Genomic DNA, 121,896 nt, shown 5'->3' on the forward strand with positions numbered 1-121,896 from the left:
ATTATTCTGTAGATGAATCACAGCGATGCTGAACCCCAGTGTTATGATATCATGGGTGTGGCCCCATTACGGTCATTACAGGATAACAGAAGCTCTCTGGCTCTAATGGCCATATTGTATTCATTACAGTGATGTAATAGCGGGTCAACAAATGTATCCAGTTTAAAAGGCAGGGACCTCCGTCTACCCCTGTGCATGTCCTGTCCATACAACTGACTGGGGATCCTTTCCTCCTCTTTCTCACCACTAAAGAGACAACTTGCATTTTGAATCAATTACAGCAAAAACCCTCGGAAGAGCCCACTCAGCAATTTCCCATAGAGTTATAAATAGAGCAGAGAGAGAGAGAGAGGTGGGAGACACTCGGAGCAGAGGCAGCCCTATGCCGGCAGAGCTTTTACTGTATATCATTTCTTCCTCTCTCTGCCTCTTTTTTCCCCCTCTTCTCTCCACCCTTTCTTAATCTGCCCGTGCTCGCCATCCCTTCAGTTCTGTTCTTTCAGCCCTGAGAACGAGCACAGAGGTTGTTCCAACCATAAAAAATTAAAGAAAAGCCTGTCGTTTATTTTGTTATATTCAATATACATCAAATTTATAGTGGCAATCCTTAAGATTTTAGTCCTGGTTGATTTAGAATTTCTATTTGAGTGGAAACAATGGATTTGTGCTAAGAGTTTAGCAGTCTGGAGTCTTTTTGTTGATACATGTGTTTAGAAATAGAATAGAAAAATTATATTTCTATGTACATGAGCCAAAGAACATATATTGCTAAGTAGTGAAAGTCAAGTATACGTTCCATTGCAACACCAGCGCCCAGCAGCAGACCTACGCCTGCGCCATTTTGGACTGTAATCGAGTCGACTACCATAACGATGCCCTGGCCTACAAAGTGCTGTACAAAAGTAAAACAAAATCATTTCTATTCTATTGTCATAATTTTAATGACTCTACTGAAATGGCCTGTGTTGAACAATAAACATATTATAAATATTCATACTATCATAACTATTTACTTACTTATTTATTTATTAAACCTTTTTACCCAGCTGCTTCCCAGAGGAACATAACGTGAGCGATGGAGATATATGGAATTTAGAAAAATCCAGCACACAGATTTTGAGAGCAATCTCAAACTTTTTCATGTCAAGGATCCAAAATCGATGTTCAACAGACCACTGACCATGGATGTAGAAGAGGTTGTGTCCTGTGCTTTTGCCCTGCGTGTTAGTGAATAGCCTACAACTCCCTTAAATTCTGTTTATCTCATGCTACTATCGCTACTAGCTACTGGCCGATAGCCGGTTATTTGTGAACAGAGACGTTAATACATGCAGCCCATGGGTGTATTATAAGATAATTAAAGTGATGAATTACAGCTAATATATTCATTATTACAGCTGCATACAGCTAGCAGGAAGCTGGCAGAACCCGATATGTCATATGAACGTGCAGGGCGGTGCAGTCCCGTGGTTCTGATGCACTTTCATTATGCCGAATAAAATATCTCTGGATTCAGCTATTAGTGAATTTTACAACTTTTAGGACTTCATGATTTAAATGAGGGCTATTTAAGTGGTCGCACTGGGAAGTTGGTTTACCTCGAAAAAAAATTATCCTCTGATTTAGAGACGTCTCTTTATACATTCATGGCCACAGACTCATTGCGTTTATGGTCCAAAATGGCGGCAGCGCTACCGCAGCGCCATCTAGCGGCCATTGTCAAAAAAGTACCTGAGTTTTGTCTCTTTGCTTCTTTACTCTTTGCATGAGCTTCACGTTTTCAGAATTGTGTTCATAGCTCCATTTTTTTGTGTGTATAAAATAGCATTTTTTTTTCCACAAATGTCACCACAGACAGCGGTTCATAACACTGCAGATATATGAATATTGCAATACTTTCATCAGAGGAGCCACAGGCTCAATCACCATTGTGTTACCTCATTTGGCTACAGATAGTAACTTAGCAGACATTTATTTAAATGAAAATCTTCAAGATTATCACTTCAAGAGAAAAAAACACAGACAGCCGTGGGCATTATGTCCAGGCATCAATACTAGCCTGAACTCCTGGCATTTACAGATTAGATTAGGTTAAATTAACTCTATTGATTCAAATGGGGAATTTGGCATTTTCATCCTATAGCTGGGAACACACGGGCTAATGTTTACGGCTGGCTGGAGTTTAGCAACAAAGTTCAGATGAATCAGAATCAGAGCTATCTAAACAGAAAGCTCTAACATAGGCTGAAGGGAACATTGAGTAAGCAAGACACACCAAGCTTTCCCTTCCAACAGCTCGCCAGGGGGCATGTTTGTATGTACTGCTCTCCACTTTAACCTCCACACTCTGTTTTAGCCAGGGTGCCTTTCTGTATATGTGCCGTCCTCCACTTTAACCTACAGGCTCCATTTTGCAGTACAGCATTACTTTCCCCTTCGGGGAAGAGGAGATTATACGTCTCCATGGTCGGCACAAAAGAGCTTGCAAATACCACCTCAACTTTCAGGGATATTAACAATTTCTGCAGCCTGCCTGCCTGCCAGTACCACGCAGTGCACTGATTTGCAGCTGTTGTGCAGAATCGTGAGTGTGTGAGTGTGAGTCGGGGTCTACATATCTCTGAAGGGAACAAGCCGAGCAGACAGTCTACAGACAGCGGTCTTATTTACATCCTGTTATCCGCTGGCCCAAACAGACAGGCCGACAAAGGATGACAAAGCTGAGAAGCTACAGTAACTCTCTGGCTAGTCAGCTGCTACCTCGCTAGCCTGCTGTAGCCTCTTGAAATATGTTCGCATGTGGTACAATCGTGCAAAGAAGGCTGTACAATCCTGCCCATTTTGTACTCCTAAATTGCTATATCCGCAGCTCCTAATGTCTATATATGCACCCTCTCGAACAAAGTTTTCTGCTTGTCAGCACCATGAAAAAAAAATCCTGATTTATCCTTCAGCAATGACCGGAAGGTTTATCAGATGAGAGATAGAGAGAAAGGCAGGGGGAGAGAGAGTGAAGAGGGGAAGCAAGGGATAGAAATATATATGAGAGAAATGGAAATGAAGAAACAAAGAGTGTAGATCTGGAACAGGCACCAAAGGATCTAAGGACGGATTTCTAGCAAGAGACATCCAATTGTACAGGAAGCATCAAACAACAAAGCTCTTGATCGTGTGCGACTATACATGCCATCTGTTATCTATACTGTCAGGGGAAGTGTTTGTTACTGTATACATCTACAAAATGACCCCGAATGTATGGCAAGTTGGAACTGAAAGACTACAACCTCCAGTTTAGAAAATATGCATTTCACAAAGTGGAAGACAAAGACGTTGTCTCAGCTTTGGTTGCAAATACAGTTTGTACTTTAAAACACTGCACTGAGCTTACAGCTGTTGGTATACTGTGCCATTTAATGAGTATCAAAGTAGGGCAATGTTACCAGCAAAACTCATGATATGTATCCATTTTCCATCTCTACTACAGTAGCGTAAGATACTACAAGCCCCAAGTTGCCTCTATGTTGTAACCAGGGTTTAACCAACCCAATCTCATGGGAAGGCGTATAAATAGACCAACATTACAAGGACATACTGTGGGACATGAGAATGTATTTTAGCCTTTTAGTTAGGTTTAGGAAAAACTTCATGGTTGGGCTTAAAATAAGTATGTAAACTAAGTCAAATAAGTACGGAAACAACGTAACAGAAGAACTGAAAACACGTTACAAACGTCACCAACGCAACTTCAAAAGAACTCAACAACACTTTGGGACGCAAAGTCTTTTTGTTAGACCAATCCACCTTCCCTCCCATCTACCATAAGCAGTCTTTACTCACTTTTTATTCTACATCACTAGCTCTGAGTGTAGCGTATTTACACAGATGCATTTACATTGCAGTCAGTACAGACTACATGGCGTACAAATGACACGGCAAAAGCAAAAAGAGGCGCTCTTATTGCATGCGAAATGACTTACGAATTACTGTTTCATTCATACGCAATTTAGTGCCTCCGTGCTGGTTTAAAGCTGGGGAAGGCAGTTTATTTTTGGTGTTATTAGGCAAAAATTGCATAATAACCTTTCAGTATATTGTAATTCAAGTGGTATCCCAGGGTAGGCAGTTTTATGGAAAAAAGCAAAAAAATGCCAGAATTTGGAGATCCAGCCCTCATCCTGCAACTCTCCTCTCTCCTCTCTCTGTCCCAAGCCACTCCCACCAGATGAAGTGGGGCATGTGCACGTGCTTCATTCAGTAACCTGTACGAGTGCTAGTCATTCATTTTAAACATCGTCCCGATCATCATTGTGATCCTGATGCCGTTATATAGCGGCAATTCTATGAGAATTACCGTCCTGTTTTTCTTTGCAAACTTGTGGGCCTGTAAATCCCTTTGAGATGACATACTCTGATTCAAGGCTCTAGCGTCATGGCTGCACCGCAGTGAGGAGCTCAGGCAGGATAAACTATTAGAGAGATGGAGAGAAAATGATGCTTACCTCGAGCAACTGTCGTAGCTACTGTGGCCGTGAAGCTAGCTCACAGCGCTAGCCGCAGCCGAAAACAGAAGGCAAAACTAATAAACATTTTCTCTCCATCTCTGAAACGCTTTGCAGATATTGTCAGACTCTTTTTGATAAGTCCGTCTTGCTTTGGGTTGCTTTGCAGTGTAGGCAGCTGTTGTCAATGCTGGAAAAGCAACTTATCCTGCAGGCTTTCACTCTCTGAAAGGACGTGCACACACATCTGCATTTCTAGAGCAACCAATAGGAACGCTCTCTCTCTGAAATGACCTGTGATTGGCCAAAGTCTCCCGTCACGGGCTAGATTTTCTAAAGCCTGAAAACAGAGCCTTGAGGAGGTGCAGAAGTCTACTTTTCTCTCAGAACACTTGAATTACAATATGCTGAAAGGTTATTATGGAATTTTTTCCCAATGATGCCAAAAATATTCTGCCTAACCCCGCTTTAACTGTTATACCTCGTTGCCAACATGCACATTATTTTATTATATTTGCTGCAACTGTAACTTGTGACATGTTCATATAAACAAATTCTCAGTGATATGTTGCTATAACAGCAGTGATTCATCTGATATCCAGTTCATGGAAATGTTTTGCACTTGCTGTTCTAAACACCTACCAGTCTGGTAGCTCTTTCCTGGGAAAAATCCTCCCCCTCACAGGAAGTGATGCGTTTTATGTTAACCGTTTATTTCAAATACACAAAAGAAGGAGGACTAGATACTTAGCATGCAGTGAACCCTGTTAACCACTCCTAGGCTGCGTCAATGCAAAAATAGTTGTAGCATCACTGTTATTACATTTCAGATCCAGCTTGCTTTGAATGCAATCATTAGTTTGTCAAGCCGCTGGTCCTGTTTCCTCCCTACTGGGACAACACAAAACACGGTGACCGAAAGTCACAGAGAAAAAGAGGAAAAAAGGGAAGGAGATTTTTGGAAGACTAATGTTTATCACGCCTGAGCTGTACAGAAGCCAAGCACCAACAACACAGCAATTACAGAGTTTCTTGTCACAAAGTAAAAATTGAAAAACAAACGAAAAGAAAATGGACATTGTTAGGATGATGTGGATTCCGTAGCTTCTTCCATTAAAACGCGAATCAAACGACTCTCAAGTCTTGGAAGTCTGAGGTTGACACAGCATGTGAACGCACCACGGCACAATATCAAGTGTCAGCTACACAGACACAGAGAGACCTACCTAAGGTAGAGAGCAGGATAAGTATGATGCTTTGACATCAATATATTAGATAACATTGACGAAGAAGGAACTATACAATTACAGTACTGTAGTCAAGTTTACCAGAGGCAGACAACTTCAAAACAGATGAAGAATACATTAAATATGCAAGTATCAGTAGTAGTTCTGATCATGTCTTAGTAGTAAAAAATGCTGCGTGACATTGCAGTCATTTTTCAGTAAACACGATCAGATAGTTGAGGATTCAGCTTTACACAATCTCACCTCTGACAAGCACTTTTGCTATTTAGCTGGCTTCACTGTCAACTTTACAACTGTGTGCGAAGTAAAGATAAATCAATAGTTGATAATACAGGTTTTGGTGGTGAGAGGAAACCGGAGAACCCCAGAGAAAACCCATGCGTACACGTAAACTCCACAAAGGCCCTGACTAAACCGGGGATCAAACCTACGACCTTCTTGCCTCGGGTTGTCAGTGCTAACCGCTGCACCACTATAACTGCGCAGCCTCACTGATGGTTTAAAAATAAAAATCCAGGACAGTCCAAATCACTGTATATTATGTATTTCTCTTTTCCCCTGTCCTCTTTGCTTTCCGAGGTGCCCCTCAGCATGCAAAGCATTTCATGGTTACATGCCAACAGAGTGACCGACAACAGAGGCAGCAGCTAATAGCCTAAACTACGTCAGCGGGATGTCCTCTTTAACTTTTCACGCCTGTGAAGTTCCTCTGAGCAATACTGTGCTCTACAGAAACAATTTCTTTGCTACAGGGTCAGCAGAAGTAGAATCAACTGCCATGCTACACAAGTTACCTGCTAGCTTACCAAGCATAGACCAAAGACACAAAGGTCTGTCATACTTTAAAGGTGCTAAATGCAAGATCGTGAACATTTCTAATGAGTGCACGGCTCTCAACATGGTGACGGCTGAGCCGTCTAACGGTGCTAACAGTGAAGGCAATACTGCTGACAGAGCTACGAGGGTGGGTGCTACGCTACCGCAACGGTGCCGTTGGTTGGGGCGGCGTTATCAGCTGGAACCGCCGTACCCCAGTGGGGCACGCTCACATGCACGAACATGCACTAAAAGGCACGAGCAGTTGGCCCGGCTATGTCAACAAAGAGCATAACATCAATACATTTGCCCTACATACACTGTCACACACTATGCAGGTCGATGATAATAGTTTCCATTGGGTTCTACTAGCATATTGCTAACAGGTGGAATTAACGGCACCAGCTGTACTTTAATTTGAATCTCATCTAAAATAGTTTGGGCTTCATTGTTAATTAAATACATAACAATGGTAAAGAAATGTACAGGTGTTTATTTTGAATATTGAAAGAAAATCTGATTGTATAAATATCATTTGCAATCACACCCTAGTTTAACCGTTCATTCTTTTCTAATACCTTTGCATTTCCTCACATTTTTTTCATGACTTTCTGTTACCAGCTGTCACAAGCAAACACTCACTATAAACTAAAGTGATCCTCTTGGATTTGCAAAATACAACCAATTATAATGCATGCTGACATAATGTCCAAGTTAAGGTCTGTTTAAGCCGTCTGCTTTACACGAAAACCCTTCTCTTCTGAGACAATAGTTACAAACTGTAAATAACAAGCCTTAGACACAGTGCATAGTGCGTGGCTAGGTGGGCTGCAGGTGCATGTATGTGGGGAGGAGGGTACGACCAGGGAACAGAAGACAAGGTAGTGACCGGCGACACAGTATCTGACACCAGAGAGACAGAGACAGAGAGAGAGAGGGAGGGAGGAGAGACAGGGGAGCGACTACACAGTGATGACTGAGGGGACGGGGGCCGACTGAGACACCGACTTACTTGCAGGACAGCTGGTTAATACCATGTATGAAGTAACAGTCTCCTCCGTTGACGCAGTAGGCCTTCTCCGAGTCGTTGCAGCGCCTCACATGACTCACACCTGGAGACGGGGTGGTGGTGGTCACTAACAGTCAGACAGGGAACAGATGCAAAATGCCGTCACCTCTTTGTTAAAAATCACAAGGTGTTCAAATTGTATGGCAGCCACAGTACTAAATATCCTACCACACTGTGCCACATACCTTTCAGACCTCTTTAGTGAGTTTCAAAGAGCTTAGTGTGACAAATCTATCTACTTTTTGGGCAGGCATCAGTCACTTTGCTGTGCTTGCTGCAGCTCTACAGCTCACAGATGCTGGTTTTGTGAGTAGAAAGAGCCAGGTTCAGTCAGATACAACTGCTCCCCGATCCCCCAACCTTTCCTTTCGAACTTGAAACTTGTAAATGTTCGGGTATATTTACGAGTAATATAATCCATTATTCTGTTTTCCCTCATTTTTGTTTTGTAACTGTTTGGCTCTCACTATTTCCACAGCCTATAAAATAATCCGATACAAGAGCTGGATAATAATGATATACCGAGACTACACTGACTAGTCTAGACAGATGCTATATGATGGCACAGGCCACAGAACACAACACAGTTTCAGTTAACGAATTAAGTTTGTGATTACATGATCAGATTCCTGCATCTTTGATATTAAATAGATTTTATTCTAAATCTTTTATTCTTAAGAAAATCACTGTGGAAAGGTGACGTTGCTAAATGCTAACAGAATATTTGCTCCCGTATGTTTTGTAAAAACACAGGGTGATCAAAGTTTACTAGCCAGTACGACAGTGGACACACACTGATCTCAGGAAAAATACAGAAAACCCCATTATCACGTTTTAGGTTTTCAGAAAGAGATAAAAGAAACTCTCTATGAAAAAAATTTTTTAGGAAAGGAGGCTTGAAGAACAAAGAAGGAAATTTAGAGATAGATAGATAGATAGATAGATAGATAGATAGATAGATAGATAGATAGATAGATAGATAGATAGATAGATATTGCTCACAGATTTGCACGCTGATTATACTCGTGATGTTTTCTTGTCCTAGTGAGTTCTCAGCCACACAGGTGTAGTTGCCGGAGTCTTCCACACGGACACGACTGATCTGCACCTTTGAGTTTTTTCTTCAGTGAAGAGGAACGAGGGGCAGAGATAGAGGAGGGAAAGAGAGAGAGAGGGAGAGAGACAGAGAGAGAGAGAGAGACAGAGTGATACAGAGCAGACAGAGTTAAAAAGACAGTGTTAGTTACTGTTGTATCAAAAAAGCAGCAGACTCATCTTTGAGTGAATGAGGAATTAAATTCTAGTTTCCAGTCCAGACATGCAATAAACCACTGATCGTTAAATACAAATGTTCATAGTGATTGGCCAGCAAAGCAAATGGACAAACTGGAAACAGGTTTCACCTAATCTTTACAGGACTACAGGAAGTGATTACAAGAAATGGCTCTGTACTCCCTTAATGTCTGAACTGAAAACACAAACCACAGGACAGATTCTTTAAAGCAGGTGATAACTCAAATATCAGTTTAAACATTCAAGACATTCAATCAGAGCATAAAGTGAAACACAAACTTAATATTGCTATACAACAGTGAACAAGTGTTTGACTGCATTCTCTAAAGTAACACAGAGGAATATATCTCATTAGATGAGCATTTCAGTGGATCAAATGACTGATTGAAGCAGGTGAAAGAGTGATCTGTAATCATACCAGGTGAGTAATGTGTGTCTGTGTGACGTAACCAAAGCAACAAAAGCAGGACACTGCCTGATAATAGTGCTTTGGAAGATGTGTTGATCTGAACAGTGTCAAAGTCATCAACATATCACTGTGCACATAAAAGGATAAGTTTGGATTTTTCCAAGTCTATCTTACTCCAACTTATACTGTATGTATTAGTATTATTATAGTTGTGGGCCACTGTACTCATTCCTCCTCTCCATACTGGCAATCCCTTTCTCAAGACAATGTAACAAATGGGGGATAAAATCATAGGAGCAGGAATAGGGGGCACAATGAGACTTTTTGTCGCCCCATTTTTGGGTGTAGGTAATAAAGTGGTAATGTCTACGGTCAGAGAACGTTGGCGACAAAGTCTATATGGCGTCTAACATGGATCTTTATCTAATCATAATCAACTAACACCGATCTTTTCAACTGGTGGGCTGGCCTGCAGGGCGCATCGTCTGGTGTGCCGCGACCCACTCTAGGTTGGCTTGGAAAGGGTGAAAATGGCTCACGGATCCGACCGTGAGTTTCAAAGCACCCCTCATCAGGACCACGCTGCTTCCCAGGGCTGTGGAGCTCTGGAAGCACAGTGCACACAGTGCACACAGTGCACACAGTGCACACTCTCTCCTTACGGGGAGGAACCCTAACCCTAACCCTAACCCTAACCGTCAACTGGGACGGACTGTCCTCCTCATATCCATACAACCGTCATGATTAAACTTATTAGAGCACAAAGTTCTTCATAGATCTAGCCTCTTAATTTTGTTCTCAAAGTGCACCAGATTGATGCATTTAACTTTAAAATGTTCAAAATTTTCTTCTGGAGGAGCATGCCCTCCCAGAGGGTCCGAGGTCCACCCACCACAGTCTAAAAAATTCCAGTGGGAAACACTGTATTACGTCATCCAAAGCCTAACTTCAAAACTCATTCCGGACTGAATAGATAGTCCATGCACAGTACAAAAATGCATTAGCTAAAGCTACACAAGGCTTCAGTAGACTGAGTTAGCCAAACTCTAGTTTGACTCACCAGATGCAGACTTTGGGTATAAGCGTGCCAATCATTGGCCACCTATTACAGCCGGCAGTCTCCTCCCCTTCTGCTACTGTATGTCCGCTATCTATTTTGCAAGGGCACTGCCACTGCATCCTGTGCTTAGCACCACCCAAGACGATTGTGATTGGCTTAAAGAATTACAAACAAGCCAGAGCGTTTTTCCCCCCATACCAAAATGATAATGTGTGGAGCCAGACCTTTACTTAGTGGTGACAGAGCGCTGTGTCTATGCGAGACTTGTCAAACAGAGTCTGAAACAAAATCTTCGTCCTGAAGCTACAGTCACGTGTAGCTGTAGAGAATGAGACGGTGACTTGAGCTGCAGTGAGCAACACAAGGCATTATGGTATTTTAGGACTGGAAGCTACTTTAGAGACTACAAGAGCGATCCCACATCATGGTGACCACCACCCAGAATGCAATGTGCCATGACGTTGTTGCCCATTCTGTATGAATGTTTAGACCCGGCAACAAACCTACATGCGACTACCAGGACGTATCCCTCCGCCATGGCTTGGCTTTGGCCGAACATCACAATGCATTTCTACACAGAACGAGCACTTAGTGGATTTCACTCATCTCTTACAGTGTGGCCGTTCCAGGAAGGTATCGCTTTACAGCCAGTGCGGAGTAGAAGAATGATTACACCGACCAATGACTTTCTCAATGTAATTATGGGCATGTGGTGTTGTAGTAACATGGCCTTGAAAAAATAAGAACCTATACTTCCGTGCCCTTTTACTGTTTCTGTGTCGATGAATGAAATGAAACAGAAAAGGAAGTCAGTAAAACCAATTTTCTGGACACAGTTTGGGTGCAGTGTGAAGTTGCCCAGGGTCACCATGGCAGAGCTGCATGCCAGTATGTACAGCATGTGTTTGAGGAAGCAGTCATCTGTCTGGATTTTTGGTATGTCCAAACTTCTTGGTGTGAATATTGTCTGTGGAGGGTGAATAATATCTGACAGACTCACTTGTTGGTCTTTATTTTGAGGTCTCTGCCTTTCTGAAGCTCATGTCCATCTTTGTACCAGCGGAAGGAAGGGCTGGGATTCCCCGATGCCTCGCACTTCAAGTACAGCTTGTCCCCTTCCACCAGAGACTGGCCTCGCATCAGCCGGAGCTTAGGAGCAGAGGCTGGACAGACAGAGAGAGAGGGAGAGAGAGAGAGAGAGACAGTGAGGCAGACAGAGAGAGAGGAAGGGAGCGGAGAGAGAAAATCAAAGCTTGCATTATTGAAATTAACTACAGACATTCAATTAATCTATCCGTTTAATTGTGTGAGTGTGGGTGTATGTGTGTGTGTCTGTGACTCTGTGTGTGTGTCTTAGAGTGTGGCTGATGAAAATCTGTTAGTGAGGGTTCAGATGTCGGGGTCGAAACCTAAGGCGACAGGTTAGAGTTCACATGAGAGATGGCTAAAGAATGGAGGGAAATCAATGATACAACACACACACACACACACACACAGACACACACACACACACACACACACACAGACACAGGAAAAGCACTCGGGTACAGTCTGAATTCTGAAAAGCAAAGACAAAGTGAAAGCTTATAGAGAAACAAAATCGTCCTTCAGAAACTCTCTGCAGTAGATTTTCACTATTGAGCAATGTGGGTGTGTTTACGTACGTGTGTGTGTGTGCGTGCATGTGCTTCATCAGTCTCCGGAGAGTTTCTCTCTCTCTCTCTTCTCTCCTTAAAAACTACAACAGACTGCATCACTGACACCAGCGCAGGCAGCACAAGCACACAGAAGCTAAAGCAAAGAGACAACTCAGCACCATCTAGTACCATTTATACTCTCTCACACGCACACACACACGCACACAGCCAATGAAGTACCCAGTGTATTTTACACACATGTGTGCACAAACGTGGGCCTAACACACACCCGTGGGTCTGCACACACACAGACACACAAGCTTGATCAACTGTGAGGCAACTGTTGTATAGATTCAGAGCTCCTCACAGCACTGCTGCATCCTTCCATTTACTCCTCATGTACGTACGGTAGATACTGTATGTGGATGTTGAGCCTCAACAAGACACTGTAGGTCTACATGTCCGTCTATGTCTCGTATATCTTGTACATTTTACACTACATACAGAATATTGCCTGCCGCATATATCCAATTTTAGTGGGAGGACTTCACGGTGCTCCATGTCTTCTTCTCATGCAGAACACAAGACATAGTTTAGGATTTCAGAGCAAGAAGTGATTATGATGAATTGTCTGTGATGAGGTGGTAAATTCATCCCAGATTGTTGGGTTTTGGCAAAGTTCCTATATGTGGCTATATTATCGCATTTCAGCCTGTTCTTATACACCCGTTGTATCTATACCTACAAAAAGTAATGCACTGCAATTCACATATATCCCACAAAATGAATTTGTATGTAATCCACATAATCGTGAACCAGGAAGTATAAAGAGCAACAAATGCCACATAGGAAGAAGGTCGGGGTGGATGTGTGGGTCAAAAAAGGCTTTCGCCCGGTGTTTAAACCGTGTGAAACCATAATTCAACGTTGATTTACTTGTCACGTAAATTACGTACTTAAGTAATGCTTTTTTTCCTAAACCTAACCAAGTTGTTTCCTGTGAAGACGGAAGTTTATTTTGAAAAGATTGTTTGCATATAACGAGCGGAAATTGACACGTGTTGGTGGACATTCGTAGGAAAACACACAAAAATGAGGAATAACTTTTCACCATTGTGTGAGGATATGTTGGGCATTTTGCTTTTGTTGGATAGTCATAGAGAGCGGAGAGAGTGACAGGAAACATTTAGTTGAGAGACATGGGGATGACTTGATACAAAGGTTCCTGGACACACATGTCAGACACATCTTAGTCCGCAGGGTCACTAACCTTGGTCTAGACTGGTGATGTGCAAGTCATGAGTGAATCATTCGAAATGAACGACTCTTATTACTGACTCTGGAGTCACAAGTCCCCATCTCTACTAACTCGGTCACTGACTAGCCTCTCCTACCTGCTACTAGATAGTTCGAACTGCAAAGATGTGGCAAGACCTTGTGTCACTCACATTATTGTTCAACACTTATATTAACTGTATTTGTGGGAATGTATCACATGTAAGTTAATTACTGTATTAACCTAGCCCTATGAGAAAAGCACCACTTTGGCACTCTCCCAGTCCGGAACCTACCCCCTAGTGAAGTGAAAACTAAATAGCAATACAGTCCGTTTACCAGGTTACACAACGCCCCGGCTTCAGTTAGAGGCAAGGTTGCTGACATTCTATAATTTTCTTACTGTCAACAAATTCCATGGAAAGACCAACAAGTGTTGTACCCAAAGTCTGATATGTCCGATATTAACCCGCCACTAGAAATAGTCCCCAACAAATTAACTTTTTACTCCAGTCAGAAGGTATTGAGAGACGGACTGACGCATTGCTGGTTCTGTTCTTTCCATGGGATTTGAACACAGTAAGAAAAAATTACATTAATAGCAGCCTTATCCTTAAATTACACAAGTGGAAGTCAATGGGGGAAAAAAAAACACAAACTCAGAATGGAGGTGAAAAAGAGAACCTCTATGAAGTACCATCCAAATAGCTTGCAGTTATGTAAGTAGGATTTAAGTAGGATTTTTAGACTCACAACAGAACAAGCAGCACATCTTTAAATCCAGTTCTCACATTTTGTGAGATTTAGTCTTGTCACAGCCTCGACACACACTCTTGATGTATAATTCCACGTCACACCAAAGTAAATCATCTCAACATCACCAGATTCTCTCTCTGTCTCTGTCTCTGTCTCTCTCTCTCTCTCTCTCTCTCTCTGTCTCCGTGGCTCCTGGCTTGCAATGAGTTATGCTGAAGAATAGCACTGAGTGTCACTGTCATCATATATAGATTTTTTTAATAATTTGCCTGCTATTTTTGGTATTTTCAAGATACCGCTACTTTCTTTTCTTAGGACTAGATCCACTGTTGAATCTTGACTCGACTCAACAAGACTTGGTCTTGGCTTGTGCTGCTGACTGATGAAACCAAACAAAGAAAATCGTGAGAGCCGAGCTGCAGCAGGCTGCTGTTTACTGTGACAAAACTCTGATAAACCCTCTGAACTACCTGCCTAGCACCAAACAGCAGATATAAAGTCAGCGACTAGCTGGTGAACATAGTAGAACATTAAGCTAAAGAGCCAGGCATTTTTCTCAGGGGTTGATGGACTCACTTGATTTATCACACGGCTTTGTTGAATACTCGATTCTGATTGGTCAATCACGGCGTTCTACGGTCTGTTATTTCTTTATAGCAGACCGTTGCTATGTATAACAGACCGTTGCTATGGGTTCTGATGGCAGACAGTTTTGGTGTCAAATTAGTGATTTCTTAAGTCAGTAGCTGTGTAATAAGCAGGATAATGTACAGCTAGTGGGTCATTGGTGTAAAATAAACCCCTTCAGGGCGACGGGGTTTATTTCGCAACAATGACCGGCTCACTGTACATTATCCCTTACTAATTACCTCATTAAACATTATAAACATGAGTTTATGGTCTCAATCGTTTCAAGTCTTCTTCAATACAGCATAATGTTCATTTAGTAAATTATAATCCAATGTGGAGTCAAACAGACCATGAAGCAGGGGATGCTTTAAGGCGTATTCAAACAATATTATGTCTCCCACTCTCTATGACAATGTCATCACGTCACAAGAAGTACTTCTTTTTGAGTATAACCCAACCCTTATACTCCTGTTATCTGCCACCCCAGGTGAATGCTAGAGGAGACACACTTACGAATCCACATACTTTATGCTTCTTTAAATCAATATGATAGGTCAGGCTGAGCCTTTTCTAGGCCATACTTCAGGAGGACAGTGCTAGCTGGATATCATTACAGGAACCACTCTGTGTGTAACACATTTAAAACAAGGATGAGTTACCAGGAACCTTTATTACTTTGGCAAAAACGCATAATGTCAGAACTCGCCAGTTAACTCTCTTTACTCTTGTCATGACAAACAGTTTTTCATAAGAACATGAGCAGCCTCCTTGCTGTTTTCATCCAGCATTTTGCTGTGGATATTTTAACAGGGGACAATGAGGAAATCATGGGAACCGTAATCTAATAACAATGTACCATATGTGGAAAAGAGATGAGATTTCATTGTGGGAGGGGCGACTTTAGGCCAATTCCAGCAGTACAGATTTGACATTTAGACTCACGATGACAAAATACCTCTGAGTAATAATCTTTGTTTGTATTGCACTTTTCAAAAGCAAGTTACAAAGTGCTTCACAGTCAGTAAATACATTAGAAATAATCAACAGTAAATTAATTAGAAATGCCAGCAAAACAAAAGAAAGAAAAACTAGCAAGGGGACACAAATAACACAGTAGAGTCAAATACATGCAAGAAGCATCCTGTAATGATACTGACTTAGCTATCCTCTCAGAAAACAACTATCATTTAAATAGGACCTATTATGCTTTTGTGCTTTTCCCCTTTCCTTTAGTGTGTTACTAGTTTTTTGTGCATGTAAAAGGTCTGCAAAGTTACAAAGCCCAAAGTCCACGCCAAAGGGAGTTACTCTCCTCCACAGAAACACTGCTCCTGAAAGGCCTGAAACGCCTTTTTTTCCATGACATGGTGATGTCACCATGTAACATTTGCATAATAACTGCCTAGCGGCTAATTTGGCACGCCCTCAAACATGGCTAGTTAGAGCGGAGCTGGTGCCGAGCACAAAGAGTTTGGTTTGGTTGACCAATCACAACAGAGTGGGCCAGCTGACAAATCAGAGCAAACTGGGCTTTTCGGGGGGCAGGAGCTCAAACAGAGCGTTTCAGACAGAGGGTGAAAAGAGGTGCTGCAGAACAGCTGGTATGAGAAAAATAAAGCGTTTTTTTTAACATTAAAGCATGTAAAAATGGTCTAGTAGAGACTCCAAATAAAAGTATGAACCTGAAAATAAGCATAACAGGTCCTCTTTAAGTATGAATAAGTCCAGGTGTAGCACTACAAAGTTACTCTACACAAACTACAGTTAACATATTTGTATCATTTCACTGTGGCACGGCAGCACCAGAAACACGAAGCACAACCGATGATACAGTAAAAACCAGACAGAAATGATAGTTGTGACTTCTCCGAAAACCAGTGAGTTCATTTAAAATATGTGTGGGAGAAAGGAATGAGGTGTTAAAATGAAATTTAGGTCTCCACAGATTGGAATATTTTTTTCTGAGGCTTGGCAAAACACACACACGAGTAGGAGGTTAAGACACATTGCAGGAGGAGAAGGAGAAGGACAGCCAGTTTGTCCATACATTCAGCGTTAAATAACAGCCTATCCTTCTGTCAATCTATTAATCAATCCCTCCAAACTACCTCAAGTGGTCAATTCAATCACATTTGCAGGAGCCGCACACAGCTTCTCTTTCCCAGTGTGTGGCCGGAGCTCTGCTGGATGACCACTTTAAAGGAATAACATCCTCAGATTGTCTTTAAACATATATAACATTAGTCTGTGTTCATCAGCACAGTCTGCGATAAAGTGTTGAAATGTATTTTAACACTCTTATGGCAGAATTTCTACAGTTCCTTTTTTGACAATTCCCAAACAAATCCCCAAACTTTTTGGACTATGCTGCTGATTTTTACGTGGAAGTGAAGAGAGTGATAGTGATAACATAACAGCAGGAGACTCACACATTATCCATTTAGGAGAAACTAGTGCAGTGCCCGTTCGAACCGCGTGCCCGTGCGGAAAAGGCCTATTGCTTGGACCCCAGAAGTGCAGCTTGCACCCGCCAAGTGTGAAGTTGATAGGATGAATGGCCCTCAAGATATTCGAAGGGCAGTTATATATACATACGCAGACAGAGATTGCTTCCTTTATAGTTAGATGATGCTGCTACAGCGCCACCTATTGGCAAAATGGCACCAATATTGGCATGGTCATTCAGACATCATACCTACACACTCCACCAAATGTGGTCACAATAGCACAAAGCATTCAGGAGATATGACATTGTTTGCGATATAAGCCCTGCCCACAGCGTTTTAAGCTAAAACTGTATGGTACATCAAAAATTCTAAAAAAGTAACTATTTCCCGCTTGGTCCAAATGTTCTGTACCAAATTTGGTGACGATTGCTCAAAAAGTGTAGGAGGAGTAGCAAAACATCTGATTGGGACACAAATCATGTCGGAAAATCAATCTAGACGCAAACGGGCGTGGATAGATTCGTCTGGATACACAAAAACCAGGAAAATATTGGTTATGGTTATGATTAAAAAGTTGCCAAAATGTAAAGTTCACTGTCATACTGCTCTGGCCAAATTGCACCACATTCAAAACTGCACTCCATCGTGTCCTGAGCAATAGACCAGCCAAGTGTGAAGTCTATCGGATGAGCGGTTCTCGAGATATGCGAAGGACATACAGAAAGACAGACAGACAGAGATTCCTAGCTTTATAGTTAGATGGGTTAAGGTTGTGTCCTTATGATATATTTCAATACAGTCTCACGGCAGTTCGTGAAATAGTCACAAAATTGTATTCTATTTGATTCATGTACATGGACACAAATATCCCTTTTTTTCGTGACGCTCAGCACGACTTTCAACAACCTATTTTCCGTAGTTTTTCCTACAAATGTCTAGCAACACATCCAGCAACACATCCGGCAACTTTGACTTTTGTTTTCACAACGGCATTCGCCGCTCTCCATACTTTCTGGTTCACAATTACGTGGATTACATACGTATTGATTGCGTGCTGACCTTCAGAGAAACAAATTCGAAATTTGTGTCTATGTACACAAATCAATACATCAAATTTCGTGAATATTTCACGAACTGCTGTGCGAATGGGCATTATACTTCTTCTTGTATGATTGTCCAGTGTCGACATGACATGAGGCACAAGACATGACGTGCTTACTTTTTCTATATTTAACCAAAACCACAATCTTTCTCTCACCTTAAACAACCTTTTTTTAGAGGCCTAAACCTATAACTTCACGAGTCTCAGGATGACCCCGAATACCTCCTTATGACCTCTGTGTGGTACAAGATCATCGACACTTCCTTGATTGGAAAAAACGTTGCCAGTGAACATAATCCAGACAGCAATTAGGTTTCCTAATGAAAGGTAACTGGCAAGGTAAATGAGTATGAATGTTATTTCTAGGAGAAAGGGTCAGAACAGGAGAGCCACAGATTTTACAGTTGAGAGAAAGCAAGAGAAAACTATTAAGTTTGTCTTTCTTTATGATATATTTCATCCTTGTTTAATGGAAGTCCAACATGGTGAGTGTAGAGATAAAAACTGATATTTGCTTTTAGGTAGTAAAGAAAAAGGTAACGGCTGCTCACTACTCCATGCCACAGTATTTTTATTGACTACGTTTCGATCTTGCTTGGATCTTCGTCAGGTCAAAGTGTTTGAAAAGGTGGAAACCACACCCATATTTGTACATACAGTACACCAATAGGCAAACACACTCTATGATGGCAGGTGTGGTTCATCCAAAACACCAGTGTGATGAAAACATCCACAAATAATTCACAATTTGATAAAGCACATAAAAACAGTAATACAAAAAGCCATACTTCTAAATATCATACTTCTAAATATCATACTTCTAAATATCAAACATATGCTATTTTATTCCATATTCATCATCTCATATCAGAAAATCCATCACATATGTTAAAAAATATTACATTATATTGAGGTGGAGGTAAAAGATAGGTAAGAAGAAATATTTAATACTTGTACAATAAATTGGGTTTAATATGTTTTTAGGTAGCACATGTATTTCCTGCTATTAAACTCTATTGTACTACCAGGAGAACCTGCACACAGGCATCACAGCTCCCTTTAATTCTATTAGTGACATTATGACCAACAGGTCTTCCTCGGGCAAATACCAACAGGAAGGAAATGAGAGATATAGCAAAATGACCACTGACATCACAGTCATCTAATCAAATTAAACCCTGTTTACCTGCCGTAAATACCCTGACATGTTACATGTGTCTTATATTTAACCATGAAGCTTATTAGATCAACCAAAATGGGTTTTCGTGGGGATTTGTCCTTTAATAACTAATTAGGTCTTGACATAAGACTTGAAATACATGTTTTCTTAATAATAAAAAACACTTTGCCAGTTGGATGTGATAATCCCATTTGTTTCAGATGCAAAATGACTTTCTAGAAACAAACTTGCAGAATAAGGCAAATAATTCTACTAGTATTCAAAGAAATCCTTGAAACAAGATGATTAGCATTGGAATAAGAGGAATTATTTTACCCCACTGGCGCATTTTTCTTTTTACTTGTCTTAAGTAAAATAACACTGCTAGACTATATTTGCATGATAGAGACTACCGCAGCAGCTCTACTTAACAACCATCCAGATGAGACTCATCACCTGGTGAGTCAGTCCGAGGTGAGACTGTCAGGCTTTTATGCGGGTAAGTGTGGAAATGAGTGGTGAGAGTCAGCCTGAAGCAGCTGTGAGTGGTGAGCCTGGCTACCAACGAGCGCATCCCTCTCTGGGACGCTCTCCTCAGGCTGCATGGAAGTTTTGTCGGCCTGGGAATGCTAGCTGAAAACCAGAAGGAAATTACCCTTCATGGATGTGACGTCCGCATTTCGTGGGTGTGACGTTGTCGGATTGATTGAATTGCTACAAATTCCCACTCCAATTTGAACCCTTTTTTAACATTTGACATAAAACTGAAAGTCACTTTAGGTATTTGAACATCCTTATGAGTTTGTCCTTTCAAAGAAAGTGATCAATTGAAGTTGATCCCAATAAAAAATGAGCAATAATGCATGTTCCTGCATGTGTGTTTAATGTATAGCTATTTTTATCAGACATCAAAATGATTTTCCTATTCAAATCAACATAGCAGGATGGTCAGAACTGCGGCTATTTTTATGTGAACCGTAGCCATTAAAGGGAGATTTGTCAAGTATTTAATACTCTATTATCTCTCTTATCAACATGGGAGAGGGCAAATATGCTTGTTTTATGCAAATGTATGTATATATATTATTAGAGATCAATTATCAATTCAGTGTGTCAATGTGCTGACTTGACTATGACTTGCCCCACACTGCTTGTGATTATCATGAATCGGGCATGTCTGTAAAGGGGAGACTTGTGGGTACCCATAGAACCCATTTTCATTCAAATATCTTGAGGTCAGAGGTCAGGGGACCCCTTTGAAAATGGCCATGCCAGTTTTTCCTCGTCAAAATTTAGCATAAGTTTGGAGCGCTATTTAGCCACCTTCGCGACAAGTTATGACATGTTTGGTACCAATGTCTAAATGAAGGAATAACATTTTAGATCATTCAATGTTCAATATATTTTACACAAAAAAACATTATATGCATGGTAAATTACAATGTTCGAATTACACCGTGACTTCCGGGGGTGCCCTATTTTTTGGGTCAGGGAGGGCACTGTATACAGTACTGTATTATGTTATTGTCATCTATAGTGGTTATTTGCATAGAAACACACAATTAAAATGATTATGATTATTTAAATATTTGCTTCGATGAAAAAAATCTTGGCAAGCTGCTTAAAGCTAGTGTTAAGAAGTTAAACAGGTCATAGTTTTCTCTCTATTATCTATTCTATATTAAACATCTCCTACAAGTTTCTCACAAAAAACTTAATTTTACAAGATTACATTTGAACACATCATGATAACGTTGTCATTTACTTTCACCCAATAGTAATTTTTCCTGAGCAGACTTTGAACGCCTCATAATAATAACTTAATGGCACCTCCTTTAATGTTAGTAGCTTAGTTATTTAACCAAGCGGGACCGTGCTGCCCACCGGCTGCTAACAGGTAACGTTACTAACTCTCCTGCTGTTGATTTCAACACGGGTTTTATCAGGGAAAAAATAAGGTGTGTCCCTCAGGTTTAGTAGTAGTAGCGCCATGCTGTTGAGCGCTTTCTTTTCTCTCCACCGTGGCTCCGGTCCCAAACAAACTGAAACATGATACGGCGTCCGTATGCGTCATTGTGCATGAGTAACTGTCAGAAAGCACCAATACAGAGGAATCGATAGACACGGAGGCATGAGATGCCAAGAACTCAGACAACTAGTCCCATCACTAGCGTTTTCCCTGCCTGCCAAAATGGCAGGTGTCCTGATGATTTCACCCGCCACTGCCAACAATTTACCCGCACTTGGCGGGATCCTTAGGTTTTCTACTTTCTTCACTATCACTATTCACTCATTATCATCATTATTCGCTAACTACACTCTGACTTTAAAAGCCTGTGTCAACTTAAAAGTCGAAAGTTGCATTAATGCGTTAAAGAAGTTAGTGGTGTTAAAACAAATTTGCGTTAACACATTATTATCATGTTAAGTTTGACAGCCCTAGTACAAACCAACTTGTGGAAATTCGCAGACTCACTGGGGTGAGGTTTTGCAGTAATGACCAAACGAGCAGTGGAGTAGTACGAAACATGGAGAGGCGTCTTTTGTTCACTGTTGACTTGCTGCTAGAGAGGAATTGAGGATTGCTGGATTTAATTGCTTCATATTTCTATTGGTAAGTCATCAAATTCTATTAATTAAATTATAATGTAATGTAATAATTACAAACTAGCTAATTCTTATCATCTCCTCGGACTGTCTTTAATTGAAAAACAGAGTTCTCAGACTAGTGAGTGTGACAACTTTACGGCCCCACTGATGTGTGTTGTCACAAACAACAATCGCCATTTTCTTTTGAACTAGACCACGGCAAACAGTTCAATGTCCATTCTATTTCTATGCCTTCTACTCTAATGCCCAAGTGCATTCATTTCAAACTGAATTCAAAGATGATTGATCGATACAAACCTTCACTGATCATATTTTAGATGTGATGATTAATTCATAAATGAATTATATGGCTTTATTCTTAATGGTTGGATCTTACAGTTAGCTGTAAAACATATAAACAACCTCGCTGCACGCTCTGCTGTCGCTGCTTGATGTTCCAAATCACAAATGCTGAGGAGGAGGAATTTACTGTGAAGTGTTCTCCATTAAGTCTTAAAAACCACTCTCTCTATGCCAGAAACACATTAGCACCTATATGGTACATTAGGATGTTGGACAGATGATGTTTTAAATAAGTAATTCAATTGATATTTCCATCTTGCCTTATTGCCTAGACCTTAATTTTCTCTGCATTAATTACCAGTAACACACGGAAGACAGTACAAGGATCCCGCTACAGGTCAAAGAAGGTGACTCTGATGCTATGTTTACACTACGAGCGACAAAAGCAGCAAAACAGCCAAGCGTGACCAGCTACATTGTCGCAATGTCACCGCTGAAGTGTTGCTCAAGTGCTCGGTGACGCAGGTATGTCAGTAAATAGCACTGGGAACTCACTAACAGCATTTTTTTAGAAGGAACAGAACAGGGTGAAACAACAACGTGATTGGTTGATGCTTCACCACGTCATTGGAGTGCTGAAAAAAGTTAAGATCCGCTCAACTTTGATTTGTAGCGCGTCAGTTTGTAGCTCCATGTCAGCGGCTTCCATTGAAAATTACTTGTAGCCTGTTGCTGTGTCACTCGTAGTGTGAAAGCAACTTTAATGTGCATAATACCAGCCGATTAGACTGTTGTCAGGCTATTAAAAAGGCGGTATCAGTAACTATAAGTCCCATAGATGTGGGTCAATAGGGGCCTATCATACCCACCAGTAGCTTTTATCAACAATTCACATGATGGATCACCGAAAGAAGGTATAAAAGAAGACGACAGCTTCCTCTAGCGACCGTAGTAATTATGACAGGAGCAGAAGCGGAAGTCAGGGGCTGTAGTATAGACAGTGTGACCGGAGTTCGCAAACAAACAATGTTGTCTTTGTGTTCGTAGTTATTTTCACCCAACACACAATGTTTTTCCCTGAACTTAACTGAGTGGTTTTGTTGCCTTAACCTAAAGAAGTCTAAATTTTATTGCCTAAACCTAACTGTTTTTTTGCCTAAACCTAAAGAAGTTGTAATTTTGTTGCCTAAACCTAACTGTTTTTTTTTGCCTAAACCTAAATAAGCATTTTTGTTTGTGTTCAAAATGTAACGTTTCATTTAGTTTTTCATGTTAGAACGTGTTACTTTTAAGTTTCACCTTCACTTTTACAATGCAGTAGGCGTAGTAGGCCCCTAGTAACACACATCTATGGTGCTTATAGCGACTGATAACGCCTACTTAATGGCCTGATAACAGTCAAATCTGGTGCTAAAACATCTTAGAAACATCTGAGTCTTCGTACTTTAAGAAATACATAGAAAAGTCTCTTATTAAAAATGCAAAAGCAAACTGCTGACAGATCAAATTGGGGATGGGGATTGACTAATGTGACGTTATCGATTTATCAGTTTGACCAAAAGCAAGATTTTTTTAGGAATTTATAGGGTAGAACATTAATTACTTATCATTTGTGAAATGGAAATATAGACATCAGCAGCCAGCAACTTCATCACAAATATACTAAAATCAGCTCAAGCCTTTAATAGACTCCATATTGCACCATATTGCTACAATAATGGCACTTTATGTTACTATCTGATTTCGACCTTTGAGTGGTTGTAAAAATCCATCCTCTTTATTTCTTACCTGTAAAATTATTAGTAAATAGTCTGGAGAACATCCAAGTCTGCTTATAAATCCTGTGAGCCCCGTCAAAACCTCGCAAAAAATGCCTATTTTTGGCAGCGCTGCTCGCTAACAAGCACATAAAAAAATATTGTGGATGAAACGGAAAATTTAATTGACTTAATTTGGAAATGTTGTGTTTGAGGTTGAGGTTCAGTTTGATAAGGAAATATTCGTACTACTGCAGACTTTAAAAAAAAAAAAAAAAGCGAAGCCTGCACAACAATTTATGTTATGCATAAAAAGAGAGAGCGAGAGAGAGACAATGTGAAATACATGTGCACCAACACAATTAGAGTAGATTCACACATCCCACACACCACAGGCAGCGAGCAAGCCATAACAAGTCTAATTCTGCAGCTGCAATTTACACACAGACAGAGATTTTCCACAGCGTTGTGAATGTGTGTGTGAGAGAGAGGGTGCCTTCATGAGAACATGTGTGATGCACAGATGTGCACGTGAGCATTTTATTGTCTGCACTGATGGATACGTGTGATTGTCTGTGTGTGTAAATGTGTATTGAATGTGTGTGTGTGCAGTGTAAGTTGCTGATCCAAGCCTTCTGTATCACTGAGTGATGAGAGAATTCCTCAGTGAGAGCACAGAGGGGGGTGGGTGGGGGGGGGGCAGTAGGGGAGCCACAAATGGACAGCATTGTCTGGCCAATAGCCTGTGTCCAGCCTGCTCCCCTAGCCAATCGCAACTGACCAGCGCTCCCATCAGCCGTCCATCAAGAGGTCCTTCTTTCAAGGTCAGCTGATGCTCCCTCCCTCCTCTCCTCCCTCTCTCGCTCTTCGTCCAGCAAAGCGGGCATCAACAAAAAATTGATCTGATTTCTCGCTAAGCATGATCCAATAACACAGAGCGATATGGAAGCCAAACCAATTAGGCGTGTTCACAGACAGGTACGGCAACCCGAGAAGGCATGGTCAGCAACACGCCTGCACGCATGGGCTGAACGTGTTTGTGTGTGTGTGTGTCAGCCGACTAGTGAGCGAAGAAGCATAGTACATTCATAAAATGTACAAAGACATGTGGAGAGGAAACCGGTGTGTGTCCTAATGGAGGAATCTGCACACACACACACACACACACACACTGCATGTATTACGTTTGTTCTCTGTGTGTGCAGAGTGTGTGTATGTGCGTGAGAGCGTGCCCGCGTGTGTGTTCATGTATAAAAGAGAGAAGCTCCTTCTATCTCATTCTCCGATCAGTGTGATTTCTGCAGCGCACAGCTGTCACCATGGAAACCAGGGAGGGAGCAGGAGATAGAGAGAGAAAGAGAGAGAGAGAGAGAGAGAGAGAGAGAGAGAGAGAGAGAGAGAGAGAAAGGATGTAAGGCAGAAAGAAAAGGGAAAAAAAGATTGAGAAAGAGTAGGAGAGAGCGAGAGAGTGTGTGAGAGAAAGGGTGAAAGGGTGAAAGATGAGCGTTGGTTGTTGAATGATAGCAGTCACAACAGGCCCTCATGCAGTATCGCCCAGCTAACCTCTGCACAGCAGCAACACCAAGCCCTGGGCAACCCTCCCCTCCTATGTATGTAAGTGTGTGTTGCAAAATACTTGTGCGTGTGTTTGTATGTGCCTGTCACATCCACATTTGATAAAAGAAAATCATTCTGTGTGGACGTGTGTGTGTGGTTTGCGAGAGTGATTGTCAATAAATCATCCCCTTCCTCCCCTTTCTGTTTTTTTGTAGTCACACAAACACACACAAACACACACTGACTTGACCTTGTCTCTCATCGCTGGTGTTGTGCATTGTTCTATTGGCTGCAGGGAGATCTATTTAAGTATAAATACACCCCTCAGATTCAACAGAAATCAGGTTCTTTTCAAAGACACACACATAGAGAGAAATATGTGTGTGATAGTTGTATGTCTGGAAAAGAGGGTGAGATGGAGAAAGAGGGAGAAGCAGGATGTTGTAGATAGATAGATAGATTGATAGATTGATAGATAGATAGATAGATAGATAGATAGATAGATAGATAGATGGGGAGGATGTGCAGAGTTGGTAATGAATAGTTAATGAAGGGCTTGCGGGCAGAACGGTGGGGAAAAGCTATTCTCTCTGTCTCTCCTTTCTCCTCTTTTTCTTTCTCAGGGCTGAGAGTTGTGTGCAAGTCATTCTGCGCCCCACCTGTCCTCCATTTATCTTTTTTTCTTTCCCTCTCTCTTCCTGTTCTCCCCCCCTCAACACTTTCTATTCTTTCTCTCATCCTCTCATCCATCCATCTTCCCTCCTCTCCCTCACCTCTGCCTCCTTTCCTGTTTTCATCCATTCTGCTCTCTCGCCTCTCCCTCCTCCATCTCTTATCCTCCACCCCTCACCCCGCCATTTCTCACCTCTCATCTCTCCCATCAGCCTCCCCCAACCCCCCCTCGCCCCCTTCAACACGCAGACACGCCATTGACTGCAGGCTTGTAAAGCAGACTAACAGACACAATTCTCCTGATAAGAGGATTGAAGCATTGATCACATCCGTCCTCCATGAGGAGCTAAAGCGTCTACAGAAGAAAGACGTCCCGCTGCCCCGTTGAGAGACCAACAAAGACGCTGTTAGAAGAAGATGCCCTACTGCAGCAAAACAAAGATGGTGAGATTTCATTCTTGTGGTGTACCCCTGGGTTCTGTGCTTGGTCTCATTTATTTCTGTCCATATCTGCTGCCACTATCTTACATCATTTGTAAACACTAGTGACGCACCGATTTATCAGCTGAACATCGGTATCGGCCAATATTCGCCTTCTTGACTGCCATCGGCCTATCGGCAAATAAGATGACTTTGTTTATCTGTTGTGCTGCGTCAATTTTGCGTCGGCTTAATGTTGTGTTGGTTATTTGCTGTCGGTCTCTGACAACAGTAACCAGCTGCTGATTCAGAGAAGAAGCCAATGGCTGAACACAACTACGACATGATGGCAGGTGGCGTGCACACGTGTGGTTTGTTTACAAATAAAAGTGAAAGAAAAAGCCGGCCGTGTGGGAGTATTGCACTGTCTCGGAGAAACATCAGCGATAAGAACGTTGTTATGTTCAACGAAATATTTAGCAGTAAAACAACGGCTTACAAGATTTATTAAAAACAATCACTGCCCTCTGGATGGGAACGAACCTTGTGTGTGCATAGAAGACACTAGAAGACTGTCAGTCCAACGAGGAGTTACGCAGCGTCAGTACGTTACAGTGGGAACATCCTCCGTGCCGTGCAGCAGTCCATCCCCCATAACGGGATCCAGAACACTGCTTATGTTTTACGCATATATTTAATTTATGTTTCACAAAACTAATAATGTTGTAGGCCTGTGTAAGTACTGAAACATTCGTCACATTGAGTAGGTAGTTGTATAGCAGCTAAAAAGGCTTTTGAAGCAGTTATTTAAAAAAAAAAAAAAAAAAGTATTTTTCATGTGAAAGAAGGTTATAATAAAGGTTGTTTCACAAATCTGTATGATTGAATTTATAATGAAGAGTCTTTGGCACAAAAGGGGAATAAATAATAGCAAAACCAAAATAAACAAAAAAATCAGTATCGGTATTGGTATCATTATCGGTCCAGAATTTTCCAACCGGTGCATCCCTAGTAAATACAGTATTGATTTCTGCTGTTACGAAGATGACATGCTGCTCTACATTTCTACTATACCTGAATATCAGACAACTGTTGACAACTTTTGCATTTCTGATATCAGTGAATGGATCACGAAAAATGTTTAACAGTTAAAGAAGGACAAAATAGAGATTATTACTTGTGGGATAAAAGGCAAAAAAAATAACAAGACCATCACTAAGACCAACACCAGGGTCGATCAAACATCAATTGGTTAAAACACTGCAGCCAGGATCCTTACCAAAACCAAAGTGAGTCTACATAGGAGACCTCCACTAAACACCCATTGGCTGTGAGCTTAACAATTTATTTAAGGTGCTGAGATCTCAGAAAGCAGCAACATCACTAAAAATAAGTCAAACCTAGTAAGAAGCAGTCAGTCAATCATACAGGTTGAAAACAAACCCCCAGGTTAGTCCAATTTATTTGAAAGAGAAAAAAAGTAAAACTGAAACCCAATGTGTTCATTGGATTATTAGCAACTTTACAGGTGCACTCACTTTCAGTTTTACTTCCAAATGAAATTGTAGCAAATGTGGCTCAACCACCAGCTTGTTTGCAACCTGTGTGCTTGTCTGACCACTCATGTTTCTTATCTCCTTGGACATAATTTTATCTCCGCCAGGAGATCATGAATTCAGTCGTGTGCATCTCTGTGTGTCTGTCCATGGTTAATCTCACGTACTGCTGGACCCATCAGCCTAATATTTTCTGTGCTCATTTTTGACTGTATGCTGAAGGACCTCTTGTGGTTGCAGTGATTAACACTTTTTGAAAAACATATTTAACTGACTGTTTTATATCGTCATTGACCGCTGATTCCTCACTACTCTTAACCGGAAGGTAGCGGCCGCAAGTGATTAACGACTTCTTCAGTTTGGACTCATGTTTCTGATATGGATTCCGAATTGTTCCTTTCTTGATTTCCACACCTAGGTGAGACATGTATGTATGTATGTATTTATAACTATCGCTTAGCAAATGACAAACTGAAGCGAGCGCTGACTACACCGGAGCGCGTCTTCTTATGTCGGTAGGAGGAGAGCTAGCTAGCTGTTAGCAGTCGGTGGGAGTCCTATGGTGTGTTTAGCTAACAGAGCTAACAGCTAACGGGGCTAAACACAAAGCAGGACTGAAAGTTTCGCTTCAGAGGAAGCGTTTAATGGTCAACATGAAGCGTTACACAATGAACTGCCGTTTAGTTGCCCGGAAGTGGTGCAGACAGTTGCATAGATTAAAATGAGAGAGTATTGGGGACATGAGACGTGAAAGTCTAGACAGGGGGTAGACAATTGTCGTTTGTATTTATTCAATCAAACATTACAGAAGTGGTCGTTGCAGAAACCCGGCGGAGATCTGCACTCTACTGTATGTGCTTTTCTAGTTAGAGATGTACTCTGTATGCCTTCTGAGATCTCAGCATTACTTTGTAATAAACCATAGTTTTTCTGTCCCAGGACATATGCTGTTAGGCTTCACAGCTCAGGACTAAAGTTTAGTTCATACACCCCCTGAACCTGGAACAACCTCCGTGTAGAAATGAGGGTGTGCACTTTCCTTACAACTTTGATTGGAGGCAGTAGCTACAGCCCCTGGAATTATAACCCGAGTGACAGCCTAAGTGACAGCCTACTAAATAATTTCAGTCATGTTTGCCAAAATGGACACAAAGTCCAGAAAGTCAGATGTGAATCAACTTATTGGTTCTTGACTAGCAATAATGTGTAGGTGCTCATGTGTAGGTGCGTACACATGTGAGATGTTCTCTAATATTTAAGTTTATTCATATGGAACTAATTGTAAAAACTGATGGGTTGAAGTTGATGTGTACATTTTACATTAAAAAAGAAGAACAGAACAGAAAAAAGCATAAAAGCACGAAGAACATCCGTGAATTGCTGGAGAAGAAGCTCTGGCAGGAAGTATGCAGACTTACAGTATGTTAAGTACATGTGTGCCAGCTCCGCTCATCTATTAAGAGTTACGCCAAGAGACATTTGAACCTTCTTTGACTGTGTTCTTCGAATGTGTGGGTTGTTTTGCAGACTGTTAACTGCATTGACATACAAAATAGTGGAGAGCAAACTGTTGTTTAAGAGTCTCACCTGGAGGTAAATAAATTCTTTAAGTACTATAGGCGTATTTAAGTTTGACTTATATTTTTCTTTATATTTTGCTGAGGCAGAAATGTCTCTGATATGTATGCATGACACTAAACTACGAGGCTAGTCAGACTTAATAAGACTCACTAGCCTCTTGGCCTTTTGTTTGACTGGCACTGTGTTTCCATATCCACTAAAATGAAAGTGCTGCACTGAAAAAGGTTTATTGAGGATTAAATCTGCACTTGGCAACTTAGCATGTTGGCAGCACCAAATAGCAGTGAGAGGAATCACTTTTTTATAACTGAAGTTGATTTCCCAGAAACCCTGTAATTTAACCTCAGTAAAATGATCGACCTGTGATGCTTCATACCAAAGAGGCCACAGCAACAAAAGATTTACTACGAGTGAGTCCAACTTTCACTGGACGGGGTGCTCATTTACTGCTACTGGAGAGACACTATCTCACTTTTAAGTTGTGTTTTGTCATTTCCAGTTGGTTACATAATAAGAGACCATACTTTACACTTTTGTTTTTTTTAGCAAATACAGTATAATAAATCTATGAAATATAAGACAGGGGGAATAAAATTTGCAACATCATTTACAAATCTTGCCACGGTTTTGGTTTAAAATGTGCTTAATCGCAGAAAAATTTGTTATTTGACTGGTCAGAAGAAAGTGGGGGTGTTTCAACTGTTAGCTTCTGTAAAATTAATTAAAATGGAGATTTTTTTAGTAATATTTTATGAAAGAAATAGAGATATTTTATTTCCGCCTATCTTAGAGACCTCTGGCTTATTTTACAACATGATATAAATACTGATGATCCATGAAGTGAAACTGAATCAACACATGCCTAAATTTAAAGCTGAAATTCATACTGGTACCCAGGTGACACATGGTAAGTAAATGTATGACATATATGAAGACAGACGGTAGACCACCATAGTGAATGAGGATAATAAGACATCCAGGACCACCGAGAGGAAGGACCCCAACCCTGAAAACAGCAGAATAATGATCACATGCACCTTGTGATTATTTCTTTCTGCTGTCATCTTCTGTGATGAATTATCTAAAATTATATATTCAAACAGTTGTAGCCAAAAAAGATTTGGATTAAAGATTGTCAACAAATCCCATAAAAAGACTAAACCTAATGCCCAAAAATCCTTAAAAAAAGACAAAATCCAACAATTAATTGATGCTGCTAACAAGTGTTTTTTGTTGAGTCAATCCCACACCCATTAGTGCACCAAACGCATATTAATTTGTGTCTGAAAACAGTTCCCAATAAGTGATGTTTGCTGAAAACTACGAGGGCCAGCTGGAAATTCTGTAACATTTTGAAAATGAAACTAAATATTCGTAACAAGTTTTTAAAGATTTACAGCTTCAGTAGGAATGAGTGGGCTCTGGACAGAGAGCCACAGACCTTAGGTAAAGGAACTTAACTGGCTGTAGCAAATGAATGGCCCAGAAAAAATAACATAAAATAGAATATTATTTTGTATTTAATATTCCAAAACTAATTTAAAAATAGGCTATATGGAAAAACAGGTACACAGCATCCAGTGAGAGTGACTCTGCATGTTATCTGTCACCTGATTAGACTGTTGTCAGGCTATTAAATAGGCGTTATCAGTGGTTATAAGCCTCACAGATGTGGGTCAGTAGGGCCCTGCTACACCCAATATTAGGTTTTATCATCTATTCACATGGTAGACCACTGAAAGAAGGTATAAAAGAACAGTATAGACAGTGTGAAGCTCCATATGGGGTGGAGGTTGGGGACACAAAACACAGGGCTTTCACCCAGAAGACCGGCATTTCGCATCCTGTGTGAAACCAACAATGTGTAGTAGTCTTTGTGTTTACAAGCGTTCACTTTCACTTTTGAAAGTAGTTATTTTAAGCCAAACACAATGCTTTGTGAAGGGGTTTTGTTGCCTAAACCTAAAGAAGCTTTTTTGTTTGTGTTCAAAACGTAACTTTTCATTCAGTTTTATGTGTTAGAATGTGTTGGTTTTAAGTTTCGCTTTCACTTTTACAACGTAGTAGGCACAGTAGGCCCTTCTGACCCATAACAGCCGCCGCTTTGCATTGCTCTCATACGGCGGCTACAACTGATAACGCTGCCCGACCGACGGCACCGCTGTGGAAGCGTACCACCCATCCTCCGGTTCCCCCTCAGGTTAACACTGTTAGCTCTGTCAGCACTCTTGCCTTTGTTTTCACTGTTAGCACCGTTAGCTACGAGCCACCGGCTCAGCCATCGCCATGTTGAGAACCGTACAGAGGCAATAGAAATGCTCCAAATCTCGCATTTAGCACATTTAACGCATTGTTGGTTTTGGTTTTCATGACATTCGTTGAAAATAGGAAAAATATACACTAAAACCAGCCATATGTTTTAAGGAATATTTATAGGAATAGTCTTGCTGAAGGCTAATAAGGGGACTTATATACTTTTACTACAAAAACAAACATTAACGATAACATCTGATTAAAATACTGTATATAGAAACTGAATTTCTGTTCTGCTGCATATCATCATAACTTCCTCATAAGTTGCTATTTTGGTCAAATTATATTTGACTAACTGTGAAAGCTTCAGTGCGCATATTAGAGATGACAGTTATGCACCTGCTGTGCAGCTCCAAATCTACAGTATTTTACCTTGATGCAGAAAGAAATGAGGCTAAATCAATCCTGGGAGTTGTTGGAATTGCAGCATAACTGCCAAATCACAAGCAACAAACTTCAATATCTCAAAAAACAACCAACATGGGAAGCTGAAATATTGTTTCATAAGTTAAAATTAGGCAATGTATTGCCAACACCTTCTCAATTAATGAACAGAATGTTCACTCAAAAGAAAATACAGATCTACGACTCCTCAAAGGCTCACACGGAAGTGTACAAAGATGCAAAAACAAACACATAGTACACAGAGTATCTACTACAAGCCTATAATAGTTCAGAGATAACATCTAGAGGGGCAGAGGGGGACATCTGGAAGACAGATGAAGATACTCCACCTGTCACCATCAAAGATCGCCACAACAAAGAGAGATAAAGATAGCCCACGCCTTTCTGAGCCCAAGATAGCCTGATATAGAACCAAAGTGATTTTTTAACCCTTTTCTTGCCCATGAAATGTTTGCAGAGCGCTCGTTCTCTGTCTCAGTAACACTATTCCTTGTGTTTACATGGAAGTTGACCAGAACAGCCACATTAGTTACTCAAAAGCACCTTGGATGTGTGAAAGAGAGCAGTTGTTGCTCGTGAAGCGTTACCCGGAGTGACAGTTGAAAATGCCATTTTACAACTTCATGAATATCAGGCTGTGGCTGACTGCGTGCCAGCCCCGTACAGTCAGCCACAGCAGGGCTGCTTACGGAGAAGGATGCCAAAGATTAAAATGGCTTTCCAAGAAAACAGTAGGGACGCCTCAGATTTATCGAAACAGTAGCAAACTTGTCATTTTTAAATGTCTTATCCCGAATGCCGACTGACAAGTTCTTGGCATAAACGTTTCTAATTATTCAATTCTGAATTTGACGTCTAATTTAATTCTGCTGCGAAATAATCTGAACGGAGAAACGGAGAGGGAGCGTCAACCAAATCCATCCCGTCTGAAACAGGCACTTTTGCTGATGCAGTGAGGAGGGTGTGTGCAGCGGCAGCCGCATTAGTGTGTGGGTGGTGTGTGCAGTGCATCTGCATGTGTGTATGTGTGCATGTGTCTGTGTGTGTGTGTGTGTGGTGTGGGGGGGGGTTACACAAAGACCTCTCTCATTCACAAACTGAGCCATGTGGCGCTGAGCTGGTCCCTTTAAGAAGCATGTGTCTGAGTTTTTCTACTAAGGCTGACTGCTGGAAAAGGTGAGTGCTGATACATTATTCACAAGCAAGGACACACACTCTCTCTTACACACGCTACATACAGTATCTGAAGGACATGTACATGAGTTAGGCAGTCGTACGGAGAAAAGCTCGCTCATACGCACACGTGGACAAGCGAAGTTGATCAGTATAACATCAGTAGTACATAAATGTGCAAAAACATGGTCTATACATCTACTCTCTACACACACACACACACACACATATATATATATACACACACACAGGCAGCAGAGGGGAGAAATCCTCAGCCTTCTGTTATTCAGTGTGCATAATTTATAGCAGCCCCAGATCTCCCTGCTAATGACAGCACACTGGGGCATCTGCAGCACAGCAGCAACAGCAACAGCTAACTGGCATGGCTCTGTGTGTAAGTGTGTGTGTGTGTGTGTGTGTGTGTGTGTGTGTGTGTGTGTGTGTGTGTGTGTGTGTGTGTGTGTGTGTGTGTCTGTGTGTCTGTGTGTCTGTGTGTGTGTGTCTGTGTGTGTGTGTTTCTAGAGGTATAATGCTCTGTTGAGACAAGGACAGTGAGAGAGACAGAAGGAGAGAGAAACAGAAGAGAAAGAGACACACAGAGGGTGTCTGAAATAGACACAGATAACGCAACAAAGAGGGGAAAAGGATGAGACAGACAAGTGAGAGACCTCTCGCAACACACACACACACACACACACACACACACACACACACACACAGAGTCTTGTCAAGTCACTGATTCAACTAGTGAATCAGTGCAGGTGCATTCATATTAACATTCAGTATGTATGTTAGACTGAGCGCCACCTTTTCTCCGGTTTACGGTGGAAAAGCCTCTTAATTAAAGAATTCACAAAGTGTTGTTCCCGGTACAAACAGCAGTGTGAAGAGCCTGAAAATGTACAACTCCGATGTTATGGTTGTACAAACACTCCTCTGTCATCCCTCGCTAATAGAGACTAGAATTGTCCACTGCAGAGCTAAAGGTGTTAGCACCAAAGAAAGCCGTAATGAAAGCTTAAATTCGCCAGGGTTGGTTTTAACGACTTGTTCAAGGGTGTGGCCTCGGTTGTGTTTCCCCGTTGCAAGGATTGTTTTTGACATGCTGCGCCAGAGCAAAATTCTCCTAATTCTGGGATTTGGAGATCAATGCCACAGTGGTTCTGCCCTCCAGCTGCTGTACACGCTGATGGGAGTCGGAGCTGAGAGACAGCAGTGCATGTTAGCCCAGAAACATTATACTGCTGCTGGTGTTACACACATGCAAACATAGCTTGCTATGCATGGGTCAGGCAGGCAACATAGTCTCACATGCATGCACACTAATCTGCAATTACACTTTGTATACGCGTGCGATACCACTTATACATAATTATACACATTTTGCATGCACACACACACACACACGCACATCTATATGCACATACCTATATCCCAATTTAGCAAGAAATCCTAACCAGCAATTTAGTTGATCATTTGAGAGTTGTGAGTGTTGTGAGATCGATGTCATTTTGGTTACAATGATCATTTTAAAGGAACAGGTGAGTATATTAAAGCGAATGTGCTTATTTGCTTTCTTTCTGAGAGAAATCTGATACCACTCTCATATTTGTGTGTTACAGTAAGCACAGAGCTGAAGTCACAGCATGGTTAGCCTAGCTTAGAATAAAGACTGGAAATTTGGGAAAACACTTAAGCGTGATTTATGCTTGCCGTATCCACGAGGGTCGCAAGTGTTACCGCCAAATTGACGTCACACCATCAGACCCTTCGTTGCAGCAGGTTTTCGCCTGTCCACGCACATCCAAATTTTTCTAACTACACAGATGGGCGGAGAAAATGGAGAACCTTGAGGAGCTTTGAGAATGTCTGTTTGCCACAGAGAGTATAAAAGATCCAAACATTTCATGAGCAGAAATATAAAAATGACTATGGCTTTCAGTGGGAGTTACATGCTGTAACTATTTCTTGATCAACAACAGTTTATCCATTCGCCCAGTGCTGTACAACATCTGCAGCTAGGGCTGGGTATCGTTTAAAAAATTACAGTGGCAGTACCCTTAAAGCTAGGGTTGGTAATATTGAGAAACAAGTAAGAGGACACTAGATTAAAAAAATTATCCAACCGAAAAACCCAGCCCAGTGTTGCCAACTCTTTTCCAATAAAAGTAGCTAGCATCACTCGCTCCAAAAGTCCCTAAATCTCGCGAGAATGTTGCCAAGTCGGCAACACTGACAGTCCGTCTATCCAAAGCCACTTCCCCCAAATTATCATTATAAATGTAAACAACGAACATGGCTATTAGTACTAACAACTATCAAGCTAGCAGCTTGTGGAAGACTCCGTTGACGCACAATGAGTGTACAGGCAGAGTGCACGCATTTAGGTAGACAGGCAGGCAGGTAGCCCGTCCAATCAAATGAAAGGATGCTTATTACAGTTCTGCAACAGCCACAGATACTCGATTTTTTCTTTTTTTTTGTCAGAGCATTCGATTTATTGATTGCTGCCGGGATGTAAAGAGAGTGTCAACAAAACAAACAAAAAATTAATTGATTAAATTAAAGTGATACTGATACCAAAAGAGTAATTAATTTGATAGCTTTCTTCTTCATTCGATACCCATCATGTGAATGGAAGTATTTGGTTGCGTAAAATGCCACCACCATCACATTTATTTTGATCAGACGCCACAAGTGTGTAGTATAGCCATACTTTCCAGCGTTTTGGTGGCATCCCGGCACGCTGAACAGCCAACTCCGTCAAATACACCACGCTCGACACCACCACCCCACATACTATATGGGTTGTAGCTGCTGCAGTAGATCACATTAAATCAAAGAACGCTTGCAGTGATTTCTGCGAGCAAAACCATAGAGATAGTCTTTTTTTTTTTTTTTAATCTGGTCACAAAAAGCATCAAATGCAGATATCGTTTGGCTGTGTTCAATACTACTTGGTACTGGGTTATTTCAGTCGATACTGATGATTTTAACCTAGAAGAAGGTAACAATAGTGTTAAAAAATTTGGGGGAACATTCAAGTTGGAAACTTTCCATGGAAATGAATGCAAATTTATGGGAAATAATGGGATTTAAATGGAAATATAGGTATTATTTGCTCAGGCTGTATTTACCATGTCATATACAGAACAACCCTTTTACCATATCATAAGCAGATATGTAAGGGATAATGTACAGCGAGCCCGTCATTGTTGTGAAAGAAACCCCCGACAGGGCTATGCCGCACACCGACGCAAAGTGGAGGGGTCTCTCATCGCCCTGAAGGTTGTAGCTGGTATCATATGAAACTTGAAAATCTAAGGAATCTCGATTAATCGTGATTAAATATTTGAATCGATTGACAGCCCTACTTTCTAGATACAATAAACTATCCCTGAACTTAGTGTCCTCACTCTCACTGAGTTGGAAAAAAAGGCCCTGGCTATTATTGGAAGTTTTACATATGCATTATTGCGGCATCTATTTCTAATCTCAAAGCTAAAGATCTCTCCCTCCCTTTCCCTGCGCTCCTCTCTCTCTCTCTCTCTCTCTCTCTCTGTTTCTCTCCTCCTCTGTGTGGCTGACTGACAGGAGGGCAGGCATAAGCTGAACCACACACTTCAGCTACAGTCAGCTACAGCATGAGGAGGGAGACAGAGAGAGGAGAGAGAGAGAGTGAGAGCGTGAGAGTTGAGGTATTCAGCACTAGATACAGCATCAGTGACAGGAGCATGTTTGGGCATCAGATAAAGCTATTTTAGGAGGAAACTGTCAATGTATCTCAAAAGGTGTGCCAACAGTAATGATCAGAGAAGACCTACATTAGACTGGCTGGGATGTAAGATAGGATTGGCTTTGTACTTTTTAAGAGCCGTCCACACACGTCAGTTCTTTTCTCTGAGTGAAACGAGGAGAGAGTAGTGAGGGGAAGGCAGTGAAGGCCAGTTGAGCTCAGGAGACATACATGTGGTTTCAGTATCCTTATCAATTACTCAACTCCTGTAGCCTTGAATGCTATATTATTTAGCTCTCCATTCTTTCACGTCAGATGTTGCAGCCAGTGCTACAGATTTTGTCTCATCAAGCTGGATTCTGTGTTTTGGTCAGAGGTGTGGGTTGGAAGAGGAAAGGTTATTGGATTAGCTATGGCACACTCAATAACATTAACATTAAGAGAGAAACCTGACTGCTTGGCTCTGTTTTTGGAAGACGTCTCTGCTATCTTTTACAGTGCAAAAAAAGATTTACTCGCTCATAATTTCTCTCACAGCGAGGGGTCTGCGCTTCTAACTTTGCACAACCGTAGCTCGCTGTAAATGTCAACATTCGTTGGCAGAAAGTCTGAATTAAACATTGAGACAGTAACCAGCTGTTTCAAAGAGATATTAGCTAGTATTTATATCACTGTCTGCGTTAAAGTTAACAAAGCTGACATCCTGGGGCTTCTACATATTCATGTAGCCAAGAAATATCAAGAACAGGTTTCAGGAAGTCAGTCAGACAGGTGCTGGTATAGTCCAGAAACATAACAAGCAAGCTGAACAATGTAGAAATAATGTCTACTCTTGTTGTTTTTATACTGCTTTATATCATGGTAAAACAGCAGTACTGGGGTTTTACCAGAATAAACATAGTAAATGGTAATGCTGTATTGTAGGCTACTGTATTGCATTCTCCTCTTTATATTTGGCACTCTGGTGTTGCCGTAGCAAATGCTCACTTGTATTTGAGGTTTTGATATATACGCAAGAGTAGAGTATATACTGTCACGGCACAATAAAGTCTGACAAGTTTGTTGAGCTGTGTCCCTCGTAACTAATTGTGCCACCCAGTGCATAACAGCTGCAGTGTTCTTGTTCATTACGGAAAATGTGGAGCTGCATCTTCTACTTCTCCCCGTTCATTTTCCCAGCATTTTACAGCAAACACTCTCTTTTGCTGGGTTATCAAAGTGGGTGAGAGTCAAGTCAAGTCTATTTATAGAGCAACAAATGTTGACCAAACTGCTTTACAAAGAGATGAATAAAAACTAGGGCTGTCAAAGTTAACGCGATAATAACGAGTTAACGAGAGCAAATTTGTTTTAACACCACTCATTTTTTTAACGCAACTTGTGATTTTTAAGTTGTAGCCGGCTCAGTTTTAAAGCTAGAGTAAAGATACTGGAATCATATGAAACTACAAAACCTAAGGAATCAATTGGTACCATGTCATACTAGAATACAAACATAAATAACAGAATATAAGTCAATTACTAATAACATAGAATATCTTGATAAAATCATAACACAAACGACATTGCACAAACAACAAAATAAAATGCAAACAAATAAAAACCAGAGTGTGGTCAGGCATGTATTTATGATGATAACTAAGAGGCTAAAGAAGAGAGATGGGTCATTAGACGAGTTTTAAAGGTATCCATGGGGGTAGGGGTCTAATTTTTAATGGCAAACTATTCCACAACTTAGGGACCACAACTGAAAATGCTCAATCATCTTTGGTTTTTAACAGGGTGCGTGGAGTGGAGAGCAGAGATTGGTCACCATATCTGATGGGTCGGGAGGTGGGATAGGGGATGAGCAGTTCAGAGATGTAACCTGATGCCAATCCATGCAGTGGTTTAAAGAGGACCTATTATGCTTTTGTGCTTTGAAAAGAGGTGTTGCAGCACAGCTGGTTTGAGAAATATAAAGCGTTTTTTGAACTTCAAAGTATGTAAACATGTTCTAGTAGAAACCCAAAATACAAATATGCATCTGAAAATAAGCACCATAGGTCCTCTTTAAAAACAAATAAAAGAAAAAGGGAGTGGGTACACACCAATCAAACATTAAAATAGTTTCCTGAATTACAGATTTTGAACACAGAACTGTTTGAAATTGTCTGTCACCATTAAATTCTCAGCTCAGTTATGAACTTGCTCAGTACAACCCAAACACAGGTTAGTAAAATAATGCAAAAAAAATGAAAGAGATATTGGTAACTGTAGACAAAAGCACCACTATAATATAAGTGTATTGACAGACTTTGATAGGGGTGGTGTACAAAAGTGGGCGTTCCAACTGCTTGGCTGTGATTGGTTGGCTGTGTTTAGACTAGGTTTGGGATTGGTTACGCTCAGGGGGTGTGTCTGCTTACACGCCCCTTACCCCCCAGCCCATCTTTAAGCTGCAGTTACTTCTGTTGCAAATTAAATTCTTCTACAGTATCCAGTCTGATCACTGGCCAAGAGTCCTGCCAGGTCGTAGCTCATTCAGCGGCTGCCCTGACATTACTGCATCCACCCAATGAAAAGTATCAGTGTGGCCAGTGAGTGAGCTACAACTGAGAGAGGAGGGAGTCCTGGTCAATAAGTAGCTGTTGGCATTTTGCAGAGGGGGATTATTTTGTAATACTTTACTGAAAGTGTATGTGATGTACTAAGTGTACAAGTAGACACATGAAGCTGCATTTGTGCTGCAAAGAGAGTTATGGTGTTTGAATATTTCTTTCCTGTTGTCAAACTGGCTCCCAACTCCACTTCACCTGCAGAATTGTCTGAAGAAATGGAGTACAAACATGTTCATAAAATGGAGTACAAACATGTTCATAAAGCATTCAGGGCTTCTAGGCGCAAATATAGGGCTGGGACAATACACAATACACCTATCTCCCGATTCGATACTACTACTACTTGGGTGCCGATTCGATAAGTATTGTGATTTTTAAGTAATCCGATTCGATATTCTGATTTATTGTGATCTTTGTTAACTTTTTTAACACTGGACCATGGGAAAAAGTTGAATCGTACACTTCTAGGGACTTTTACTTTGGAAAATATCTAAATTGATACGGTAAAAATGTATGATTTTCAGCATGTATGTAATCTGAGATGTCCTGAAGTCAAATATATCAGTCGTTACCCAGCAACCCAAAAATCAAAGAATAAAGACATTTCATTCACAAATTTGTGGTATTTTGTTTTCATTTATAAGGGACATGTAATGTTTTATACTTCTGGTGAATATAATCCAATCAGTCTTATATTGACGGCTGACTTGACCGCACGTTACCGCAATATGATAACGTGATGTCTAGCTCTGCTTTTCCTGCAATGTGTGAAACCCAAAGTGTTTCAATGCTTTACTGTATGTGTAGTGTTTATCACTTTGGATTTAACATGTGAGGGTGCATGTCGTATCCATGCCGACCCTCCGCCGTTTTCTGCTTTGTCGTTTCAACTCGCTGCGGTTTGTTTTGGTGACGGATACGGAACGGATATGACGTCATGTTACTCAGACTACAACAATAAAAGCGGTAACTTCCTTCTACCTCCACATAGACTCAAATGAAGCAAATATACTGGAAAAACAAAGTTCGGAAACTTGTGTTTGGTGGATTATTTCTCTGTTGTTACAATGTTAATGGTCATTGTATTTTACATCGTTGGAAAGCCTGTTTATTTACCTTCGCAAGGGAGCCTGCAATGACTGCCCTTCACCGTCAGGCCCGTTTGCGCTGGTGTCGACAACACAGACAATGGAACCTGAACATGTGGGGGAATGTCATGTTCAGTGATGAGTCCAGGTTCTGTCTGCCAAAGTTGGACTGCAGGGTCAAAGTATGGAGACGACGCGGAGAACGCTATGCTGATTGTTTCACCGATGGAGTAACAGCTTTTGGTGGGGGCAGTGTCATGGTGTGGGGCGGCATCTCCCTCACTGGCAAAACAAGGCTTGTCATCATTGAAGGCCATCTCAATGCAGGGAGATATCGGGATGAGATTCTGCAGCCAGTGGCGATCCCATATCTCCACAATCTGGCACCTAACCTCATCCTCCAAGAAACAACGCTCACCCCACAGAGCCAGGGTTATCACAGACTACCTCCACAATGTGGGAGTAGAGAGAATGGAACGACCTGCCAAGAGTCCACACCTCAACCCAATTCAACACTTGTGGGATCAGCTTGGGCGTGCTGTACGTGTTAGAGTGACCAACACAACCTCGTTGGCTGACCTGCAACGAATCCTGGTTGAGGAATGGAACGCCATCCCACAAGAATGTGTGACCACGTTGGTGACCAGCATGAGGAGGAGGTGCCAGGCTGTTGTGGCTGCGTATGGATCTTCCGCCGCTACTGAGGCTCCTGACGGTGTATTAAATGAATAAAGTGTAAAATAGCCATTATGTCTTGTTTGTTCCTTGTTACTAATAGAGAGTTCAATCATCCAATCCACCAAACAACTCAAAACAAGAGTCAACACCAACAGGAGAAAACACTGTTTACCATTGACGGAGCATTTTGGCAAATATTTCTTGGGCGCTCCCCACATGATCAGCTGTGCTGCTCATCCCACAAATGCATGGTCCTTACAAGTTGGACATCATTGCGAAGGTAAATAAACAGGCTTTCCAATGATGTAAAATATAATGACCATTAGCATTGTAACAACAGAGAAATAATCCACCAAACACAAATTTCCGAACTTTGTTTTTCCAGTTTATATCGATTCTGGGATTAAAAAAACACAGATTTCATGATCGTAAAAAAACAATTTTGCGATACTTAAGTGAATCGATTTTTCCCCCCACCCATAGGAAATAATGTTGAAAAGTGATACGTTTGTGGTTGACATGTTCCTTTTACCTCGTGACTATCTCTGGGCATGGATTTTGTACTTCTGTGACAAGTTTTGACGGATGAATCCAATCAGTCCAAGGAAAGAATCAGAGGCGACGATAGTAACAAACATTTGTGTTCTTGTGATGCTGTGGACATTCAGAGGCTTCCGGTTGCCACAGTGCATCTATAGTGTCACCACACACTCTGCAGTGTCTAATTAGGTTGTGTTTCTCCCTGTACCTCTGGCTTTTGGTGTGTCGGTGTGTGTATGTGTGTGTGTGTGTGTGTGTGTGTGTGTGTGTGTGTGTGTGTGTGTGTGTGTGTGTGTGTGTGTGTGTGTGTGTGTGTGTGTGTGTGTGTGTGTGTGTGTGTGTGTGTGTGTGTGTGTGTGTGTGCGCGGGGTGAATCAGCTCATAAGTGGGTATCTCCTCTCCTGAGCTTACCCCTGCCTGGAAAATGTGTTTTATGCGGAAGCCTGATTGCAACAGCACTGTCATAAATAAATGACTTGATAATTTTAGCATGTTGTCACGGAGGTAAAAATAGAACGTCACGTTGTTCGCTCAAACGCCGGATGAACCCTTTGTTAAGACATCTGAGTTACTTCCTGTTAGGATTTAACACTTTATAGACACTGCTCGTTTGCATGGAAGTTATTCCGGATTTGAAGAGTGTAAAGATGGAAAGTCTTCGTACAGTCACATTGTTTCAAAGGTTTTGTCCTCACGTTAAGATGATGTTTACAGTGGTGCTTGTTAAAGCTTGTATTGGAGAAATGTGTGACACTCTCCTCTCTTTTGTGTAGCAGGGGAAATTACTTTCTGCCTGTGTACTTTTACCACGTTTGCCACAGGACAAGCAGATGCTTTAACTCTAGATTGTACAAATTGTAGTTGCATCATCTCAGAAGCAGTGTAGCACTATAAATACTGAAAACAAAGGTGGAATGGAGAAGATTTGATGAAAAGTCAGTGTTGTCTTTTAGGGGATATAGTTAAAATAAGAGACCTGAGAGTAGGGATGCACCGATCTGACTTTTTCAGTCCCGATAGCGATACCTGGGCTTTGGGTATCGGGTGATACCGAGTGCCGATTCAATACCAGTGTTTAATTAATAAGCTGTATGCCTCACTGTGTGGAAGTGACTGGGATCATTCTTTTATGTGTAAGGCAACATCAGGCCTAACTTAAACATTGCTTTCCTAACTTTGTAAAACAAAATGTAACAAATAAATACATGGATATAAATTTAGTGAATTGTTGTTTATTGTTAAAATAATAAATTGTACACCAGCAACTTGCTAAAAAATCTTCAAAATTAGTAGGAATTGTAATAATTAGGTGTAAACCTTTTTAATGCAGCAACAAATTGGTCAAAATGTAAACAGGAGTTAAAATTCCAGTATATTATATATATAGTATAAAAAATAGAATTGAATTTAAAAGATCGGCTCCATTGTCACCAATACCCGATCCAGCTATTTGAGTCAGTATCGGCCCGATATCCGATCCGGTATCGGTGCATCCCTATCTGAGAGCTTTTGCAACTAGCAGATTGAATAATATACAATACACAATATCTAAGAGCTCAGTTTCAGTGTTATGTGAGGTGAGGAGCTGACCCTGATTCTGAACCTTTTTCTTTTACCTTTTGTAAGGGAAATGGGTCAATTCAAGACTTTCTTTCTCCCTCTCGGAGAGAAATGAAGGGAGGAAATGTGAGAACGAAAAGAGGAAAAGCTACACAACCCTCATCGTGAGACTATAGACCCAGGTCTCTTTTTCTTGTGTCATGCTCAGATTGTTCATTTATAAAAAGCCATTCTGGTGACAATAAGTTAAACAGAGTTTCTGGCAGGCCTGGCCAGCTGCTGCACATATAGTTTTAGCCACTTCTCACAGAAATTTAAAAACCAGGAAGTGCTACAGGAGTGTCTGTTTGGTGTACTGCAAGGGGGAAAAAAGCACTATGTTAGATGTCCGTGGTGGAAAGTAGCAACAAGTTGAGAGATTTAAACAGTTACCACCACCCACAGACTGTCACTGCAGTCAACACTGGCACTGTCTGATAGAAAACAGCAACGGATGTTGAATACCGACTGTGAGCTACTATACAAAGTTTGGAGAGGAGGTTACCTCAAGACAAGGTTCATGTCCCTGATTCCCTTCACATGTTCTGCCAAAATATCTCTCTCTCTCTGTGACACACAGGAGCTGCTGCTACCACTGTGTGTCCACCTTAGGTCTCCACATGCAGACTATACTTCACTGTGATGATGCAGATCTTGCTGGAATAGAGGCTATACGCTGAAGTTACAGTATCACTGATCATCAGTAACCTGCTGTTTGGGGCTTAACCCGGGTTTAACTATGAGGTTTAACTATGTCTCCACATCAGATCTGCTCCCTCTACAGAGTCTTTCAAAGCACAGCTCAAGACCCACCTCTTCGTTTTGGCTTTTGAGTGTACTTGGATTGTAATAACTAATTGGCCTTTTTTATAATGCTCATTATAACAGTCTTTTACTCATGGATTTTATCTTGGTCTCTGTCTGTGGATATGTGTGTGATTTTGTTGTCTGCTCTGTTGACCTGTTTTTATTCTGCACTATGTCTGTAAAGCACTTTGGTCAGCTCATGTTGTTTTAAATGTGCTATAGAAATAAATTTGACTTGACTTGACTATGTCTCTCTCTCACACACACACACACACACATGCACACACCCGTTCCTGCATGCCATGCTTCTCATTATGGGTGACCGGGTTATGGAGGATGGAGGTATTCTGCAAAATACATCATGAGACTACAGGGCTGTAGCAGATCCACCAGAGCAGCTTCAAGTGGCAATTGTAAAGTTCAGTTCTGCAGAACATCTTTTGCTCAGACAGCTTTTTCTGTGAAAGGAGCGAAGAAGTCTTGGAACTCGCTATACCTGATCACTTCAAATCTGCTGCAAACTTTACCACCTTTAAGAGAGCACCCAAATCCTGTTTAATTCAGCGACAAATCTGTATACTCATGTCTATAGTTTTTCATGTAATGTTTTTAAATGTGTTGCTTTATTGTATTTATTTATTTTCCCTGTACCCATTCCTATTTTAATCTCTAATTTTCACAAAAATACCTTTTACAGGGACAGGTGTATAAGCACTATGATACTGGCATCAGAAATATGTTTTTAAGTTGTCTATGTACATTGTATTGGTCCCTATTAAATAAACCATGAAGAAGAAGATTGGAAGAACTGTCAATCTGGCTCACCGTGCATCCATACCTGTATGCATACTGACACAACTGTATAGACTACACACGTGCACGCGCCCAAGCCAGATGAGCCTGTCTCCTTGCATCGCCATGGTGGCAGCATCAGTGGCCCTTATAGTGCACTGTGTGTGTGTGTGTGAGTGTATACAGGTAGAAACAGAGGAGAAGCCTTTAAACTTACCGCAGTCCTCGCACAACACTCTCTCCACATCCTTCTTCAGCTCCGGCTCCGTGGCGTCCACAGGGGCGTATGAAGCCTTGAACACCAGGGGCTCGGCGGTGGGGTCCATGAAAAAGATATATCTGTGGTCCTTCTCCACCGTGGTGGTGCACGGGGCCTCGGAGCCGAAGTCCCCGACGGTCACGAGCTGCTCCCTCTCGAGGCCGCCGCTGTTGACGGGCCACACGTCCAGCACTTTGACATTCACCCGGTAGGGCTCCCGGGAGGACACGTTCTCCGGTCGGGAGGAGGAGCGCACCTCGCCCTCGATGACCACGGCGGCTCGGTACGCCCGGTCCTGCAGGGAGTTGAGACTCGGGGCGTAACAGGCGAAGGAGACCCCGATGACCAGCATGGAGAAGTGCACTGGATCAAGCCTCATGCCGTCAGCCTATACGGTGCTGTGCTGCAGTGCTGCTGGGCGGCGGAGCGAGCTGGAAGAGAGAGACGGCGGCGGTGGAGGAGAGCAGGAGGCAGGGCAAAGCGGCAGCAGACCTTGTGGAAGTGTCCATGCCATCTGTGTCTGCCGCTGCTTTCCCCATACGGCTGGCTGCTGCTGCTGGTGGCCTCTTGGATAAGGGGGACACACAACCACCAGCCTCTAGGAACCGGAAACGGCCCGCTTCTTCTGCATGCTTAAAAATGTGATTGCTGCATTCTCCTTCAACCAAAAAAACACCCTCCCCCTCTTATCTCTACCTCTTTTTTTCCTGAAAGGCAAAACAAGACTCGTAAATTAGCCTCCTCTCGATTCATCCAGGGCTGAAACCTCTCTCTCTCTTTCTCTCTCCTTCTCTCTCTCTCTCTCTCTCTCTCTCTCTCCAGCTAATAGGCTAGCATCGCATGGGTGGGCGCATTGCCTCTCTGGAATAAAAAAAAAAAGCTCTTGCGCGTATACAGAGGGAATCACACAAGAAACGATATATACGCACTCCACCACGCACACACTGCAAGGTCGGCTCCTTTATCCACTTATTATTTTGATCATAAAAAAAGAGTCCCCACTCCTATACTCGGTATATAGGCAAAATAAAAAAATAAATAAAAAAAAGGAACAGAAAACCGGTTGTGGAGGAACAAGACGGACGAGGATGAAATATAGCAGCGGTTATTATCCGGTGAGGCGATGCAACAGTAGCGCGCACCCTCCAGCCGCGTCGCCTGCGCTCCTCATCTTACGTGAGCAAACATCACCATCACCATCACCTGCCCGGTCGGTCGGTCGGTCACTGCTGCGCGTCGGCTCCACACGTCCTGCGCAAACACCCTAATGACCCGGGCACCTCACACCGGCACACCGCCACCGACCCAGCCGGCATGTGACCATGCGACTGGGTGCGAGAGAAATCTACGCACACAGTGTGTTGCACAGACACAGACACAGACACGGAGTGCGTCTGTATAGCCAAAACCCTGCACGGCGCCACACTGTGGAATCTCCGGTGCAAGAGGTGCAAGAGAGAGGGCTATATAGGCGACTACTACACACACTGCGGATTTAGTTGTTGCGATGACTAACGCTGCGAAATTCTCTCAATGGATTCCTCAACATGGCGAGGCGAGATCGGAGTTGCGAGGCTTTAAATGTCCTCCTGCACGCTGCAGAAGAGAGCACACCCAAAACCTGACATTTCCAACTATTATGCGAGTCATTGCAGCTCAGTGTTCACTTTAAGGACTCTAGGGCAACAAGTGGGGGCATCAGTTTGCATCAACATGCGGATGTGTTATGCTGGAAGATATTCTATCCAAATATTGTGCCAATCCTGCTCAGCTACAGCTAATAAAACCACTTTTTTCATTGAAGGCATCTCCACCAATGAAAAGAGAGCTTTACACAATATGCTCAGGTTTTTTTTTTTTATGGTGGACCACAAGTATCCCCTCCTCCCTTCCACAGCACAAACCAGCCCCTGCCTCCATCTCTGTATCCATCAATCAAGCCATTCATAAGATTCCCTCCCTGCGAGGAGCCGAGCGCCCTTCGCTAGAGGTCAGAAAGCCTTTCATTGTCCAATGCTGAGGAATGGATAAGATATAATGTCATATAGGGGACACATGGACAGGTTTGTCTTACTATAGATGACTGAGGTGATAAAGAAAATGTATGAGAGGCCATTTCATCACAGTATGCGCCTACATGATGGCCCCATTCACCAGTTCCACCATCAGCAGGGTCAAGTCATGGACCAGTCCCTGTCCGTGGTGCTGAAAGGCTTGACAGGTTTAGTGCTCTGTCCCAACAGGCCAATCACATGGTGCCTCATACAGACTGAAGGCCACAGCCAGATTGCTGCAATGAAGGTTCGTCTGTATGTATCCGTGGTAACACATCAACCTGAGATCTTTAACCTGAGTAAAAGAGTCAAGCTCTTTAACTGGGAAGTCTAACTAAAAGTACAGTTTCAGTCTGTCCGTGGTGCTGAATGCTATCAAATGTGCAGGTTTTATCTTTTCTTAGTCAAATGTTGATGGTTCCACATGACTGGGATTGCTTCTCCAGTCCAGGGAACACCACATCACTTCAAGAGGGAGCCCTTCAGAGTCTGTGATCCGTCCCAGCAGTGACCCACCCCCACTTCTTTCGCTCTCCGCCCACTGCCCACCCATTCACCGATCTGTCTCTCCTTCATTCATTCAACCGCCCGTGCATTCATTAGAGACCCCATTCAGAGACCTCGCACACAATTTAAGAATTTCCAAATTGGCCTTGAAAGCAAATCATTTGTTGACAAAGCGAAGGGGAGTAAAAAACGATTCCTGCCGACTAACCCGGGGAGGACTGGCACCAATTGCCTCCACGATTCCCCGGATACTGGTGCTGAACCTGTAGGAATTACCAGGGGGGCTGTTTTTGGTAATGCACCGGCATTTGATGAGGTCACTTGGATTGGCCTCTCATGACACACTGCTGTCCAAACTGTTCCACTGTCAGGGTTAATGCTCTCCGTCTGTGATGCTAAAATATACTTGTCATAGTGACACAGCAGTCTTTTTGTAACACTTATTATGTAGAATATGTCTTTGCATACTTGTCCCAGATTTCCTCTTTGCAGTCCTCTTTCCCACATTTTCTACTCCGCGAGCAATACTCATGAGCAAACTCAAATCCCATCTGTGTTTATGCCCACCAGCCGCTGTCCGTGGTTCTGAAAACAGACACCAGTGACTTATCCCGTCAAACCACAATGGAAATGGCTAAAACTAATAAGGCCAAACAAAAACCACAAATCACACCCGAGGAATTTCACATCGCTCCCAAAAAAACTTTTTTCAAGCTCTTTGTTTGGCAGCAAACAGCTCCCCTCCATTTCTCTGCAGGCGGACTATAGTGACAACTCATGTGTTTTGTTTTTCCAGGTTTTACCGATTCCAGGTTAACACACCTTCTTTTACCAGTTCATCAGTCAGATCAAACTTATATTTGGGGTTAAATCGATGCTAGGACATTTAATTAAGCAAATTTCCCCACTGTGAGACTAATAAAGGAATATCTTATCTTATATGTGATGCTTGTGAGTTTTAAAATAATTCTGCTTTCTGTGACTTTCACTACTTTTATTACTATTGATTTATTATCATTTGGCCTACAGTGTGATTTTTTATATATCTATATAGATAGATAGATAGATAGATAGATAAATATATAGATATATTTGGTCTGTCAGTCGATTCATTAATTGTTAATCGCGATTAATCGCATGATTGAATGAATTGCAAATTAATCCCACATTTTTTATCTCTTTAAAATGTACCTTAAAGGGAGATTTGTAAAGTATTTAATACTCTTATCAACAGGTGAGTGGGAAAATATGCTTGCTTTATGCAAATGTATGTAGGCCTATATGTTTATTATTGGAAATTAGGGCTGTCAACATTAACACGATAATAACACAATAATAAGCTAGTATGACTTGGTTGGTACCAGTGGATTTCTTTGGTTTTTCTAGTTTCAAACGATGCCAGTATCTTCACTTTACCTTTAAAACAGAGCCCGCTACATCTGCCGAAAGATTGATTGCTTTAATCCGTTAAAGAAATTAGTGGCGTTTAAACAAATTTGCATTTTATATATATAATTAATAATAATATAATATATATATATATACACACACGTATATACGTATATATACGGTATATATACTGCATATATATGGTATATATATATACGGCATATATATATTGACTGACATGGTAAGGAGAGTTTGCTGAAAGACACATTTTCATTTCGGACATCTCCTAAAACAATATAAAAACAATTTTAAGTTTACAATTAAAGCATATGGTGTTGTGTTCCTTTTCCACATTTTGTCTATTGATATTAATAATATTCCACAGCCTTTCTAATCGTATTAAGCTGTTATCCTGTCAACATCCATCAAGTCACCCAAATCATTCTTCTATTTGAGGTCTGCTCTGCTCCTCCGGGCCCATGAAGGCTGAAGACCTCATATCTTCACCTGGGATGTTACCGTTGTTGTACCTTATATGACCTTTAAAAGCATGCAGGGCTCAATCAAACTTGAATAACCTCATACAATAAGATAAACAAGTGCTAAAACTAAACAAAATCTTAACTGAAATGGGAATACATACTGATCTATGTAAATCACAGGAATAATACATTCTCTAATTACACTAATAAATGACAGTTTAATTCTAAAATGTAAAGGTCCCATATTATAATAAAAGTGAGATTTTCATGTTTTTTTTATGATAAAGCAGGTTTAAGTCCTATATAAATACTGTGAAAGTATCAAAACACTCAATTCACAGGGAAATACACAAAGCCTGTATGCAGAAACTCTGCATTTGAAACAAGCTGTCAGGATTTCTGCCCATTCGTGATGTCACGAATATACAATATTTAGACCCTTGACACAATTTTAAACATAAAGATTCTAAATGTGTCCCAGTTTATTCCTGGTTGCAGTGTATGTGAATGTCATCAGCTGACAGGAAGTACACATGGACCCAAGCTGTTGCCTAGTAACGAATTTCTGCTGCAATTCCGTCAAAATTCAATAAAACGGAGCGTTTCAGACAGAGGGTAAATACAGGCATATTCAGGCCGACAGTGTGAGGAAAATAAAGTTTTTTTTTAACATTACAGAATGTAAACATGTTCTAGTACAAACACAAAATTCAAGTATGAACCTGAAAATGAGCACGATATGGGACCTTTAAAACCAATTTGGATGGTTTTCTACCTTGTTTGTACATTTAATGTATGTGAATGAATGTAGTTTTTCATATATATATTTCTGCCATTCTGAATGTCCAAGATATTAGTTTTTCATCAAACAGTTGGCTACTTCCTACTGATGAACCCTTTCAAGGCCATTGAGAAACAGTGGCAAGGCAAGCCAGTCCAATCATATATATAATGATTCATGATGCTTCACAGTGTATCAGCCCCCTCCCTCAGACTCCCACACAGCTATCATCTACTGTTCATTCAGAAATTTCTCTTTCAGCCTTGCTCCCTCTCTATCACTCTGTCTCTCTCTCTGTCTCTCCCTGTCTCAGGGACTGTCCTGGTTCGCTGTCCGTGGTGCTGAAACACCCAAACCAATAATCATCAGGTAGGACTTTTGATCCATGTCCTTTTATAACTATTAAGACAGGATGCAGACAGATGTGACCTTCATCTATCCATCCATCTATCCATCTATCTGTCTATCTATCTATCTATCCATCTATCTATCTATCTATCTATCTATCTATCTATCTATCCATCTATCCATCTATCCATCTATCTGTCTATCTATCTATCTATCCATCTATCTATCTATCTATCTATCTATCTATCCATCTATCTGTCTATCTATCTATCTATCCATCTATCCATCTATCCAACTATCTATCTATCTATCTATCCATCTATCCATCTATCCATCTATCCAACTATCTATCCATCTATCTATCTATCCAACTATCTATCCATCTATCTATCTATCCATCTATCCATCTATCCAAGTATCTATCTATCTATCTATCTATCTATCTATCTATCTATCCATCTATCCATCTATCTGTCTATCTATCTATCTATCCATCTATCCATCTATCCAACTATCTATCTATCTATATATCCATCTATCCAACTATCTATCCATCTATCCATCTATCTATCTATCTATCTATCTATCCAACTATCCATCTATATATTCATCTATCTATCCATATATATATCCTTCTATTTATCCTTCTATATATCCATCTATCCACTATCCAACTATCCATCTATCTATCCATATATCTATCTATCTAACTATCTATCTATCTATCTAACTATCCATCTATCTATCTAACTATCCATCTATCTATGTATGTATGTATGTAGGTTGGTGTTAGTACTGCAGTGTTTTATTCTCACATGGGTGGGGGTTAACTTTAACAGTTGCATATAGGGCTACACAGAAGGCTGAAGTGAAAATTGTGTGCAACAGCGCACAGAGTGTCTTGAACGCAGCCTGCTCGGAGTACTACAGTAACACCGACTACAGTTACTTTCATTTTTTTCACCTCATCCTCTCCTCTCCTCTCCTCTCCTCTCGCGATAGAGCGGCGGAGTGGTTTGACGGGCAGTCGAGGTTGCAGCAGGCAGAGGGAGACGGTGGAAGGTAAAGCAGGGAGGCAGGCAGCATCATGGCGGACAGAGACAGTGGTAGTGACCACGGAGGGCCCACGGCAGGCCCCGGCTCCGGCTCCGGCTCCGGCTCGCTGCCTCCGGGTGCGATGGGCACCATGTCGCGGCTGCAGCACGACACCGAGGAGCTGGCGTCGAAGCGCGTCGACATCCAGAACAAGCGCTTCTACCTCGACGTGAAGCAGAATGTGAAAGGCCGCTTCCTAAAGATAGCCGAGGTTGGCGCTGGTGGCAACAAGAGCCGCCTCACTCTCTCTATGTCGGTGGCCGTGGAGTTCCGCGACTACCTCGGGGACTTTATCGAACACTACGCCCAGCTTGGGCCTACCAACCCGGACATAGTGCAGGATGAGCCGCGTCGGGCGCTCAAGAGCGAGTTCCTGGTGCGGGAGAATCGGAAATATTACATGGATCTGAAGGAGAACCAGAGGGGGCGGTTCCTGAGGATCCGGCAGACCGTTAATCGGGGGCCCGGATTGGGAAGCGCTCAAGGCCAGACTATCGCTCTGCCGGCTCAAGGGCTCATCGAGTTCCGCGACGCTCTGGCCAAACTCATCGACGACTACGGTGTGGACGAGGAGCCGGCGGAGCTCCCGGAGGGCACCTCGCTCACGGTCGACAACAAGCGCTTCTTCTTCGACGTGGGCTCCAATAAGTACGGGGTGTTCATGCGGGTGAGCGAGGTGAAGCCCACGTACCGGAACTCCATCACGGTTCCGTGCAAAGTGTGGTCCAAGTTCGGCAACACCTTCTGTAAATACGCGGAGGAGATGAGGAAGATCCAGGAGAGGAGTAGAGAGAAGCGGGCCTCCGAACTGCTACCTGAGGGCCCGCAAGCAGGAGACGAAGGAGACGACGACTGACGAGGACTTTAAAGCAGAAATTGAAACAACACAAAAAAGACAAAAAAACTGCGACAAAAACGAAGACTATGAAGTGTAAAATAGAAAGAGAAATTTCCAAGGGAATCACCCCACACACAACCTCCACAGTTATGGCAGCAAGCTCTGCTGTCTCCTCGCTCATTGTACTGGATGTCACCCCCACTTACCACCCATGTAACAGTAAGCCGCTGCTATCAAGGATTGAACTGTAAGATATGAACTGTTTCCTACTTGATTTAAAAATGACAATGATGAACAGAGTGTTTATATCTCTTATCAAACTGACAGATTTTGCACACATCAAAGCTATTTCGGAAAAAAAAAATGTTTAAATGTTTTTCTCAAACTGGTAAATATGCTAAGATTTAATCAAAAGTTAAAAAACCAGAGGTCTATTATATTAAAATGACAGTCTTCATGTATAGAACGAATATTTGACATCAGCACAAAGAGAAATATATTATGGACTTTATGAAACCAAAATCTGAAACCAGATGTATAGTTTATTATAAAGGTACTGCAGAATAAAGATGAAAGCGCTCTAAAAGTATGAATTGCAGAAATCCAGCACTACAGGCCTGTAAACACCTGTCAGCATGTGTGTAGGCTCATGTTTTGAAAAGAAGTTTTGGCAAAGTAGGCTATATAGTCTTTAATTTGACCTAGTAGGCAAATGAAAGCATTTCTATCATGCCATTATGGAAAGGTTGAGACTCCAAAATTAATAGACTATTTTGTGTGCCTCAAACAAATGGGGATAAATCTATCTCTGAGCTACTATATTGAATATCAACCCTCTTGCACCATGTCCATATAAAATTAAATGAAAAAAAGTGCTAACTTAGATGTTACTAATTATGATTTTGTGAATCAGCTGTAAAAAAAAAAAAATCCTTATTAAGATGCCCACGTTTTCTGTGGGTTAACTTTTTTCTTTGTTACTTTGTTATTTTTTTCCTCTGGGGTGGGGTGGGTGGGGGGTGGGGGATGCAAACAGGATGAGGTCCACTTGTGGGAGCGCGAGACGCGGAAACTAAAAAATACAAAATATAGACGCGTCAGCGCAGAGATCCGGCGAGGCAACGCATCCTCTCTGACGTCATTACGACCCGTGCCTTATATACTCCACTCGTTTACGTGTTCTCACGTGGATGGTCCGTGACCTCGATCGCTGTACGTTTTCATTTACGAGTGCTGTTATGTAGGCCGAAATATAGAAACTCGCCCGGGCTGCGTTAAGTCACACCCCTGCGGTGCATGGAGCATGGGTGGCAACACCAAAAGTAAGCTGAAAGGGAACCAACGATGATAGTGGGCGGAGACAGAGCGGGCCCCTCAAAAAGATGAGGTACTGCCGTATTAAGGGGGGTGGGGGGGGGGTCGGTGTGTTATGCCCAGAATCCCTAGACCCTAACAGCACCCCTGGTGGCCTCTCAGTAGAGTAGAGATGTGCCTCCCTGGAACAGCAGAACGACCCAGGATGTACCACTGGGTGTCAGCACGGAGATTCATCGGAAGATGTTTTACGGGTGGTTTTGCACACCATATGCACCATGTTAAAAAAAAAAACAGCAACAACAAAAAAAAACTAAATCAGGAGTGGCTGGATGAGACTATACGTCAGAGCTGAGATGGATGCCGTTAAAGAGCCAGGCAGTCAGCCAGCCAGGCGGGCCAGCCGGCCGAGCCGTGCCGTCAGTCTGAGTGCAGTACAGTGGATGTAGAGGCCTATCAGTGCAGGGCCGAGGCAGTATCTATCTCTTTATGGTGCTACAGCCCCTTGATCACTCCTTGGGGCCCTCGCCACTCAGAATATGTCACTTTTGCATTATTTTTATTCTGATGCTGTTTTTTTTTTTTTCCATCAAAATTCCTTTTCTCCACGTTGTGTTGTCCAAAACGTTGTCAGGTTTCTCCCTCCCAGGCAGAGAGGAAGCCGCCGACTAGTGTAGGACGTTTCATATTAGTGTGCAATATTGTGTGCGTGCCAACCGCGGCATTGTATCACGTGTATAGACTATTAAAAGACGAAAAAATTTATAGGCTAATGTGATCAGTAGATATTTGAAAGCATGACGATGAGGTTGATGCATCTGCATTATATTTCCGAAATGTGAAGTCTTTCTTCTCAAGCACTTTTGCTCAAAGTGGGGAAAAAAAAGTCAGACTAAGTAGTGAGATAATTTTCCTGTCATGTTCTGTAAACCAGTAGGCTGCCTTGTCCGTCTATCAGTGCGCGTAGACTAGTTAGGGTGTTTTACGTCCCCATACGGAGTCACCCCAGAGAAAACCCCTTTACCTCTTCGGTCCTCCCCTAACACACACACACACACACACACACACACCTCTAACTGTCTCCATGTCAGCCTCTCTGCAGTGGCCTACACTGGAGTTGAATAGTATCTTGGGGCTTGGGTCCAGGGGTGGCTGATACACACACACACACACACACACACACACACACACACATACAGTCTCTCCCCGTTGAGGCCTCTTGTCGCTCCTAGTGTTTGGGAGGCCTCTAAAGTATTTTGAATGGTGTCTAGGACTGCACAAGGCCTCCTGTCATTAGTAGCCAGGAAACTGTGTGAGTGTGACCCCTCTCTCGCCTGGGACTGCCGATCGCAGGACAGGTAAACTACGATTCGACTCTTGCTTGTCTGCGGTTTCACTTGAGCTAGGCGATAGTGATCGGCCGCAGTAGACCCAAAAGGACAGAGGAGTTTGTTGTTTGTTTTTACAATGAGGATCACAATCCCTCTCCCTTATGTGGGCAGACTCTGATCTCAGGTCTGCTCCTCTTTCCCAGCAAGTGTAAAAAAAAAAGGCCCTGGCTCATTGTCCGTGCAGTAAAACTTCAAATACGCTCCGTCAGACACACAGTCTATTCCTTCTTTTTGACCCGGTTGACCTTTAGGCTTCTGGCTCAGACACACCAAGCCGACTTCAAAGAACTAGCGGCGACAAAGGCCGCCAGCTGCGTCGCCTCACGTCGCCTTTGTCTTGGCCAAAAAGTTGCACTTGAACACACAGCAAAGAGATAGCCGACGGCCAACTACCACGTACGTTCTGCGCCTGCGTGAGATGAAATATCCCTCCCTACCAGCAGGTGGCAGTAGTCTGTATTTGTCATTCAAAAAAGGAAACCGTAAGGCAGAGGACAGTAGATATATATAAGCCGTTGTTATGATACGTTCATGAAACAAAGCAGCGTTTGCCGACCATTTTCACACCAGTCTCACTCACCACTTAGCTTCATTCCAGATGGCCATGTCGTTGTGAAAATATCCGTGTATTGGAATGATCAGATGAGATGAAGGTGATAAATGAGAAGAGCCTTCTGCGTGACTTTACTCGTTGGCTTGCTTTCCTCAAGTCAGTTTCTCTTCTTGTGCTTTGATTTGTTTAAGCTGAACAGCCAATCGGTGATTTATCTCACCGATGTGCTCCGCCGGCGATTCAACATGCTGAATCGGCCGAAAAAAGTCAGACACGGGCAGATTAGACCCGACGGTGCAGGACACACCGCAAAAACCAGGCTGACGGACGCTCACCGACGGTCTCAAAATGGCTCCCAAAAATGTCAGACGTACGACCGTCGGCTTGGTGTGTCAGGGCCTTTAGACTGAAGTGCTAGTTAACTATCAATATGCTCCAAGTGGTTAGTTCACCTATCAGCTTTATTTAAAGCAGCCTGGCCTACAACACGATGACTGAGCCTGGTCACAGGCCCCATCAGAGCCACCTAGGTGACATGAAGGGGAACACAGACTGCGTGGATTGCAGCTTTAGAGGCCTCAGTCGGATAAAATCTGCTAATGTAGTGACAGCCTGAGCCTGCCAGACATGTGGGATAGCCGAGGCTAGACTGAAGCAGAATTCCCCAAAGCACACCTGGGCTGAAACAGTATCAGAAGTCCTGTTGTATCCTTGCTTTAAAAAAAGTTGATCTGTGTTCGATTGGGCATGCCTGCGGCAACAGAGCCAAGAAAACTGTTCCAGAAAATCCCATCTGTTCCGCGCAGGACGTTTTGGCCCAGGTTTGTCTGAGTGCTGGTGAAAGGCCTGATGAAGCCTGGCACTGCACTGTAGGGGCTTACCAGCAGCAGCCTACCACGACCTACTGACCCGGCTGTTAGACACATCCGGTTAGGACTTTTCTATCGGTTTCAGAGAAGGACAGGAAGTCTCTTTCCCCTCTTTCGGAGATGACTACATTTCTTCACACTGCCCTGTGAATTATAAGATTCCATTAAACATGTGCCCGGCAACGCACATCTGAGGTCAATCTGAGTTCATCTTGAGTTCAACATGACTCTGTTGTGACACAGCACTTATTTCTAGCTTTAGCTTGACTGAATTCAGGCCTCCAGGAGGCTCATGGTACATGAAGACTGGAAATGCAACACTTCCTTTCTTTCTTTCTCTAAAGGCCAAATATAAGGAGAGCCTGAACCTGCTCATAGGGTTCCCTTTGTGAATGCCTCACTCTGTGAAACGCACACATTTCTTTAAAGATTGAAAGACGTTTTGTTTTGTCACCGACTGTAATCGCCAGGTGCCACTGGGTCAGCTGTGCTTTAAGAGCAGAATGACTCTCTTTTGAAATACGACTCGTCCATTTTGGGTCGTCGAGTTACAGAGAAGGGAGGAGGGGGCGCTTGTGGTTTTGCTGAAGACAGTGTGATCAAATCCGATTTCTCAGTTGATGAGAGCTCACCCACTGTCACAGCAAAACCTGGAGTGACCTTGCAGCCATGTTGTGCCCACGTTACAGTCATCCAGACTCGAATGCAAAATGGTAGGCAGATTATTCGTCTTGTGGTCTGTTTAAAGCACGAGTGGTCCAGCTGTGTGCTGTCCTCAGTGGCTCTGGCTAGGTTCAGTGCACACTGAAACTGTTAGCATTGACGAGAATGACGTTCTGATTTGTTATACAGCGGTAGCCATCGTAGCAATCCTTAATGTAATCCTGCCTTTTTGTCTGTTATTACTGCAGTGTTCATTTTGTCAAATTTTATTCAAAAGAGTTGACAGGTGACCAGACCATTCCTTACATATTTCAACTGATGGAAATAAAACTATAATCGTGGATGTAACTCAAAAGTGCAGCAGTAGCTACTTGTTGCATGTCCTCAAAGTCAGATTGCTATGATGGCTCTAGCTGCTTGTCCCTCCCGTTTTAAACAGGGAGATTATTCATGTTTCTGACCTCATTCAAACAGCCACATGTTCATGACGTATAAGAGCGAACTTCCACAACTACTGACTTAAAACAGACTGAACTTCCACGAGGTGTTCCAGACAACCAAATCTGCTCTGTTCCTGGTTTCAGTGTTGTAGTCTTTCATTGGCCATTCAGAGTTTCTGGTTGATCACACAGCCAATCGCAGCCTCTGGTCAAAGCCAAGCACTATATGACTCATCACAAACCGCGGACAGAGGAGCTCATTCAGCATGTCTTCTTTTTCGCTCACGCTGCGAGTAGTAGGATCCATCGTGTCTGCAGACTGTACAGGCTACTGTTGTGTATAGTTACGAAGACAAATGTTTTGAAGATGTTGGGAAATGGATCCTGGATTTTAAGGGGTGGGGTCAATGCACAATGAACATATCCCATGTCACCGTTTGGTCTGAATCCCTTTACCATCCCCATATGAGATAATATGTTGTATCTTTCAAAAATATTTTATCTGTGGCGTGTGTGTGTATATATATATATATATATGGTTTGTTATATATGACGCTCCTCCTTTCAGAAAAATATAACATGTAAACAGGAAAAACATATTGCTGTTTTTTTCCTTTGTATTTTATACTTACAGAAAGCATTGAATAAAAATGGATAAACTTGCACTTTAGATATATTAAGAAAATAAAAATCTGCATATTATTTTTGATAGGGATCTCACATTCAAAGAGTATAAATTACAGGCTTTGTGACTATTGCTGGACAGAGATGTATTGAGTTCTACTTATTGGAGTATATTTTGTCTGTGTGTCGGAAGGTTTACTAAAGTAAATTGCATGATAAAGTAGTGCTACACCGATATTGTTCTTTTCTTTTTTAGTTGGTAAAAATGTCTGAAAACTGTGATAACAACCCTCTTGTATCATGTTTATCCTCTCCTCACCCCTTCTAGAATATTTCTAACTGAAATATGGCCTTTCCTGACTACATGACGATGGTGCTTACTTTGGCTTTGACATCAAGCTCATCCTATACATCTCAACATCATCATAACTCGCGTCCTTACATTTCATTACTTTCTGTTATGTACTCTCACTACCTTATTAAATTTCCGTTGATGGCAAAAAAAAGGGTGTGCTGTTTTGTACATTGCTGTTGTTTTAATGTTGGGGGAGCCTTGTTGTCTGAAAAATGACTAATCGCGCAATAAAAAGTCATTCCACACGTCCCTGTCTCTGCACAACTGTCTCAACACTACAGTCATCCATATGTTTATTAGGGATTGGCTCAGGTAAAAGGAAAATATTTAAATATCCATTATCTGTGGACCAAATATTGCAAAATGTTAAAATAGTTATTCATATCTTTATGTTAATTAACACTGTTTTGATACAGTATATTTACAGTACAGGTACTGTATTGGATGTTAATTATTTGAGTTTATTTCTTTCATCACTGCTAACTACCTACAATCATTTAAATCTCTAGAGGAAATATCCCCCTGTCAGCTGTCCTTGGAAAGCTTCTTCATGCATTAATTAATAAAACGGCACAAACGCAATAGGAGGGTAACAACAGTGGATGGATACATTTTAAAGAGTGCTCCAGACATCTGCTTTTGACTTCCATGTGGAAATTAAAGGTAGAGTGCCAGATTGTTGCCACAGCAGGACAGAGGACATGCTGTTGACAGAACAGTATTAACTGTTATCAGCCAGGTGAGGAGTTTTCAGTCTGCAGGAAGCGACAGGTCAGTGCACCAAAAGCAATAAAACAGATGGCACCTATCATTAAATTGTCAGCTATTGTGAACCAAACAAAATTGGCCTTATCACACTGCATATTCTATATGAATAAGAGTTGACCGGGGATAACAGCCCCTTTTCACACACGAATCCAGGGGTTATACGATTCACACTGCACTTCTACTAATCCTGAGTTAAACGTCCGTGTTTACATTCTATAATGACGCGACTACTCTTTAAAACATTGGACAACAAAACCGTGACACAAATTCCATTGTTTACTTTGAACCCCATTTCACAATGGCAACTTTTAGCCCCGTATTTAGTTGATTTTCAGGAGATAACCCTGCAAACTCAAGGCTAACCCTGCTCCTGAGCAGGGCCAACAGCCCTCGGCTAAAGTTGAAGTTAGCCCAATGCATTGTACCAGTGTGAAAACTTTCTTAGCCTCAGGCTAACAGCTCCCTTAGCCTGGGGCTAAGTGCATTGTGAAAAGCCCTATTATAACCAACAGATTTGGTGTCGGTGATGTAAAGAACAGTGGGAGATGTGAGAACAAATTAGGCTAAGATTGTGAAATTTTAACCATAATATAATTTGAGTGTTGATATTATTAACTATACACTGCTCAATAATGATTTTTGTAGGAATTCATTTCTGAAGCAATGTTAACATATAAGTTTCAGGCAGTGACTTGTCTGCCACATAATAGGCTGACAATAACATCATGGTGGAAGTTATCTTTATCATTTAAAAGATACAGTCCCTCCTTTCTGAATTGTGTGGCCTCTTTGCTGTCATCTGTGCTGTATCAAACTAACACAATTACAGTCTAAGGGGAAGTGAATAGCAAATTACATTTAAGTACATTTTGGTTTTATCTATTGGCTCTAGTGTTTGGGCTCTTTTATGTATATAAGCTTTCTGGGGTTATTTTAAAAGCTTAAGGAGCAGAAACTCACTACACTCGCCTTTTAACACAGTGGGAGCAGTACAAACATTCACTAGTCACGAGGCATGTTCCTGAAGACGCAATATCACGACAAAAGGCATTAAACAAGACGTCTGTTCAGCCATGTAATGTGTTTGGTCAATACATAACCATGCTGATTATTTTGTTAAACTAGCTAGCTGGCAAACTAGCATACACTTTATTTTGGTATCTTACTATTTGGTATCTTTATTTTGGTAGTTACATCATGAAAACTTGACCACGCTGATTAAAACACTAAACACATGCTTTTGGATAAAAACGTTTTGTGGATAAGACACAGTTTGTTCAAAATAACATCTTAATAGAAATAAAATATCTAAATAAAAACAAAAGACCCAACAACCTTTCTTTCTTTACCTTTTACAGTGACAAAGAGAATTAGCATTAACCACATAATGCAGCTGTTTTGTTTAAGAAAAGGAGGCCTTTTTTTACAACAGGCATGTCACAGCAGAAGAAGCACAGGTGTTACTAAATAATTAATTAGGACTACATTTCATTGAACTAGCTTACAGTACTTTACTAGTTTACACTACTTTATTAGCTTACACTACTTTACTAGTTTACACTATTTTACTAGATTAAACTACTTTAATAGTTTACACTACTTTACTAGTTTTCACTATTTTATTAACTTACACTACTTTACTAACTTAAACTACTTTACTAGCTTACACTATTTTACAAACGTAGACTATTTTACAAACTTAGACTAGCTTAAACTACTTTACTTGCTCCAATACTTTACTTGCTTACACTACTTTATTAGCTTACACTATTTTACTATCTTACACTATTTTTCTAGCATAGGCTACTACTTTACTAGCTTACACTACTTTATTAGCTTACACTACTTTATTAGCTTACACTACTCTACTAGATTAGACTACTTTACTAGTTTACGCAACTTTACTTGCTTACCCTACGTTACTAGCTCACACTATTTCACTAGATTAAACTACTTTACTAGTTTACACTATTTTACTAGATTAAACTACTTTACTAGTTTACACTATTTTACTAGCTCACACTATTTTACTAGATTAAACTACTTTACTAGTTTACACTATTTTACTAGATTAAACTACTTTACTAGTTTACACTATTTTACTAGATTAAACTACTTTACTAGTTTACACTATTTTACTAGCTCACACTATTTTACTAGATTACACTATTTTACTAGCTCACACTATTTTACTAGCTCACACTACTTTACTAGTTTACACTATTTTACTAGCTCACACTATTTTACTAGCTCACACTATTTTACTAAATTAAACTACTTTACTAGTTTACACTATTTTACTAGATTAAACTACTTTACTAGTTTACACTATTTTACTAGCTCATACTATTTTACTAGCTCACACTATTTTACTAGTTTACACTATTTTACTAGATTAAACTACTTTACTAGTTTACACTATTTTACTAGTTTACACTATTTTACTAGATTAAACTACTTTACTAGTTTACACTATTTTACTAGCTCACACTATTTTACTAGCTCACACTATTTTACTAGTTTACACTATTTTACTAGCTCACACTATTTTACTAGATTAAACTACTTTACTAGTTTACACTATTTTACTAGCTCACACTATTTTACTAGTTTACACTATTTTACTAGATTACACTACTTTACTAGTTTACACTATTTTACTAGCTCACACTATTTTACTAGTTTACACTATTTTACTAGATTAAACTACTTTACTAGTTTACACTATTTTACTAGTTTACACTATTTTACTAGATTAAACTACTTTACTAGTTTACACTATTTTACTAGATTAAACTACTTTACTAGTTTACACTATTTTACTAGATTAAACTACTTTACTAGTTTACACTATTTTACTAGCTCACACTATTTTACTAGTTTACACTATTTTACTAGATTAAACTACTTTACTAGTTTACACTATTTTACTAGATTACACTATTTTACTAGCTCACACTATTTTACTAGATTAAACTACTTTACTAGTTTACACTATTTTACTAGCTCACACTATTTTACTAGCTCACACTATTTTACTAGATTAAACTACTTTACTAGTTTACACTATTTTACTAGCTCACACTATTTTACTAGCTCACACTATTTTACTAGATTACACTACTTTACTTGTTTACACTATTTTACTAGTTTACACTATTTTACTAGTTTACACTATTTTACTAGTTTACACTACTTTACTAGTTTACACTATTTTACTAGATTAAACTACTTTACTAGTTTACACTATTTTACTAGCTCACACTATTTTACTAGCTCACACTATTTTACTAGATTAAACTACTTTACTAGTTTACACTATTTTACTAGCTCACACTATTTTACTAGCTCACACTATTTTACTAGTTTACACTATTTTACTAGCTCACACTATTTTACTAGCTCACACTATTTTACTAGCTCACACTATTTTACTAGCTCACACTATTTTACTAGATTAAACTACTTTACTAGTTTACACTATTTTACTAGATTAAACTACTTTACTAGTTTACACTATTTTACTAGATTAAACTACTTTACTAGTTTACACTATTTTACTAGATTAAACTACTTTACTAGTTTACACTATTTTACTAGTTTACACTATTTTACTAGCTCACACTATTTTACTAGCTCACACTATTTTACTAGCTCACACTATTTTACTAGCTCACACTATTTTACTAGATTAAACTACTTTACTAGTTTACACTATTTTACTAGCTCACACTATTTTACTAGCTCACACTATTTTACTAGCTCACACTATTTTACTAGATTAAACTACTTTACTAGTTTACACTATTTTACTAGCTCACACTATTTTACTAGTTTACACTATTTTACTAGATTAAACTACTTTACTAGTTTACACTATTTTACTAGATTACACTATTTTACTAGCTCACACTATTTTACTAGATTAAACTACTTTACTAGTTTACACTATTTTACTAGCTCACACTATTTTACTAGCTCACACTATTTTACTAGATTAAACTACTTTACTAGTTTACACTATTTTACTAGCTCACACTATTTTACTAGCTCACACTATTTTACTAGATTACACTACTTTACTTGTTTACACTATTTTACTAGTTTACACTATTTTACTAGTTTACACTATTTTACTAGTTTACACTACTTTACTAGTTTACACTATTTTACTAGATTAAACTACTTTACTAGTTTACACTATTTTACTAGCTCACACTATTTTACTAGCTCACACTATTTTACTAGTTTACACTATTTTACTAGCTCACACTATTTTACTAGCTCACACTATTTTACTAGCTCACACTATTTTACTAGATTAAACTACTTTACTAGTTTACACTATTTTACTAGCTCACACTATTTTACTAGCTCACACTATTTTACTAGCTCACACTATTTTACTAGCTCACACTATTTTACTAGATTACACTACTTTACTAGTTTACACTATTTTACTAGTTTACACTATTTTACTAGCTCACACTATTTTACTAGCTCACACTATTTTACTAGCTCACACTATTTTACTAGTTTACACTATTTTACTAGCTCACACTATTTTACTAGTTTACACTATTTTACTAGCTCACACTATTTTACTAGCTCACACTATTTTACTAGCTCACACTATTTTACTAGTTTACACTATTTTACTAGCTCACACTATTTTACTAGCTCACACTATTTTACTAGCTCACACTATTTTACTAGTTTACACTATTTTACTAGCTCACACTATTTTACTAGCTCACACTATTTTACTAGCTCACAATATTTTACTAGATTACACTACTTTACTAGTTTACACTATTTTACTAGTTTACACTATTTTACTAGTTTACACTATTTTACTAGTTTACACTATTTTACTAGCTCACACTATTTTACTAGCTCACACTATTTTACTAGCTCACACTATTTTACTAGTTTACACTATTTTACTAGCTCACACTATTTTACTAGCTCACACTATTTTACTAGCTCACAATATTTTACTAGATTACACTACTTTACTAGTTTACACTACTTTACTAGTTTACACTATTTTACTAGATTAAACTACTTTACTAGTTTACACTATTTTACTAGCTCACACTATTTTACTAGCTCACACTATTTTACTAGTTTACACTATTTTACTAGCTCACACTATTTTACTAGTTTACACTATTTTACTAGCTCACACTATTTTACTAGCTCACACTATTTTACTAGTTTACACTATTTTACTAGCTCACACTATTTTACTAGCTCACAATATTTTACTAGATTACACTACTTTACTAGTTTACACTATTTTACTAGTTTACACTATTTTACTAGTTTACACTATTTTACTAGTTTACACTATTTTACTAGTTTACACTACTTTACTAGTTTACACTATTTTACTAGATTACACTATTTTACTAGCTCACACTATTTTACTAGATTAAACTACTTTACTAGTTTACACTATTTTACTAGCTCACACTATTTTACTAGCTCACACTATTTTACTAGATTAAACTACTTTACTAGTTTACACTATTTTACTAGCTCACACTATTTTACTAGCTCACACTATTTTACTAGATTACACTACTTTACTTGTTTACACTATTTTACTAGTTTACACTATTTTACTAGTTTACACTATTTTACTAGTTTACACTACTTTACTAGTTTACACTATTTTACTAGATTAAACTACTTTACTAGTTTACACTATTTTACTAGCTCACACTATTTTACTAGCTCACACTATTTTACTAGTTTACACTATTTTACTAGCTCACACTATTTTACTAGCTCACACTATTTTACTAGCTCACACTATTTTACTAGATTAAACTACTTTACTAGTTTACACTATTTTACTAGCTCACACTATTTTACTAGCTCACACTATTTTACTAGCTCACACTATTTTACTAGCTCACACTATTTTACTAGATTACACTACTTTACTAGTTTACACTATTTTACTAGTTTACACTATTTTACTAGCTCACACTATTTTACTAGCTCACACTATTTTACTAGCTCACACTATTTTACTAGTTTACACTATTTTACTAGCTCACACTATTTTACTAGTTTACACTATTTTACTAGCTCACACTATTTTACTAGCTCACACTATTTTACTAGCTCACACTATTTTACTAGATTACACTACTTTACTAGTTTACACTATTTTACTAGTTTACACTATTTTACTAGCTCACACTATTTTACTAGCTCACACTATTTTACTAGTTTACACTATTTTACTAGCTCACACTATTTTACTAGTTTACACTATTTTACTAGCTCACACTATTTTACTAGCTCACACTATTTTACTAGCTCACACTATTTTACTAGTTTACACTATTTTACTAGCTCACACTATTTTACTAGCTCACACTATTTTACTAGCTCACACTATTTTACTAGTTTACACTATTTTACTAGCTCACACTATTTTACTAGCTCACACTATTTTACTAGCTCACAATATTTTACTAGATTACACTACTTTACTAGTTTACACTATTTTACTAGTTTACACTATTTTACTAGTTTACACTATTTTACTAGTTTACACTATTTTACTAGCTCACACTATTTTACTAGCTCACACTATTTTACTAGCTCACACTATTTTACTAGTTTACACTATTTTACTAGCTCACACTATTTTACTAGCTCACACTATTTTACTAGCTCACAATATTTTACTAGATTACACTACTTTACTAGTTTACACTACTTTACTAGTTTACACTATTTTACTAGATTAAACTACTTTACTAGTTTACACTATTTTACTAGCTCACACTATTTTACTAGCTCACACTATTTTACTAGTTTACACTATTTTACTAGCTCACACTATTTTACTAGTTTACACTATTTTACTAGCTCACACTATTTTACTAGCTCACACTATTTTACTAGTTTACACTATTTTACTAGCTCACACTATTTTACTAGCTCACAATATTTTACTAGATTACACTACTTTACTAGTTTACACTATTTTACTAGTTTACACTATTTTACTAGTTTACACTATTTTACTAGTTTACACTATTTTACTAGTTTACACTACTTTACTAGTTTACACTATTTTACTAGATTAAACTACTTTACTAGTTTACACTATTTTACTAGCTCACACTATTTTACTAGCTCACACTATTTTACTAGTTTACACTATTTTACTAGCTCACACTATTTTACTAGTTTACACTATTTTACTAGCTCACACTATTTTACTAGCTCACACTATTTTACTAGTTTACACTATTTTACTAGCTCACACTATTTTACTAGCTCACAATATTTTACTAGATTACACTACTTTACTAGTTTACACTATTTTACTAGTTTACACTATTTTACTAGTTTACACTATTTTACTAGTTTACACTATTTTACTAGTTTACACTATTTTACTAGCTCACACTATTTTACTAGTTTACACTATTTTACTAGATTACACTACTTTACTAGTTTACACTATTTTACTAGTTTACACTATTTTACTAGTTTACACTATTTTACTAGATTAAACTACTTTACTAGTTTACACTATTTTACTAGCTCACACTATTTTACTAGATTAAACTACTTTACTAGTTTACACTACTTTAGTAGCTCACACTACTTTACTAGCTTACACTATTTTACTAGCTTAACTTAGTTTACACTAATGTACTTGCTTACACTATTTTACTAAGTTAAACTAGCTTGCACTACTTTATTATTTTACACATTTTACTAGATTACACTACTTTACTAGCTTACATTATTTTACTAGCTTACATTATTTTTGTCACATTAACTCAGCTCTCTGGGACACTTAATGTTAAATATAACAGAGCCTTTATGTAATTAGTAACACCTGTGCTTCTCCTACTATGAAAAGTCAAAATGGCCTCCATATAGAAAGGCCACCAGGCTGACTCTGTTTCAAACTATGGCAGGGTTTAGAGTTCAAACTGTCTTTTGTCAAAGTTAAACAGTTAAACCTATTGTTTTAACATAATATAATAAAGTATACATCTTACCTTTGTGTGTAGTTTCTTCATTCTGTTGTTCAGTCACATAGTCACACACTCTTCCAGCAGTTTCAGGAACACAGAGACATTTCTCAGACTGTAAGCATTTTTAGACCTTCTTTTAGAGCTGCTCATCTTCTAGCATCATTCAGTGGCACCATATCTGTTGGCCGCTTGATGTTACAACTTCTTGTTTCAGTAAAGACTTTAGAAGATGTTTTCTAGTCATTAACACAACATTACAGCTACAAACAACCCATAATGCAACACTCTCTTAATACAACAGGCCTACTCTGTAGCACACCTGAGTAGGTACTGAGATAATCTGCTGTTGTAAATAAATAAAATGTAATTTCTTTTGAATATTTTACCCATTTTTTCCAAAATAATTTCCAGAAAATATGCCAACATGGTAGTATGCTAATCTTGGTTTGTTTTTCTAAGCTCTTTACTTGCAGATGCACACAGATAGCTGTATTACTGTCATCTTATTCTTACTATGGTGAGTTATCACATTATGTTACAAGGTCCCTGTCCCACTCCTACAGTTATTCATGTCCTCAAGACAAATGACTGCATATTTTGGATAAAATGTCGACCAATGCTAATTAAAAAAAAATGCTCATTATTTAATATCCTCTATCATAAATCATAATAAAAGTTAGTCCAGGGTGAATAATATCAGGGTGTACAGTCACTCAAAAAGCTTTTAACAAATTAGTGATATCACCATATAGGTCTTTGGTTATTTGCAGGGAAGGGATTGATATAGATCTTTCTTTCTTATGTGGACAAATTATATTGTTTTTCTTTTTCTAAAGCAGAGTGCTATTATGGCCTGATATTTATATATATATATATATATATATATACATACATATTTGCTTACAGTTCAACAGGACATCTGATAAAAATGTTAATCTATGTATATTTTTAGGTTACCATGGTGATATGCTATGCTAAAAATAAAATGAAACGTTTAACTTGTTCCACCAATCCAAACACGTATAGGCTTAGAACAGTCAAATCTATTAGCTATAACTATAAAACGGTTACAGTATTTTGGTTTTGTAGCTAACATGTAATTAGAGATCATTTCAAGGTCAAAACAGCTCACAAATAAGCATGTCTATTTGACACTGATGGTGAGTATCAGCAGTCAGTATCATGACATAAGTTTATAATCAGCATCTCTCAGCTGATGTAGCTGAGCCTCTCCATCCTGTCTGCTGATGCAGGAGAAATGACTGCAAGGCACCTGGGGGGAAAGTGAAGTGGTCGAGAAGGCGGTGCATTTTAAGTTCAGATTTGATGCATTCAAAAAATGGGGAGATGATACAGCAAATGTATTGGACTGTAATTTACTGGAAACTGCTCCACGCATCGTTTTGCATAAGATATGAATGCAGCACTGATACACATTAATTAATACCACTATCAGTGTGTCTGGTGTTATGCTACAGTATGCCGTGTTTAAAATGGTGCACACTCTCAAATGCTGTTTTGGTGAAGTTAATGTAGTAATGCAATCAGATGCATGCCATGAAGGTGAACTCTACAATGACTTGTTTAAGGATGAAGGAACTGTATGCTCTTACATACTGAGTCTGTACTTATGGCATTGGTCTATATTGGATTCGACTAATGTACTAACTTTAAAATGTAGCTCTTAAAGAAACAGTGTGTAACATTTCGGGGTATCTACTAGCAGAAATGTAATATAATATTCATAACTATGTTTTCATTAGTCTATAGTCTCCTGTAAATAAGAATAATTTAGTTTTTGTTAGCTTAGAGAGCCCTTCATATCTAGGAGCACAGTCAAAGCTTGTTGTCATATTCAAGAGGGAGCATGCATGATTTTAAAAGATTTGCTTTCAGCCCAATTGAATTGAAGTAGCCTGAAGTACAGTATATGGCTAAAAATGCTAATAATGAAAACACCACAGCAACAGTGGAGGTTTATTTTTTTGGATGGACTCCTAAAGGAACAGTGTGTAACATTTCGGGGATCCATTAAAAATGGAATATAATATTCATAACTATGTTTTCATTAGTGTATAATCACCTGAAACTAAGAATCCTTGTGTTTTCGTTAGCTTAGAATGATTCCTTCATATCTACATAGGGGAGCGGGTCCTCTTCACGGAGTCCGCCATCTACAGTAGCCCAGAATGGACAAACCAAACACTGGCTCTAGAGAGAGCTCTCTCTAGAGCCAGTGTTTGGTTTGTCCATTCTAGCCGTTTGCATTTTTATGTAACCTGAAGGCCACCGTAGTTCTCCGACACGCTTGTGAAACTCCGGTAACGGGAGCCGCAGAGTGCAAAACCGTGGTAACGCCAGCCACCGTCTGACTTCCTAAAGTAGTGTTATTATGGTAAAGATGTCCTCTGAGCGAGGTGAACGGCGTTACCACGGTTTGTGTGTGATTGCATTATAACACAAAATATCTACATACTATCTTTTTTTTTAGCAGAGTTGACAAAATAAATCACAACCACAATCATCTGTATAAAAGCTTACTTTATGAAGCACAGACTAAATATTCGGTAAATATGTCCTTTACATAGTATAAGCATCCTGTCAAAAAACAGTCCCGATATACAAACAAAACAAACAAAAAGACAGATCCAATGCTGACATCAAAGTGCCGAAGTTGTCATTTTTTAAATAAAACATAACAATCAACAAATATGTTTTTGTCACAATCCTATATTACAGCACAGGCCTACCCTAGAACAGTGGGAAACAATGGTTAGCACAACAGCCAAAGTGACTATAAGGGGGAAGTCTCCCTGTAAGAAAGCAGTTATTTATCCTAACAATACAGCTTTAGAAAATGGTACTTCCTCTCTGAAAACTCAGCTCCGCTTCAGCGTTTTGGGTCTGTACATACGAGGATCCGCTTCCAGGATTCCAGCTGTGGTTCCAGGTTTCCAGCCAAGTCCCGAAAGGATCTCAGATCCCATCAGTCACTATTAATATGATATACGGGGCAACAGAAGTGCAGCGCCCAGAGCCAAAGATATCAAATACTGTCGATATCCACAGCTCTGGTTATGCCAACGTGCTTCTGTGCCACACTGAGGCTGAGTGAGGGGGCACTAAGCTCACTGATCTACAGTTGTGTCGTAAGCAAATTACGTAGAAAGAGAAAAGGTGTGTGTGTGTGTGTGTGTGTGTGTGTGTGTGTGTGTGTGCGTGTGTGCGTTTGGGTGGGTTGGGGTCAATTAAGGTGCTCACAAACAGCGGTACCGCCACATCCCCACTTCCTCACAACATTATGCAAGTCCTCCTTCCATGAGAAACAGGCTTAATGTGTTGTGTTCCTCTGTTTGGGAAAACGTGTGCTGGGTGTCTGTTTTGCCTGTTGGTTGGCTGGCAGAGACCAGGTCTTACTTAGAAAACCAAACCGGTCTCTTCTTCTTAGAAAACAAGTATTTCCTCCTCCTCTCTAAACGTGGAGGATGTTTTGATGGCTACTCTGCTGGTGGAGTTGTTTTGCTGTTATTCCCCTCTCCGTTCCAGTATGCTGACAGGTTTCTTGACTTTAGCATGTAATAAGCTGGAGCAGTCCCGCTGCTACACTCTCCAATCAGCTGGTCTCTGTCTAAGATGGACCAGGGCCTGCTTTCACCAAAACATCTTCAACTGTTAGGAAGGATGCTGCCCAAATACGAGGCCGAGCAAGCTATGATAGGTACACGTTATGAATCAGAACATAAATTGGTTCTTAGGGATGCACCGATACTGTCTCAAATAGCTGGATTGGATATCGGCGACAATGGGGCAGATCTTTTCAATTCAGTTCTATGTTTATATACTATACACATTATATACTGGAATTTTAATTCCTGTTTAGGTTTTGACCAATTTGTTGCTGCGTTAAAAAGGTTTACACTTGAATTGTAATTCCTGTTAATTTTAAAGATTTTTTACCAACTTTTTTGTGTACAATTTATTATTTTAAAAGGGACTGTATGTACGTTTTTACACATATAAATGTGTTTTAATCGTTTTTTTATTACCCATGTGTGAACAGGTTGTAACCTAACCTAGAAATGAGACCTTCCGCGACTTTTTCGGTTTCATCTATCAGCCTGTAGACTGCTTTTAATTTAATGCCTTTACTCTCTTCAGCTCGCTTCAGGGTTAACAGTGTGCAACGATAGCTAATGTTTGGTTAGAAATGGAGACTGCTAACACCAACAAACGACCAGCCCCCACCACAACTCAGACTCCAACACAAACTCCATAGAAGCACTAAGAAAACTAGCCTAGTGAAGCCCGTCTTGCAAAACAGGAATGTGACTGACGTCAGGGGAAAACTAGGATCAACATCGGCCAGACCTTCGATTAGTGGTCATGGTTTTGGGTGTAAAAATGGGCCACGAGCTGGCAAAATTCCTCATGGACAGGTAAGCTAACATTACGGCCAAGCATGTGAAATATATAGTGACATTGTGGTTTTAGCTGCTAATGTTGCTAACATTAATCAACATGTTGCCTATTAATCATGTTTAGTCTCGTGTGTGTCACCTCACTGTTTTGACTGTTTTGTTTTGTGCAAGCATCTACGTAGTGCGAGCACAAGCCCGAGCAACAGGACGCTGACTGTCGTTGACTAAACGGCCACAGGTGTCACTGCTAACAAGCAATTTCGGATTCTTTCATAGAATAACAATACCTTTATATCCATGTATTTATTTGTTACAGTTTGTTTTACAAAGTTAGGGAAGCAATGTTTAAGTCAGGCCAGATGTTGTCTTATACATAAAAGAATTATCCCACTCATTTCCACACAGTGAGGCATACAGCTTATTAATTAAACACTGGTATCGGATCGGTACTCGGTATCGACCGATACCCAAAGCCCAGGTATCGCTATCGGTATCACGACAGAAAAAGTCAGATCGGTGCATCCCCAGTGGTTCTGTTTGGTAAAGGTACATATTTTGTCAAAAGGATGACGTCTTCCTTTGTGCTGAAGATGCTTTTGAGAGCTCCAGACCAGATTGTGTCTCATTCGGTCTCATTCGGCAGAAGGCCATTGGATTGTTTCTCACCAAAACAAGCTCAATAAATTCTTCATAGAAAAACACGACCCTGCTATATTTAATTCTTCTTCCTGTTGCCTACAGCTTCAGCATCTCAACTGGAACCACTTTTAAAAAGAGCATGCCAATGCACACACACATACACCAACTGACCACTCGTATGGTATGTCTCCCACCCACACTTTCCTGTCTGGCCCTTCACTCCCGTCTTCAGAAACCTCACACCTAACCATACATTGGGCTCTGTCGTGATATAAGAGGAGTAGTTTTGTGGGATAAAACAGAACGTGGCACAGTGCTTTTCATTCAGTCGCATACCGTTATCCTCTTCAGACAAACACAATAATTGAATGCATGTCAGTATTTGGGGTAGCGGCAGCTTAAAAATCACATACTCGTGATCTCTCTGACGAGCGACTGACTAACACTCTAAATCTCTCAACATCTAGTGTCAAGGTGCCCTTGAGTAAGGCACTCAACCTCCGGTTCCTCTGGCGGAGCAGCTCGGCGAACAGTTAAAACCACGGTCGTCCCACTTGGCAGCTCCTTTACACTCACTGATGTACGTAACTTTTATGAATGAACGAGACGGAAATCGCTGAAAGAAAGAGCGAGCATGCTCAGTGTAAACCCTTCCTGGGGCGAATAAAGCGTTAAATAAATAAATAAATATGCTATACATGGCAGGGACTCGATCCTTCTGAGAAGTTCTGTTGAGAGTTTTTGTAACTTTGGGACGGATATGTTTTCTTCCACACTCCACCCATACTGTAGGTCCGTACACACGCCTGTGAGCGGCTGGGTGTGTAAACATGGGTGGGGGGGGAAAAAAAGGCCAAAATGCTACAGTAGTACCATCTGGAGGACAGGACAGAGAGGACAAAGTCAAACCAGTCTGTCTCTCCTTCTTTGTTCTCTCTCTGGCCTTAAACTAATACATTATAAATGACTCTGCTCAGAACTAAAACACATTTCAACTAAAGACTCTGAGTCTCATTTCAAAATAATACTGATGACGTTGTTATAAATAGTGATCACGGTTATGATCATTTTAATGTGCAATAATGAAAGTTCAAGGGACTGAGGTTCGGCAGGGTCACTTGTCGGGTATCAAGCACAGGCTCTTCATCTTCTTCATCTATTGCTCAAGGACAGAATCTTATCACCGGGGGTGGATAGATTCTGGGAAGGATAGTGTCATTTCTCCCGTTGTTGTTACTGTAGGTACAACGGGAGGAACGGAGGAGCCCGAAACACAAAATACGAACAAAAAAACCCAGTTAAGCTAGTTTGGCTTGAAGGGATGTTGTTTTTTTTCCTCCTTCCTCCCCTCAGCTTCTCTGTCCCTGGGCGGTGCTTCCGGCGGCCCTCCCGTTCAGCCCGCCGTGAGCCTGGCTGATGGACGGGGACGACTGCGTCTTGCGCATGTGGCACTCGCGGCCGGCCAGGCCACCCTCCATGATCAGGCCACCCATCACGCTGGCCTCGATCTTCTCGAGGTCGTCTGTCTCAGCGCGGATTTTGGCCTGCAGGAGGCTGATGTACGTCTCATAGCGAGTCTTCTGCTCAGAGAGAGGAGGAGGAGGAGGAGGAGGAGGAGGAGGAGGAGGAGGAGGAGGAAGAGGAGGAGGAGGAGGAGGAGGAGGAGGAGGAGGAGACCAAAAGAAGATGAAACAAGAGACTAATTGCACCAAAATCCACCTCTTAACTGGCTTTATTTATGCTAGCTTGAAAATAATATTCTATATTTGACAGAGGTTCTGTTTAATATTTACTGAACTTGATTTGAGGCATTAATATAAGGACAGTTTAAGACAGTTAAAAACATAAGCATAACGTTTGAGTTAGCATGAGATTTCATATGTGCTAACTGAACGTCTTTCTTTCAACTAATAAAAAAAATACTACATTATAAACTGGGGCTGTCAAAGTTAATGTGATAATAACACGTTAACGCAAATTTGTTTTAACGCCACAATTTTTTTTTAACGCATTAACGATACTTGCGATTTTTAGGTTGTAGCTGGTATCATATGAAACTAGAAAAACCTACAGAATCCATTAGTACCAACCATGTCATACTAGCTTGTCGGGAAGGAGGTTAACTAATGCTCCGAACTTACGCTAAATATTGTTGAGGAAAAACTGGCATGGCCATTTTCAAACTGCTCCCTTGACCTCTGACCTCAAGATATGTGAATGAAAATGGGTTCTATGGGTACCCACGAGTCTCCCCTTTACAGACATGCCCACGCAAGTCAGTCATACATTTGCATAAAGCAAGCATATTTGCCCACTCCCATGTTGATAAAGAGTATTAAATACTTGACAAATCTCCCTGTAAGGTACATTTGGAACAGATACAAAAATGGGATTAATGTGCGATTAATCGTGATTAACTATTTTAATCGATTGACAGCCCTATTTAAGACGGATGAAGACATAAGCATAAAGTCTGAGTTATCATGAGATTTCATATGTGCTAACTAAACATCTTCCTTGCTATGGATTTGAAAAGAAAGCAGCTATCAAATGACACTGGCCATCTGTCATGCTTTTGGATCTCTCAGCTGCTTTTTATCTTGAAAAAAAAACAACAACATAAAAACGAAACATAAAAAAGCAGAGAAATGAAGCGAAGCTGTTCAAAGCCTGTACCTCGTACGTGAGGTAGTGCTCTTTGAGCCGGTACTCCTCCCACTCGCGGCTTTTGGGGTCGACTGAGGGCGAGTTTTTCCGGTGCTCCTCCAGCTCCAGGCTCATCTGCTTCAGCTTGCTCTCGTGACTCAGCAGCTGCTCCTCCTGCACCAATCACAGCCCAGACCAAAACCAGAAGACCCCCAGAACAGCCAATCAGACGCAACCGGACACAAATAGAATATGTAAAAATGCCCAGCCCCCGTGTGGAGACTTTTAATGCAGAAGGATTGAGCATGCTGCTGTGATAAACTGTATATTATGTAAGATGTAAAATATCAATCATAACTAGATATTTACTGTAGTATTGACAAAATATAAGCTTATAGAGCATGATAGCTGCTCTAGTTCCTGTTGAATCATCGTCTGTGTGTGTGTGTGTGTGTGTGTGTACCTGTTTGAGTCTGGTGGATGACGACGGCAGGATGGGCCGGCAAAATTTCTTCATGGAGCCAATGGCGGCGGGGAAAGCCGGAGCAGAGAACAGCGCCGCAACCAGGTTTATCCGAAATATCCAAGACATCATCTCCTCCTCGCTACTGGAAAGAGAAAGAGGAGAGAGAGAGTGAGGGGTCGCTGAAGGGACAGAGAGCAGGTGAGTGCATGGAATGAAAATTGCTTGATTGATGTTTCTTAGTTCACCACATCAACACAGATTCTTCTACAGGAAAAGGGTACATTCAAATGGCTACAGAAAATAACAGAAAATAGACAATTGTTCCAATTTGCAGAATGCAATTTAAATTATGTCATAGTATTATTGTCATATTATACTATTATTTTGACATTGCATGCCTAAATTCACAAAACAATTCCACTGTGCGAGAATTAAAATGACAGCGGATTCAGGTATCACAACTTATGAAGATCTAATTAGTGAAGATTAGCTACAATTTGCATTATTAAAGAGGACCTATTATGCTTTTTCCCTTTCCTTTAGTGTGTTATATAGTGTTTTTGTGCATCTAAAAGGTCTGCAAAGTTACAAAGTCCACACTAAGGGGAGTTACTCTCCCCCACAAAAACACTGCTCCTGAACTGCCTGAAACGCCTCGCTTGAAGTCCCGCCTTTTCTTCCGTAACCTGGTGATATCACCAAGTAACACATTTGCATAATACCTGCCTAGCGGCTAGTTTGGCACGCAGTCAAACAAAGCTAGTTAGAGCGGAGCTGGAGCGGAGTCTGAAGAGTTTGGTTCGGTTGACCAATCCCAACAGAGTGGGCCAGCTGACCACTCAGAGCAGATCATAGACTGTATAAGAAGTGGACATAGTCACCGTGACGTCACCCACTGGTTTGTGGACTGCCGTTTTGAAGCCTCAAGTTCGCCATCGTTTTTTTGTTTTTGTTTTTTTGCAACCAGAAGTGACACGGGAGGGCGGAGATAAGTACAACCGAACAATGAATAAGACATTTTCCAAAATGTTAAAATTAAGTTGCATGAACTGAAAACACACTGTGAAAGGGTTGAAGTTGTAAGAATGAATCACAATCTAAAAAGCATCCCCTGTTTTATGGTCTATTTGACTCTAAATGGGACCATAATTTACTAAATGAACATCATGCTGTATTGAAGAAGACTTGAAACTAGCGATTGAGACCATAAACTCATATTTACAATGTTTACTGTGTTAATAAATCAAGTGAGAAGTAGCCTCATTTTCTCATAGACTTCTATACAATCAGACTTCTTTTTGCAACATGTAGCATGTAAACATGTTCTGGTAGAAATCCAAAGAAAATGAGCATAATAGGTCCTCTTTAAGAGCAATGAAAACATCTCAAATTCGACTTACGGGGCGTGCAGCAGAAACACCCTCCAGTCTGAGGTTTTGAGCTTCAGCACGTTGGCTCTCTTGCTGTAGTCGGTGGCACGAGTGGCTAAAGCGTGGTGGATCCGCACTGCGTTCTTCAGGTCCACCTCGGAAATGTCGGCGTCGGGCTTGTACTCATCCTGGGTAAGTGACAGAAAAAACAACAGGCATACAGAAATTGAATATGTAGAATATGTTTTGGAGCCCGTAAATGTTATGTTTCAGTCATTTTGTCTCTTGTAGCAGAGAATAGACTAGTAGCTTATACTTGGTGTGTATCTGTAGTATACAAATGTCTAAATTAACAGAATCAAGTCAAAACATAATATAATCTCACACTGTGACAGAAATAGAAGCTAATTTAGTTCATTTAGGTTGAACATTTCACAGCCTGACATGTGGTCAGTACAGCCTTCCTACCAGCAGGGGGAGTCAAACATGCAGTAGAGCAGCTATGCCTCATTTCCTCTCTTAATGCTCCATCTATCTCACTCCCTCCCCAACACACACACACACGCACACACAGCTAGCAGCCTCCACCACCGCAATGACAGTGTGTGTTTCTATGGCAACAGAGCAGAGGACGAGATGCGGTACCTTCTGGAGATATAAGATCATCCCTTTAAGAACCGCATAGAACTTCTTCCAACCGCGGCGACCCCTCGGGGCTGGAAGAGGGAGAAGCAAAGAAATAAATAATAAAACAATACAACTTTTCTGTCGTATTTTTTTTTACAGTTAAACGTGTGTGTGTGTGACTGTGTGTGTGTGTGTACAATCACTCACTGCGTTTGCCATCCATGTCGGCATGGCTCTTGCGGGTCAACACTCCATGTTTGTAGGTGACGGCGTTTAAGAGAATGGGAATGGCGATGAATGGGTTACTGCCGTCCGTTACCCTGGCAACACGCTTACTCCCACACTCACACTGCTCCTCCACCAGCTCTGACAGGCTTTTCCTCAGCTCCTCCTCCTCACTGCAACAACACAAATACCCATTCAGATAAACCCGAGCAGCACATATTCAAGTGTACTTACTTCTACAAAAACGTGCATACCCCAAATACTTTTCCTTTTGATGAAGACAAAATGCATACTCACACTGCCCACTCCAGCTTCTCATTCTTGATGGAGTTATACAAGATCTGTGTGGACAAGGCAATGAAAGAGAGAAATATTTTCTTTTAACTTGACTACAGGGTAAGAATGTGAAGGCCGTGCTTTAATTCTGAGGCTAAGATGAAAAAAAAAAAAGATGAAGCTGACAAATTTTGTGGACGCTGTACTTCCTCAGGAGGAGATCTCTACCTTTAATAAGTCTTTGGGGAAGTCTTTGCCATAGTTGAGTCCATCTAGATTACTGATAAACTGTTGGCAAGACATCTTCTTCCCAATGTTCTGAGGAGAGAATAAACAGACAGAAACAAACAGTCAGTTCAAGATCAAGATGAAATTTCACCTTAAAAAGGGGCCTATTATGCTTTTGTGCTTTTCCCTTGACTTTAGTGTGTTAATAGTTTTGTTTTTTTAAGTTACAAAGCCCAAAGTCCACTCCAAAGGGAGTTAAGCCTGGTTTATTGTTGCTGTAGTGCGCGCCATATAATGACGTTCTCGGCTTTCGCGTGGTACATGAAGACTCCCCAAGTTGTTGCGGCGCTCGGTCGTGCACCTCTGAATTTTTGTAGCTACGCTCCCACTGCTGCGCCTTTCATTTCAACATGGATGCCTGTTCTGAGAGAACACAGGGACAGTCGCATGTCCTTAAATTCTTGTAAAGAAATAGGCAACACACTGGATTTGAGAGATTGTTTTGTAAAGGCTAAAAAAAAATGTCTCATGGAAAGAGTGGCGACCCGAGGGGAAGCACTGAGAGACAGAAAATAATTTTGACTTGGAGGTAAGCGAAAGTAATAATTACAGTACACAAATGCAATGTTTGGCGGTACGTCGGTGTTTACTACTATTGCCAGGCAGCCTATTCCCCTATCCGGTACCACTTGTTGACTTCTTGCTTATCCACAGAATATTTTTTTTGTACGCCTCCTGGCGTTTCGGAAGATATTGCAACAAACAACGCGTTGAGCATAAACGCCTCTGTGCATGCTCGTAGTGTGTGCCATCTATGGATGCCTGCGTATAAACAAAGCTTTACTCTCCCCCGCAGAAACACTGCTCCTGAACTGCCTGAAACACCTTGCTTGAAGTCACGCTTTTTCTTACGTAACGTGGTGATGTCACAAAGTAACACATTTGCATAATAACTGCCTAGCAGCTAGTTTAGCACGCCCTCAAACAAAGCTAGTTAGAGCGGCGCTGGAGCGGAGTCCGAAGAGTTTGGTTCGGCTGACCAATCACAACAGAGTGGGCCAGCTGACCAATCAGCACACAGCCGGTATCCGAAAAAGAAATTGTTTTTTTAACAAATAAGCATGTAAACATGTTCTAATAGAAACCCAAAATAGAAGAAGAAGAAGAAGGGCACTTTATTAATCCCAGAGGGGGAATTCAATTTTTTCACTCTGTTATATACAGGACACACACATGCACAAACAGGACCTATATACATGCGTTAATGAGAGAGATGTCAGAGCGAGGGGCTGCCTCTGACAGGCATCCCACAGGTTTGGTGCCTTGCTCAAGGGCACATGTTTGGTGCCTTGCTCAAGGGCACATGGCAAACTGGCATCTCTCCAGCGACCAGTTCACACTCAGTCCTTGGTCCATGCAGGGACTTGAACTAGCGACCCTCAGGTTCCCAAGCCAAGTCCCTGTGGACTGAGCTTCTGCCACCCCCATACAAGTATGCACCTGAAAATAAGCATAATAGGTCCTCTTTAAGCATTGTTTTTTAAAAGTATATGGAGGTAAACTGGTCAATATTTAGCTCAGCTCAGTATCCACAGAGGTTGACGAATATTCAAATACCAAAGCAGCTGATAATTTCAACACAGTTGTATCTGCGTCAACCCGAGTGCCGTGTTGCAGCCATCCACTGGGTGGCAGTGTCATGCTGTGCTGGTTCTGCTAGTAGTGGTGGTGAGAGCTTATTGAGTATCAGCTTACGATACAGTTCCCAGTGTTTTAACATCTAATTATGATGCATCATGATGCAGCTCCCAGTGTTTTAACATCTAATTATGATGCATCATTAGAGGATGAAAGCACAGGGAGGTGTTTGTGTATCACTGCCTGAATAAAGCCTGTAACCTTTACCGATACAGATATAATGGAACTAAAACAGAATTGACTCACTGCTGCTGTTACAAAAGATTATTTGGCATGTGGCTTTTTATTCACATTTTCCTTTGAGGAGGCCACGTAACAGAGAAGAATAAAAACCCTGCTCCATTTTCTAGGAAACGTACAAAATACCCAGGATTGGATGGAACATGCGTCACAAAATGTTTTGTGCTCCATTTATTCCTAATATCCATCAAATAGGTAACGTGGTGTAGTTCACAACCACAATCCAACTCGATGAACTACTCAGTTTATATTTTCATGCAAAGGTAGCATTCTTACTAGGTTCAAATCTTATATCATAAAACGTATAGCCTTTCCAAAATTAAATCTGCTGTTCGCTTTATTTAAATTTGAACTCTTAATTTAGATATTGTCATTTGCAACACTGCAGATCAATTGCATTTCTCATTGCTTATACCAATAATGCATTTTATTTACAGTATAGTATAGTATAGTATAGTATAGTATTTTTATTAGGGCTGTCAATCGATTAAAATATTAAATCAGGATTAATTGCATGATTGTCCATAGTTAATTGCACATTTTTTATTTGTTCAAAATGTACCTTAAAAGGGAGATTTGTCAAGTATTTAATACTCTTATCAACATGGGAGTGGGCAAATATGCAAAAGTATATACTGTATATATTTATTATTGGAAATCAGTTAACACAAAACAATGACAGATATTGTCCAGAAACCCTTTAAAGGTACTGTATTTAGCATAAGAAATATGCTCAAATCATAACATGGCAGATCAAGCCCAACAGGCAACAACAGCTGTCAGTGTGTCAGTGTGCTGACTTGACTATAACTTGCCCAAAACTGCGTGTGATTATCATAAAGTGGGCATGTCTGTAAAGGGGAGACTCGTGGGTACCCATAGAACCCATTTTCATTCACATATCTTGAGGTCAGAGGTCAAGGGACCCCTTTGAAAATGGCCATGACAGTTTTTCCTCACCATAATGTAGTGTAGGTTTGGAGCGTTATTTAGCCTCCTTCGACTTGCTAGTATAAGTATAGTTGGTAACAATGGATTCCTTAAATTAGCAGTAGTTTCATATGATGCTAGTATCTTTACTTTAGCTTTAAAACTGAGCCCGCTACAACCTAAAAATTGCAAGTTATGTTAATGCGTTAAAGAAATTATTATTACAATGTTATTATTGTGTTAACTTTGACAGCCCTAATTTTTATATATATATAGTATACTGTATATAGTAGTACATTTATAGTATAAATGATGTCAACCAAAATCAGTTTCTGACCATTTCTCTTTGGTAAACAATATTTAAGCAACCAAATGTTTTTGTGTCACTGAAGAACACTGATTAAAAATGAATATATATCACTGTGTGCATTCTTTATCATGAGCCTAATGTGACATCCATATTAAAATCATGACTTAAACTCTATTGTTAGCTGACAAGAGGAGCCACAGATGTCAATGAGGACAGACTATAAATATACTTACCACCTGCGGGGGTGGAGGGAGACCAGGGGGCCAGGTTTGGTTAGCAGGGGGAAGGAGGAAAAAGAAATTGAAAAGAGAAAAAGGATATTAGTCAGGACGAGGGATATTCACTAAAACTACTATTAGCAGGGACTCAGGAGTTGAGCAGGAGGGTCGAGGAAAATCAAAGCACAGGACCTATGATACTGATGGTGTTATGCTACCAACACCACAGTGCTCCAGTTTAGAGCTGAACAGATGACTGTTCGAGGAGACAAGAGACAGAAACAGGTCAGAAAGTAGGCCGCCGCGGAGGAGAGAGAGAGCGAGAGAGGAAACGGTAGACAGGGAAAGAACAAGGAATAGAAAGAACAGAAGATGTGAATGGAGACATGACACAAAACTGTTTTTTTACTTTGTTTCGCAGGAAGATTAGAGAAAAGGGAATTCTGCAGAAGCAGTAAGATAGAGAACTCCAGTACATACATGTCCGTGTAGGTCGGTGTTGAGCAGCATAAGGGCGCAGGTTAAAGTGTGGGCTCCATCTGCAACAGGACAATACACAATGTCAGCTAAATGTCATTCATGTGAATGCAGTGTCATACATTCCTTCATAGCTCATGCAGACACAAATCACACATACATCTGCAGAGCTGCATAAATAGCCTGCATGTTAACATAATGTCAATATGCTGCAGTCAGGAGTGTTTCTTTAACTGGGATCGATATGGAGGACTGTAATTGTAATGTAAAATCAATTTATTATGGTGTGATATTTTGTACAGCTGTTATGTCTTAATATATTTCCTCATACCGTCCTTCTCATCATCATCAAGGTCGTCCTGGCTGTGATCTTCACAGGTGAGTGTCGATGGGTTGCAGTGGCAGAAGCGTCTGGAGAAATGCACCAAGACCCTCTCTCTCTCCTGGGTCTCTCCCATCAGGGGGAAAGCCTTTAAGAAGTTCCTGTCGCACACAAATCACACCACGAGGTCAACGAGAGGTCAAGTGATTTCATCACTTATGGCGGTAAACAGAATTTACGGAGGAATGCAGCTGACTCTTATCAAACATTTTCCTTTTGAGGAGAACTTGCAGTCAAACCTGCTTTTTAAAACTTGGACCAGTGGTCATGTACTCTGTAGTATATTGTTATAATGAATGATTGTGTAATCTTTATGGTCTTATGTTGAGAACTGGCTGCATTCTTTTAACTGAAAATAAATGGATTTGATTTTGTAACTGTATGACAGAATCAACAGGTTTCAGGTAGGTTGCGGTCCCACTTTCAAACTTTTGAGGTGACACATTAATGTGAAGTTGAAACAAATCTATCAAAGTCTAGTCTATCAAAGGAACAGTGTGTAACATTTTGGGGGATCTATTAGCAGAAATGGAATATAATACTAAAAAATTATGTTTTCATTAGTGTATTATGACCCGAAAGTAAGAATTGTTCTGTTTTCGTTAGCTTAGAATGAGCCCTTCATATCTACATAGGGAGCCATGTTGCTCCTTCATGTTTCTACAGTAGCCCAGAACGGACAAACCAAACACTGGCTCTAAAGAGAGCCTGTCGCGTTTTTACGTTACCTGAAGGCCACCGTAGTTCTCCGACATGCTTGTGAAACTGTAGTAACATGAGCCACAGAGTGCAAAACCGTGGTACCGCCAGCCGCCGTCTAATTTCCATTGCTCCTAAAGTAGTGTTATTATGGTATGGATGGCCTCTGAGCGAGGCAAATGGCGTTACCACGGTTTTGCACTCGGCAGCTCACGTTACCACAGTCTTGGAAAGGGAGGAATGAGCGGTGGGGTACTCAGTTGGTTGCAATCTGCAACCACACCATTAGATGCCGCCAAACCCTACACACTGTACCTTTAATCAATTAGTCCATTGACAGACAAAGATCATTGATAATCAATTGCTGTTTTTTAAATGTTTTTTCTGTTATCCTTTGTGGATTTAGACTTTTGGTTGGACAAAGACATGTAAAGACATCCCCTTGGACTTTAATTTGTGACAGGTATTCCTTCACTATTTTGTTTTACATTTCATAAACTAAACGATTAAACTATTAATAAAATTTAAAAAATAATAGGCAGGTTAATCAAAAACCAAATAATCTTTAGTTGCAGGCAGCCCAACATTAATGCTGCCAATTTCAAAATTAAGCTGCACAAAAGAACATTGATTGAAAGAATTTATATGCACACAACTACAGTAACCTCCATTCAAGCATTACATGTATACATTATGATGAAACATCAACAAAAATATTCAATTCCTACTAGATATTATTATGGCTGACTTTAACGTGATATGATATATCGTATTGGAATCAAATGAATGCAGCACTTTTAGTATGTTACATGTTACTTTTTAACAACAGTCTGCTAATCTGATCCAGTCTGAAGTGCACACATGAGGCCTCTTAACTGAAGGCAGCAGTCTGAGACAGCAACATGTCAGGTACAAGGCAGTGATGCACTCCGGAGCTGTCAGCTACACCAGCTAACTGTACTCGACACGACAGCTTGATTAGCACAAAGCTAATGCCTCGTGAAGAGGGAAAGTGGGGAATACACACACGCCCGCATGTGTATGGACATCTACATCCTCACTTCCCCGTAGCTGCTGACTGTGCATTACCTCAGGGCTCGATCCAGCGTCAGGCCGGAGAAATCGAAGAAGCTCAGGTACTCGGACGCCACCAGCTGGCTGAACTCGTTACTGCAGAGAGACAGAAAGAGAGCGTCAGCACATCAACGTGGCACTGGAGACGTATGAAGGTGTTATATAAATGTTCTCTTGACACTACTGCAGTGCTTGAAGTGGAAAAAAAAAAGTGCCAGTACTCTCTTATTCGCATGTTGGTGTGTGTTTTAACCCGTATCAGCAATCTCTTGCTCCTATTTATTTATTCATTATTTCTTTAAGTATGTTATACTGTGTCAATCATAATCAGCTGTGATTTTATTGCTATATTATTATAATACTTGGGCTATGCATCCTCTATAGAAGATATATATATATATATAGATATAGATATATAGGTATATATATCTATATATATATATATATAGAAATATATATACACGTATATATATATATATATATATATATATCACTATCTCGTTACAATGGCATCTGGCAGTGGGTGGGATATATTAGACAGCAAGTGAACATTTTGTCCTTGAAGTTGATGTGTTAGAAGCAAAAAAAAATGGGCAAGCATAAGGATGTGAGCGACTTTGACAAGGGCCAAATTGTGATGGCTAGATGACTGGGTCAGAGCATCTCCAAAACTGCAGCTCTTGTGGGATGTTCCTAGTCTGCAGTGGTCAGGACCTACCAAAAGTGGTCCAAGGAAGGAAAACCAGTGAACCGGTGACAGGGTCAGACCCAAGGCTCATTGATGCACGTGGGGAGCGAAGGCTGGCCCGTGTTGTCCGATCCAATAGAAGAGCTACTGGAGCTCAAATTGTTGAAAAAATTTTAAAACTGGTTTCGATAGAAAGGTGTCAGAACACAAAGTGCATTGCAGTTTGTTGCGTATGGGGCTGCGTAGCCGCAGACCGGTCAGGGTGCCCATGCCGACCCGTGTCCACCGCCAAAAGGTGGACTGCACTGCTGTATTGGAGAATGTTCCTCTAACAATGTTATAAGAATAAAATAAGCTTGTGCAGATGTGTTTGTGTGTTTATAAATCAATCCGATATTCTTACATGTGCATCTATTATGTCTGTGTCTCCTCCATACACTAATACTGAACATATGCATCTATGTAAACATGTTTTCCTCTGTTTCTGGTGATTTATCAGTCATTATGTGTGCACATGTGTTACTGTGTGTGCGTGCATGCTCACTTCTTGCCCAGGTGTCTGGCTACGTCGCAGCGTTTGAAGCCCTCGAGGTGATAGAGGCGCTTGGCCAGCCTCTTGGCGGCCTCGCAGTCGGCTCGGCAGCCATTGGCCAGAGTGTCGGTGCTGCCGCGCTCCAAACGCTCCAGACTGCCCAAATCACACTCCTCCGAGTCAGACAGCACGTCTGTGAGGTTGGCATCGCTGGAGGAGAGAACATACACACACAAACACAACACACAAAGCAGGTGCCTAGGTTAATGAATGGAACACATGTCCGTCGTTACACGCCCACTCGCTTAAAACTAGACAGAGGAAGCTGAAAACTCAATTACATAAACATATGTTCACATACACACACAAACAAAAGTCAAATGAGGTTTAAATGACTTGTTATGACACTGACCCAGTTTCACCGTCACTTAATGTCCTACTTTAATACAGTGAATCTAAAGGCTGATTATGATGCCCCGATCTCCTCTAAAAAGCTCCACTAATCTCAGACTGTTAACCCCTAACATGATTTGAATTAAAGTGCTGCAATATAAATTCTGCATTTCTATTCCTCCGTTTCAGACACATGTAGCCTGGTATGGAGGACAGAACCTGCCTAAATCAAAACTAAATGAATAAATAAATAAATGACTCGATAAATAAATAAATGCCATTAGATGTGCCAAAAATTAAATAAAATAAATGTAGCCATTAATGAATTGATAAAATGTGACATAATTAGATATTTCCATTTTAATTTGCTTATTCTTTTATCTTTGTATTAATTCCCTTATTTATTTACTCTTCTGTTTAATAGTTCCTTTTATTTATGTATTTATTTTGTATTAATTTTAAATGTTTTTATTTATTTTTGCATTTATTTTTTATTTATTCATTTATTTTTGCATTTATTTTTGATGGAGTTGATAAGCAGAAGCAGACACAGTTAGTTAGCTAGCTAGCTAGCTGGCATATAGTCATGCACCCTGACCCCATGATGACACACATTGAGTGTCAGTGACAGCCCCCTCGTTTGCATAATGAGGCAGAAATGCATGAAGAAATGTAAAAAGAAATGTGTAAACAGAAAAGAATACAGAAATAAATAAGTTTGGGGAAATAAATAAGGGGTGAAATGGGAAGTGGGAAGTTAGAGAAGTGAGCTTCTCATTAATAAAGGTCCATATAGCAAACAAGTAATGCTCTCAACAACTCCCATCAACTTTCCCTTGAGTAAAACAGCCAACGGAACAAGTAAATTGTCCATCTCATGCTCATTGTCTATCACTAGGCTGTCTATCCCAGCTGTGAATGGGTGTATCTGTGTGACTATGAAGCAGGGTGTTCCTGTAAAAGACTGGATGTACTCAAATCGTCCCTGCAGGAGTAGTAAAACTCAAGGAAGAATTTAATGAGTTGCCAAACAGAAGAAGACACGAGAGTGAACACGTAGCTTTCATTGCCACGTAATGGCTGGCAAAGTGAACACTGTGTGCCCTATTTGAAGTTATAATGCTTTGCCAGGACTCGTTTTGACATTGTAATAAAGTATTGGCTCAAACTGAAATGCATTAAAGGTTAAATATACTGAACTGTAAACTATTGGTGACGATTATGAAACCAGCTTCACTAGACTTCCACTAGCTGCCATCCATGTTTATTTGAAGACTCATTTTAACACAAGAACAAAATGTCAGTCACAGCACTTGCAATGTTATTGATTGTAAATACTGTTTACAGACTTAACATTAAAGGGATAGTTTGGGTGTTTTGAAGTGGGGTAGTATGAGGTACTTATCCATAGTCAGTGTATTACCTACAGTAGTTGACGTCGGCACGCCCCCAGTTTGGAGAAACAGACAAGAGTTACAGCACGGAAGCAAAGCAATGTACTGCTGTGGACAAGGCCGGCAGCAAAACGTCTTTTAGACACCTAAAAGAAAGGTTCACCTAAAAAAATCCCTATCACTTTAAGTGTACACTATATTGAGAATATTTTCATCGCTTTACTTTCCCGTCAGACAGCCCTTTCCACAGGGAACTGAAGCTATTGTATCATCTATGTTCTCGCCAAAGCCACCAGACTCCATTGGAAAAAAACTGTAGTTTTACCTCACAGAACACGGGGGTTGCTGGTCTACCGCTGCCTCAATCGGTTAGTTTGTTTGTGTTATTGTGTGACTGTGGTGAACTTGAACTAACCAAAGTCACACTATAATACACCGCTTCAGTTCCCCGTCGGAAACATAGACTGTATAGCTTTCTGACAGCAAGGTAAACCGGCGAAAATATTCTAAATATAGAGTACAATTAAACTCATATAGATTTTTTAGGTGGGCCTTTCTTTTAGGCGGCTAAAATAGGTTTTGCTGCCGGTCCCGTCTACAGCAGTACATTGCTTTGCTTCTGCGCGGTAACTCCTGTCCATTTCTCCAAACTGGGGGCGTGCTGACTATCATCTACTGTAGGTAATACACTGACTATGGATAAGTCCCTCATACAACCCCACTTCAAAACACCTGAACTATCCCTTTAAGAAATAAGTCCATCACTGCAGACTACGATGCAGTGTTTTCTTGCTCAGGGACACAGTTTGATGAACTAATCAGGCCTCCCACTCTGTTTAACTGCTAGTGTCATCAAGAGAACAGAGAGAATCGATGCAGGGTATTAATTAGTGCACTACTTATTTATTTATGACTTACTGAGGTAGTTTATTTGGGATATTGACTTGAGTCCACTGTACTGCATTGCACTGTATACACCACAGTCCATCAGTGGGGAGTTCATTAGCCTGTTTATTGTACTTTAAGCACCCAGTGTTGATGGTATGGTTTTGATTAAAAGTTACAAAACTCCCCTTACAGACAAAACATGAAACGTTCAAGCAAAATAGCATGGCATTTAAATACATCCATGCTGAAAGGAACAAACACAAATTGCACTCAATCAGCAAAAACACCTAATTATGTCCGTTTTATTTCTTAGGAAAGAGACTACACACATACATAATAACCTCCATCAGTCTAAACAGCATTTCCTCATTTCCTGTCTGCGTGTGCATCTGCGCGGCACCGTCAGCATTCTCGCCAGATGATTCAGACGTTTTTTGCATAATCAGATCAGCCCAATTGCATTACCCTCGCAAATTCAATACATTACGCGCTGTTGTCGTAAGGGATTTGCTGGTTACCATGGATACGGCGGAAGCCAGGTGTCCTAGCAGAAGAAGTAAAGCGGTTTGTAGACTACCTTACATCTGTCCGCCACAATTTTGTGTCGTGTGGCACAAAGGAAAGAACAAATAAACACAAACAACAAGCAGTTCCCTGCCTTCACATGCAGAATGGCTGACTACACACTACAGTCCTACTACAAAGGGCCCTGATCTCCCAGCTCCAGGCAAGGTTACACTGTCCTGCCTTGACTGATTCATTAGGCTCGTAGAATCACTCTTCATCTGGCCCCCTGACCTCGGACCCATTTGCCTCGGGAGACACTACACGGAGCTATTGCCCCCCCCGGACAACGCAGCTCTCAGGGTCACGGAAACACATAAACCCTCCACCATGATGAGGAGGGTCACGCAAACTCCTCCACCTTATCGTGACAGAGCATCGCTGCCAAGAATGACAATAAGATTGCAGATACGGTCGGGTGAAAGCGGTTGCATTTGCAGGGTGCCTGGGCTCATCCTCAGGGACAGGGTGGGGGGCTTGTGTATCCGGAAGGAGTAAAACTACCAGGAGCCAGTTGAGGTGGTCTAGGGATCTGATTAAAATGCTTCCTGTACGGCTCCCTCTGGAGGTATTCTGGACATGTCCGCCAGGGAGGAGACCTCTGGGAAGACCCAGATTCTGTTCACATATCCCACCTAACCAGAGGCCTGTACTACGAAGCAGGATTTGCGGTTAGCGAGGTAACTTCAGGGTTAACCCTGGGTTTTCCGTCCTACGACGGTGGTTCACTTCTTACCGGGGTAGATCGCCATGGTAACTTATGCTAATCATGTTATGCTCCGCAGCAGGTTATGTTCCAGATGAGAGATCAACTCATATAAAAGCACCGCCTACTGACCAATCAGAGCTCAGTGTGCATATCGTATGATAATATTACACACATATGAAGAAGTTACAGTCATAATAAAGACTAAAAACAACACAGTTTGAACTGACAGATGCAGGGAGGACAGCTGGCTGTATGCTGTGGGTGTTTACCGCTTTGAATTATGTTTTTATATATTTATTTTTTTTACTTGCTCTGAAGTCCGTTTCACACCCCGCTGGAGACGAGGACGCAGCTGAAAGAAGGCTGAAATAATCATACACGCCATGTAGGGCATAATGAAGCATAATCTATTCATCCATTCTATTTTGAAAGCCATTTTTATATATCACTGCCCCATCTAGACGACTATATCTGACTTTTGAGTATTCCGTTAAATTCATAAATCTGTTCATTCACACATCGTCAATTTTTCCTTTTGCCAGCTGTCCTTCCTGCATTTGGCAGCTTCAACTGTGTTACTTTCAGCCTGGATTATGTGTTTAACTTCTTCGTATTTGTCTAAAATTATAGTTTGCTCTTGGTTTGTAAAAATGTGCCGCTCTGCTGACAGTAGACTTGTCCATGTTTGTGATTGGTCATATGCTGCAAACACCACCTCTTTCATGCGAATGCGCTCATAGCCAGATTGAGAAACCCTGGGTTGATTTACCATCGTAGGACCGTATAGCAGGATCTCGTTTGTTTGGATTAGTTAAGAAAGATAACGAGAAGCTACGCCTGGTATGTTGAACTCGCTTCGTAGTACAAGCCTCTGGGGAAGTCGTGGGAACCCCCTTTTGAGACCCAGACAAGTGGTTGAAAATGGAAAAATTAATGGAAGGAAATATATACATATTGCACAAAGACATAAATACACACACACACAAAATAAAATGAGTCTGTGGTAAACCATCTAAACAATATCTAGCCTGGTGTTTGCAGTGAAATTGCTTTCGGGTGTCTGAATGTATTAATTCACTAGACTCAGAGACCTCATAAATCATTCAAAGCTCATATCAGTCATGGGGCTAAAATGATGCTGGGCTCCCCCAATCCATTGCTGTCTGTCTGTCTGGCAATAACACACACACACACACACACAATAACAGTGAGGGAGACAGAATATGAAGTGTCAGATATCTAGCGCGGGCCTTTTGTGCCAAGATACTTGGCATCACTAAGGGCCAAGTGGCCCACAGTAAACCTATTTGTCTTTCTAAAAGGCACAACTCTGTATCCCCAGGCCACACATATTCATCCAGTGTGACCGCCGCTCTGTCTGAGATAGACAGAGCATGATGGTGCATGCCAGTGACTCACATGCTAATCTCTGTGGCTGCGCACCACCCGTACTCACCCACACCTACAGTATAGGTGTGTCTGCGTGTAAGGTGAGTGTGTGTGTGTGTGTGTGTGTGTGTGTGTGTGCGTAAGGGGGGGGAGGAGAGGGTCTTAGTGGCATCTTCCATGAGGGTAATCAATTATTATGGGTTTAACCGGATTATGAAATTGTGTCATTTCGCAGACTTTTCTTTCATTTTCATACTCTGATCATCAGATAATGGAGGTAGACATGTTATAGGAACAGACACCTATGAGAGCTCTTTGTGTGTGTTTGTGTGTGTGTCAGACAGGTCATCTGCTGAGGCATGTTGTGGATACAATCTCTGCAAAAACACACTGTTGCAATACTGGACTATTCTGGTGACACCTCCACCCACGAAAACTGAGACACCCATGTATCCACATGACTTGCACGTTTTGTTTTTCACACTATTGACACCGTTGGGTCATCAGCTAAGGCCACAATAGGTTACAAGTTGCTCATATTGACTTTCTAAAAGCTGCTGGTCACAGTTCAAAGTACAAGTCAGATGTGAAAATAACAGTTTGAAGCAATTAGGCATCCTTCAAGTGGGCTATAGCTATAAATCTATATTTAATACCTCAATTAGAGCCGAAACAATAATCCATGAACTGATGAGTCGCTGGACAAAAATTAATCATCAATAATTTTGATAATCGATTTATCATTTTCCAAGGAAAAATCACTGGTTCTAGTGTCTCTAATGGAAGGTCCTGGTTTTCTCCTTTTATATTAATTGTTGAATTGGCTATGTTTGGCTTTTGGACGGCGATAGCGATACCTGGGCTTTGGGTATTGGCCGATACCGAGTACCGATCTGAAAAAACTAAATGTCAATACATAGATATACATTTATTTAATTGTAATTTACTATTAAAATAATAAATTGTCCACCAGCAACTTGGCAAAAAAAATATTCAAAATGAACAGGAATTACAATTCAAGAGTAAAGCTTTATAATGTAGCAACAAAATTCAAATTACAGTATATAATGTATATAGTACTTAAACATAGAATTGAATTTGAGTCAGTATCGGCCCGCTACCCGAGTATCAGTGTATCCCTACATTTAATTAATTTACCAAGTAAAAATCACTGGTTCCAGGTTCTCCAATTGAAGGATTTTTCTTGCTTTTCTCCTTTTTATATTAATTGTAATATTCGGGGGTTTTGGACTGTTGGTTGGACATAACAGGCAGTTTGAAGACATCACCTTTGTCACTACCATTTGTCACTATTTTCTGACATTTCTTATTAACTAAACAATGAATTAATTTATCAAAACAAAAATTGACTTATTGATCATGAAAATAATTGTTAGTTGCAGCCCTATAACATCAATATCACATGTTACTGTAGGCTACCTAGTGATGGTTGACTTGTGAAAGATAATATCATAACTCCTGCCTTTTTAAATTATAAATCCTGATGAAGATAAAATGCAAAATGATGGTAAAATCCTGCTTTATTCTCTAAATTCACTACATTGATTAGCAGGAAAATTAAGTCCCTAGGGAACTAGAAAATAAAATACCATGTGAGGTAAAAAAAAAAAATAAAAATACTGTTTAAGTCACTTTTATCCCAGTTTTGGATTAGTCAATGCAGAAGTACTATAGTGATAGTTTGCCAGAGTAAAGTTACAGTACAGCTCGCTCACTATTTCCACTTTGCCACGCAGCATAATGTTAACGCTCCCACCCATCTGGACGTGAAGTCTTAAAACAATTAAACTTACAGGAGTTGCAGCAAAAAGTCGAAGTGAACATCATATTCCTCTTTCCACATCATCTCTCGGAGCTTGGTCGATGAGGTCCGACCGCCTCATCATCCAGTCGTCGGTAAAACCCGCATCGGCCCGGTTCGCTGCTTCAAACTCGAGCCAAAAGGAGATTTCTTTACAGCGGAAGTCGGGTCATAGATAATTACAGCCTATTGGCGTGATCAATTAGACCGTAGATGTTATTTCACCATAATGTCAGCAGACTAGGAGTTTGTTTAGAGGGTTTTTTCCTTGAAGTTTGTCTGCGTGAAGGCTCCTCAGAGGAGAGAGGATGTTGAGGGCGGAGCCAGCGACCTTTCCTGATGAATTACACTGTTCCTAGTAGCGGCTGCACAATGGCCCTGTGTGTCCCAGCCAACACCACTTCCTCTGCCTAGAAGTGAAAGGCTCTGACACAGAACATCAGTTCAATATCAGCGGGACGTCCTGTAGTTTGGACTCGGTTCACTAATCTGCTTTTTCCAGCATCATTTTTATATGGTTATTTCTGTACATTCCTCCAGTGGATTGCTTCAATATGGCTCAGCAAGCACAGATGCAAGAAAATAGAAAAAGTGGTGAACTCAGCTCAACTCACTGATTTGTACAAAACTATTTCTTACTTTTATTATAAAATGAGGATGCCAAATTAAAGCAGCAGTAGGTAGAATTGTAGCAATGATTATTAATATGATTAAAAATAAATAAAACGGTCACTATATCCTGACAGTAGTGCATGAGACAGGTAATCTGAAAAAAACATGTGCCTCTGTGTCCTCCGGTGCTCCTAATGGCATCTGCAAGATTTCACAGACCGGAGGAAAACAACCAATCAGAGCCGAGCTGGAGCCTTGCCGTCTCTGAGCAGCTGTCAATCACTTGCAAACGCTGATTGAACTGTCAAACTAGGTGAGGGCTTATCAAATATGGATCAATATTCTGTTACTGTAATGACTATTTCTAGCATGAAATGTTTTCAGAAACATCTTGTAGTGTATTGTTTAGCTGTGAAATGAGAAAATGTGTGACCCGGCAGCCATGTTGAGATCAGTTGAGGAAATACCAAGCACCGTCCACCAGCCAGAGCACAGCCAATAGGAACGCTCAATATGAAGGCTCTCTCTAAAATGACCTGTGATTGGCCAAAGTGTCCCATCACGGACTAAATTTTCTAAAGCCTGAAAACAGAGTCATGAAGAGATGCAGAAGTCTAGTTTTCTCTCAGAACACTTGAATTACAAAATGCTGAAAGGTTATAATGGAATTTTTGCCAAATGATGGCAAAAATATTCTGCCAACTGCCACTTTAATCATGATTAATCACAGATCAAATGCACATTTTTTATCTGTTTAAAATGTACCTTAAATGGAGATTTGTCAAGTATTTAATGCTCTTATCAACATGGGAGTGGGCAAATATGTTGCTTCATGCAAATGTACTTGCATATTTATTAATTGAAATCAACTAACAACACAAAACAATGGCAAATATTGTCCAGAAACCCTCACAGGTACTGCATTTAGCATAAAAAATATGCTCAAATCATAACATGGCAAACTGAAGCCCAACAGGTAACAACAGCTGTCAGTGTGTCAGTTTGCTGACTTGACTATGACTTGCCCCAAACTACATGTGATTATCATAAAGTGGGCATGTCTGTAAAGGGGAGATTCATGGGTACCCATAGAACCCATTTTCATTCACATATCTTGAGGTCAGAGGTCAAGGGACCCCTTTGAAAATGGCCAAGGCAATTTTTTGCAAACGATTGGAGTTTTATTTAGCCTCCTTCTCGACAAGCTAGTATGAAATGGTTTGTACCAATGGATTTCTTTTTTTTTCTAGTTTCATATGATGCCGGTATCTTCACTCTAGCTTTAAAACTGAGCCCGCTACAACCTAAAAATCACAAGTTGCGTTAATGCGTTAAAGAAATTAGCGGCGTTAAAACAAATTTGCGTTAACGCGTTATTATCGCGTTAACTTTGCAAAACCCTAACAGTAATATAATGGACATAAAAATGATCATCACACACTATGTGATGGATTATGCCCCCACTTCACAAACACTGATTTTTATAAAACACACTGACACATCCCTGCATGCTAACCTCACCATCTAAATCCCTCCTTCCTCTTTCTCATCTGGTGGAAAGAAGAACAATAGAAGAATCAGAGGACGGAGAGGCAGCTGTAGGGTCAAAAGTACAAAATTTGGGGGATGAGATGGAAGATGAGAATAGAGACAAAACCCTGGAGAAAATTCAATTGGTATTTGGACAAGCGAGCACTTTATGAGATTCACTGCGCATTATTAGGTACAGACAACAACAATGACTAAATTTCCTTGACGACAACAATAACACTGAATTTCAGTCAGCGCTGAGACCAGAATACTTTTTTAGACCAAGCAGACGCTGCTGAATACTGATCACCCATCAGTTTTTGAGCAGCTAGCTACCATGACTCATGGATAACCTTTGTCATTGGATCTTTCACAGACAGCCGAATTTATAAACCTCTTGTAGCCCAGATGTGCTGTTCTCATGGCAGCCAGCACATGGAAAAATCTGATTCAGTGTTTTAAGCCAGAGGAGGATACATGAGATAAATGCTCCTCACTGACATATGCAGCCTATTAAAAGGAGTCCTTATTTTGTGCTCCTCAATCAGTCAGCCATACTGTCATGATAACAAATATAGAATCAAAAAGCAGTTTGGGCGGTCATCCAATTGTGCTCCATCTAGCTGTGTCCTAGAAACCAATAAACTCAAAACAAACAAAAAAGTTGCACACTGTTTCTACAGGGGGCACAGGAGTTGGCCCGTCCAGTCTACATGTGTTTTGTGGACTTGGACAAGGCTTACCGTGTCCCCCTGGGAGTCTTGTGGGGAGCACAACTCTCACTCCAGTTATATAAGGACCGGGGCCATTGCTACGAGCCTTCCGGTCCTTATATAACTGGAGTGAGAGCTGTGTTCATATTCTCGGCAGGAAGTCAAACATGTTTTGAGTGGGTGTTGGGCTCCTCAAGGGTTGTCCCTTGTCACGAGTCTGTTTGTGATTGTCATGGATAGGATCTCAAGGTGCAGCCAGAGGGAGGAGAGTGTCCGGTTTGGGGACCTCAGAATTGCGTCTCTGCTCTTTGCAGACGATGTGGTTCTGTTGGCTTCATCAGACTGTGACCTCCAGCATGCACTGGGGCGGTTTGCAGTCAAGTGTGAAGCAGTCGGGATCAGAGTCAGCACTTCCAATTCTGAGGCCATGGTCTCTGAAAACGGAAGACGGTCGATTGCTCCCTCTGGGTTGGGAGTGAGTGAGGGAATTCGAGTATCTCAGGGTCTTGTTAACGAGTGAGGGTAAAATGGAGCATGAGATCGACAGGCGGATTGTTGCGGCATCAGCAGTAATGCAGGTGTTGCCAGACCTTTGTGGTGAAGAGGGAGCTGAGTAAGAGTAAGAAGGCGAAGATTTCAATTTACCAGTTGATCTATGTAAGGAGCTCAGGGAGCTCGGAGTAGAACTGCTGCTCCTTGGTGCAAAAAGGTTCAGGTTCAGGCATCTGATCAGGATGCCTCCTGGGTGCCCTCTTTTGGAGGTTTTCAGGGAACACGCTTGAGAGATTATATATTTCATCTGGCCTGGGAATCCCCCAGGAAGAGCTTGAAAACATTGCTGGAAACTGAGTTTCTCCACAAAGAATGACACAAAAGCACCACTTTAAATTAGAAATGTTCCGATACCACTATTTCCTTCCCGATACCGTTTTTGATACCTGAACTTGCTATACCGAGTACCGATCCTATACCAGCGTGATTAAGAAAAAAGTTATTAAAAGTTATTATTATTATTATTATTATTATTATTATTATTATTAACAGCTTGTTGGATTTTCCACTGTAAAATGTTGCCAAATGGCTGACATTTTCCTCGCTCTTACTACCGTTACCGTTACACTCTCAGCTAGCACTGCACTGTTGTTGTTTGCTATCGTCACATGACAAAACTACCTACAATCGATTCTTCTTCGCTGCTCTAAAACAGTAGTTGCCAGTGGCAGCCATGATACATCCAGGGTGACAGTATAGTGAAGGCTACTGTTTTGGAGCAGCGAAGAAGAATTGATTTCCCGTTAAACAAGTTGATTTTTTCTGGGTTAATAAATGATGGTATCGGACCAGTGCATAGATTGGTGTACTCGCCCATATCCGATCCCGAATTTTGGGCTGTATCGGATGGATTTCCGATACTGGTATCGTTATCAGAACATCTCTTCTTAAGATCTTGTGTTTAACAGAGATGTGCTCATAGGTTTCTTGGAAATAAGTCATTCAGCATGAAAAAAGCATAAAAAACAACTAAAGAAATCTTAGTCAACTAAGACCAAAATGACCAAATAGTCAACTAATCGTTTAAGACGGATCAGCCCATGTGGTATAGTTTGTTTTCGTGTCTCCCTCTGTCTCTTTCTTGCACAAACACACACAAACCAAAAACAACACCTACTCAGCGACAGACAATGGACAATGGTGACCCCTTTCGGCTGGGTGAGACTAATTGTGTTCAGGTGTGGGATTGTGTCTGATAACTTTCTGCCTTAAAATCAGTCACAGATTCCAAGAGGAGAACAGAAAATGCCAAAAAAAGACACAAATATTTTGAGTCTGGCTCAATTTCCACTCGACACATACAGGAAGTGTTGACAGACGCCTCAGAGGAGAGAGAAGCCTGCGGTAAGAAGAACCTCATTCAGCCAAAACAGCCATTGGTACAGTAAGACTGTGGGATGTGTCATAAAACATAGAGAAGAGCTATAAATAGACGGGGATAAATCTGTCGGTGCTGAAATGATTCAGTCAGTGTGTGTGTGTGTGTGTGTGTGTGAGAGGGTGAAAGAGAGAATTTGTATGTATTACTGCTTGTGTTGCAAAAGTGTGTACACATATGTCTATGCGTGTGACTGTGTGTGTGTCCATATCACGGCCTGACTGAGAGCCAGGAAAGGATAATCTGCAGGATGTTTCAGCAGCGCTATAGAACCACGCTAAGGGTTTTATTCCCAAAATGACATCCTGAGAGATGTGTGTGTGTGTGCGTGTGTGTGCAAGTGAGAAACAGAAAATAGGGAAAGATTCAGAGTGTGAGAGCTAAATATGAAAGCTCCCATATCTGCGTCACTGAGCGAGTGTTAGGATGTGCGAGCATTATGCACATTTTTGTTTACGCATGCATGCTGCTGGCTCACATGTCTTTTATGTTTGTGTGTGTGTGTGTTTCTGCACTCGACAGTGTATATGAAAGAGATTAGTCCACGCGGCAGAGCTGCCTCTCTGATATGGAAACAACTGCGCCTGGCTTTTATCTGCTCTGCTTGGGCTCAGATCTACTAGGCTCGCGAGCTAAGGGGGGGGGGGAGACACACACACACACTCACAGCATGTTTCCCCCCGAATGGATACACATAGAAACATATCCATGCATGCAAATGTTCAGCCACAGATGCTGCACATGTGAGTAGAAAGTATGCATAAGTGAACAGATGCTCATACTATACACTTGCCATGCCATGACTAGTTTGTGCTTTGATGTGATTAATGTGCCTAATGCTCTAAAGTGCCGTATCCATGTCAATCTGTCTCCTTTAAGCATTTTTGTGTGTATGCTTGTTTGTGTGCATGAATGCTGCACCACATGTTGCATTATCACATTAGCAGCATTCAACTAGTTGGCTCCAGTGTGTCGATAGCTGGCGATGTACAGCAGTAAGCTGCTTGACAGACAGATTTCAGCAGCCTCTATGGATTATGGTTAAGCTTCAACCTCAGTGATGGTTCCCATAGGGCACACAACTGTTAAAGTAAAAGATTGATTGACTAACTGTTCAAATGACCAAATGTGATTGACAGTCTAATCACAAATACAACCTGATTGACTGACTGACAGGCTGACAACATGATGTACAGGATGAAATGTCTGAGAACTAACAAGCAGGTTTACTGACTAATGCTGGGCACACACTACATGAGAATCAAGCCGATTTTAGGCCTGATTCCCCCCCTCCCAAAAATCGTCAGCAAAGCCCAGATTTTTTGATGGCTCTAAAGATTATCTTTCCAGATATTCTTATGTTGTGAGGTATGGAATGAATGGAATGAATGGAATGAATGGAATCTGTTAGTGTTAAGGCTGTGTATTGGCAGGAATCTGGCGATACGATACGTACAGTATCATGATACAAGGGTAACGATTCAATATATCGCGATGCATTGCGATACTGTAAGCTAGGCGATATATTGCGATTTTTTTCAAATGTAATTTTTAGGAAAACTGTCATAGTATAAAAAACACACCACCATATTTATACAATCTGAGTATAAAAAGTCACTTTGTGAAATGGCTACTAAGGGGACTAACATCATTACACATGAATGCAGTTGGACTCATTGGCTCCAAAAGAGTCTCAGATTTACAGTGATACCTAATTTATGTAGTTCCAAGACTGTTTAGGTACCCCAGTATGCAGAAAAATTAAAATACACCATTTTAGAAGAGGTGAAAATAACAACATTATACTGCATTCAAAAAAATCTATGGTTTTTGCCCAACACCGCATGTGATTATCATAAAGTTATCATTGTGTGGGGTCTCTCACATTCTAAACATCTGTTAAGATTTGAAAAATCTTTTAGTGTGGGCTATCCTCAAGACACTGGCACAACACAATCACTGACTGCTTGAAAGAAACCCTTCACTTCTTATTTCCATGTGTCGGACGGCTTGTCTACAACATCTGCAATACTTGCCAATGTTTCCTATATCCCCGTGGCCGGCTGCCGACTTTACTTCCTTCATCCACTGATGTCAGAATAATCAGCGGTAGCAGGGAGAGGATCTACAGGGAGAGTTTGGCTGAGGTGAGATTAGGTTGCTTCTGTCTGCCTGGGGCTTCATCAAAGCCCTGTCTGTTATAGAAGTTGAAGCCTGAATTCCGGGCAGAGTCTGTACGCACAAAGGTTGTCAAAGACATCGAGGCAAGGTTTGAAAGCCATCTGAATCAATTTGAACATTTTTGGTACAGTGAAAATCAGCGCGACAGTGGTGTTTCTAAATCTATAAAATAAGATTACATTAACGGTAAGAATAATTGAAGAAAGACTGAGTATTACTCATTCATTTGCATTCATGGAAGGCATATTAGACACGTGAACAAGTGATTTATGACTCACTAACAGAGTTTCTGCAGCATTTCGAGACACATATGGTGATCCAACTGCTTTATGCTGCATGCCAATGTTTTGCTGTGAAGACTGTCTCTTCCGCTGTTTTGTCATTTACATACACTCTTTATCGACAGTAAATCAAACACTCTTGCTGTGTGGCCATGTTCATAGACTCTTATGTATCTGTGTATCTGTGTACAGACATTCATGACGGTGATCATCTGACTTACCACTAGCTAGCGCGACCACAAAAACTTAAATGAAGAATTTCAATATGTTCTTTCCATGGCCTAGTAATGTTCAATCAATATGTCATGGGGTATAAAGTCTAGAGTTGCTCCATAGACTGATTTTGTGGACCCATATAAAGTGGCTGTAGACTGTTCGTGTTGTTTTCTTATGTCAAGTCAGGCTATGATGTGTATCATGTGAATGGGAATATGATTTGAGTAGCTCTATCTACTAGCAAACAGAAACTCTGGATGACAGGCAAACACATGGACTGACCGACCCATAAAACAACTAAATGTCTGCCAAGTTGACTGACTGACTGATTAACTTGCCATTTTTCTATCCATTGCTTTTGCAGCTGCTCTGTCCCGCAGTGAAAAAGACTGGTTGTCCATGACGCCCGAAGTGCCAAAATGTGTAACCGCGCCAATTCTGTGGCTACCCACCGGGAAGAATGGAGGTAGGGAGACAGGAGAGGAATGAAAGATAAGAAGCAGCAGCAGAAGAGCACTGTAGGGGAAATGGAAGAGGAGGTGATGCAAAGAAGAAAGGAAGAGGACGGCGGCGGGGGGGTGGGAGGGGTGGGCGCGGGAGATGAGATAAAGTGAGATAAGATGGATAAAGTGGAGAAATGAATACAGAGGCAGGGGCTGAGATGGAGCTAACAAAGAGACGGGGTGACGGAGTGAAGGAGAAAGAAGAAGAAATGAAACGGGGAAATACATGTTGAAATGGATGAGATGATGTATGTCCCAGCCTTTATAGCTTGTATTAATAATTGTTTTGCTTAATACGCACCTGCTTTACAGACGTTGTGAATCATAAAAAGCTTTTAAGATGTGGATTTTAGCCTTTCTGTCTATCCACGATGAGCTGCTTAAAGGGACAGTGTGTAGGATTTGGTGGCGTCTCGTGGTGTGGTTGCAGATTGCAACCAACTGAGTACCCCACCGCTCACTCCTCCCTTTCCAAGACTGCGGTAACGTGAGCCGCCGAGTGCAAAACCGTGATAACGTTGGTTCGCCTCGCTCAGAGGCCATCCTTACCATAATAACACTACTTTAGGAAGTCAGACGGTGGCTGGCGGTACCACGGTTTTGCACTCTTGACTTAGCTTCTAATGACTTTTTCCTGCCTTGACTTGCATTGAATTGCTAATGTTTGTAAGTCATCCCTTTAACATCCTACAGACCTAAAGTTGAATGGACATCAAGGACTTCTAGTTCGTGATAAACTGGTTACCGTGAGTATCTTTAAAACTTAAAAATATCCCTTTAAGACCGATTAGCAGATGTATCCACTCTAGACTTAAGTGCTCAAATGTCTGGCAAGCTGGCTAGCATAGAGTAATGATCACACACACACACACACACACACACACACACACACACACACACACACACACTCTAAGACCCTGCTGGGCAGAGGAAAGCTGAAGACGATGATGTCATGACATAAACAATAGCTCATTCAGTTTGGCGCTGATGGTCAGGAAGCAAGACCGTGCTTAAAGGACAACATCTGTAGACGGGGGGATAGAGAGAGAGCAGAGTAAGAGAAGGAGAGCCGACATCTTAAATCCTCCGTTCATCCTATAACTCGTACTGAGCTGTGAGAGTCTGTGAACAAATCCCAGTTAGCTGAGATGATCATGTCGGAGGTCTGTGCATCTTATTTGGCATTCCAGTAGGTTTGTAACTAAAACTGTGCAGAGGGGGCAAAGCTGGAGAACAAGCCAGCCAGATACACAGACATATAGCCGTAGTTCACGTTACATGATTTTTCCCATATGGTTCCTGTTAGCACCTCCCCCTTCAGCGGCTCTACGCTGTCTTCCTCAACCCTCTTTAGTGCTATTAAGGTAATTAAATGAAAGAAAGTACTGGCAGCTGTTGCTGTATTCCTTGGGGTCTATGCAAATGATGGACAGAGTGGATGAGTTAGAGATCATAGTACAAAATCTCAGCACTGTCATAAATATCAGCTGGATATCTGAGACGAAGAGAAGGAAACTCCTGCTGTTCAGTTCATCGAAGGGATTCATTACACTGACAGGCACCCTGCATCTTATTTCTATACTGCTGTACTGTATATATTTCAAGTGTTAAAGCGGCAGTAGGCAGAATATTTTTGGCATCATTGAGCAAAAATTCCATAATAACCTTTCAGCATATTGTAATTCAAGTGTTCTGAGAGAAAAGTAGACTTCTGCACCTCCTCATGGCTCTGTTCAGGCTTTAAAAAAATCTAGCCCGTGACGGGAGACTTTGGCCAATCACAGGTCATTTCAGAGGTAGAGAACGTTCCTATTGGCTGTTCATTCAACGGAGGCAGGTGTCAATCACTTGCGGTCAAACTAGGCAGCGCTGATCAAATATGAATTAATATGCTGTTACTGTTATGCCTATTTCTTGCGTAAAATGTTTTCAGAAACATCTTGTAGTGTACTGTTTAGCTGTAAAATGAGAAAGTTTGCTCCGGCTGGTGGGCGGTGCTTGGTATTTCCTCAACTGATCTCAACATGGCGGCCGGGTCACAAACTTTCTCATTTTACAGCTAAACAGTACACGACAATATTTAGGCATTACAGTAACAGAATATTGATTCATATTTAATTATAGTGCCTAGTTTGACCGTTTGATCAGAGTTCGCAAATTAATTGACAGCTGCTCAGAGACGGCAAGGCACCAGATCAGCTCTGATTGGTTGTTCACCTCCGGTCTGTGAAATCTGGCAAATGCCATTATGAGCACCGGAGGACACAGAGGCACATGATTTCTTTCAGATTACCTGTCTCATTCACTACTGTCAGGATATAGTGACCGTTTTATAAAAATAACTTTTTTTTAAATCACATTTGCTCCAACCTGCCTACTCCAGCTTTAATCTTCCATATGGAACCACCACACTAGTCCTATAAATTCTGTTTCAGCTCAAAGAAGGTCTTTTGTCAAGCATAAAACTTGTAATCTGGCAGCACTGACGTTACCTCTCCCCACTGTGCAAGTAAGCAAAACGGTTGAAGAAAGCAAACACCCCAGCCGCAATCTGCAGGTCTGCTTGGTGAATTTGCCGTCTGGATTCACCAGGCTCTCAGTCACTACCAACAGGGGAAGAGCGGTCTCATTTCTAATGCACCAATCCTGCTTCAACAGTTCCACCGACTCCATAAAAATGTAAAAGCTCTCCTACTGCATCTCTGATTTTTTTTCAGTGCAGCCTTTTTGTTTCCTTGTAACAGTTTAAGCCTGTTGTGCCAAAGTAATGTCACGCTGAAGTGCACAAAGCTATCCAACCATGTACAGTAACAGTTTCCCTTCTCTCCTTTTCCAAATATATGAAGGAGTTTAAGCTGAGTAACATGAGCCTAGCATTTTATGTTGGTTGGTTGGGTAGACCGGTTAGGATTTGCCTGCCAACTGAATTTACATGTGTGGACAAATGACTTCCTTTTGAAGCACCAGACCACCACATTCACCCCTAACCAACCAACCAACCACCCCGCCCCCTCTCTGAGGGCCCACAGCTGGGTCTCACCATGCTCACGCCACCTGCTGGTTAAGCCAAGGTCAAAGCAAATTCCCACTAATTACACTTCATATCTACACAAAGCCTCCACTGCTACAGGACACACACTGGAATCTGTCATCAATAAGCTAAACATTCATTCAACTGTATTAAATATGTAAAATAACCTATTTACTATGGTAGTTCGAAAACATGCCCACTCTATATCGAAGGATAAGGACAGATTGATTATCAAATGTTATGGGGAAATGGGAAGTATGCAGGATGATTAACAGAGAGATCTACAGTGTGTATTAGCCGTTACGTTTAGTCAGATTTAAGGCGAGACACCCCAGGCATAAACATTTTTTTCACGCACTGGTCAATTTTGAGATTTTGGGCTATTTTGCTTCCATAACATGTCTTCTTTCAAGTTAGCGGAAAGAAAAGATTCATTTAACTACACTTTGTCTATTTGTGTTTGTAGATTTCTCCTAAATTCAACCAAAGTTAGAATTAGATAATGGCTCATTTGCATATTTAAACATTTCAGAAAATGTGTAATGCAAACAATTGTTGTCTAAATGTAAGTAATCAAGTGGGGAAGTTTCCTGGTGATATCTATTAGTTGAAGATTTTTACCCTATTCAACTGTGGTGTCTTGCAAAATTTATAGCAATTTACAATCCATAACTTTAAAGGCTGTTTTCTCAAAATTAGTTTTTCTCGTACTCTGAGCCAGAAATCTCCACTTCAGTATCACTTTAATACACTAAACTTTCCAATTTCATTCCTCTTTATATTCTCAAGGTTTGTACAGAGGCGTTTGTTCATATATCATTCATAGCCTGATTTAGACAAAATTGTTTTCCTAAAAACATGGCGAAAATGGATTTTTATGGCTGTTGACACAGTATTTTCTGATTTATGGAGTAATAAAAATAGATTCCCTCTGTAATAACTTTGACTCTAATATTTCAACAAAATGAAACAATTTTGAACCTGGCTTTATCCAATGTTCAGATTTCTGTTCTGGAAATGTATACAAATTAGCACATATTTAATAATAATAATGACTCATTTGCATATTTAAACATACTTCAGAAAACTTGTAACACAAAAAAATAATTGTCTTAATGTAAATAATCAACTGGGGAAGTTTCATGGCGATATCTATAAGTTAAATGTTTTTACCCATTTAACCTGTAGTGTAATGAAGCACAACCTGAACATTATTATCTGAGCACTATAAAAAGAATAAAAATCCCAATTACCATCCTTCTAATATCTGTATATACATGATATCTGTGTAAGTCAAATTTTCAGTTGTTGAAAAATGGTTATATTGGATTATATTTGGAGTTAAACTTGGAAGCCCCTATGTGTAGGATTTGAAAAATCTTGACTTTGGTGATTGCTAGTGATAATCTCAAAAAAGACACAGTGTCAGACAGCAATGCATACTGATAACGACCCCTCTCCCCCCGGTGCATCCAGTCTGGAAATACAGAATAAAGGGCTGAAACAAAACTGCACCATTTTCACCAAGATTGTCTAGTTTATCTTCAAGCAGAAAACATTCCCTCAGGATAAGTGTAATGGTGCTGTAAATGCATAAATAACTAAATATAGGGGCTAAAATAACCCCAAACTGGCCTCCTTACCTGACAGAGTTGATCATGGCTCCACACCCTGCTCTGTGGGAGTCTGTGTGGTATCCATTAGGGATGGTCCAGCGTCCAGACTGGCTCAGTACAAACTCTGACCTGCTCCCCGGTATGGTGGTCCTCAGCGGGCTCCCTCCTACTCCAGCCACGGCTCCAGCTCCACGGAAGGCGCTCTCCCCAGCCGTGGGATCATCACCTGGGGAGTCCGGTCCGGCCTCGGCCCCTTCTTGCTCCTGAACGGTTGCCAGCTCCAGCTCCAGTGGTTCAGGCCCCTGCAACAGCGCCCTCTGTTGGATGAGTGGCGTCAGTGGCGCCTCGAAGCTGACGCAGCTGTCCGTCTCGTCTGTGAGTGACAGCACGTCCAGAGAGTCCAGGCTGCTGTAGCAGGTCCCGCCCCTCAGCAGGGCCGACTCCACGATGCGCTCGAACGTGGAGCTGAAGCCGTCTCTGTTGTCCATCCTGCCCTTCTCCCTCTCCTCCTCCATCTCCCTCTCCTCCTCCTCGTCTTCCTCCTCCTGAACGTCGACCTGCTCAACAATCTGCTCAAATACCGAGCTGAAACTGTCCTGGTTTTCTCTCCCGTCGCCCTCCTTCTGGACCTCCTCCTCCTCTTCCTCCACTTCTGTGTCGGCCTGTTCTACAGTAGTCTCGAAGTTAGAGCTGAAAGTGTCCAAGTGTGTATGAGTCGCCCCCTCGTCTCCTCCCTCCTCGTCCTCCTCGCCCGCTTCATCGTCATCTTCATTCCCACCTATGCCATTTGCCAGTCTGTTTCAATGTGGAGAAAGAAAAGAAATAATCTTTAGCATATGACTCAAACATACGGCGGTTTCTTTGTTGAGATCAGCACACGTGCAAAGCAGATCATTCATATTCATTGCTGAAATCATTCTTCATTCAGGAGCGGTACGCACAATGGGAAAGTATTTCAGCTTGAATAGCCACACTGACAATTGAAGCATGATGAAAGATGAAAAAGCACTGTCCAATTTGCTACTTTGTGAATAGCTGGAGGCTCATCTCCTCTGGTCTGTCAAACCTCCACTGTTTCATTCCTTTTATTTGTGACAACATGAATCTATTGAAGTGCTCTGTGTTTGCCTCTGATGGAGAGAAATAACTCAACAAATTAGTTTAATAAAGAGTCAAACAGCTTAATGTATGCATATGTTAACCGTATTTTTGTATTTCTATGTTAATGTATGTCTGTGCATTTCATAAAACCACCAATCTTATTCATTATGTATTTTATTTTATCTACATTTACTCACAAAGCAAAGCACTAATTAATAGACTTGTCTCTGTCACATTTTGAGCGGTTCACCTACTGCCCTTCACTATCTCTTTGCTGGTTTAAAATTGGTTTACTGGGTCCTCTGGCTCTTTGAAAATCAGACCATGTTGTTCCTGTTTGTTTTCCTCTCAGCTCGTTTAGTTGAGGCTTTTTGCCAGTTTCATTTTGTAAAATGCAAATTAGGTTAATTATGTACCAGAGAACCACACTGAGAAAACAATTTGCCATTAAAAACAGTCAGCACGGAAAAGTGGCACTCTGTTATGATACATGAAACATAAACACCCAAACCACAAAGGGCAGTTTAAGGCTACTATAAAAAGTCTTAAAGGGAGAGTTTGGGTGTTTTGAAGTGGGGTTGGATCAGGTATTTATCTATAGTCAGTGTATTACCTATAGTAGATGATGGTCGGCACGCCCTCAGTTTGGAGAAACAGTCTATGTTTCCAACAGGGAACTGAAGCTGTTATTTATGCAAAGGCAACCAGACTCCATTGGGAAAAAAAAGGAATTTTACCTCGCAGAACAGAGGAGTTGCTGGTCTACCGCTGCCTCGGTCGGTTAGTTTGTTTGTTTTATTATGTGACTTTGGTTAGTTCCGATTCACCACAGTCACACAATGACACAAACAAGCTAACCGATCGAGGCAGCGGTAAACCAGCAACCAGTGTTCTGCAAGGTAAAATTACATGTTTTTTCAATGGAGTCTGGTGGCTTTGGCGAGAGCATAGATGGATACAACGGCTTCAGATCCCCATCGGAAAGGGCTGTCTGACGGCAAAGGTAAACCAGATAAAACATTCTAAATATAGTGTACACTTAAACTGATATTGATTTTTTTAAGTGAGCTTTTCTTTTAGGTGGCTAAATATGTTTTGCTGCCGTTCCCGTCCACAGCAGTACATCGCTTTGCTCCTCTGCTGGTACTCCTGTCTGTTTCTCCAAACTGGGGGCGTTTCAACCGTCATCTACTGTAGGTAATACACTGACTATGGATAAGTACCTTATACAACCCTACTGCAATACACCCAAACTATCCCTTTAGGGAAGTGTGTGTGTACATGTGTGTGTGTATCAGTCTGCAAGACGAAAGCTAATAAATTGCTGGTTAACAGCTCATGTGGTACTTTGTGCATTATTGTACCGATCTAGTTTTAATGATTCTAATGAAAACACGCCGTAAAACAGAAGAGGGTGAACGTTGACCTGCTGGTGGATCTGAGGGGTGTAGGGCAGTTTTAATTTTATATCATACTTTCACACCTAAAGGTCAAATACACCCTAACAGCAATATATATCTTGCCAGAGCCTCAACAGTAAAGATGATATAGTGAACTAACCGCCCAGCTTGTTCAGGGTGAGTTGCCTCCTCCTCCGTAGACGCTTGCATCTCTTCATCTTCCTTCCCCTCCTCTTCTTCTTTCATCCCCTCCACCTCGTGTGTTGCCTCCTCCCCCGTTGAGCTCACCTCCACATCTACGCATCCTTCGCCTCTCGTCCCTTCCCTCTCCCCCTCCGCCCCTCCGTCTGTCTGTTGATCCTCACCGCTGCCGCCATCTACCCTCTCCTCTTTCAACTCACCCTCTCCTCCCTCACCCTTTACTTCTTCCCTCCCCCGTCCTTCCCTGTGTGCCCCCTCCTCTGCCTCTCTGATCTCTTCTTGTTGTTTCCCCTCCTCTATCTCGTGCTTTGCCCCGGCCCCCGGCTTGTCCTGCTCCGCCTGGCTGTGTGTCTCTGTGGGTGAGTCGGTGTTGGTGGTGGATGTATTGGGCTCCACTGGGCTCTCTGGTGGGGTGGGAGAGGGCAGAGCCTGCCCCTCCTGGGTCATGGTGCTCTTCACTGAGGGGGGGCGGCTGTCCACTCCAGTCAAAGATGAGGAGCTTCAGATCAGCAGCTAGGGAGGTCGCTCTGCAGAGAGAGGGAGAGGAAAATCAGCATGAAATGAAGACAAAGCACCAAGTGAAATGAGGAGGAGGAGAAGGCAGTGTTATAAAACGACTATAATAACTACGGCAGACACTGATACAGTCATTTGATTATTTCTAGCCTTAATTACAAGTCACAGAGGTCACCTTCGATAAAAGAACAGCTGTGTGTATGTGTGTGCTAGAGAGAGAGAGATGCATATGTCTGGAACACTTCGTCCTCTGCACCAGATGATCCCAAAACAGCTCTGAAAGGAGGGCAGGAAAAGGTAGATAAAGTAGAAAGCAGAGGGATGCAGACAGACAGACAGATAGACAGACAGACAGGCAGCAGCATAGAGAGGGATTTGTTTAATACAGCTCAACTGATTCCTGTCAAAATGATCCCACCAGCTCATCCGCTCTCTGTCTATGTGGAGATTTCACAGCTGAATAACTAACTATCTGTTTCCAATCCCCGCCGTGCCCGCGCTTTGTGTAAATGCGTGATGGTAACCTGCGATTTAAACATGTATTCTAATAGTCTACTGTTACTCTCACTTGCACTGTTGGCTGAGCAGCCGAGACCTCTTTACCTCCTGATTGAGGCTCAAGGGCAAATGCTAATGAGCAGCTCTTAATTACGGTTCGGCTGAGAGCTATGATGTTTGAATTAAGGCAGGCTGATTTATTATTCTTTTTATGAAAAATAAGTTTTTTCGTGAGTATAAAATATGAAATTATTCCTTTTTTTAGATACAGTCTGATGAAGTGTGTGCAGAATGTGATTAGTGCTGAAAGGATTAGCTGTTTTGAATTTTGATGGTTGATTAATTGATAAGTATTTGTCATCATTTAAATCACGCATCATGTTCAAGATCAAGAATGAACTTTCAGTCTCATCTTTTAAGCCAACATGGACGAAAAATCCTTATGCTGCTCAGAACTGAGCCAACTTTATCTGCTGAGGTGGATTGTGTGGTGTGATTGAAAGCTCCAGAACAGCTTTTAATGGACCTTGTGGTGAGATTGTTTTGCCAAATGCTGTTTCCAAGGTCAAGAATGAACTTTCAAACTCAATCAATTAGAATGTTTATCTATTTGATTTTACATACATTTGTCATATTGTGCTATCTATCGCTATCATAAAGATATTCTTGTTAACAAAAAGACATTGATTTCCCAAACCAATAAATAATAAAAAGTGAAGCCAATGTGGAAGTGCCTTAAACTTGCGTTCTTTCTAATATCCAGCAGGGGGCGACTCCTCTGGTTGCAAAAACAAGTCTGATTGTATAGAAGTCTATGAGAAAATGAGCCTACTTCTCACTTGATTTATTACCTCGGTAAACATTGTAAACATGAGTTTATGGTCTCAATCGCTAGTTTCAAGTCTTCTTCAATACAGCATGATGTTCATTTAGTAAATGATGGTCCCATTTAGAGTCAAATAGACCATAAAGCAGGGTATGCTTTAGGACGTTGCTACCTTGTGATTGATAAGTCGCTACCACGGCGTTGTCCGGTCTGGGAGTCATGTGTGTTTTCGTCTTACAACTTTAACCCTTTCACAGTGTGTTTTCAGTTCATGAAAGCTAATTGTAACATTTTGATCGCCTAAAAATGTCTTATTCGGCGTTCGATTGTACTTAGCTCCACCCTTTCGTTTCACTTCTGGTTGCAAAAAAGCAAGATGGCGACGGCCAAAAAGCAAGAAGGCAACGGTCAAAATGCCGAACTTGAGGCTTCAAAACGGCGGTCCACAAACCAATGGGTGACTACGTCCACTTCTTATATAAAGTCTATGATCGTTACATATTTCCTTTGTCTGAACTGGCTTTTATGTGATGTAACTGCATGGAATAATGGTACAATGTCAGGATGCAATTCTACCCCTTGATGATGAAAAACAGCAACAATTCTGCAATAATCCAGCAGTAACTCAAATAAAGTGTCTATGTATGTAGTTATTATGACACTTCATTTTGATATGGCATCTGTCAAGCTAAAGTGCATCGAGCAAAACAAATGGCGAACATTTTATTAAGCACAAACCTGCATTAGTGGAGTAGATGTTTGGATTGTGATATTGTTGCAGAGTGCAGCCAGACAGCAGCCTGATACAGATACAGTCCTTCGCCACATTACATCTCTGCTCTGCTGAATCATCCCTAGCTGGGGACTCACAGAACAACTGCAGTAACACGTTTACTGGGATTCAGAGCTTCTCTGATGGCACGCAGCTGCAGGTATATGGACCTAGTTAGGCTGAAATTATCATACTGAACCCTGCTAACAACACTCTGTGCTTTCTCAGGGACATTTTTTATCATTTCTGCTTTATTTTGATCAAACTGTAAAAAAAATAATAGGATCATGATAGAGAGGAAAGATTTGTGGCAGGCTAGGATGCGAGCCAAATGTGTATCTATGATGTTGCAAGTGCTTTGGCTTAGCCCCCTGAGCACGAGGACACCGCAGAGGCTCTCTAAATGTTTCATCACAGCTGCAAAAAGATGATGCAAATTATGCAGAACCAAGGAAGTCAGGCCAATTGCTCCCTTATTTCAAAGTTGTCTCCTAATTACAGAAGACCTTAATGTTCTCACCCAAATGCAATGGTAGCATTTAGCTGTCAGTTTCAATCCCTGTGGCAAATGGTATTGTTGGAGCAGTTAAATCCCAGAATAGGCCAACGAACGCCTTAAATCTGGTTCTCAAACTTTTTTCAGCCAAGGACCTAGCCTATTTTTTACACTTCTATAGTCTTAGGTGAAAGAACAACCCAAGAGAAATGTATTAGAAAGATATTAGGCATGTATGAAACATATTTGCAGATTCTAAGAGTTATAGATTTGTTGGATTAGAACGTAATCTATGAACTAACCCAGTCGCCAGAAACAATGTTGGCATTGTGCATTTCTGCAAACCACGGATACGTTGAATGTTGACATTTCTGAACCGAAAAAGGTTTCATAAATACATTTCATATCAGCCTCGTATCACACTTGCAGAAACGCCACGTGGTTAACGTTGTGAAACGATTGGTCAGGTTCAGGCAACAAAACTACTTGGTTAAGGTTAGAAAAAAACATCATGGTCTGTTAAAATAATAATGTACCAACGTGACATAACTACCGGCCTCAGTGGACTTTCTTACATAACGTTACGTAAAAAGCGTGACGTCAACTTTTTACTTATGGTTTCACACGGGACACAAAAAAGCTGTGGGTCACGCACATACGAAAGGTTTTTACAGGTGCTGGATCAACACAAGGCAAAAAATCTGAAAACAAGATCCGCACACTGCATTGGTAGCTCCCAGAAATTTGAATGAAGCAACGTTTCAATCTAACAGAGATCTTCGTTCACACGGGACACAAACAGCGGCCTCCTGTGTGAAAGTCCAGTGTTTGTTTGACCTATCCACCACATCTCCCACACACCATTAGAGGACTTTCGTGCTTATTGTACCATGAGGAGGTGCAGAAGTCTAGTTTTCTCTCAGAACACTTGAATTACAATATGCTGAAAGGTTATTATGGAATTTTTGCCCAATGATGCCAAAAGTAATCTACCTACTGCCACTTTAATGTTCTCACCCAGATGCAATGGAAGTACTCAGCTGCCAGTCTCAATCCCTGAGGCAAAGGTTATTGTTAGAGCACTCAAAGCCAAGAATAACCCAACGAACACCTTAAACTATCATCCTCCTCATCTTGAATAAGTGAAAAGTGTCTCCTATCACTCTGAGGTGTACAGGCAGTGTAAAAAATACAGTACAACATCAGCAAATATGTGTTTGTTTATGTGTGTCTCTGCTTGCATCTTTTAATCCTTCTCGCTCTGACTGCTGTTGAGAGCGTGATGATCTCAAAGGACACTGACTGATCCGCCAACAAATTCTTTCTGCATACTGTACGTGATCCCTGATTGGCTGACTCATTCTTTTTTTTGCAAGAAGATGCATGGGAATCGTTTCCATTACAGCAGACAGTGTATTATTCCATCTGCGGATCCATCAATCACATGGCACTTGGCAGCATGGATTGCATATGATTTATTAACTTCACACTGAGAAAGGTAAATCACATAAACCGTCAATAAATGTAAAACTATTTTCATGATTAAAATCATTCATGGATCAGTGATTAGTATGAGCTGAAATAATCCTAAACTCAGGTACTGAACATTTGGAAGATTTCCATCTGAGTCTATTGGAGCTACACGTGTACTAGGCGTATGCAAACAAGCCCAATTTGCATCCATTTATGCGATTAAACAAAGATGCATTTGCACATATTAACACACAGTTAAATACACACTAACAGAACAGTGACACATCTCCATAAATGGAAACAGTGAGCCGTTATGAAACCAGACATGGAAAGTGGGAATTCTCTCTCCCTCTCCCTCTCTGTGCATCTCCAGTGTCCTGTTTTTCTCCCACTCTCCTCTCTTCATCTGTTCTACATTATGTTTTCTGCTATCTCATAGTCTAACGCCTCTCGCTCGCTCTTTTCTCTGTCTCAGCCTCTCATTTCACAATAATTGAGGTAAATGGGTCTTAGCCAGCAGAAAAAGAGAAGACTGGGGAAGTGAGCAGCGTGAATCCTGCTGCTGAGGAGGAGGAGAAGATGTGCTCAGACACCTCACATGATAGATGAAGAAAAACATAGAGAAAGGTGTGTGTGTGTGTGTGTGTGTGTGTGTGTGTGTGTGTGTGTGTGTGTGTGTGTGTGTGTGTGTGTGTGTGTGTGTGTGTGTGTGTGTGTGTGTGTGTGTGTATGTCTCAGTCTTTGTGTCTCTATGTGGCTATCAGGAGAGACTTATTGCATTCCACTTTTGTCAGCAGAACACTGGGGCTCTTAAACCTTATCAATTTCCTTTAATTGCGATCGGACCATCTGCCAATCATGTGAACAGCACACACAAACACACACATCTGACGGCATGCCCATCCATCACCAATCAAGTGAGGATGACGTTGGATAAAAGGCCAAGTCGCCATTAAATAGCTCTTCTCTGTCTCCGGTGCCTTTTATATCTCTCTCTATCTCTCTGCCTGTCTCCCTCAGAGACTCAGACATACACACACACTCTCTGATACACACACACACATCACAACGCATGCACATAGACACGCACCGTGGCGTAATTTATTGATCCCCCAGACACAGAGCCGCAGTCCACTGGGACTCTCCAGCGATAAGCATGACTGGTCTGTGTAGGCAGAGAGATTCCAAAGAAACACTACTGAGATACTCAGACTGGAGACATCAAAAATGAGAAAACAACACTTCTCCAGAGCGACAAAAGTCTTACTGGAATAGGAAGCCCACTCAGCTCTGGCATTGCGTCCTAAAGTTCAACATTATTCAACTTTAAAGAGAACCTATTATGCTTTTGTGCTTTTTCCCTTTCCTTTAGTGTGTTATATAGTTTTTTGTGCATGTAAAAGGTCTGCGAAGTTACAAAGCCGAAAGTCCACGCTAAAGGGAATTACTCTCTCCGCAGAAACACTGCTCCTGAACTGCCTGAAACGCCTTGCTTGAAGTCCCGCCTTTTCTTCCGTAACGTGGTGATGTCACCAAGTAACACATTTGCATCAGACCTGCCTAGCGGCTAGTTTGGTACGCCTTCAAACTAAGCTAGTTAGAGCGGAGCTGGAGCGGAGTCCAAAGAGTTGGTTCGGTTGACCAATAACAACAGAGGGCAATTTAGTATAACATTTCCATAAAGTTGGGGAGACACAATTTAAGAAGAATGGTCAAAATCAAAGCAGAAGAGGTCGAGATATTCTGACTTATTGCCCTTCGAAGCTTCAAAAACACTCGTTCCTAATTTCCCATAATGTAACCAATTGTGTATACAGTGTTCCCTCAGACAATTATTCCCAGCGGCCGGAAACATTTTTCACATCGGCTGTTTAGTTGTTATTCTGAGTCTGAGATATTGAGAATTTCTGACAGCTACAATATCTTCATCACTTACTGTAAAGAAATGCACAAGTCAGCAGTTGCAATTCTATCAGCTCTATTAGTAACATCATGACTTTATATATAAAATGTGTGTTTCCTTACAAGCAGAAAAATATAATAACTGGATACTTTTGTGCCTTTAAGCAGGGCCCTTAACGCCTTTCCTATTCAAGTGGAGAAGATGCACCAAAGAGCATATATTGGCAAAAAGTGAAAATCAATTGTTCGTTCCACTGCAACATCAGCACCCGGCAGCAAAGCTACCCTTCCGCCATTTTGGACTGAAAGCGACTACCGGATGCCAATAAAAATGTCTGCCTAAAGAGTGCTGTACAAAAGTAAAGGAAAAGTATTTCTATTCTATTGTCCCATTCTACTGAAATGACCTGTACTGAACAATAAAATGTTATAAATATAATAAGCATTTTCAGTCCAAAATGGTGGCAGCTACATACTCTTTGACTGCACCATGGCCAGATGTTATCAGCAGTGACTGAATGTGACATGGCGCAATGGAGAGGATTACCCAGGATTCTCTGGGAGTTTAACGAATGACGGAGCTACACAACAGGGAAGAAAATCATGTTGCAGGTTTTCTGACACAACATGATATGACTTGCAATATTGCAATATGAAGTGAATAAATTACAGCCTTAACATTATATTAAAGAAACTTGTGTTCTGCATAAAAACTTCTGTCTATCTATCTATCTATCTATCTATCTATCTATCTATCTATCTATCTATCAATCTATCTATAACAATATCTATCTATCTATCTATAGCAATATCTATCTATCTGCAATACTGCAGACTCTCGTGTAGGGCATCACCGCACCACCTTTCACGGAGTTTAAGTGGTGGAACAGGCAGCCAATTGACCACTTTTAACTTGTCTGGCCTCATTACGTTTGTAGTGCTGCCCGCATTCATTTTATACAACAACAAAAAAAATCATTTTAGAAGTTCTTTCGTTTGTGCTGTGTGCCACCATGAGGGTTTCTTACCGAAAAGCACTGCCACAGTATTGACAAGTGTTGTGAAGACATTGACAGTGTTGGTGCTCCACTGCATGCAGTCATTGACATTGAGTCTAAATACAAAACCAGTACAGTGTTACATATATATATGTATATATTTTCTTTCTTTTTTTGCACTATTTTAGCTTTAATTAGAATATGAACAGACGGTCATGAAACAAAAAAAAACTATTTGCTTTCAAATCCAGCCAAAGATGTCATAATAGACACCTTCACCACCACCTGGACAACCCTCTAAATACTTTCATAAGGAGCTAATTAGTAATCAAAATTAATTTATGAAGCTATCAGCTGAATACTGATGGATGCTAATCAGATCTGAATAAAGACTTCCCTCCTCCTCTCTTCATTTGTCCATCAGAGAGATATAACACTGCAGTCTCCTACTATAAATGACCTACTGACCCTGTTCATAATATGCAGGCTGGCCGCAGCACTGGCCAACACGCACGCACACACACACACACACACACACACACACACACACACACACACACACACACACACACACACGGTGCAGAGATAAAGTCACCTTTCAAAAATGCTGTTGTGTCACAAGCACAGATGCAGGCACAGAGGAAGAAAAATCATTTCCTGGCCATTAGCCTGGGACAGGAAAGCAGGAAAACACTGAGCTGGAAGTAGTCCAGGGTGTTTTTCTAGCCTGCCTCTAAGTCACACCATTATGACCACTGAGCCTCCAACAACTAGCCACACCATCAGCCTACTGGAGCGTTAACATTCAGCCAGCTCCCAAATCACCCCAATATGTCACTTCTGTGCTGTCAAGGTCAACCATCCACTCACATTTTAGTCACTCTAAACACTCACATCTAAATACACGCTCACAGTGATGTGGTGATCTATCTTGTTTTTCCCAGGGCACTTCCATTTTGTCATGCAAATTCACTCTTTATACACACTCACAAACACACACACACGCACACAACATGCCCTTTCCAGCATCTGCAAAGCTGCATGTTCTCTCTCTCATTTTGGAATTTTAGTTTTAATATGGCCTTCACATATTTCCAACCCAAATATTATATTTTCTAAACACGGTTTGAAAGATAAATTCAATTTTTTTTTAAATGTTGCATCCTAAAGGGTTTTGGTACTGTTGTTTCTGATCAACCACCGTGTCGATAAAGTAATTAGAGGGATGAAACAAAGAGAAGAACGATAAGAGAGAGAATCAGGAGAAGAGAAAGAGATAAACAGTTTGGTCTGGAGAAGGTATGTCTGGATGTCTGACACCTTAAGTTCAAGATGATTACATTGGAGAGAGCTGCACTTTAGCCTGGGAGAGCCCACATTTGTACTGGGGGGGAATGACTTACAATGGATCGAGACTAGACATGCAAATGGCTATAATTAAGATAATAGTGACTTTGCTTTAGGGATGAAAAATAAGCTGCTATCAAACACCTGTTTAAAAAAAGCCACCCACATCCTGAGGCAAAGAAGCTCTTTCTTACACTGGGGAAACATTTTTCTATAATTTTCTAGGCTCTTAGACTGTGACTGTGGTAGTCAATGTTGGGCTTATAGTGATCTTATGGCTCTTTCTGTATTATTTTCATATATTTATTATTATTTAAATAGTAAATATACTAAAATGAATTATTTATTTATATATATATATATATATATATATATATTTATATATATAATAAATAAAAAAATAAATAAAAATAAAATAATAATAATAAATAAAAATAAAATAAATATTTTATTCTTATGGCTCTTTATGTAATATTTTTATATTTATTATTATTAACATAATAAATATATAAAATAAGTTATAAAAAATATGATCTATTATTTATTTATTATTATTATTTTTATTCTCATCTGTTGTCAGTATATAATTCCAATAGGGGCTTACTGTTACCTTTAAAATGTGCATAGGATAATAGTTTAACCTTTAAAATGCATAATGATGTGACTAGGCTCTTCGACTGTGACTGTGGTAGTCCCTGTTGGGCTTATAGTGATCTGATTCTATTGTTTTTTTATTTAATTATTTATGTTTCATTGTATTCTGCTGTATATGATGTGAATTTCCTTGGAAAGCATTTTGTGCTTTGGGCTTGAAAAGTGCTTTACAAATAAAATTATTATTATTATTATTATTATTATTATTATTATCATGGCTTTTATGTATTATTTTCTATATTTATTATTATTAAAATAATAAATATACAAAAATTACTCATTAAAATATATATGCATATACATAAAAATACACTTATTTATTAATTTTGTATTATTATTTTTATTTTTATTCTCATCTGTTGTCAGTATATAATTCCAATACAGTTACAGTTACCTTTAAAATGTGCATATAGGATAATAGGATACCCTTTCAAATGTATAGTGAGGTTACTATGTGCCTTGTTCTTATTCCAAAGTGTCTCCCAACACTCTTAAAAAGACATAAACAAACACCAGATAGACAAGGCTTATTGTCTCTCTCCCTGTGTGCGTGTGTGCGTGCGTGCGTGTGTGTGTGTGTGAGAGAGAGTCTCGCACAGCGCGAGACAGCCATGTTCTCCCAGCCTCCTCCAGCCAGTAACCATGACAACAGGATGTGCTGGGAGACACGGTTCAAGCTCAATTGAGGCCGGTTTGTCTTTTCTTTTCCTCCAAAATAGACGTTGTTGGTCGCGTTTCAAGACCGACTTGTCCTCCTAAAAGTGGAACGGAAACGCTTTTTTCTCTCTTTCTCAGGAGAGAAAACACATAAACACACCTCCATAATAATAAAACCCCACACGGCCCTATATATACTGTAGTGTATCTCAGCAGCCTACATGAGCTCCACTAACACCGCGGTGCTGTCCTGCAGCCTGCCGGTAAGAGGACAAAACAGGAGAAAAGCAGGACGCGTAAAGCTCCACGCAGCCTTCATGAGAAACACACTGAACTACATGATATGTACTCATGGGGCTCCGTCTATGTGCCGGTCAAACAGAGGGTCTGTTTCAGCCCTGCTAGCTTAAACATGATAACATATTAAACATATAACGTGTGGTTTGTTCACTCACCGGTGCGTTCAGTCAGCGGCTCCGTCTCTCTCCATCCACACCGGGGAATAACAGTGACAGACGGGCTCTTCTCTCCTCTTCTCTCTCTCCACGCTGCTCGTCCTTCTTCCAGCTGAACCCCCTCCTCTCTTCTCTTACTCTCTCTCTCTCTCTCTCGCTCTCTCGCTCTCAACGGTTATGATCGTGCGACCGTTGTTCACCGGTGTTGTCTCGGTATAGGGGGCTCGCGGGAGGTCCAGCAGGCGGCGGAGCAGCGATCACTGAGCGGATTGATGAATGAATGGATGGATGGATGGAGGCGTCCTCCTCGTCTCCTCCTCCTCCTCTCTGTGGTGGTTTGAATGGCAGCTGCAGAGATGGTGATTCCTCTCCTCGGACTGCTCTGGAGCACCCTACTGGGACGTGTCTCCAGGGCCTGTTGATATCAGACACTATATAGCCTGCAGTGAAGATTAGCACTGATACAAGTCCTCCTCTCTGAGTGACCACTGATGATGTAACTGCCCATGCAGACCTAGTAGGCTACGTGTTAAAATAACATTCAAATGGGTTAGACTTTAACTTTATCACAGGCAAGGCAAGGCAGCTTTATTTGTATAGCACATTTCAGCAACAGGGCAATTCAAAGTGCTTTACATAAGCATTCAAGAACATTGCGTCAAAGTGCAAAAGAACATTAAGACATAATTAAAACAATTATAAAAACATTAAAGATTAGAAAATAAAAACAAGCTAAAAATAAAAGCTATAGGATAGAAGCTAAAATAGAATATAACACACAAGAGTAAAAGCTCTAGTGCAGTATAAGATCATTATCTGGTTTAATAAAAGGCAGCAGCAGCAAACAGGAAAGTTTTAAGCTTTGATTTAGAAGAACTCAGAGTTGGAGCGGTCCTGCAGGTTTCTGGGAGCTTGTTCCAAATATTTGGTGCATAAAAAGTGAACGCTGCTTCTGCATGTTTAGTCCTGACTCTGGGGACACAGGAGCTGGGTGCAGAAAGGGTGTCAAGTGGTTCCCAGACTGAAGTCCAGGGATGCTTAAAAAGGAGCTTGGGAGGCTTCCAGGTTGTCCTCAGAAGAATGGGTTATTTAACTTGGCATTTTATTTATTCCACCAGCATTGGAAACACATGTTATTGTGGGGGAAAAGTTTGGGAATTGACCAGAAAAAACAATTGCTGATGATTTACAGACAAGTCAAATAGTGCTGTCCAAGGTCTAAAGTCCTGCAGCTGTCATATCCAGGATGCAGTATTGGTCATGCTGTAGTTTGGTCTAGATAGGAATTTGATGTCTGCAAAGGGAAAACATGACCCATGAAACAGTCAACAGTCTGCTTTTATAGATTTTTAGATATGCTACTCAAGTCATTTAAAATCTAATTATGCCCCCAAACAAATGAGGTAAATTCAAAGTAAGTCAACTTAGTGCTTGAATTATGTTGTGTAAGCAACGTAATCCCCGACAAATGATGGAGAGCTTCAGATTTACTTGGCATGATACAGTGCCCATAATATAAAATGTGTGTGTTACATTTTACTATGTCGTAAATCTGTTTTATTGTAACAGCAGCAATATGGCCCTGACCTTTGACCTTATTGTTAGCCGGTGATGTTGGTGTTTTAGGAACTAAGAATACTGTTTATTTACTGTAATTACTGTTAGCCAGGATAGCATTAGCAATATTCCAACAATGTAGGGCTGCATGATTATTGCCAAAATGATAATCACTATTATTTTGACCAATATTGAGATCACAATTATTCATTGATTTAAGGGACAAATATTTTGATTGTACTTTCACATTTAAATAAACAGAGCACTGCTTTCACTTCCACGCTGTGCTACGTTCCTTCTAATGTACAAATCTTTGCATCAAAATGGTCCTTATTCACAGCGCATCTCCTATACGCTACATATACATAAAATTGTATCAAAAACTTTTCACCCAAAATTAAATCAACAGAGCGCTGCTTTCACATTCACATAAAAAATACTTAAAATGAGGTTCTTCTTCACCTGAATTCACTGTATTTTTGTTATGTCCGTCTGCTAACAGGTAGCAGATGGGCAAAACAAATAATATACAGTATGTTACACTTCTACTCTGGACTGAAGTCACGATATTCAGGAATGTTTTTGGCTAAAGTGACGTCAAAACATCTGGATCGCCCCCTGCTGGCTGGCTGTTCATTTAGGAAGCGCTTGATTTGATTTGCAGCAGAGTTTTCTATGAGCGCAGCACGCAATTTAAACGTACAAAAAGCCCAAATCGTGATTGCGACCTCTTTTACCCGACGGTCCCGGTACCAAGTTCGGCTGCGCTGTGTGTTAAAGCACTGCCTTTAAAAACTTCATAAAATGCTGTG

The 121,896-nt window shown here is 40.8% G+C and overlaps 3 protein-coding genes across 5 annotated transcripts in view; 1 reads left to right on the forward strand and 2 right to left on the reverse strand.

Moving 5' to 3' along the window:
• The window catches only part of nrg2b (neuregulin 2b), a 73,965-nt gene extending 26,635 nt beyond the window's left edge, over positions 1 to 47,330 (reverse strand). Inside the window, exons 1-4 of one of the 3 annotated variants that reach the window (XM_074647930.1) lie at positions 45,783 to 47,330; positions 11,394 to 11,556; positions 8,634 to 8,752; positions 7,575 to 7,698 (exon numbers count right to left, since the gene is read on the reverse strand). In XM_074647930.1, coding sequence (XP_074504031.1) covers positions 7,575 to 7,698; positions 8,634 to 8,752; positions 11,394 to 11,556; positions 45,783 to 46,203 — 827 coding nt within the window. In that variant the 5' untranslated portion in view covers positions 46,204 to 47,330. The remainder of the gene's footprint in view (positions 1 to 7,574; positions 7,699 to 8,633; positions 8,753 to 11,393; positions 11,557 to 45,782) is intronic. The other 2 variants (XM_074647929.1, XM_074647931.1) reach the window with 2 other exon arrangements.
• Positions 47,331 to 52,342: 5,012 nt separating this feature from the next.
• purab (purine-rich element binding protein Ab) lies at positions 52,343 to 59,772 on the forward strand. Its single transcript, XM_074647914.1, has 2 exons — positions 52,343 to 53,565; positions 59,501 to 59,772. The coding sequence occupies exon 1, from the start codon at positions 52,473 to 52,475 to the stop codon at positions 53,334 to 53,336; it is 864 nt and encodes a 287-aa protein (XP_074504015.1). The 5' UTR covers positions 52,343 to 52,472; the 3' UTR covers positions 53,337 to 53,565; positions 59,501 to 59,772.
• An 11,070-nt stretch (positions 59,773 to 70,842) lies between these two features.
• psd2 (pleckstrin and Sec7 domain containing 2) lies at positions 70,843 to 121,649 on the reverse strand. The gene is made up of 15 exons (XM_074647926.1): positions 119,528 to 121,649; positions 108,893 to 109,460; positions 106,259 to 107,026; positions 86,472 to 86,669; positions 85,255 to 85,335; positions 83,416 to 83,567; positions 83,088 to 83,146; positions 79,212 to 79,301; positions 79,005 to 79,048; positions 78,690 to 78,880; positions 78,501 to 78,571; positions 77,886 to 78,043; positions 76,483 to 76,627; positions 76,050 to 76,193; positions 70,843 to 74,953 (listed from the first exon to the last, which is right to left on the reverse strand). Exons 2-15 carry the CDS (start codon positions 109,378 to 109,380, stop codon positions 74,723 to 74,725), a joined length of 2,820 nt encoding a protein of 939 aa, XP_074504027.1. The 5' UTR covers positions 109,381 to 109,460; positions 119,528 to 121,649; the 3' UTR covers positions 70,843 to 74,722.
• Between the last annotated feature and the right edge of the window lie 247 nt (positions 121,650 to 121,896).

This window comes from Sebastes fasciatus, chromosome 10 (genome assembly GCF_043250625.1).
Source record: "Sebastes fasciatus isolate fSebFas1 chromosome 10, fSebFas1.pri, whole genome shotgun sequence".
Lineage (NCBI taxonomy): Eukaryota > Metazoa > Chordata > Actinopteri > Perciformes > Sebastidae > Sebastes > Sebastes fasciatus.

Coding starts and splice junctions, on each gene's coding strand:
- purab (XM_074647914.1), top strand. CDS start 52,473: ATGGCGGACAGAGACAGTGGTAGTGACCACGGAGGGCCCACGGCAGGC.
- psd2 (XM_074647926.1), bottom strand. CDS start 109,380: ATGACCCAGGAGGGGCAGGCTCTGCCCTCTCCCACCCCACCAGAGAGC. Junction 78,572..78,689: donor CGACATGGATGGCAAACGCA/GTGAGTGATTGT, acceptor TCCCTCTTCCAG/CCCCGAGGGGTCGCCGCGGT. Junction 74,954..76,049: donor AGCACTACCTCACGTACGAG/GTACAGGCTTTG, acceptor CTCTCTGAGCAG/AAGACTCGCTATGAGACGTA.